General features: G+C 41.0%; 4 protein-coding genes across 7 annotated transcripts; 2 read left to right on the top strand and 2 right to left on the bottom strand.

Annotated features, from left to right (window-relative positions):
• The first annotated feature begins 9,181 nt into the window (after window positions 1-9,181).
• Window positions 9,182-17,825, top strand: SCRG1 (stimulator of chondrogenesis 1). The gene is made up of 3 exons (XM_052682343.1): window positions 9,182-9,531; window positions 13,596-13,845; window positions 15,515-17,825. The coding sequence occupies exons 2-3, from the start codon at window positions 13,610-13,612 to the stop codon at window positions 15,567-15,569; spliced, it is 291 nt and encodes a 96-aa protein (XP_052538303.1). The 5' UTR covers window positions 9,182-9,531; window positions 13,596-13,609; the 3' UTR covers window positions 15,570-17,825.
• Window positions 17,826-18,396: 571 nt separating this feature from the next.
• SAP30 (Sin3A associated protein 30) lies at window positions 18,397-24,528 on the bottom strand. Its single transcript, XM_052682339.1, has 4 exons — window positions 23,973-24,528; window positions 23,100-23,222; window positions 20,749-20,847; window positions 18,397-18,727 (listed from the first exon to the last, which is right to left on the bottom strand). Exons 1-4 carry the CDS (start codon window positions 24,267-24,269, stop codon window positions 18,605-18,607), a joined length of 642 nt encoding a protein of 213 aa, XP_052538299.1. The 5' UTR covers window positions 24,270-24,528; the 3' UTR covers window positions 18,397-18,604.
• A 10,865-nt stretch (window positions 24,529-35,393) lies between these two features.
• HMGB2 (high mobility group box 2) lies at window positions 35,394-37,518 on the top strand. Of its 2 annotated transcripts, none has more exons than XM_052682340.1 (5): window positions 35,394-35,537; window positions 35,887-36,056; window positions 36,154-36,299; window positions 36,383-36,557; window positions 36,984-37,518. In XM_052682340.1, the coding sequence occupies exons 2-5, from the start codon at window positions 35,907-35,909 to the stop codon at window positions 37,134-37,136; spliced, it is 624 nt and encodes a 207-aa protein (XP_052538300.1). In that variant the 5' UTR covers window positions 35,394-35,537; window positions 35,887-35,906; the 3' UTR covers window positions 37,137-37,518. The 2 variants fall into 2 exon arrangements, with proteins under 2 accessions (XP_052538300.1, XP_052538302.1); XM_052682342.1 differs by having other exon boundaries at window positions 35,431-35,453.
• A 5,265-nt stretch (window positions 37,519-42,783) lies between these two features.
• On the bottom strand, window positions 42,784-111,282 carry GALNT7 (polypeptide N-acetylgalactosaminyltransferase 7). 3 transcript variants are annotated; one of them, XM_052682316.1, is made up of 12 exons: window positions 111,110-111,282; window positions 82,563-83,020; window positions 65,961-66,127; window positions 59,910-60,040; window positions 59,662-59,741; window positions 57,706-57,888; window positions 55,433-55,550; window positions 53,315-53,437; window positions 51,393-51,611; window positions 49,137-49,235; window positions 47,767-47,895; window positions 42,784-45,202 (listed from the first exon to the last, which is right to left on the bottom strand). In XM_052682316.1, exons 1-12 carry the CDS (start codon window positions 111,227-111,229, stop codon window positions 45,065-45,067), a joined length of 1,965 nt encoding a protein of 654 aa, XP_052538276.1. In that variant the 5' UTR covers window positions 111,230-111,282; the 3' UTR covers window positions 42,784-45,064. The 3 variants fall into 3 exon arrangements, with proteins under 3 accessions (XP_052538276.1, XP_052538277.1, XP_052538278.1); XM_052682317.1 differs by lacking the exon at window positions 57,706-57,888 and adding an exon at window positions 57,360-57,542 and having other exon boundaries at window positions 111,110-111,281; XM_052682318.1 differs by lacking the exons at window positions 57,706-57,888; window positions 111,110-111,282 and adding exons at window positions 57,360-57,542; window positions 83,224-83,280.
• Window positions 111,283-121,896: the final 10,614 nt, after the last annotated feature.

The raw sequence follows: 121,896 nt of genomic DNA on the forward strand, positions 1-121,896 counted from the left end.
AGTCATCGAGAGTGACCAAGGGACTCACTTTACTGGTGCAACGATACAGCACTGGGCAGAAGAAAATAACATCGAATGGTGATTCCACCTGCTGTATAATCCAACGGGGGCAGGCCTCATTGAACGTTATAACGGTATTCTTAAGGCTGCCCTGAAGACAGACTCCCAGTCCCTGCAGGGATGGACAAAAAGACTGTATGAAACCCTGCGGGACCTGAATGAAAGACTTTGAGATGGCTGACCCAGTGCCCTGAGAATGTTGCAGACGACATGGGCCACTCCGCTTAGGATCCAAATTACAGGCACTGATCATCAGGTAAGACCCCAGATTGAACGAAAATAATATTCTGCTCCCTGCCCCTGAGAATTTAGATCTGGGTACCCATAAAATAAAATGGCTCTGGAAGTTGCAGGTAGGACCCAAGTGGTGTGGCCTACCTTGGGGGAGATTGTTGGAGGTCGGAGGCTCAGTAGTCCCTCCAGTAATAGGTACATGGCCTACTAATATTGTGGTCAACACTCCAATCTTTATTGCTAAAGGGACCCCCATCATGTCCCTGTGGCAGATCAGGACACCTCCTTTGGTGCTTGATATCATTATGCAGCTGCAGACATCTGGCCAGAAGGTGTGGTACAGGCAGCCAGGACGTGCCCCAGTGTTGGCCCAGGATAGAAATACGGCCTGTATCTTGCCCTGGAGATCAGACCTTCCTCTCCAGGTACCTCTGAAACATCTGTATTACTCCCCTGTGAGCCTTCAGGATCACTGGAAGGAACAAAATGCCATCAAGCATTCCAGTGTTGCTGTCAGATCGCCTGTAACACCCGCTGATGGTCTGCATGGGACTGATGGAACATAGAACGGACCTGCACCTCATGATCTCATGCCTCCACTCACATCATCGAGCACTGGCTTATCGAAGAATATGGACATTCACTGATCATCACTTGTCCTGAATTGTACCAACACGCGTCGCGATGAAAATTGTATAAGCATTGTGATATAGCGGACCTCTGTATTAGGGAAAGCTTACCCTTTAGTTAACCTGATCATTGGTTCACGCCATGAAGGGGTGGAGTGTATGGGAACTGCTGAATCACGGCCTGAACCTCTGATTGATCACCTGAGGTGAGCCATGAGTCAGCCAGAGGAGCACAGGTGAAAGCAATTCATCTGTGCTGCTGGAAGGGGAGGAGCCTGGTTCTACCCCTCTTAGACCTATTTAAGAGCTGGCTACCAGTGGGGAAGGGTTTCTTCTGGAGGTAGCCTCTGCTGGTGTTTTGTGAGTGAGCCCAGGATAGGGGTAAGCCTTCTATTTATCCTCTTTTTATCATCATAGTCTGCTTTGTCAAACTCTCTTGTTTATTTCATAATTATAATTATGTTATATCATTATATTATTATAATCTTAATATTCATTGATTATACAAAGAGGATGATCACTTCCCTGCTCCTCCACAGGCTGCCAGCTTTTCCAGGATAGTTTTGTGGGAGACTGTCAAAGGCATTGCTGAAATCTAGATAGACTACATTAACAGCCTTTCAGGTCTTGCTAACAAAATCAAAGGTCTGTGCAAAGATTATAAAGCAATAATTCAGTTCTTGTTATTCTGAGCATGAAGTTTTTTCCTTCAGTTAAAGCAGGGACAGCCTGGGAAGCAGTGTTGACTATTCTTTGAACAAATTTCTCTGTCGTTCCATCAGTGAGTCAGTAAGATTACAAAAGAATAAAGTGTGGGGCTATACATATGTGTATCTGTACACATTATGTATTTTGTAAAAGATACTGTGCAAATCTTGGAAATTAGAGATACACTACCAGATGTGACCTATTCAATTTAAATGCAAAGGTAAAAGCTCTGGAAACTGTTTACAGCTTGGGTATCCAATCTTTTTGGCTGGCCTGGGCTGCATCTAGTGAATAGAAATTGTCTTAGGCCATATAGATGTTAGTTGCTCCAAAAGTAATGCCTCCTATTTATTTCCATTGAAACAACAACCTATACAAAGAGCACAATAACACTATTTGATAAAGCTACTTCACAACTACAAAACACTATTTTTCAACATAGTCACCACCGTTACCTGTGCATTTCCACCAGCAATGAACAAGAGCCCACATACTATGCTCAACAACCTACACCAGTGAAGTTGATTCACTGTCGAAACACCACCTACTGCCTCACTGTGCTCACATTCAGTTTCGCCTCTATAAGTACTCAGCAAATGTCAATGGGTGACATTTTACCTGCATGGATTGTAGTGACAAACCTTTGCTTCATATGTACTCCCATGTCAGATGCCTTTTTGTCAGACTGCCTCTCTGCTGCCAATTGTCACAAGGCAATGAAATGTAGCAGAATATTGGTGAGAATGTTAAATCTCTACTGCCATACCAATATCCCCCTCTGACAGCTTGGGGGCAACATAATAAAACAGGAGGCATTACTTCCAGAGCAGCCTCACAAAATATACAATGTCATTAACATATAAGTAATAAAACACATTAGATATTTTTCTTAAAACGTTTAAAAAAAAGGAGAGGAACAAAAACATAAAACTCATGGGATATTCGGCCTTGTTTTTGCTAAACTAACACGCAAGTCTGGGTTGATGGCTGTAATTCTTAGTGACGTCTCATGGTGTTCATCGGAGATTTCTGATGAAATTTTACTCTTCCTGTACTTCATCCTTGAAAATAATTGTTCAAAAATTGTTCAAAACTGCACGAAAGTGATGACAAAAAAGTGTGATCGTGAAGGGAAGGATATTTTTCTCTGCTAAGACAGGGATTTTGAAAGTCCAGTTAAAAGACACAAAGTTTTGAGTGAAACATCTGATTGCAACTCTATACATACATATACTTTTAGATATATAAATCAGAAAATTTATAGGTCATGTATTTATATTGACTGAAAATACTCTCACAAATATGCATTGATTTTTACTGACAGTTTGGCTGTTGCTGAGGGGTGGGCACATGCCTGGGGCCACTCCACAGCTGCTTCTGTTACACTGGCACTGCCAGCCTTGCTGGGCTGCATGTGGGGCATGGGTTGAACATGCCTGGTTTACAGCAATGGTAATAAACATGCAGCAGTGCAGCTGTAAGCTAAGTATCCTTGAAGGAGTTGTTGAAACACTTCCTCACAGAAAACAAAAGCACAAATATACTCTTTATTGACATGAAGGCCACCAAAAGACATCACTATATAACTTATTTTTTCAGTTTCACCGAGGTCTATGAGTACTGAGAAAATGAAATTAGCATCAGAAAATTACCTCCTGCCATCATGGTGACCTGGGGGAATAATATGAAATCCTAAATCGTTTATCCTAGCACAAGAATATTCATTGTCTCTGTTTAGCTCCTATTCGGCAATAAAATTGATTTGTTGGATTTATATTTCCACAAATATCATATCTTTGTGGATTTTTCTGGGTTATGACAATAGCAAACTGCAACAGTAATTAGCAGTTTTTTGTAGTTAAAGCTGATTAAAAATGTATGTCGCAGATAAGACAATATGATTTGTATCTGGTGAGCCATAGTCCAATATCCTTCAAAAATAAAAGGTTTCAACTGCAATTCATAGTTCTGCTACTCAAAAGTCTAGGGAGCAGTCTTTCTAAATGTCATTTACATGACTGCAGCCTGCAGCTTGTACACATGAGACACTCGTGATTTGACTTACATAGAATTCAGAACTCCAAATAATTTTAATAAAATTCCTCTTTATTTCTGATTGCAGAGGAACACACACAGTACTTTCCCTATGTTCTCCACCATACCTAACAGCAGCAAAGCACACTGACTTCACATCACATTCCCAAAGTGAGAATGTGAAGATGTTCCTGTCTCCACCTACTAGAACTGTGTCTGACCTTAGAGACAATGACTTTTCTTCGACAGATATTTCTCGGAGAGGTCTTGTAATTTTTTTTTCTTTCTTTTTTTTTCAGTAGTACTCAATATACAAACAAAAAGAAACATGTTACAGAATGACTGGGACCAGACAGCATGGTCTCTAGAGTTCTAGCAGAAGTCAAACAAGCATGACACTGTAAATATGAAGTCAGATATGTAGGATGCTACATAAACAGAAGTTATGTGAACACAACAGGAGATGAGGGTGGCAAAAAATACAACAAATTGTGTGAAGGGGCTCCCAGGGTACTATGAGAATTTGAGGCCAAAGTACCTGACCTAAAAACTCAGCAAATCTGTTGCACAGGATGGCATTTAGCTGGATTTTTGATTTCTCCAAAGATAAAGATTCCACAGACTTGACTTGCCTCACAGGGAAGCTCCTTCAGATGTTGAAATGGAATTTTCTGGTTTCCATCTGGTGCTCATTGCCTCTTGTGCCATCACAGGGCACCACTGAGAAGAACATCGTGACATGTTCTTTACCAGCCCTGTCCCCAGGTGTTCAAATACACTGACAAGCCAAGCGCTCAGTTACAGCATCTTCTCCAGGTCAAATGGCCCAAGCTCCCCCCACCCTCCCTGTGCTACAAGTGGACAAATAGACCCCACAGTTAAAGCAGTCACAAATCAGTGAGGTGGTCAAAGACTTGAAAAGTAAGGAAGGCATTTGTTATGCTGTCAGCAGTGATGATTAAGGGAAACTACACTAGATCTTACAAGTAACTTTTTGTGTGTTATTGTTCTCATTGCATTCTTTCTTCTTTAACTGCAGTTAAAACTAATAAGGGTGATGGAGGCAATGGTATCCCTCCCTGTTTTTTATCAGACTCCTGACTCTAGCCAACTCCAGCAGCTGCAGAATGCTCCATACCCTCAAGGCTTCTATAAGTATCAACAAGTAATTCCTAGCAAAGCAGTTATACATATATCACTATAAAACATTTTGAATCAATGAAGAATTTTGGCCACAATAACCCCATGCAGCATATAGGCTTGGGGATGAGTGGTTGGATGACTGTGAAGAGGAAAAGGACCTGGGGGTGTTGGTCGATGCTCAGCTGAACATGAGCTGACAGTGTGCACAGATGGCCAAGAGGGCCAATGGCATCCTGGCCTGCATTAGAAATAGTGTGGCCAGCAGGAGCAGGGGAGGTGATCATCTCCATGTACTCAGCATTGGTGAGGCTGCACCTTGAGTACTGTGTTCAATTTCGGGCCTCTCACTACAAGAAAGACAGTAGTTTCCCAGTTTACAGCCATTCTTTTCAAGACATGCTCAGATTCATTTGCCTCTCTGAAACACTGGGCTGTATTACACATGCACATCCATTACTAACTTGGTAGGCCTGTCTGGAATTGACAGTTCATAGCATCAGCAGGTTCTCTTTATAGAGCATCCTCTCTGCATTACTAGAAAAGCAGCAGCCTGAGTGTGCCAACAGAACTTATTTGAGGAACCACACTAAAAGATTGCTTTGATAAGCTCAATGATATGCCTTGTAATTTAAGCAAGCATGGTTTGCAGACTACAGAAGTTGAAAAACAAACAAAACAAAAGCAATAAAAGGAAGTCAGAAATTACTGAGAGAGGAAACAGACATGCTCTGGGACTTCACAGAGAACAGCCACTGGAAATAAAGCAGCACCTCACAATAGCGGCAAGGAGACAGAAGAAAAATTGCATTAACAGCTACTGAACTTGATTTCTTCAAACAGGCAATGAACTCTTGTCTGGAAAATTCAAATGAACTTCCCAGGTTACTGCAGATACAAGGTACAACGCATATTACCAGATGCAGGAACTGCAAATGCAACAGTATAACATGTAACAACACAAATATATCCTAAACATAATAATCAGGGGAACAATGGAAACAGTGTTAAAGTTACACAAAGTAAAAATAATGTGTTTTCAATGTGTTTGATTTACATTATAGACATCAAGCCATGGAAAAGAGTACATGAAGGCTATGATGCAAGCTACAGTATTTGTGGTACACACGTATTTGCAAAATGAGTATGTAAGGATTTTATGGCTGCTTAAAAGCCATAATACTGAAAACCAACCATAAAGCATCCTACAAACCACAATCCTGTAACAAATAATGACAGCAATTAATGTCTTAGTTGCACTGGCACGGTCATTGCTACCAATATCAAGTCTCCGAAGGTCTTTATGCATACCTACAATACCTACATTCCTCTAGAGTCATCAGCTATAAATTTTAGATTGCATCAGCCACCAAAATCAGGTTCTAGGGTTCATTATAGATCTCATATAAACTGGATGCACTAATGAGCTGCCTGGCATCTTTTAAGAAGATTTAATGTGAGAGGAGAAAATGCTAGTATTTTGCACTGTCAGACTGCAAAAAGCTGCATGTTGATATTGAGAATACAGTAAAATGCAAATCGATTTGTGCTTACAGAAAAAAGTTAAACTTGCATGGCCTGCATTAAAAATGTGAAGTATATGCAGAATGCTGAGTTCTTAAAAAAGCAAAGATTATTTTCCCAAGGGCATGTTACACAAATTCAGTGTAGAGTAACATTATATACCAGAGACTGCCACTCATTTGCAGCTGAATGTCAATTCTGCCTTTTTGTTCTTCCTTCTCACTCTACCAGGGGACGCTGTCCTCCTCTCCTATGGACCATTGCTTCTACCACTTCTCTGTCCCCTCCAAACAGCTGTACTTCGTATCTTACCGTATCTCTTCAGACAAGAACAGGGATCAGCAGGCAAACAAATAAAAGGTCTCTAGATACGAGTTTAATGGGATTCATAATGATCCTCTCCATCCCGTGTAGACACAGATCAAGGAAGATGGGAAAGCAAGCTCACCCTAAAGTTCTCTTGCAGCTACCAGGTGCCATCACGGGGAATAAAAAAACTCAGCAATTTTCAACACTTCTCTGCCATTGTTGGCATCCCATCAGCAGCGTGAGCAAGGCAACTCAGAAATGAGACAAAAAAAGACAGGAGGAATTAAAGTTGGCAAATCTCACCACACTACCAAAGGGACACCAGGGCCAGAAACAGAATCATAGAATCATTAAGGTTGGAAAAGACTTCCAGGATCAACCAGTACAACTGTGTACCTACAACCAAAATTTCCCATTAAACCATGCACGTTAGCACCACATCTAAGCTTTTCTTGTATACCTCCAGGGACGAGTGACCCAATCAGCTCTGTGAGCAGCTCGTTTCAGTGCCACTCTTTCTATAAGTTTTTCCTAATATCCAACTTTAATCTCTCCTGGTGCAACTTGAAGCCATTCCCTTCACTAGTCCTATTGCTAGTTACCTGAGAGAAGAAGCCGACCTCCACCTCAACACAACCTCCTTTCAGGGAGTTGTAGAGAGTGATAAGATCAGCCCTGAGCCTCCTCCAGACCAAACAGTCCCAGTTCCTGCTCTCCATAAGACTTGTGCTTCAACCCCTCAGCAGTTTCACTGCCCTTCCCTGGGCACACTGCAGGGTCTCAATGTCTTTCTTGTAGTGAGGGATCCATAACACTGCACTTGAGCACTTAAGCTGTGGCCTCATCAGAGCTGAGTATAGAGGGATGATCACCTCCTTGCTCCTGCTGTTACAAGCCAGGATGCCATTGGCCTTCCTGGACACTTGGGCACGCTGCTGGCTCATTTTTGGCTGAGTATCAATCAAAACATCTAGGCCCTTTTCCTCTGCACAATCTTCTAGTTACTCTGCCTCTAGGGTTGCCTGGGGCTGCTGTGGCTAAAGTGCAGGACCCAGCACTTGGTCTTGTTGAATTTAACAGTCAACTAAGCTAACTTGACAGTCCTACAGGAAATGAGATAGATTTAGTATAGAAACATAGTTGGGGCAACAAATTAATGAAAAAATGAGAAAGAAGTTAGACCTGCAAGCACTGCTTTGCACTTTGCTCTCTTCAAGGCCACCAGCATCAGAGGCTGCCCCATCCTTCAATGCATTTTCCTATAAGCTACCTATCTCAATTTTCACACCTCAGATAGCTGTTCCTACATCAGCCAACGTAGCCTTTGGTTGCATCTTACCCCCTAGATTCCTTAAAACATTTACTTCCCACTTCTATACTACGAGGGAGCTTCTATACTACGAAGCACTACAAGGGAGAAAATTTCCTCCTGTCCCTGAATGTTCGCAATGACTGGAGACATCAAACATAGACCTATAGAGCAGGGGCAGGGAGGAGCACCAATGCACCATCAAAACAGTATTTTTGTTAGAACAGTCTCTTCTCAAAGCACAACAGAATGCTTTCAGAAGAATGATCTCCCCACTCACTCCATTTTATGGACAAAGTGACCCATCCTCAGAGTGCTTGTCTGCTGTTCAAGCAGGTCCTTCCCAGCAACTGAGACACAATGACTTCACAGAGGCATCAGAATAATCTCATTTAGAGCACAAACAGCAAGAGCTAGGATCCACACTGGAATTACTGTAGAAAAACAGTGCAAGGCATCTATCTCATCATGCTGAAAAGGGAAAGGCACCCTGCAGAGGTACAAGCACACATCCTGCTCCCTTCTTATGCTCCTGCCAGAGGAGACATTCAGGTGTAGGAGCTACAAGCATCACAGCATCAAGACATTAAACTGTAAACTGGAGCAGCTGAGCAGAGGTACCTATTCGCACTAGTAACAAACTTCTGCATGGGAAGCTGCCCAACAAGATATAGAACTACAAGTCCTTACAAAGACATGGGAGAACCAAAATGATGCACTAGATACTAGAAAATGTAAAAAACTACAGATCAAAATCTAAGGTAGAACTGTACTTCCCTATCCACATGAGGAAATAGAGACAGGATGACCAGAACAAAAGAGGGACCCAAACTGCAAGATACATGTAAGGACACTGACCAAGTCCCAGAGTTCAGCCCAGAGATTGTTTTCTTATTAATACTTCAGATCTATTCAAGGACCTCAATTTGTGTGTTTTTATCACACACATTGTATCGGATTACTTGAATAGTTACATTAGTCTAATATAATTTCCTCTGAAATACTGTTCAGTGTAACCCTTTACCTCTTGATTAAACATTGGCCAGTGATGAACTCAATGCACGGTGTCATATTGTAGGTCATACAAGAATCTGGCTAAAATAATTACAATTCTCCATTCTTTCAGTCTGAAAAAACAGAATTTCAAAGGCAAGGATTACACAAGCCTGCTGGCTGGCTGCATGCCCTGCTCAGCACAGCCCCGCTCGGGTGGCACAGCAGGGCACGTATTCCACAGGGCACTTCCTCCATTCATTCTGAGTGTTGTGGTTTGCTCACTTGAGGAGACACCTTGCCATCAGGTCCTGGATGGATGAAATGCTTCCTGCTGGAAGGGATGCACCCTCTATTCTTTCCCTCATCAAGGTTGGCAGTGTCTGAAAGAGGCAGTTCTTGAAGCCCATCCTCTGCCCCTCTCTGGAGCAGGGAGCGTGTCACTCACAGACAGAAGCCAGGCCGGACAAAAGGCTGTTTGTCCAGCACCTCTGTCAGCCCTCCCTCTGCTCATCCCCTCCAGCTCTAGCTCTGTGTACATCTGAAAAGATACTGCTAAGAAAGTGAAAAGAAGAGAAGCAGAAGAAAAAGGTACGTCTAGTTCCTGAAATTATCCCTGCTCACATGTTCTTCTGCTGCTAGTTAAAGACTGCAGAATTAGAAATTATGTGGGAACATACAGAAGATGATTTGGGGAGATCAGATACACTGTAGGCAAAATATGTTAATTGAGACAAATGTGTGGGTATAATCCAGCTAAAGATCCTTCTTTCCTATCTTGCTCTTCTTCATGTTAGATATTAACATCCAAATGTTAGATAGGCTGAATGTTAGATATTAACATCCAAAGCCATTAAACGTGCTATGTTGCTTTCCTGTACTTAGTATTATTGCAAAGTTGGTAAATGCAGAGAGAGGTGCACTCACAACAAATTGCTGACTTTAAGAGAACTAAATAGATTTTAATGAGAACTCAATTTCTGGAAAGAATCATGGTATTGATGGGAATTATAAAGCAGCAATTCACCGAATTCATCCTCAGTGGAATAGCTGCAGTCCTCACAATGTACCAACTGTTCAAGCAAAACAGATTTGAGTACTTTTTTATGGAAGAAAGTTCCTCATAATAATATCAGTTATGCAGTTCTTTTGTAATGATTTCTTAGGAATGTACTAATAAGCCTTCCTATAATGCACTAACACTGAAATATTCTATGTTAGATTCTGTTTTTTTCAGGTTGAAGCCAGGAATCACAGGTGTTTCTGAAAGATAACCTGACAAATAAAAGATGATTAAAGGGCATTTAATTGCAAGTGGGTGCTTTTAGCTCTTGAACTCCACACACAAAGAGAGTGTGATGTATACATATAATACATATAGAAAATAACATTTGCTTCATTTTTTAAGGCACAGTCAGCCAGCTTGCTAACCCAGCACATCACTGAACTGACTGGTAAAGATCATACACCACATCAGTATCAGATAAGCATACTGCTGATTTTTAGGATTAGGCAACTGGAGATGCACAGAAAAACATAACAACTCTGAAAAGTACAGTTAAGAGACAAAACTTGTAAACATGCATCTTTTCCTAATCCTGTAGGATCTCCTAGATACATTATGACACATATTTTTGAGCAATTCCTCAGTTTTCCCTGTTTCTGTCTCCTACTGCTCACACCAGAATTCCCAGCAGTAATACAGGAACTTCAAAGAGCATCACTATCTTCATGAAATATTATCCTTTAATTCACAGATCGGGATGCTGAAACGTGGTTGGTTTTTTTGTTTATTTGGTCTTTCTCTAACTATGAGATGGTGCCAAATTGCTTGTCAGAACAATTCAGATGTTCTCTGCTGAATGAGCAGGGATAACAGTAATTCCTGAATCACAGCACATATGCTCCAATGAAACTAATTTTGCACCATGCAAAACTCTAAGTCTTCCAAAGCATTTGTTTGTCCAGCTGAACTTCTTCCCTGAACTTTACTTACATTGTACCAAAGTAACCAGGGAGTTAACTCCTTAAATTGGATTTCTGCAACTGCCAGGAGCTCATTTTAAATATTTGTACATGGCTTAACTCCTCTGTTAGAACTGGAAGTGATATGGTCTTGATAGAGCAATCTGGTCATGCTTAGCATGGCTGGCACTGCTGCTTTTTCAAAGGCTTTACATAAATCTAACACCATTTGCTGGCAATGATTCTTTGCGTCACTTTGGAGATCGGATTTGTTCAATTTCCCTGATTTGTTTTACCAGAGAAGACTGTTTCCATGCTAAGCAAAGGTAGATAAGATCTCTGACACACATTTTGATGTAAATATGCACTTTCTAGCTCTGCTGTTTTCCTAAGCAATCAAGTGATATTCCATCATTGCCTTTGGAAGAATTCCCAGCAGTTTGTCAGGAAACAGAAGATTCTGCATCTGAAAGGTCTGCCAGGTTTATCACCACTGACCCTGTGCAGGGAACTGCTGAAACACCTGAGCAATCTTTCCCTGCAAATAGGCACCATCCTTTTACAGCAAATGACCAATCTTTTGAAGAAAGGTCTCCTAACTGAAAGTTTCCTTTCAGTTACTAACCACAAAGAAACAGGAAGTATTCAGGAAAAAAAAAAAAAAAAAAAAAAAACAAACAACAATGATTTTAATAAAGTACTGTTCTGAAAAGCAGCAGTACTGATTAGGCAAGATGCATAACCAGCCTGTGAGCAAAGCTGACTATCCACAGCATGCTGGCACATGACTTTGCTAATACCACTTTTGGCAGCCATCCATATCGATTCTCAATGATGCTCTATAGCAACACCTTCCTGTACTCCAAAGTGAACACTGAGTTATCCTCAGCTGTAGATCACGATTCTTGAATCCAGCAATTTGACAGCCTGCAGAAAATCTGTCAGTTTTTGGGACAGAATGTGTTCCTATTAATTTAGAGCAGATCGGCAGCTGGCAACAGATTGAAATGAGAATTCCAACTAAACTCCATTTAGGGAAAACTCATTCAAATTAAGTACAAAAAACGTGCACAAGATATTACAAATGCCTTGTTCTCAGGGGAGCAACTCACAGAATAATCCAACCACAGAAAACAAAGACAAAAACCTCATCTGTTTCCTAAATTTCATGGAACGCTTCTTCCATTAAATACTTACATAACGAAGTTCAATTATTTGAACAGAAAAATGTTAAACTGTATTCCTCTACGCTGATGTTTACCGAGGTACAGCACAAACTTCTTTGAGCATTACAAACCTCTGAGCAGAACCCTTGTAACTGCAGTATTTCTACTACAAAACAAAGTTATTAGTATAACAATGCAGATTCTTTACTTGAAACATCAGACAAAGTTTGAACAATTTTTACTTTATTTGAGAAGTGGTTTTGAGGCCTAAAACTAATAAAGACAGAGAGTTATTCAATACTGCACTCTAAGGCAATTTAAAAATAGATCCCCAAGGCTCCATTACCAGTATTTTATAGGAGTCTACTACTCAGAAGTTCATGTACAAGTTCACAGAAACCAGAAGGAACTGTTCAATTAATTTTGTTCCTACGATGGAAGTTTGAAAATACACAAGAGTTTATTATCATTGTAATCATATTCCTTAACCTATTAGCCGATTTTTAACACTTTGTTGGGTCAGTGATGTTAAAAATTTGCACAAAATCTTATGGAAAATATAATTGAAGAGCATCAGTGTAGCATTTGATCCCCAACATGAACTCAAATTGCCAGACTTCTTAAGTTGTCTGCCATTCATTATCTGAAGAAACAGAATATCAGCAAGATAGCTATGGTAGTTAAGAACCTACATAGGAAAAAAATACTGTAAGTACAGTAAATGTATACGTTTAATAGGTTTTTTTTTGTTTGTTTTTCAAGAGCGACTCAAGTGTTCCACAAAATAATACAAGCACAACTCAATTATCTGAGTGACCTCTATGCCTGTCATGCCCTATTTTTTTCTTATCTAGATAAAAGCTATGGCACTTGAACTTGGCATTTGTTATGGTCTTTGCTCAGAGGGTGTTTTATTGCTAATTATGTCCAGGTTAGTTTAGAATACCCTATCCTGTGCCCACATGTAACAGCCTAGAAGTCTGCAGTGGCAGCATAAAGGGATCAACTATGTGCCAACTGAATGAAAGACAACAAAACCTTTCTAGATGTTACCACAGTTAGAACTAGGAATGCTCATATTTTTTTTTACGGGGAAACATACAACTAGTGTTAAATTAGTGACTCATTTCAACATTCTCAACCAGCCAAAATCACCTGGAAAACAATGAGACTCACTGCCTTGGTAGCCAGCAGTGTGTTCACTCACATCGCTGAGAGCACACGGCCAACTCAGAGCAATTTTCTCAAGGTGAGAGGGCAAGTAATAACAAAATTGTCAGCAACAGAAGCTCAGTTCCCAGCGATAGGATTCCTGTGGTTGTACAGAAAGTAATGAATATCAATTCCACGGCAATCTTATTTACCTCCTAGGAGAAAACACCCTCCAACGCAGACACTCAAAGCTTCCATAAGTTCACAGGAAAGACAGAAAAATATAAGATAGAAAGCAGACTGGGGAAAGAGATCCAGCCAACAGCTGTATCCATGTCACGTATCTCATTTCTATTTAACACCGTTGCACAGGAAACTTTCAAAAAATGAAGATGCTCTCAGTTCTGCTTCTGCTGAGTGCCCTCCTGGGTGCCCACACAGTGCCCCCCCGGCGGCCCAAATGCTACAAGAGGGTCCTGCATGACCACAGCTGTCACAGCATTCCCGAAGGCATGGTGAGCCTCCGGCAAGTTGATGACAACCTGCAGGATCACTTTTGGGAAGGAGAAGGCTGCGAGACCATCTGTTACTGCAACTTCAAGGAACTGCTCTGCTGTCCAAAGTAAGATTCATAGAATGGCCTGGGTTGAAAAGGCCCTCAAAGGTCATCTAGTTTCAACTTCCTTGCTGTGTGCAGGATTGCCAACCCCAGACCAGGCTGCCCAGAGCCACATCCAGCCTGGCCTTGAATACCTCCAGGGATGGGGCATCCACAACCTCCTTGGGCAACCTGTTCCAGTACATCACCACTCTCTAGTGAAAAACTTCCTCCTAATATGTAACCTAAACTTCCCGTCTCAGTTTAAAACTATTCCCCCTTGTTCGACCAAAGATTACTCTGACTGCATAGAAACTGCAAGGGTTCTGTACAGCCACTTGTATTTCTACTATTTCTCAGTTTCCACTGCTGGAATAGGGTACCATTTTAGGGAAGTGTATCTCTTCGGGTAGCTTGAAAATGTATCAAGACGTATCCGATTACCTGACACACTGACAGTTTTCAACGTTTGTTTTTCAGAGCCTCACCGGGGACATGCTCAGCACACTTTGCAAACCTGCACATCCCAACACAGGGGAATTTGGCATTTAAATTATCCAACTTCTAACTTTTTTTGCCAGTAACTTTGATCTAAGTTCAGTCTGAGAACTACAGATCCTTAGTTGCAGCACTTTGCAATGAAAATGTTTTCAGGACCATCAACAAAGCCATTTGATATCTGTTACACAACAGAGGGCTACGATGCTACTCTAAGGCATGTGCAGATGTGTCAACCCAATAAACGATTCTTTAAAGACAGCTGCTTAGAGCAGTAAAGCAAATGCAGGGAGAACAGGTCCACGAATGCCTGCAAGGGAGAAAAAGATTTAGTTGATTTCTCCTGCTGGCTGACAAGAGCAGGACAGCAAAATTCTCATGAAATGTGGGGTATTCGCTGTTTTACACAAAGAATGTGCAGCTTTCCCCAGGAAATTTAGATAAAACATCAACTTGACAACTTACTAATAGTTTAGGGACATTATAACGTGATAGCTTTACATAGACAAGCAGAAATGACTTTCATACAAGCTCCTCTTGTCCAACATTGTCAAGTCCCCTAAAATCCAAAAGGCAAATTGCAGCATTCTTGTACAGGAATGAATTTGAGCCAAGTGGCAGTGACTCCTAAAAATAGGAACTTCACATTCAAACAGAGAGCAGGGTGTAAGTAATTGTTTCACCACATACCGTGCCCTCACAGTGAAAACACTTCAGGTTTTCAGCTTTAACCACAGAGCTTTGAACAGCTCCAGAAAGCCTCTTACTTGGATATAAATACATAGGGAGGTCTTTCTTCACCCACCTTGATATAAAGAATATCTACTCCGTAGGTCTGCCCGTAGAACTAACTGTGCTAAATAGTATGCGTACACACACCAGAATTATTATTTTTTTTTAATAATATCAAATATTTGATAAGCTTTACCCTCCCAAAGCTACAACACCATGCTAGAACTCTGGCACACTGCTCAGTCAATGAAAATTTTGCTGATGTTTCTGAAACAGGCGAGCAGAGGAAAAATATACAGTGCTCTCATACAGACCTGCAGCTGCATTTGCATTGCTGGAAGGGCATCCCATAAACACAGCGATCACACACACATCCTAGCAAAACCTGGAGAAAAAAAACAGCCCTGGAAATGCATAACATGTTAAAGCTCTCATAATTATTTAAGTATCTAATATGTTTCAGGGAGATTTTCTTTGGATCGAAGATATCTTTTGTGATTCCCTGTAACAGCGAGTGATCAACACAGCCTGTCACTGAGGACAACGGGCATCATTCCACAATCACAAAATACGCTTTCAAGAGAAAAAACAAAGCCAGCAACAGCCAAAACAAAAGAAATTTCCTCTCTAAGCACACTGTAGAAACTATCTTCCTGCTGGAAAAAAAAAACTTCCTCTCTATGCTTTGTGAAATATGTAAAAATTTCTCCTTCTGGATATGGTAGCTGCCTTAATTAGCTCCATATGGATGTGAAAGACTGTACCTGCTCAAATTGTCCCTGCATTTATCTCCTAGCAAAAAATATATAAACATATGCGTGCGAGTGTATCCTTTTAATAACTGCAACATTCTCAACTAATTTTCAAAAAGAAACATCAAGGTTAAGCCTTCATGTGGCTAAGAGTGACTCTTGCTGGAATCCACTGCAGCAGTGCAGCTTCCTATTGCTTTATTGTTAGCACTGCTTTAAGGCAATGCTAGTCAGTATCTGGCACTTCTGCACACTCTCACTTCTATTTGGGTGCCTGCAAAAAACAGAAACCATTAATTTGCATTACCCATATTTGAAAATTCCACTGGAAAAAAAAGAGTCAAAATTCATATTAATAGTACTAAGGTAGGTGTAAGTGATAATTATGTCTAACTCGTTAACTGCATCTGAAGTCTTGAAGTGTTAAAGATTGAGCTTTCAAAACACTAATAACAGCAGTGATAGAACATATATATGTATATTCAGAAAGACTTAGAAGGAGAATGGGACAGTAACATGGAACATGTAGTACAAATGTAACTGTCTTGCCCCTTGAACTAGTGCTCTGCTCACCTAGGGACATAGTTACTGGGAGCAGTGGGGATGGGTTGATGGTTGGACTAGGCAATCTTAGAGGTCTTTTCCAACCTTGACTCTGTGATAATAACCTTACAACACCACACTGTGGAAACTGCTACCATCAGCACACCAAAGTTATTTCACATATGAACATGAAATAGCACAAAGACTGTTTCACTTCATCTGTTAGTAAATAATGCTTAGATATGTGCAGTGGTAGGTTAATTATACATAACCAATAGTAAGAGTTTCAAGTAAATCTGCATTTACTATTTTTGCCAAGTAATTTTTAGACTATTGAAACAAAAGTTTGTACCATCATGCTTTTAAAGCCTGGTTCATATAATTACTCCTGAGTCATTTGGGCTTCTAATAAAATAATCAATGAAGGACAATAGAAGGTGGAGAATCTGGCAATTCACTGTCAAAATTACCAAATTCAGTGTTCTACTAAGAAAACATACAGTATCCACTTTAAGGGGGACTGCAAAGTCCTCCATAAGCTTCTAGTAGCAGTGAGGACATGTAGTTTCTGTGGGTTGTGCCATCTACTTTCCTTGCCAATCAGGTAGTGTATATCTGCCATTCACAGCTTTCCAGCGCAACAGCTACAAAAATAAGGCAGATGCAGAGGTGGGTAGTAAAGTCAGTAGATGATTTTCAGTTACTTCCCTTTTACCATTATTGATGTGGAAAAATACATAATCTGATGAAAAAAAAAGTTTTGCCACTTCCTACATGCAGCAGCATAGGGCCACAGACCTACTTCCAATATAAGCTCGTTCTTGGTTTCTCTCCTCACTCTCCTCCCCTCCAGAAAAAACTTCTACAGCCCCTGCCAAATCTATGCAGGAACATCCATCCCTGTTCGCCATCCTATGAGAAAGAAAAAGCCTTTATCCTTCAGATGTTCAATTCAGCACTGGGTTCCCCGGCTGCCTCTCCAACTAATGCTGTGTAGATAACAAATGTAACTCGTGCAAAGGATACTTCATAAACAACTTTACAGCCACTGCCATGAAATGAGTACCGAAACATCTTCCCAAAGAATTACCAGCTTTACCCTGCACCAGCCTGGTATCACCAACCAGCTTCAAGTTTGGCCAACAGTGCAAAACCCTAGCGTGGAAAGATATATGACACTGTAAGTTAAAGAAATTAGGGTACTTATAGCTCCTGAGAAGGAAGCCAGTTTGAGTTTTGGGTTCATTATCATTCAGTTTTAAGCAATGGAGTGCCACAAGTCAAAGAGCAAAATGGAGTATCTTGGTCGCAGTGATGTCTTTCAAAAAAAAAATCACAAGGCTAACACTAGCAGATTAGAGCACAGAAATACCACTTTCTCATTTTTCAGCACATTTGAAAAAGAGCTTTTGAAAACCTGCTAAGGTCAGAAGCTGCAATGAATGCTAACTGAATAAACTAAAGCTGTGTCTTCCTCTTCTTTAAGCTTTTTCTCCTGCCTTTTCTTCAGCCAATGCACACAGCTTAAAGCAAAAGGAAATCATGTTTCAAGATCACGTTTCATGTACCACATGTTTAGATTAACACAAAGCTAACAGTGAAAATACAAGAAATCATACATAACACTGTCTTTAACATCACAGACTTTACTAAGATACCAAATTAAAATAATATTTTGCTCGTCTTACTTTTAGTGTGTTGTTTTTAAACAGGTCTGAGTTAATGCACGCAGTGAACAAGAAATAGCATGCCTAATAGAAAATACCAAATCAGTCATTTCTGCCCAGCTAATAACTGCAACTGTCAATTAAAGCCTTTAACCTCACGAAAAAGAGCCCACTGCAAAATCTACCACAATTCAGGGATTTTTGCTTGTTCTGTTTTTTTTCTTTTCTTTTCAAGACAGCACTGCATTGCGAGAGCTTGAAGTACATTCATAAATGTATCCTTGGTACACTTTAATTGAAGAATATTTTTATACCATTACATAGGTAGTCAAAGCTTAACTACTAAGCACAAGTAACACGCTGAATAAGTTAGACACACCCACTTGAGCAACAGTATCAGTATTATTTATTTAAAATAGTTTGTGAGGAAATTTGTTTCATAAGAGATGGTTCTCAAATCATCAAGGTTATGAAAAAATAAAACAGAGAAACTCTCTGGGGACAAAAAGTTACAAAGAAAGCTTTTGCATATCAACAAAAACCCTCAGTCTTTTGATTTGTGGCCTGAGTCTCAGTCCCAGTCTTCCCTGCCTAATGAACACTGCTATCCATCTTTAGGTCTGGTTTGTTCTTGTCATTCTTGACCGAGTAGATGAAATACGCTAAGGTGTCCTTTTCATTCACTGGAATTGTCCTAAAATGGCAGCCAATTATCTACAAAGGAAGAACGCAAGGAAATTAAACACTTTATATGCAGAAACTTTATATAACTACATTAAAAGCTTGATCAAGCAACTTAGGATAAAGGAAACCCTGCCTCCCTTTGAAAATCTTCAGTATCATACATAAAGTATGAAAGGAACTGCTATCATTGAGTAATCTGAAACAAATACAGCACAATTTCTCAAGTAAAATGCCCAGAAAATTATCAGAAAAGAAAAGATTTCTCCCAACAAGCATGAGTATCTTTACATCTGTGCAGTCACTCCTTGAACACAGAGCATATAACATCTGCAGACTATCACGAACCTATGGCACACAAATGAGCTACTGCTCATTACTCAGGCTGAAGGAGGTCTGTATCAAGTTGTGTACAAAAAAAAGGAAGACCCAAATATGAGAATTTAAGACAGAGCATGAAGATTTAGCTCTTTGAAACAGGGGTGTCAATGACAAAAATTCACAATGCTGTACATGCTAATTATGTCAACTTCTACAGTCACTAAAGCTGAAGCTCGAAGTTTTTGTCCCTTCAGCACAAAGGACTGTCAGTTTTATAAGGAAATACTCAGATGGACTGACTGCCCCAGTCTGTTTTCCAGCTTTTTGCAGAATACTTTTTTTGGACTAAAATTAGCAAGAGGAAGTGAGAAATTGATCTACCATTGATCTACCACAAGGCACAAGCATAAAATACTTAATATAATTAGCAAGTTAGAAAGCTTTTCAAAACATACCCTGGGAAAAAAAAAAAAAGAAAACTAAACAGAAACAGTTTGACAGAGCCCTTTAAATTGGACTTATAAGTAAAGGCTAGCAGAAAATCCCTTGTACATTCAGACAAGTAACAAGAAATCATATGCACTGTAAATGACAGTAAATTCTGCAGCTACGGCTCACATGGACCTTTAGGTCAATCAAACAAAGCATGTGACAGAAGCTTTGCCTGTTCACACGGAGCAGCACATGAAACATAAGTTACTGGAAGCATCTCATGAGATGTACCTAAAGCAGACCCTTAGAAATGCCAGTTCTACAGAACAAAAGTTTTTGCGCTTTTTCAAATCAGTTCTGCTAATTCAAGAACTGGATGCATCCGTGCATCAACTCTCACATTAAAAAAGAAGAATTATTGAAAATACTTAACTGTAGAGGCAGCAGCATTGTATTTCTTCTACAGCTTAGCCCTGGAGAGCTCTCACACATTTAATAACCTTGGCATTAATCTGCGCTAATTAGTAGAGAGATCAACAAAATGTCTGCACTGAAGTACAACTGAGCATTACAGCACAACAATGAAAAGGTGGCAGCTATCCCTCCCTGCTGAAATGATCACCAGTGCTGTCGCATATTTGTGCCCTTGCAGTGCAAAAGAAGCACTTTCAAATTGCACTCCCATACAGAAGAAATGCATACATCTGCACTCAAATATAGCTTAAGTGCTTTTAGAAGTATTGATAATAAAAAAAGAATTTCATGAACTTCTATTTTGTGATAATAGATGCGCAGTTTTTAAACGAGATTAATGATCAATAGAAAACTTTTTCAGGTTTCTGCACTTTCTATGTATGAACAGATGCCTATATCAATCGTTTTTTTTTAAAGCCAAGCATGATCTTACTTACTAGAACTTCACTGCTACCTCTCAATTTCTAGTTATCATCAGTAGGATACTTAAGCTGAAGGTGTGGCTGATGCACAGGTAAGAAATCCATGGTTCTATGACATCCAAAATGCACAGGTCACCTCACTGTTCAGCTCACTGTTTTCAAGGAGCACACACACACTTCTGAAAGTTAAGAGTCCCTTCTCTGCAAAGGGCTCTTACTTCTGCTTTACTTGGCTCAGGAGATGTGGCAGTGAAGGAAGCTAGATAAGCAGCTCCTTTTTGCTCTCTTAAAACCCAGATTATATATGCGCTTCATGCAATGATCAAATTGTACAGCAAAAAAGCCAACACAACGCATGCCACGGTGAATTGCATTTTCTATTATGGAATAAACACTCATACGTACTTCAACAAGCTGTGCTTTGTTAAGTCCCGGTCTGGTCTGTAGCTTGAAGTGTCTTTTGTACCTTCGAAGTGTGTTCACTTGTAACTGATATAAATCAACCTAAAAGAAAAGGAGGAAAGGGAAAGAAAAGCAACCTGATGTAATTGATAAGGTTTCCCTCATCATCTTGGAAACTTGCACATACACAGCCATACTGTCAGCTCAGTAGAGCTCATTTTGACAGAAAAAGTACCACTTCACACCTTCTAGGAGAAAGAAAAATCATTCCATTTCAGCTTCAGAGCAGTTTAACGTTACTGAGTATGGTTCTTTCTCCTGTTAGCAGCAGACAATATTTAGAACTTACAGTACTATAATCTTTTCTGTTTTTTTTTCTTTTATTGTTGCCATTTGTTCTCCATTTTGAGCGTGATGACACAAAGCACAGGAACAAATCTCATAACATCTATGAAGATTCTGATTCAAAAAGAGGTCTCTGCATTTCATTTTCAGCCATGAAGTTTTTCACGAGTTACATGTAAGATATAGCAGCATAGCTGCACCATGAGACAGCATGCATTACAACCAAGAAAAAGTCTAGCATGTGAAGGTTTTTGGCTTGAAGTGCGAGGAAAAAAGAAAGCCAGTCTGGTCTCCAAGAATCTCTCTGCTACAATAAGCACAACCGAGGAGTTACGTACACAGGCACAGTTGCCCAAAACTATTTTTCAGTGTGAGCTGACAGTTCACAGCATTGCACAAGCTCCTCACAGGGATATAAATACACGGTCTCAACCCAGTACTCGCTCAGTTTTTAATCCCATGAACTCAGATCAACAGCCACTTCTCCCAGCAACAGCTTACCCTCCCAACTCCTTGACAGTATAAAAGTTTAATCAGAAGACTGAGGAAGAAAGGAAGCTAAGAAAGCAGGTTGAACAAGAACTTCTGTTAGGTCAGTTGCAATTACAGCAGTGTTCTCCAAACTTCCTGCATTAAAGACTGGTTAAGGCATTAACTCCTATTTTAAAGTCATCTAGCAGCCTCAACTATTCAATATTTAAGGCAACAACAGTGCCAGTGCACTCTTCGTGACCTGACCAGACTTGATACAATCCTGCCTTATATGTTAAGGGATGGGCATGCCCTAATACTCAAGATAGCAGCACTGTGGAAATAAGTGTCTCTTAGTATGAATCACGAAACAGCTTCTCCTGGAAACTAGAAGGCCCTACTGGTGGTCAGCAGTAAACTGGACAGCAATTCAAAATCAAGGTGGTCAGGGGCTGGTGGGCATCTAAGGCACAGAGCACCACATGGAAAGTACATGCTGCTGTTGCCCCAAAACTCTCCACAAATACCTACTTTCCTGTTCTACTACCACTGAAAATACACTTATTTTCTCCTGTACTAAGGATATCCATCAGTTGTGTCATACTTTATTGTTGTCTGTGCAAATAAAGAGGCAAAAGCTGCAGTTACAACTCTGCCAGAGAGCTACCTTAAGCCACGCAGAGAACTTTCAGAGATGCCATCCAATGTTTTTAGCTGACAAAAACCACAGCCCAGCATCAAACTACTTCCAATCTCCTAAAATCCTCTTAGTCAGAGCCTTTAGGCTTGAGCCTTGTGCCTCCAGGCAGAGATTCCTCCATGAAGTTTCATCACCTACACTATTGATGCTGACCATAAAGATAAGTTAACATTTCTCAAACAGTTCTGATGAACCCTGGAAAAATCTCTTGGTTGAGGCCAGGTAGGCTCTGCTCACAACACACAGACCATAGCAGAAATAATCCAGCACACGTGTGGGAAGAAGAAAGCTTTAAGTACATTCACATTATATCATTAAAAAAGTTTGAAAGTAGTTCACTTCCAAAATGGGTGGTGTTTCACTGGCCTGCAGCAGAGAAGGCAAGTAGAAATGCCTTCTTAGCTCCTTTTCAGCAAAACTGCCTGAGCACCTCTGCCCCAACCAGGACTGAAACCAAAGAGCTCTCTCACTGAGAAACTTCCAGCTACACTAAGTGGTAACTACAGGTACTATCTGCAACACATTTCAAATGGAAAGAAAGGATTGGAGGGTTGTGGCAGAGAAGCATTTATAACCCAAGTCTTGCGTGTCCTGTCAACCCTTACAAAGACTGATTTTGTTAATATGTAGCAAAACAACTTCCAGCAGGATCCTGGAGCCAAAAACCATAAGGAAAGTTCGGTACTGCAGTTGTCTGAGATTCTGCAAATGCAGCAGATACACTGTAAAGTTCAGCTTGCTTCTGCCATATCAAAAGCTGAGCGAATCAGGAGCCACCCCCAACAGCAGGCACAGCAGTACAGATTTAACATAACTATTAGAAAAAACCGTTGGCTACCTCGGGAGTGTCGATGTCTTGCACTGGTGAGTCACCATCGTCATCACTGCCTTTTCTCTTCCTTCTATTTCTCACACTCTGAATTAAGTTTTTGTGGAAGTCACAGATATAAAGGTGTCTCGCCTACAAGAGTAAGACCGCATCTTTCAATCAAACCCATGCAAGCTCCTCCCAGTCTTGCGGTATAGAGGCATCTACGGAGACATTCTTTCGGCAGCCTCGCTCACGCGGAGCGATGTGGAGAAGCTCTCCTGCCGGATTCCGCTGCACGGAGGCATTGTTATGCCGCGCGTTACCTCCAGCAACTCGGCCGGAGGACGGGGAAGCGCAGCGGCTCCGGGCTGACCCGGAGGGAACCGCGCGCAGCGGGGACACGCGCGCACACAGCCCTCCCTCCAACCGCCCGCCGCAACTCGGGGATCGGCAAACAAACACGCACAAAAATCCGAAAGCCCACGGGAGGCAGGCGTCCTGCGGGAGGCAAAACGCCACCTCCTCCCGCTCCGCACGGCTTTACCTCCACAAGGTCAAGCAACACGCGGGCCGCTCCCCCCGCGTCCCGGCTCCCCTGCGCAGGGCCGCACCGTACAGGGGCACTGAGCCCTCCGCGCCCGGGGCCCCGCGCCCACGGCCGCCGGGTGGGGCAGCGACGGCCCGGGGCTCCTGGCGGGACGGGGCGGCGGCAGCGCTGCGGGCAGGGCTAACCGCGGCGCGCTCCGGGAAAGGAGGGACAGGGAAACGGCGCTTCCCCGCCGCCAGCAACAACGAAAAAAAAAAAAAAAAAAAAAAAAGAAAAACGCAAACAAAAGAAAACACGCCAAAAAAGAACTTTAAAAGCCGCCCCCGAGCCGAGCCCGCTGCCGCAAGACTTACGCTCTTGTCCAGCTCGATCTTCACCTTCTTCTGCGAGATGCTCTTCTGGATCCTCTTGCTAAAGCTGGCGTTGCCGGCGGCGCGGCCGCACCGCTCGCCCTCCTCCCGCAGGCAGCACAGCTGCCCGGCCCCGGGGCCGCCCGCCCCGGCCGCGCCCGCCGAGCCCGCGGCTCCCGCAGTCAGCCCCGGGGGCGCCAGCCCCGCCGGCACCTCCGCCACGGAGCCCGCGCCGCTCGCCGCGGCGGCTGCGGGGTCGGCCCCGCGCTGGGGCAGCTCCTCGGGAGCGAAGCCGTTCATGCCCCGCGGCGGGCCGGCGGGAAGCCCCGCAAGCGCCGCCACCGCTTCCTCCCGGCGGGGGCACTTGGGCCCGGAGAGCTCTCCGGCCGCGCTCAGCCCAGACCGCGAGACTCGCCCGCCGCGGGGGGACGCGCAGCGCGACGGGTACCCGAGCTCCGCGACTACCGGCGCGCTGGCGGCACCCTACGGGCCGCCCCACTTCCTCCTTCCCCCTCTGTCATGTGGAGACTCTTCAGCTGTTTCCTATGCAACAACAGCAACCTGCCCGCCGCCCCGCCCCGTCGCACCGCGCGTGCTCGCAGCCGCGCCGCGGTGCGCGCCGGGAAATGCAGTTCCGCCCGCCGCTCTCCGCTGCGAGCGGCGACGCGGGGAAACTACGGCTCCCGAGGTGCGCGGATGGGGAGGCACTCCGCTCGGCCCCGGCCGCGCTGGAGGGGCGCGGGGCGCAGCTCTGTGCCGCGGCTCTGCCCACCCCCCGCCGCCGGGGGGCCGGACCGCGCTGGGGTGGCGGCGGCTCGGGCTGGCTGGTAAGGGGCCGCCCTCGCTCCTCCCCGGCGGCGAGGCCGTTGGGATTTGAAATGCGGGCGTTCGGCGGGGCCGTACCGCCAAAACGCTGGCGATATCGAGAAGAGCGAGCGTTTCAGCTCTCGGAAAGATACACGAGAGCGGCGTTAACGCAAAGCCTTTAATAGCTCAGCCGCTGTGGTGACGGAGGGGCCGGCTCTGACCTATTTTCGCCCGAGTGCGTTTGGAGCGCGAAAAGGAGGCTTTGCGTTCCTTTTGAACCCTTAAATTCGCGAACAGGCATCTGGGCTGCCTGCGCCCCGAGCGCCGTGAGGTAACCGCGGAAATATGCGGCCGTATCCATTACCGTGCGCTTGTGGAATCAGAAGAGTAACCGGGAGGTCAGCGAGCGATTTGAGGAGACGCAGATCCCGTGTAAGCCGAAGACCTGCCTGAGCCAGGGAACGCGATTATGCCGCAGTTTGGGTTTGTGCTGCAGATGGCTTTTTAATCTGATTGCATAACCTGGCATTAGAGAACAAGGGTAGGTCCCGCTTATGCTCCCAGTTGTGACTGAAGGATTCAGCAAGCGGAGTTAGGCTGAGCATACAGTAACAGACAGCGGTTACGCATGAGGGCACGTTTCGTGATTAAAGGGAGGAACTGGATAAGAGCTGGAAAAAATAGCAAACCCTCCTTTGTTATCGGCCCAGCTGAAGACTGAGCGAAGCATCTGGGTTCAATTCCACGCCCTGCCACTGTGTAATCTCAGAAAACAGACGTTTAACTCACTGCTAAAGCTTCTTGTTATTCGACCCTTTCAAAAACGATAATGATGTTAATGATGAAAAACAAACGAAAACACACAATAGGAGGCCTTACCTAAAGAAGATATAGGAAGCATATGCTTGAAACGCTGAGAGAAGTGTGAGTTCCAGGAAGTTTCCAGTGGAAATCAAGGTCATTAGTAGCAATTTCTAACACCTCACACTATGCCTTTTGAGATCCATTTCATTTCTTCAGGTGGTTTTGACCTTACAGTGAGCATAAAATACAAATCTCTGTTATGTTTGCTTGTGATCTGTTAAAAGCGTAGAGACTGCTTATACGTCTCGGATGCATTCCCGATCCTCTTTGTACAGTTTGTGGGCAGCTGAAAGCCTGATTTCAGTTGTGCTCGCCAGTATGTTAATTCCTAAGCTGAATTTCAATAGAGCAGTATCATAGTTTCACGATTAGATCACGATAAGGCTGCAGCAGGGTTGAGAAACACAGCTCTGCTTCTGCTGTAAGCTGCTCACTTTCACACCTGTGCTCTGTCTTTCTTTGCGCCTGTAAAAGCATTTATAATGCTGTATGGCAAACTGGGTTGGGTTACAGCTAGACTAGGGAAAAGAAAATCAGTTAAGTTAAACTCCCATCTGCTTTACTGATCAGTTACATGATCGTGTCCTGGCAGAAAGGAAGGTCTGATGGAGGGCAGGAGTGCGTGAATGATTCAAGAACAGGGAAGGAACATCTCCTTTGGTAGGAATGCCTAAAAGCTACTTTGTCTTGAAAAAAGGACCCAGATTCACAAATAGGCCCTGAACTTCCTGGTACCAGGGAAAGCCAGGCACAAGTGGAAGCTGAGCAGTTTATGCACTTTGAGATGCCGTATGTCCCAGCTCGTGTTAGCTTTTGACTGATGTTGTTTGTAATTTGAGAGGGAAGAATGATAACTGGACACATCACCTTGAATATATTGCAAGCACACTGTAAATGTGTCTTGGAAAGGAAATGTAGTTCATGACTGCATATAGAACTTCACATAATAAGGTTCAGTTGGGGCTGGCTACTCCCTTCCCCATCAGGTACCATTCATCTGAAGTCTGAGAGTATTTCAGTGCACTTATGTTCAGCACCTCAAATTGTCCTGTTAGCAAATACAGCATTAAGGAAAATAATTGGTGCAAGTTTTAACAGTAAATGTACATTTTATTTGTTTCAGACTGTAACTGTTTCAATTAAAAACAGATTTCCTTAATTTGCTACAGATATTCTACAACATTCCCTGATGTTTTTGATGAAAGAGCAACCAAATCAACAGGAAGTCACTGGCCGTGTGTCAGAAATCATGGAAACAGTTGATATGGTGTATTTTAAGTACTTTAGATGCTGAGATCTATTTCTCACTGTAAACGTGATAAAGAACAGTGAACAAATCTCTTCTTCCTTAGCAGAAACAAAGTTCTATCCTTTTATCATGCTCTTCTTTCTCAAATGTTTGATCCTCTCCCACTCCAGCACCCATTAACTGCAGCTGCCTCCCATTTATTGTCCAACTGTTGAAGCATAAAGCTGAAAACACTAGAATGTTAAGATTTACCTACAAACCACTTTTTTTTTTTTTTTTCTTCACTGGAATAGCTAAAATGCAACTTTGTAACAAAATCTCTATTAGCACACATAGAGTTTACTGTAGGAGAACTAAGATGATAAGAGAGAAAATCCTACCTTTAACCAAAAGAATTAAATTGGTGTAAAACTGGTGTTTTTCGGGCTTTGAGTCATCCCGTTGAAGCCAATGTTCCTTTTGTTTTCTTTTTAAAGCATTCCAGCTTGCAAAATGAAAATTACGAGTGTATAAGAGTTTATGTAACAGGTGCTTTTATTAGATTTAAAGCAGTAAATAGGGTCCAAAAATAAACACTGTATTTTAAGAATAATCTAGGTGTTACAGGATTAAAACTGATAAGCCCGTGTACTGTAAAAGCTTTGAAGGTCTGTAATGCATGCCCCTTCACAGTTTGTACCAACTCACTTAGTGCAATAAGCAAAGGACCTTCTTTTAAAAGGCTTCATTTTCATGTGCAAAAAAATGCATAAACATTGGTACAGAAACATGAAGTGTTCTTTGCTGAATATATATGGCAGAAGTTATTTGTTGTGGGATTTAAACATTAAAATACACTTTACAAATGAAAAGTATGGGTCATATCCGAATGCATCTTAAGTGTGATGTTTAAAGTATAACTGTGTACGAGCACAGAGCCCACCTTTAGCTTTGTGTTGAGGTATGTATTAGGTTTCAATAATCTTTCTCCTCACAAGCCCCCATTCATGCAAGTTAGAAGAGCACATCCATCTGTTTGTTTCAGAGCCACTATTGCACTGATCATTTGTCCATCCAGGCTGCTTTGATTAACATTTCATTTCACATTCACGATTTCACAGATCACAGTCAGAAATAAACCCAGCAAGAACCAACAGTAGTGCTCTTGTGAAATGTAACGCAATAACCAGAGATCTATGGCAAAAACTATCACTCCCAGAGGTTTTGCTTAACAACATAATAAAAAATTAGCTATGAATAATAGGTCCAACACTTGTGTATGACTTAAGAGTTATTTGTTAATCCCTTGAGAAGAAATAAAGAGCTGGGCCGGCTCTTCATGTTGACAGCAAAAGAAACTCATTTTTTACAGTGAATTCTTGTGGTCTCTCTTGATACCAGGAAAGCAAAGCATATAGTTATTCTTACCATCTTACCTTCTGAGAAGCACAGTTTCCTAGTTACATAAACTTAGATTTGACATGGTCCTTAATCACTTTTTACTTTGAATAATGCATATCTTTGTAGCTTTGTCTTGGGTTCTAGAAACGACAATGCTTCTTTACACCATCATGATCTCTTCTGATTTGGATTCTTTTTATACAAAGGAAAACGGAAAACCTCAGCATCCCTCTATCCCATTGTAGTGTCCTCATCTTGGCAGCACAACTGTAAGCATCTTTAGGTCTGACTACACACTTCAAATCAGCAGCAGCTACAGAGTGCTTCTTGGGAACAGGGGAACACTTCCTCCACCTAAATCTACAGCACATAATTTAAAAATTCTTCAGAGGATGATTATCTGCACTCAGTCAGCAGAAACTAAGTAAATTCTGATACTAGTATGGATACTTTCATAAAAATAAAATGAATAAAATTATGTTTAAATGTTTTCCTGGCCTCTTGTACAGTTCACTCTGTTTAAAAGATGAAGGGTTATACTCCAACAAACTCAAGTATAATTATAGTTTTGAACTAAAATTTTGTGGTTTTTTTCTGATATTATCGAAAAGAAACCCTTAATAGAAAAATATGGGGAAAAGATCAGATAAAAACTTTTGCAAAATTTCTCACAAACAAAAGACCAATAGCAGAAGTTTTGTAGTTGCAAAGCACACAGGGCACTATGCTTCTCACATTTGTACAGTACTTACAGTCATCAGTCATTCAATACATAGCAGTTGATCAAAAACATTGCTTCTTTCTTAGAAATCATTAGATTGTGATTTTTCTGTGTCATCTTTCATGCTCTAATCCTTTACTTAGAAGATGAAGTTAGTCTCAGCTTTCATAGTCATAAAGCTTCCAGCCTTACAGTTGCAAAGATAAGTTTGAAATCAAATCAATATTTTCTAAAACAAAACAAACAAAAATACAACATAACCACAAAGAAAAGGTGACTCTCACCCTTTAGTTTCAACATTATGATGTTTAAACAGATACAAGGGGGTTTAAAGGCTTTTTATCTACGTGTTTGGTTTTTAATACTTATTGATAAGCACAGGTGAGACCTCATTCTGCTGTTACAACCATCCACAGGCACTAAAAAAGACCTTACCTCTCTCCACAAGTGACTGAGCAGATTTTTACATGATCTTGTAATTCATGTCAGAATTAGCAAAAGTAATACTGCAACTCTTTACCTCTTAAGCAGCTGTGGTTATCTACATTCATAGTGTATCATCAAAGTCTGTTCCAAAATGAATTGTATCTTTACATATTTTTCTTTTTAATGCTGGAAAAGTTGAAAGGTGGGTATTATGCTTTTAATATTTGTATACATTACGATAATTAAAACAGAAATGCTAATTATTAATATAAAATGTAAAAACTGCTCAGCAATCAAGCTAATGAACTGCAGCATGTTTGATCGAGTAGTAAAAAGTCTTGCATCAAAATGGATTCTCTCAAAGATTTATACCAGTGTTCAGTATTGGAAGGAAAGCATGGTAAATAAAATTCCATCAGGAGACTACCTTCAAAGGCACACTCTTGTCCTGAACTAATTAGTTATTTGATGTAGAAGGACTCACAGTGGTATTTCCTTGTCCAAAAATGATTTTCGTACCAGGATGTACTTCACATGACCATTTTAGTTAATTCCTATTTCTTTACTACTTGGACACAATGCCACTGAGCTTATGAGTATTACATTTCTTACCAGGAATCGGGCTGTTTGCAGCCACTTCTCTCTACTGGCTGCAGGAGACAGAAGAATGCAGATTCCTTCTTCCTCCCGTGGCCCGCAGTATACATCTCTGTCAGCTCCCTGTATTCTTTTCTTTCCTAAAAGATTTAAGAACAGCAATTAAGTAGAAAACAATTTTTGCTGTCAAGTTCAGTTTGCTTGCAAGTTTCTTGCGCTCAGAAGAATATAGTGTTTCTGAATGGAAAAGGTATAAACAAAACATTCTGTAGAAGTTTCAACATTTGTAAACCGTCATCAGTTGTCACGTGCTTCTTTTTGGCAGCATGAACATTAGTGGCTACTCTCACACAGGTGCTTTGACTCCTCAGGAGCAGGACTGGGATGAGAGCCTCTTCAAATCCCTTTCCTGCATATCACACCTCCAGGGCCAGACACAATCCATCCCTTTGTCTTCCTGTGCAGAGGTAAAAATATCCTGGAACTAATGGCCTCCAAATGATGCAACATTTGGTTGCAGTAATTACATAAAGAAGTCCATGTTTATGAAGATTTTGGGAAGTGGAGAGGTAGGGGCAGAAGGAACAAAATGTTTTTTTACCCATTTAAACCAATTTGGTGCTGACATTTATAACATCACAGTTTGAAGCCCCTTTATACTGCCTGTGAAAATAACGAATGAAGAAGGGAAAAGAAAGCTATTTTCTCATATTCTAAAAAGAGATGAACAACATAGAAAAACATAAGGAAGTATATTAAGATCCAAATGGGAAAAATATTACATGAGTTGAGTATTTCTTTGAGTGTAAATAGGTAAATGAAATTCAGATTAAGATTGAAAAAGTTCGCTAAAATATAACATTTACTGTGACCAGGAACAGCTGGTGTTCCTAATATTATCTGCATCAGTACCAAGAGAGATTTGTTGTGTTTATTTCCTATCATGTGACCATTTCAGTTTCACTCTGCTCTGCAGCTGTCCCTGGTAGTGTGTAATGCAGGCTGTCTTTGTTTTAAGTATTTGGTACACAGCACAAAGTCAAAACAAGTCACTGAACTTTCAGAGTAAAACAGCCTGGTGTACCAAGGCCACTGTTTGCCTACGAGCTGCTTAACTGGTTATGCAGGCTTTATAGTAGCACATGTAATAAAATGGTAATGTTTAGAGAGTAAATATGTTTCATTTTTATAAAATATATACCGTGTCCGTGCTGTACCCACTGCAAAAAAAAAAAAAAAAAAAAAAAAAGAAAAGTTCTAATATCTGATACTTTAAACATAATTCCCTATTGACAGACACAACAGCTTGGAGAACTTTAGATAAAAAACGTATATAACTGCAGTAGTCCAAAGTACAAAGAAAAGAACTGCTTATATTTCAAACACTAAAGCAAATGGAGTGCTGCTTTGAGTTTAGGTAAGCAACAGCTTAGGTTGTCGTACATTTTGCTTTTAATCCTACAGCTCCCACATCAAGCACAAGAGACACTCATGAAATAGGCCCAAAAACAGTTGTTGTCTGTAGGCCTTGTAACTCACAGTAGAAATGGACTCCTAAAGCAGTGACCTATTTAAATGCTTTTAATGTCTTGGATTTTAAACTTTCAGTTTCCTACAACAAAAAAATTCTGATAATTTAAAGCTAAATTTGCTTTGCCTTTCAACAGGTTGCATTGCTATTTGTGAAGTTAGTTAGGGGATATTAAAAGCATGAGTGGTTATAACTCACTCTCATTATTCATCCGGTAAACAGTGACTTCTCATGTCTGTAAGAGAAACCATTTCAGCTGCAGACTGCAATTAATCAAGAATGATTTCTTTCCACTTTCACTGCTATTAATGCTACGTTATGGTGCACTCCATACAGGAATTCAGGTAATAGCAGAGTCTCTGGGAAGAGTAGGCCCACTTCATACAGAGGAATGAATTTAAACTGACACTGCCATCGTATATACGCTTACACCACAATAAAAGCTTGGTCTGAGTTTTGGTCATGCAATTGGGTCTGCAGTTCCCTCACCTGAACCACATCTGTTCCAAGCAGAACAGATATGTTGATTGAAACATTAATTAAGATTCAAAGAAGAGGTTTTCATCACTTTATTCCCTAATAACAATATTAAAAAAGGCTGAAGGCAGTGGTCTCGGAAGCTAGGAGTATTACATTATACTCTTGACTATGAGACTCTCCTTGCTCATTTTGTTATCCACCATACACTTTCTTTAAACCAATTTCTCAGTTCTGTAACCAACTCTTGGCCCATTGTTCTTTTTTTCTCTTTCTACCCAATCTTTCTAAGCACTGCACTGCTTATCTTTCTGCAAACAGTTTACTGAAGATTAAGTGAAGTTAACAATAGCACTCAAAATTGCAATTGTGGAGCAGATTAGAAACACAAAATGGCTTGAAAACAGGGACCTATAAAACTTTACAGTCATTTCATGAGCTGAATTATTCAACTAAAAGTAAGCCTGAAGTTCTGGAGTTTGTGCTTCTTACCCACAACTGTCATCCATAAATTAACCACACGGACTGACCAAAGTCAATACTGCATAGATCACTGCTTTAGAAAAGTAGCAGCGACGGAATCTCTTGGGACAGAATTTGTGGTTTTGTCTGACAAGGAACAGTATGGTATAATGAAAAAAGAGTGACAGCTTATTGTGGAACTGAGCACACAGAGAAACGCTTTTCCAAGTATGATGGTTCTGTAGAAAGACAGTTTTGGAACTGACAACTTTTTGAAAAGCAGTATTCTTGTGTGGAGCTTTCAGCATCAGCACTGCTGCAGAAAGCTTCCAGTATCATATTCAAGCATGGAAAATTTTCAATACTGCCTTCCTTGTTGAAGGATGGACAGATGTTAAAGACTACAACTGTTTGGTTTGTCATGCTGCCCTGTGTTATATGACATAGCATGATGTAACCTTCCATGTTTATATTTAATTGCACAAAAGCTTTCTTTTTCAGAGAAGATAATCTAGGCAAAGGATGTTTTAAGAAGAATGCAGAGCAAAACTTGAAACAGCTTCTTTTATCTGTTTGATTAAATCATTTGAAAGACAGGCAGGTCTCATTTTTCCCATGCCAGTAATGGCACTTTCTCACCCTACCTGCTTTTCTACAACCATTTTCTTAAGAGTAGACAAGAAAAAACAATTCAATAGAAAAAATTTCACTGCAATCATATCTGATAATTTCCAGCGACTGTTCCAAAGTCTTGTTTTTACATGAACTTGTAATACTAATATTAAGAGAAAGAATTAAACATATCTTACATAGATATTTTGTTTTGTTTAAGAACTGCCAGAATATTTTATTTTTAAGGTAAGATTTGAAATATTCTTCTCCGCTTTCCACTGCTAGAAATTGTCTCTGATGTAACTGTCCTGGTTACTTTTCAGCAACACGCTCCCTGAGTTCATGATACAGTATGTTAGAAGCACCGGAATTTGGAGAACCGTTTCCCAAAAGTTGGTGTAGCAATTCATTGTCTTATTAATTGCATTTGTGAGGAATCAAAAGTAGAACTGATTTTGATGAAGTTAATCTTACATTTTCGTATAGCTGTAAAACATGCGGGAGGCAATATTACTTTGTTCTCATTTGAATGGCCTGATATGGAGAGTTCTGGGCATGTCTGGCAAATAACTTTTTTTTTTTCTTCATCAGACCTACTAATGGTTGTATGATGATTCATTCTGCATATATCAGTATTCTAGGATCTGCTACAAAATGTCTTCATTAACCAGAAAACACTCTGCAATAAACTGTCATATGCAGGTGGATCACCACAAAATAAATGAGTAACCATCTGGCAGCTTAATTCACTAAACAAAGTCACGCTTTCCAAGTAATACTTGAAGTAAAACCATTTGTAAAGGCCACACATAAAGAAATAAAGCACTCCTCACAAAGTGGCTCTAGGCCTTCACTGAGTTCACCGCTACAGAACTGACAGCATTATTTCACTACTGAGAGGTAATGGGTTGGTTTACAGCAATAAAATACTGGAACACAGGACATTCCCTGCATAAATGTTTATTTTAGAAGATAAGCGGAAGCTTTGTTTGTAGCTTACATGCTATTAAAAGGAATGGCCACAGAAGTTAGGTGCTATAAGAGCTCAGATAAGCAGCTTCTGACAGGCTTTGACATCTGCCAAGGGAACACACACCTCTGCACAGCTCTGCCAATTCGCCGCCCAACCACACTCCTTTAAAGAGGGTTCTGGGCAACTTCTTCCAGTTCACACTGCCTTTCAGGGCTTCATTTTGAGCAAACAAATAAAGATTAATACACAAGAGGGACAGAGGAGGCATTTGTTCCCATATTAGCAACATTCTGTGGAAATGTGTCTTTGTTAGAATGAAGAAAGATGAGCTTGAAGGACTGAGCCTGATAAATGCTGCTCATTCAATGCTTCTAATGCTGAGCAGATCTGGAAAAGAAAGGACTTCGGACATAGGGTCAGACACATCAATCTTATGCCCACAACTGGCCCGTGCACAGGATAGGTCAGAGTCTTTTCCTGTTCCAGTTTAAAAGCTGTTATTATTTTAGCTGTTAAAAGAGATCAGTGCACCCTTAGTAAGCACAAGTGGAGCACTGGAGCTACACTACAGGAGCACTGCAACTGCACTTGGAAGAAGCAGGAGCATTGGGAAGCGCTGTAATTTCAGGCACACTCATCTGGAGGGATGCTAACCGGGGAGCGAGAGATGGGCAGAAGGAAACCACTATCGACAGGACCTCAATGGCAGAGCAGTGGAGCGAACCGCAGCGGAACAGCCGCCCTCGCTCCAGAAGGGGAGGTTTCCCGGACACGAGGGGCCGCGTTCCCCCGGCGCTTCCCCTACGACCACTAGCGCTCAGTGGAGCCTCTCCAGCCCTCTACCTGCCGCCCTCCTCGCGGGGACGGAGGGAGCACACAGCGTTCCCCTTCACGGACCCCGCGCGAGCAGCAGGACCGAGCTTCACCACGCCGAGAGGAACAACGCGCCGCTCAGGCCTCAACTCCCCTCCTTTTGCGCTCTACCCGGCATTGTATATTTAAACCACGCTGCAGCATCCCGCTCCGCCCAATCACAGCGCGCGCGGATCCCGGCGGCGAATGGCAGCCGTCCCCGCGGTTTTTTAAACCGTCCCTCTCCACCAATCGCCGCCCGGCGCTCTTGGCCCCGCCCCCCCGCTCTCCTCACCCCAACCGGTTCCAGCGAGTATGAGAGCTAACGACTCCCCGCGCGCGACCTAACCGCGGAGCTGCTGCGGCCGTGACGTCACAGCGAGGCGAGCGAATCCGCGGCGGCCGGAGCCGGGCCGGGCGGGGCCGCAGGCAGTTTGAACCGGCGCGGCGACCAATGGGAGGCGGTGGGCGGGCTCCGAGGAGCGGCGGCTCAAGTTGCTGTGGCGGGTAGGGGCTGTGGAAAACAAGAGGCTGTAAGTGCGCCGCCGGCAAACCAGTCCGCAGGAGCCGCGCAGGGAGCAGGGCCCGCGTCGCCAACGCTAAACCCCCTCAGCCAGGCAAGGCCCCGCGGCCGCCGCCGGGTTCTTGAGGAGCGCGGCCGGGAGGGACCGAGGCGGGCGGAGGAGCGAGCTAGCGGGCGGCGCGCGGGGCGGGCGGCGCGGGGCCGGCGGCGGGGCCGGGCGGGAGGGGCCGGGCCGCGGGGAGGGCGGCGGGGCGGCACGGAGGGCAGGGAGCGGGCGGGAGCGCGGGGCTCGGCGGAGAGCGGGCGGGCGGCGGCGGGGCAGGGCAGGGCAGGGCCGGCCCCGGGCGGGGCGGGCGGAGCGGTGGGCGAGGGGCGGGAGCGCGGCGGGGCCCGCCCGGTAGTAGCGCCGCCCTCACCGCGCCGCTCCCGCCCTCCTGCGCAAGGACCCGCCGCCGAGCTCGCCATGGGCAAGGGCGACCCCAACAAGCCGCGGGGCAAGATGTCCTCGTACGCGTACTTCGTGCAGACGTGCCGCGAGGAGCACAAGAAGAAGCACCCGGACTCGTCAGTCAACTTCGCCGAGTTCTCGCGGAAGTGCTCGGAGCGGTGGAAGGTGAGCCCGGTGGAAGGGCGGCTGCCGAGCGGCCGAGGGGGCGGCGGGGCTCCGTCTGATCCCGCCCCCCACGCCTCTCCTTTGCGTGTGTCTGCAGACGATGTCCAGCAAGGAGAAAGGCAAGTTCGAGGAGATGGCCAAGGGAGACAAAGCTCGCTATGACAGGGAGATGAAGAATTACGTTCCTCCCAAAGGGGAGAAGAAGGGAAAGAAGAAGGACCCCAACGCTCCTAAAAGACCACCGTGAGTGTTTTTGGGATTAAAAAAACCCCACAGCATACATTCAGCTAGCCTCTTACTTGCTTAAACGCCATTTCTTGTTTCAGATCTGCTTTCTTCCTTTTCTGTTCTGAACACCGTCCAAAAATCAAAAACGACCATCCTGGCTTGTCTATCGGAGACACGGCAAAGAAGTTGGGTGAAATGTGGTCTGAACAGTCGGCCAAAGACAAGCAGCCCTATGAACAGAAGGCTGCAAAACTAAAGGAGAAGTATGAAAAGGTACCGTGAGAATAATGCAACAGTCATTAGCGTTGCAGAAGTCCTGGTAAATGTGACTTCTGTTTTGCCCCTAACCTGCTTATAGTTCACAATTCTAGGCTTCCACATGCGTGGAAAAGTATGGCAAGGAACCCTTGTAAGACTGAAGGTGGTTTTTTTATATATCTAAGGATTTTATAAGTGCTTTCCTTCCAGAAAAATGGGTCACCTACTTGGAAAAACATGCAATCATGTTCCAAGGCACTGTGTTTGTAAAATTCATAGAACTGTGTGGATTAATGTATGTTCTCTCACCAGAAGGTGAAAACTAAGTCCTAAGGTTGAAAACCCGCTCCTCCACATAGACTGCAGCATTAAATTATTGTGCTAGTACATGACTGTTGTCAGAGTTCCATCACCAGCAACTAAGCAGCATCTTTCTTGCAGGATATTGCAGCGTATCGTGCCAAGAGCAAGAGTGATGCAGGAAAAAAGGGCCCAGGTAGGCCTGCAGGATCAAAGAAGAAAGCAGAACCAGAAGAAGAGGAGGAGGAGGAGGAAGATGAGGAAGAGGAAGAAGAAGAAGAGGATGAGGAGTAAATGAATGCCCTGCTGTAAAGATTTATGCTCAAAATCCAATATTTTGCTAAGAATGTGAACTCAAGTGCAGCTCATTGTTAGCTTCAGTATAAAAATCTGTACAGATTGTGTATAGGTAATGTGGTTCTTTGTAGGGAGACCTCTATTTCTAAAGTAAGTAGTAGCTGAGTGCTGCTACAGTTCAGTTTTAAAAGAAAAAAGTTGTGGAATGTTTCTGCATATTTAATGGTTTTGTTGAAATTCAGTGAATGATAGCCAGGTGTTTGTTTTTTTTTTTAGCTAAGTAAAATAAAGGAGGTAGCTTAATAGCTGATCTTATATTTTGTAGTATATTCATTGTATTACTTTTTTAAACAATTTTGTAATAAAATGTTGTACATGATTATTGTTGTATTTGTTATGCCTGAGAGGGAGGGAGCCTTCTCCCAGTGATGTACTCTAAGCTTCTGGAATTTAGAGGATCTTTTTTCTTTACATCATGCTCTGTCATACACACTACCTTTAGTCACAGTTGATGTTTTCCCCCTATGCTGGTATTTGCCTGTATCACCTTCAGAGTTAAAAATCTTATAGTTTTAGTGCTGAAATTGGCTATACCTGGATTTCCATCCAACCCCCCCCTCAAAAAAAAACAAACAAAACCACCCTATTGAATCAGAGGTTTTGAAGGTTTGCCTTTTGTTAGCTGAGAAATAAGCGTTAGGAAATATCCTGCTGTCCATATCAGGAAGGCTGTTGGACAGACGTGCTCAGAGGCATGTCTGTCCTGATGTTCCCCACTTTCCTTCCCTCTCCCCTTGGCCCCAGTATAAGTGACTTGTTATAAAGGACAGAGCTCGTGAAACACCAAGAACAATTTTGGAATGATCTCACATACAGAGAGTTAAGATTCCTGCAAAAAGGAGGTGTTTTTAAAGAACACCTGCTCCTGATACTTTATTAGCTGTAGAGTTAACAGCACCAATTACACTGTTTCATGGTCTTCCCAGATTTTTACTCAAACTTGGCATGAATATATAATGAATAACATCTCTAGTTGTCTAACAGTATTTCCACATGGAAAACTGAAGGTTCCACAGCTAAACTAATATGCTCCATTTAATTTGTTGAGATAACGTTAAAAAAAATCCTTTTAGTACAACTTGAAAGCCCAGTGCTGACAGTTACTTCATGTCTAGAGAGTAGGTGCTATAAAGAGCATGGTTCAGATTTTTTTTTTACATCTACTGTCCAGCAAAAGTTCTGAAAAATGGGAAAAATAGTCACTTGTATAGATGTCAGATAAAAAATGGTTTCAGCCCATTACCATGGTACATGGCACGCTAAATATTCATGAAAGCATGGAAATAAGGTAGCTAAAGGTAACTCAAAATGTTTCATACTGAAGTAGGGTATTAAGGTCTAAAGGCTTCGAAAACCCAAAGCTGCGCTGTGTGCTCTTTAGTACAGCTTTTGCATTTCCAGAGAACCTTTGTCCTTATCTCCATATGCACTCTATAATACTCTTCCATATCCATACAATTCTCTTTGACAGGATGATGTAGCTGAGACTATGCTGGTATTATTCTTTGCATCTTCTGTTAGGTTTTCCTGTAGAAACTCCCCATTGCCTCCCTTGAATTCTCAGTGGGAATGATGCAGTGACCAAAGATAATCAGTAATTTTTTGAATAGTACATTGCCCTTCTGATAAGAAGGGTGCTGAATACAGATGAAAGGCATGGAAAAGAGCATATGGAATCACTACCTTTGATTGAAGCTTTAAAAAGTGTGGTATGTAAGATCAGGAGCTTCAGATAATGCCCATCTGTGGACACCAAAAGAAGCAGTGCTGGGAGGATCCAGCAAGTGATCAAAGAAAAAAAAAAATGTTCAGAAAAGGCCACAGTAGTTTGCATAGTTAAAAAAAGTGGAAGTTATTTCCAAACCTGTAAAACAGAAGAAACTCTCACTTTGACAACCAGATGCAGCAATATGCAGCAGGGAAAAATACGAGCAGGACACGTTGAAAAAATACATGGATTAATAACTTCCATAAACGTAAGAACTAGGAGGCCCTACCAAACAGTCCTTTGGGACGAAAGATGATTATGATAGAAAATCAGTGTTCAGAGCAGATTTCAGGAAAATAAAATCTTTTTTTTTAAAAAAAAAAACCTTGTAGAGGAGTTTCAGAAAGTTCTCATGACGAAATTTTTAATGGAGGAGGCATGGTGGAGCATCTGTCTCAAATCCAACTATAAAAGGTTTTGAAATGAAATGACAGGACAGATGGTATTCATTCCTGAGTTCTAAAGAAACTCAAGGATGAAATGGCTGAACCTTTAGCTGTACTTTATGTATGTTTTTTTCACTTAAAGCTGCCTTAGCACTGGAGGAATGGAAGGTCACAAATACGATGCTAACTTTTAGAAAGTATTCCTTGGAGATACAGGGCACTTCAGATCAGTATATCCATATGGCAAGCTATGAAGTTCTTATAGCACAGATGAGAATTTCTAGATCACACACTGAAAATGAAGCTAGGGAGATCAGGTATGTCCACTCCATCTGAATTTCTCAACAGACCCCTCATAAAAGAAAGGAAGCCGTCACTGAAGGTCTTAACAAGTGACTGGTCAATACACAGAGACACAAGAGGACCTAGTTGTCAGTTTTGCCAGTGGGGGAAAAATCAGCTGTGAAAACCCATAGGCTATTTTTGGAGGTTGGGCAAAGGGCTAGTGAAGACTTTAATATACATACGTGAATGATTGCAGAAAAGTGGTGAACAGTGCTGCAACAGAGATGAGAGTTAACTGTGAAGAACAGCAAAGGCAGTGTGAAGAACTGCAAAGGCAGCAGGATTTAAACAGAAGGCAAAATATGCTGTTAATACAAAATATATTACAAGTTAATACGTGCTCCCCAAACACATGCAAAGGGGAAAATGGTCTAATGTTTATATCACTGGTAATGAGGATGGAAAATAAGCTACATCATACTAGTCTAGATAGAGGAGATGCTGGACTTATAATAATTCTGTGAAGACTAATGGATGAAACAGCACATCAGGCATTAATAGTTAAAAGAATTTGGAAGAAAAAAAAAAAGAACTGTTTATGAACACATTATCTTCTTCCTGAAGAAATGTAAGGTTTCATTTTCCTTAGACCAACTTCTTGAACAAAACCTATTTAGAAAGTTGGTCTTACTTTTTCCAAGAGAATCCTGTGGTCTGAAGCACAGCAAATATTCTTTGTTTTGTTTTCAAAAGGAAGACCTTAATCAACACAGCTATGGACACAGGAACTAAATGCAGTACATACAGGCTTTAAAACTCAAATAGCAACAAAGAAATCAGCAATGGGCATGGAAAGAAAATCAGAAAAAAATGAAATAGGAGTTCTATCTTTGATCTGCTGATGTTCTGTCTATCTTTTTCATAATGGTGTATCAGAAGAACCTTGTATGTAATACCAGCATATTGTCTACTACTTATAGCTTAGTGACAGCTTATTTGCTGTGGTGGTGTCCGTCACAGAACGTGCTTCACTTGCCTTGCCATCCTTAACAAATATTTATCTTTGTTGTCTCATTTTGACTTGTATTTCTTTCTGCATCTTGAAAAATCTAAATTCTTTGCCTACTACCTCTGCATTTCTGGAATTGCTGCTCATATGAGTTGCTTCATAGCTCAGTCTGCTTCTCCACAACTCCTTCTGATTTCAGTGTCTCGAATCTCGAAACAGCACAGATTTAGAGCTTATTGCTACATTCTCCAACACACAGAGCCTTTGTGGGACTCACAGCTCTTCTAACTGTGGCATGTGCCTGAGACTGAAACCTAGCCAGTAAAAGAAAAAAAGTTGATATTTCTGTCTCCACAATTTTCTCTTAATCAGTGCAATCAAGAACTGCCACAGGCCAGCAATAAATGAGTGAACCTGTAAGCTGCTCCAGCCAGATAACTAACTTTGGCCTCATTACTGGAGAGGCTCTTGTTTCAGGACTGAATACTGTGCCTGCCATCAGAAAAATCTTTGGCCAGGAAATCTCATGCTTCATCCACAAGTTCTATGGCTATTCTCAAAGCCTCTTAATCCAAACATCTATTGCTGAAGTTGTACCCCTAAGTGGGCTCATCAGCAGGGTGAAGGAATGACATTTGAATGGACAAGCTGTAATTCTACGGTCAAGTAGCTTCCAATAGAAAAGACCACATCCTTCCAAGAGGTCTTTTGAAAAATGCGTGGTGATGACATTCTTGTCAGCGCTGCCATCTTGAAGCCAGCTGCTGGCTAGCTGAACCCAGCACTGACCGAGCATTAACTCCTCCTTTGGGAATCTAGACCATTAGCAAGACCATCACTCTTCCATATCTCACTGATTTCTCTCAGCAGGGGAAGAAACTGCAATGCCAATGTGTCTCTTTAGGAAACTGGGAATTTTTTGTGTAATCAGATGTAACGGATGACCAGTGTCTGCCTAGGTTCAAAATATGACCATACAGATTCTGGAATACTGCATAGAAAACACAGTTTCTAGCTCAAAGTCCTCAAACTGTAAATTGCCAGAAGGGGAGAAATATCCTTGTCGTCCTTTCACTTTGCCTTGTGCTGCTTGACCACACCAATCCTCATGAGGGAAACAAGGCTACTGTGCTACCTCGGCTTTCTGTCTGATCTTGTATGTACTTTTCTATTTCTTTTGATAAGTTCAGTTCCTATCCCAAATCAGAATACTCTTTGCTTTTGTGCAATAAAGGGTCCTGATTATTTCAGAAACAAGGACTCTAAACATCACATGACAGATAATGAGATACTGTAACAGGCAAAAGAAACCCCTCACTGAGGGCTGCTGTTGCCATTCCATGCATCTTGGGTGCTGACATTAGGGGTTCTTTAATGCAGGTAGTGCTCTACTGCTTCTCCCACCCTTCACTCCTTTCAGCCTTCTCCTCGTGAGACTGCTTGTGCAGCAGACATTATTATTATTATTATTGCACAAGAAAGAGCACAAATTGCCCACCTGGTCACTGGAGTTGGCACCCCACTGCAGGCAGTTCTGCCCTCACACTGAGCAATCTCATGCATGGGAACAGCGGTACCCACAGCCCTGCGTCCTGCTTTACCTGCCCTCCAGCTCACACACAGCACACTTCTCCCTCAAGCAACCACATTTCTTTTCGGCTAAATATATTCTTAACAAGAATTAGAAGGGATCTAGCACGCATGCATACCTTTTTGTCTTGGTGTTTAAATCATCTCTCAGTCTTTCTTCCAGCCCTTGATCCTCTCCTCGCAGTGCACCTGTTTGATGGAAGGAATTTGCATTTTTCATCAGTTAAGGTCCATAACTATGCCATTACCTTGCTGTAGAGTCTTCATCCACATGCCTGTTCAGAGCAATGCAACATTACAAAAACCTGACAGGTGGTACAGATTGCTTTTTTCCCCCCCTCTATTACCAGGACCTTTTGTTCTACTTTACAAATCATTCTCATGTTCATTTTTTCATGTCATCATATTAAATCTGCCTAATTAGATCAGTGCAGGTAGTACAGAAATCCAAGTGTGCCCACATGGCAACTCACGGTGAGAACTTCACTTCTGACTTCTCTGGACAAAAAAACTCATCCCCCACAGATATGACAGAAAGTACCTAGGTAAAAAGTAAAATAAAGCACTTTTAATATTTCTAAGTTTGCAACACAGAAGTTCTCAAGACTTAGAGATACGGGGTTCCTATATAGATAATAATCCATTTTTACTCTGTAAAAATATAGTAAACCCAAAAATTCAAATATTTTATTTACTTCACCTAAAAAACAAGCAACCCATAAGATATACATGTTTCCCAGATTTCTCCCTAATAAATTTCTGAAAGATTTATACAATTTCTACAGAAACATACAGTGTATCAAAATCTGCATAAATCAAATTTATAAAATATGTAGAAATGCATAGTGATATTATCATTGACTTACAAAGCAAGAATATGGGAATTATTATTTTTTTCCAAGCAAGCTATAGTATGAAAAAGTCATTACAGCAACAGCTTCTTATGATCTCATGTTTCCTTCTCACATACAGATGTGTATTTGCACACAGCATCAGCTTGTAATGAATTGCACAAAACACCCATTTAAAATGCACAATTTATGTGCCACACTCTTTCTCTTATGCATAGTAATATGATTAAATTAATCTACCCAGCACACAAAAATGGAGTCAGTTTTCATACACACAAGGAACAAGTACCGACACACACCCTTATTTTCCATTTTCCAGTTTCTCCCTCCTTTATTTTCTATTTTTCATACCTCTGAAAGGATAGATGAGAAGTTTAAAGAAACTAGGAAAGATCCCAAACTAATATATCAGTGCAGTCTGCCCTAGAAAGATCAAATTCTCACCATATATGATACACAACCCTTGTTAACACCAATGAAAGCTGCATGCAATGCTATTCTAGATTTCAGGGAATATTTCGTTGTACTTAATAATGTGACATGTTATAGGCATAACTCTAAAGTCAGTACACTGATGTCAACATTTAACAGTCACAAATCTCGAATAAGGGAGTGAGAACAAGTCATTTCTCCTCCACCTCTCTGTTCATTCCAAGTACTTACACTCCTGAGGGAGTTCTCATCAACTCCTATTCGGAACAATTTCAGAAACTTCTTCACACTCTGTTCTGTACACTATAGCACCAAGTGGTTATATTTTGTGTTTGTAATCCCTCAGGAAAAGTTTCCAATGGAAAAAAAAAAGGAAAAAAATTATAAGAATAAATGCATCAAGATTTCCACTTCTTTTTTCAAACCTAAGCCCAGACTCCAAAATAGCGGGCAGATGTCCTTTCAAACAAGTAAGCAGATGTGTTAATGAGTTGTATTCTTTTTCTAATTAAGTTTTAGTTTACCTCTATGTGATTTTCATTTAAAATAACAACATAAATTAAGCACTGGAATTTATTATTTTTTTTTTTAATCATTGTGCAGCTTCTTAAAAATCTATATTTTAGATTATTCTTATTTTTATTTAAGGTATGATTTAAACAAGCAAGTTAGAGCATATAGATTCTTGACTGGAATTGCAAGGGTGCTTCATTCAAACGCAACGTACCACATTGGTGCTAACCTTGCCACTGAGCTCCTCCTTGCTCCATACCAGGTGCCAAGCTGCTTCCCCACATGGATACCAGAGCAGAGGTGGGCCAATGGCCCCGACGTGAGGTTTTGGAGCATCTGCAGTGAAGGGGCCTGTCAGAGTGGGCCACTGACAAACAGCACAGCTACTGACAGCAGCTGTCTTCAGCTACACAGTAACTGGGGTGGGACACAGTAGTGGGGTGGGACAGCTGATCCCTGCCTGTAGTGACATCCGTTGTGTAATTTCCAGCAAATGCTTTTCTTGTGAAAGAGAGAAACGGAAGAGGCACTAAATATGTTGAAATTCACCTTCCAAAAAAGCAGCATGACTGTGAGAGAAGGCCACCCTGGCTAATAACCTGTGGCAGTGCTTAGTAAGATGTAAAATTAAATAAAAATTTACAACAGGTTGATAATCACCAAGTTCTGTGAAAATCTGGTTACTCCAACCTTTTCAAGTTTGTGTAAAAAAACTGCCTTCAGACCCCTGAGTGTAATCCCAAAGAAGACAACAACGCCTTTAACTATGTTCCTATGAAACACAGCTAACAGCGCATTAAGTTACCAACGTCTTAAAACAAAAAGATGTAAACATCTACAGAGTTTAAGGTAAAGCAGTTTTGTAAACATTAACTGCGGATGATCATGTTATTGTAATAATCACAGTTCATCTATGTCCTTCATCCAAGTCAGGAGGCTCGGAGCTGTACAGTTAATAATTGCAGCAGTTTTCAGGCTATTTTCAGTCCTGTACAAATGAACGTGGTAGTCAGTAGGTAGGTTCTGTTTATCTACACACTAAGAATGTTGTTCATTTCCCATTTCTGCGTTGCTTTATTGGAATCACACTCTGAAATGAAAACTTGGTGTAGGACTTCTGACCGATCCAAGCACTTCCCTGAAGGAATGTGTGTAAATCTATGCAGATTCTGGAAAAAAAAAAAGAAAACATAAAACAAAAAACACAGGGACGTTAAAACAAAACGAAACAAACAACCACCAATCAAAAAACAGACAAATTTTTCTTCACAACTGTAATGTAGCTATTTGCAGTTACAAAATCAGGATTCAGGATCCCTGAAAAAGATCAGTTTCCATACTTGTTCCATTTATTTGTTAAACTTAGATTTTTACATCCTTTCTATTATGAAATGTTTGATGCACGTAGGTCAACTTGAAACGCCTTGCATTTCTCATTGGAAACAAACTGCTAAGAAAATAAGCAAAACTGTGCCTAAAACGCTTCCAGCATTTTCATCTGTCCCATAACCCAAACAAAAGATTAACTCTCGAGGACAGCTTTACGAGAGCTGACCTTGCTGGGCAGATCCTCCTTTGGTTAGCCCTCACATATAGCAACATCAACTCCACTGGGGAAACAGCAATAACTTTGCTCCCTGTTTGACTGGTTGAAGGAAGAAAAGAGGAGATGAGGGCAAGGCTGGCCTCCAGAGCAACAGGAGACAGCTTCGGAGACTGCAGACCTATTGTGTTGAGTGCAGTCAGGCTGAGACTCACACGTTTGATTTCTTTTAGCCCTCTCACCATTTGCCAAGCAGCCTCTGGCTCCTGGCTGCCCCACTGCCCAGCTGTATGCATTGTGCCAAGCGAGGGAGTAGCAGCAAATCTGCTGCAGTGCGGCTGCACAGCCCTGCTTTATGCTCCCCCCAGCACACGAGGGAGTGCTGGATCTTTCTCCTGTTACCCCATCACTTGTACACATACGTGCACATCCACATGCTGGGGCAGCTTGATGTGCATGCCCATCATGGGGATGGACACTGCCTGGAAAGGTAAATGGAAGTCGGAGCAGAAGCCATGAGCTGACCTCTGCCAGCTGCATTCCAGGTCACCAAAAGCCCTGCTGCTAAATGCAGAAGCACAGATGTTATGCTCACCAAACTGGCACATGAACTAGCATTACAGAACCAATCGACTGGGCAGATAACTTCTCCTAGCAGGAGAACAGCAGGCCACAACATCCTTCAACAGTTCATAAGCATTTCATTCCTTATACCCTCATTAGGAGAAATGGTCATAGCCTTTGCGCTGCACAGGAGAGAGTGCCAAAGCCCTAAGATCTGCTTGGTTACACACCCTTGGTGGTCCTTTTGCTCTCATCTCCTTCCCGTATTTTTTTCTGGAAGCCAGTCAGTGTTTTGTTCTGCAGCCCAGACTGTGCCCACCAGGCTTCCTTATAACTTGTGGTAATAAGCAACCAATTACACAATTGGTACCACTGGGGAGGAAATGGATCATCTCGCATAAATGAAACGCTTAGAGGAGAGCCAAGCAACATGCTGGGATGCCCTAGAATGGCTGCAGAGGTAACAGTGTTATATATTATTCTGATACTAAAGCCAAGGCAGCAGGCACTGAAACACTCCTCATTGATTTTTACATTTCAGATTTTAAAAACTTTGCCCATCTAAATGGCACAAGACGTTAGAAACAGCATTATGTTGCTTGAGATTTCAAAGCTCTATGGAAATGACAGAAAGGTGGGGTGGCTTTGAGGCTAACAAAAATAATTCACTGCATTCAGTAGTGGCTTCCAGAAAGGCTCAGTACAGATAACCAGCTAATGAACTAATAAATAGGCAACATGCTAGGTAGAAAGAAGAAATAAAAACACAGAAGATAATCTCAGATACTGAACTAAGTTACAGAGCCACTGTCCATATCCAATGATAACATCACCCTTAGACAATTCAGTCTCGTTTTTCAACAGAATTGTAATCTTAGACTTTCAGAACTCAAATTAACAGAGGACTTACAGATGTGCTTACTAAATAGCCCTTAACAGCCCTTTCATGTGTATCAGCCAACATTCTGAGTCTTTATTAAAAATTCATAGATTTTGCAATAGTGTTATAATGGCACCACACCCGTAATTCACAACAGAGCATGTTTTTAGAGAATGGCTAAGGAGCAGGAGAATGAAAAACTGAAAAAGGCAAAGAGCACAGAAAGACAAAGAGTAATAAACACCACATTCACCTATTCTTATGTAGACTTCTTTCAACAGACATCCACAAATTAGATATATTGTCCCTAGCTGCTAAATGCACCTCAGCACTTAAGTCACCTTCTCACAGCACCCAATAAAGAAACTTCCTTGAAAGAAAGACACAGCAGAGAGGGTGGTGGCATGAAAAGCTTTTAGAAACAAGGTCACTTTGCTTTCTCTGAGAAGAGTGCTAACTCCTATGATACTTGTGGCAGCACATGTAGCACCAGGAGATCTGCTTTTAACATTTTTGCTTCAGAAGTCAGCAAATGGTAGAGCCTATAGAACACCTTCCCCTGCAGGAAGTTTTCCTAGCAAGCACGGATTTCTGGGAACGTGCAATTAACATTTCCTCTGCTTGTTTCAGTTAATCTTGTCACAGATGTCTGTCTTATGATACACGTAGAGTAACAATAGAAAAGGTGTTATAAAACAAGGTGCGAATGATGACAATTGCTTTTCCCCTATATGTCTGTTACATACCTTGAAGTATTGCCAGTCCTTGTATTCATTCAGATTACAATGTGTAATCATAATTTTGGATCCATCTGGTCCTTTAGTTAAGCACTGATCATACTGCATGAGCTGATTAGCTTCATTGATTCGGAAAAGCTACAGAAAAATAAGATGGCATCTTTTGAACAGCTGACTTAAAGTAATATTTTAGAAACAATGCAATACCAATAGAATTCCATCATGCTAAATATTCTCCACTGCTATTATAGCTATTTGAAAGAGAGCTCTTTATTCAACATGATGTCAGACAACTTTGCTTTAGGATTTAGAAGGTGAAAAACCTTACCTAGCAAGGCACAGATGATAACAACAAAGGGAAACCTACTTGGTAAACTTCTGGAAGTGTTCAGCAAGAAGCTTTTTAGTAATTTGATGGCTAAGAAACCCCCTATCTTTGTAAAGGCTTGGTTGCAAGTCCTTGGGCTTGGGAAGTAATTTCATGAGAAGACAGTAAAGCTTCAGCATTTTACACATGGAGGAAATCAAACTAATGCATACAAAACATATTCAAAAAAATTATCTTAGCTACTTCTTATGAAAGAATTACAATATGCTTTGGGAGCACTATCTACAGAAAAGGTATTTCAAGGAACTTTTAATATAAAAAAAAAAAAAGAGATGTTTCCAAGACCTACTAAAAATTAAGCAGAAGGATTTTTAAAGCGCTGTCTTGCATGTGATTTCAGACTGCAGTGAGAAAAACCACCTGGTTCAACTCCACAACAGCATAAACAAAGGCTGCAAGTGCTGCAGAGTTATCCAGCTGAAAAAGGAGATGCAAATACAGAACAGCATGCTTGCCTGGCAGTGTGCATAGGTTTGTGAAGATGCAGGTCAAACAAAATAGTAACATGGGTTGAAATCATCTATTAGTAAATACATTCTGTCAATTTGTAAACGAAGCAGAGAAATTTATATTGTTTGTCTCTTGTGGTGAAAGGTGAGTTGCTGCATAGAAATGTTTTACTTCCATTAAAGCAAAACAACTCTGTGAAACAAGTGAGCTGGCGTAAGGAGAGCTGTTTCCTGAAGGATTAATAATTAAGTGAGGGCAAATGATGAATCAGGAGTGATGCTAAGAGTTGCACTTTTTCTAACACAGTGATATGGTTGCTTTAAAGTATGCTTCTTGCTTACACATTTTGTACAGCATTTTGTTTGTAATGATATTTTCAGATTCCTGTACTTCAGCAATGCCAGCGTGCTTATGAGAAATCTTTAACTCCCGTTTTTGCAGGTGGCACGGAAGTGACCTTATGAACAGGCTTAAGAGAAACACGGCCTGTTATCCATTAGTGCAAGTATTTCTCTTTCATACTTGCCTCAGAGCCACTTACCTGGTTTCCTCCCATTCTGTGGCATGGTCCAAGTTCGACAAAGCCGCCGTTGGTGTGCCCCATGCTGTCGATGCAGTAAGCTGTTTCAAAGCCTCTGATCTGGAAAAAAACAGGTTGTGCACTTTCAGTTTGTCTCATGGGAAAACAAGTGTGAAGGAGTTCAAAAAATTCCCACTTCTCTTTCAAACCAGAAACAGCTCTCTGCCAGACAGATACAAGATAAACCTGCATATGACACGTAAATAATGATGATACGTGTTGGAGATGGAGCTACTACCTGCCCAGACTAATTTGTGGGCTCTTACATGAGTTAAATGACATCAATAAAACTAGAGCTGGGAAGCTCAGTTCCAAACTAATGGCACTGAAGTGCGTGACTTCTAAGTATTTTAATTCATTCAATCTCCTGTCAAATCATGTTCACTCTCTCAGATCTTCATAAATAAAGCAGCAGCATCTTGGTTAAACTACTCTCATCTTATGGAAGACACGAGGAGATAAACCTGATGCAGAGTAACAGTGGTTATTAACGCTGCAGCCAAGCACAGCCCCCTGACCCGGCTGTGCAGAAGTGTGTTCTACAACAGCAATTATGTGGGGGAAAGAAGAGTGAAAGGCGGGCAGAGGCAAAAGGATAAAGAGTAAATACCTATTGGAAAGCATGCCTCAGCTACTGATTATCCCATTCTACTTTCAAAAAGATCAAAAAATAGCTTTGTAAGGACACAAATAACATTCTTGCCAGATCTCTCTGCTTTGCAGGAACCTCTTTCTCCTTCGTGCCTGTAGAAGGAAGCTGGGAGGACAGAGCTCAAAGCACAGCCCTGACTTCCAGGCAGTGCTGGCAAAGATGAAACCCGCACTTCCTTTCCTGACAGTTTGGAAATGCAATTAGTGAGGTGTTACAAACATATGGGGAAAAAATCTCAGATATTGTAAGACAACTGGCAGCCGGTGAAGTGTTGAAGGAAATTTTGGAAGGGTCTCTGAACTTCACTCTTTCCTGTTCCTTCTTTACAGCCATTTACTTTTATCAACAGCAGCTTCCCACAAGGTGACCATTACTGTTTTATTCTCTTCGAAGTTTCACCTCAGTGAAGCAGTGTATAACAAGTGTTTCTAGCCTTTTGTGTGAATTTAAAAGTAGGTCTCAAGCTAATGTACTAACTTGATGCTTTGTGTTACCTTTCAGATATGCAATAAAGGTGACACTGTTGACTGGCTCTTCAGATACAAGACTATCCATACCCCTGCTCCATTATGCACACGCTCTGTATCACTAATTAATTCCTCAGAGAAGTCAGAGATGGCACACTGTTGGTCACATAAGCACGCATAGATCTCTATTTTCTAATGCTCATCTGAAGTTAGAAAAACAGGTCCATCTCATCTTTGTTGTTGAATTTGCTGGGACACAGGATTCCTCCCTTACTAGCAAGATGATTTTCTGGTTTTACCTCCACAACTTACAAAAATTAAATTGATAGAAGAGAAAGGGCAAGGCTGGAACCATCTGAAAAAAGCCAAAACATCATTTGAAAATAGGAAAGAGGTGTTGGCTTGAAGCCAGAAGGGGCAGAGCTCAGTGAGGTGGCCTGTATCCACCAGTAACATTCTGTCTCTCAGTTAAGTGACGCTATCACATTTGCTGAATTTTCTCTAAGAGAAATGCCAAAATTGTAACCACACCCTTAACTTAGCAATGCTGTGCTCATGTACATTAATGCTGGAAAAAACTGTTAAAGAATCATATCAAGTTATTACATGCAGAACAGGGATTTACCAAGGCTGTACTGGTATGAGTACATCCCAGGCTAGCAAACAGGCAAATGGGTGCAGAAGGTACTCTCTGCATTTCATGACCTATTCTGTAAGCCTTTAAAAAAGATTTTCACCTATTCATCTTTGCCAATACTCTGATACAAACTTTTTTTTTTTCTTTTCTTTTAGAAAGAACTGAAGAACTGAAGATTTTGGAGAAAAAATCTTTAGACATAACTGAAGAAAGGGACAGATATAAGAACAATCCATCAAGGAAACGTGCAGCTAATTAATACAATCTCACCTCTCAAAGTAGCATTTTTTTCCCCTTTGGTTATTTTATTTCCCTGCAGCTCTGTGGCCAGTACCATTTACATTACTGCAGCAGGAACCAAAGAATCTCTTCTCAGATTGATGCCAAGGAACAACTGTTTTGAATTCCCAACTTTAAAAAGAATGCTCCTAAAATAAATACGTGTTATGTGCTGTACATACCTCTCCCCAGTCCACGTTTTTAGGTGGTAAGGGATAATACGATGTTATATCATACGCTATTTCTTCCATGAACCACTTAAAACTTTTGCAGTTGTGATCTTCACGGAACTTTTTCAGCTCAGATATATCTCCGTAGGGCAGTGCTTTTGTCTCTGGCCGGCTGGCGTAAAAATAATCTTTGTATTCGTCCCACCACACTTCCACAACTCTGACATAGTTCTGTGAAGAGGAATGACATTGCTGCTGCCTCAGTGCACGCACAACGGGTCAGACACAAACACATGTTAACTCCATGAATTTAATTTCATATTCTCGTGAATTTTAAGTGAGGAGGTTTATTGTTGCCTTGAGAAGGAGAGAAAAAGGATAGCTTGCCTGGTGAACAATTATCTCCCTCACATTTACTTATTAGGCTCTGATGGCTCTTAACTCTGAATTACCTATACACGGTCTAGCTGCACACCTTGTTTTGTTCTGATGTTCTAGCATTAATGACAGTGTTAAAACAGTCACAGCAAATCTGACTTCTAACACAAATTATTGTTTTTGTTTAAGCAAACACTAATTAAATAAATAAAGCTATATATAAAAGGGAGCTTTCTCCCACCTCAAGAGGGAGAAAGGTATTCCTTCATACTGCCCTTTATACATAGAAGCTCTTTACCATTTAAGAACCATCAGCAGTGTTTTGTTTTATCCAGACGAGCTGAATTGTGTAAGAAATTTAGGTACAGAATAAATGCTTTTCATTTTTCAGATTTTTCAGATCAATAGAATGGTTTTATAATTTCAGACAAGCTTACCCGCATTGAAAAATGGAGCTATCATTTACAATCTCTTCTCCCATTGCTCTTTTCTCTGTCACTACATCCAGCTATGCTTATTTCCAGCTACCTTCCACGGTACTGCTCCTGCTGTTAGTTTGGTCAAAATGTTAATCAAGTCTCCTTATTAATACAGGATATTTTTATTTCGTATGTGCTACGTTAGTTCTCTGAGGCTTTTCTGAGACATTCACTTTTGAATAGGAACAGCTGTTAGCTTGGCTCAAGCCAGTAAAAAACCTGTAAATCTGAAGTCATTGTCATCAGTAACTTTCAGGGACAATGGCTCTGGGACTGGAATTTATAAAGAATAGAGTCTATAATTTATAAATATACAAATGACAAAGCACTTCACAAGAGGAATCTTTAGCCAGGCAATAGGAAACCTTAACAGAAAGGTCCTTGCCCTTCTTTTGGTAGGTACAAAAGCATATCAAAGAGTTTTTCTTGATTCAAGTTCTCTGTTCAGATACAGACAGGTTGCTCACTCTTTCCTTGAGGTGTTGTCTACTTTTAATATCATGGCTTGAGCAACACTTTTGTACCTACAAGACGCCTGAGGAGTTATGGATTTTAATGTGCAAAGCATGAAATTTTCTCAGGCATTGTCCTCTGCTTCCTAGTTCAGAAATGCAGCTATAAAGGTATGAGAGATGCAGGATTATTGTGTTTGCTAACTCACAGGGAGCCTGGGCTTATGCCCTTCCAAGTCAGCGGAGGATTGCAAAGCCATGCTCATCACCCTCCAGGACTGTGCTGTATTCACCAGAGCAGAGGCAGGCACTTTCTGCTGTTTGCACTTCAATTGAGCACAGCTCAGCAAAGGCTTTGGGGGTGAGAGAGAAAGTGGTAGGAAATGTAATTTGTACCTCCATGCTGGGGAAGGGTGAAGAAAGAAGCTGGGTTCCAGGAGTGTCTGTTCTTACAGTGGGGTTGGTACAAAGACTCCCCCCCCACATGGATGACCATCTCAACTTCAGACAACGAACACCTTTGAATGAAGTGCTCTTTAAATTGCTACTGATAATTTACATAGACTTATTTGAATCTGTTGCTGTCCCACATCAGAAGACCTTCAGGGTTGCAGCAAACCAGTACCTTCAGTGTAGGAGAAGACCCAACGTACACGGGGGGTGGATTTCCTTGCCAGCCCTGGAGACGATAGATATGTCCAACACGAGAACAGGGGACAAACAGCAGTTTTCCTCCACACTGCCAGATCTACAAGGTCAAGAAAAGATGCAGATATTAATACATGTTTACAGGAATTTAAGACAGAAAAATACACAGCAAATTGTGGAAGAGATGCCAGCTATTTTTCTTACTATACCAACTGTGTGATAAACTTGACCTAAACATAGACATAATAAGTCTGAAATGAAAGGCTGTACTGAGTACATCTTCAACTTCACCATGAAATTGCTTGATTAAAGTAATTTTTCAAAAAGCTTTTAAAATAGTTTGCCTTCTCATTCCATTGCTGTTTTAAAACAATGGTAATGAATGAGAGAACAAAATCTGGCATGGAGTAATTTTTAAAATGACAGAACCAGTATTTTGATTTTATTGGAGTAACTCACGTGCCATCACTAAGCTGGATTTTGGTTAGATGCCCATCATATTTAAGTTTTTCTTAATAAAGAGTAGGAGGAGGTTAGGATAATTTGATTACAAATTACTTTGTTACAAATTGCTACAGATCTGTAACAAACATGTTTTTTTTTTTTCTGGCTGTAGTAGCTGAAAATAAAAATGGGGAACGTATGTTACCATTCTGAAATTTCCTCCCTCCCACACGTCCTGGGAGAATCCATCTATTTATGGAGAAAAGAGAATATACCTAAAAGATCTGAATTCATTTGCTCATAGCTTTGACAAGTTTAAAATGTAGCATCAAATCCAAATTCTAAATAAGTTCAGGGATGTTCCAAATTAAGATTGCATTCCAGATTACAAGTATGATTTAACATCACTACGAAAGATGGGCAGAAAAGTTTCTTTCCTTCACTGTGCGTGTTTGTCATCATGTTAATTTCTGAAGTTTGATTTAAAAACCATACAAAGAAACTCTGATATGCAAAGACATTTTATTTGCTATCTAGGAGTCCGTATGCAACAGTGATAAACGTTATTTAGTTCCAACTGGTTTTGATCTGTGGAAATCAATTTAAAGGTCTCTACATAATCAGCGACAGCTATCCACTTCAATTACGAAATTACTGTATGTAATTTCAATCATGATTTAAATCTAAGCAAGATGGGGAATTAAAAGAATAAAAACCCTGTATATGTAACATCCTTAATAACTGCCTTTTGCATATGGATTTACAGCTGAGCAAGTGCACTCAGAGCTTTCCTCGAAGTCATCATCAGCAGGAGTAGCTGGGGAAGCTCTGAATGTACTTCTACTGAAATTCAGCTACAGTGTCACAGATCACTGCTGAGGATATTAGATGTCTCCACTTTCGTTTGTTAATTGGGACAGATTCCTGCTGTCTGCCACTTGAGTCATTATGAATACTGAAGATACCAGAAGCTAATGATTATCATCTTACATTTCCTGCTAACTGAAGAGCATGCATTTGCCTAGGATTGAAAATAAAATCTGCAGCTATTATGAATTATGCAGTTAGTGCTTCAATTACGAAGACTTCCCTTGAAGAGAAGTTCTTTAAATTTTGAGAAGCATCTGAGACCATTTTTCGCTCACAAAAATGGTAGGGAGGGGGAAACCAGGGCAGTTTACGTCTTGTTGCATTGCTGTTTACTCTATATGCACCTGTGCTTTAATTGAATGGTGCTTGCTCTCTCATCACTTCCTTTAAATACAACTTTATTCTACAACCACACGCAGTGAGCAGCCAGGTCTTCCCCCTCCTGTCAGTCTGGTTTCAGGCTACTTATTTGGGCACGTGTGCAATCCCAAACCCTTAACAAAATCCAAGCTTAGGGACAGCTTCCCAACCTGACAACATCAGGTTGGATATTAGGAAAAATTTCTTCTCTACATGAGTGGTCAGGTGCTGGAATGGGCTGCACAGGGGTGGTGGAGTCACCATGCCTGGAGGCGAAATGTTTAGGTGTTGTATTAAGGGATATGGTTTAGTGAGGAAATGGTGGTGGTAGGTGGATGGTTGGACTAGATGATCTTGGAGGTCTTTTCCAACATTTCTATTATTCTAGGATTCTATGAAAGTTTTCACTATTTAATGTTACCTTGTAAGAAATTTCAAAATTTTCACCACCCCAGATCTGAAGGCCAGGATCATAGAGACCCAGTTCAAAAAAGAAATCACGTTCAATGGCAAACAATCCACCAGCCATGGCGGGGGACCTGGAAGAAGAATACAGTGTAACTCCTCCTGCCAAAACAATCAGAGAACATTCACAGAAAATAATAATTAAGGAAGCAATTCGCTGATAACATATAATAAAGATTAGATTGATGGCAATACACTGAAAGATCATAAAGCTCTGTCATAAGCATTCAGGGATTTCATGAAATGACATCGGTAGAATTTTCAGTGAACTTGTGATTTATTTTTGTATATTGTGATTTATTTTTGTATATATAGATTCTTAATTATAGAAAATTTTTGTCAGAATTTCCATTTCCAGCATTTTCCACCTGAGCATCAATAAATAAAAAAAATCCCTAAGGAATATACCTGCAGTCCCCACTAGGCTGGGGATTAAGAAAGTGGGATTCAGTCCGGGGGTAATTCTCACATTACTGAAAGTTGTTTCTGTGCTTTAAGTTGTTGAAGATCATTTTGTCAGTTTTGCTTTAGGTTTTTTTTTTAATAAAACAATCCTATCTGAGCAAAGCCATTACTTGGTCTTACATGCCTTAGTATTGCTGCAACAAAACACACACAGCCCGGGCATAACTGACTCGGAATTCTTTTTGTTAAAGGCATTGTGACTATCAAAGTATTATTAAAAATAAAATCATCTTTTAAACTATTCCGAGAACATGTGTTGTGTGTTTCTGGGAACAGTTTAAAGGATTTTAAGACCTGTTTGGATGGTAAACACAGAACACAACAGAGATGTTTGAAATAGTTTATCCCCCTCCGAGCAAATATTAAAGTTCCAATGTGGACAGCCTTGTCAGAAAACGGTATTATTTAGGTTGTACACAAAGCAGATCAAAGCTTCATAACTTCCTTGCATGTGTTGCCATTTTAGCAAAGAACAATCACGGGTGAGGAGAGGGAATTACCAACATAAGTTCTTACAGTACTTAAATCATACATACAAGCAATAGAAGACATTAGACTCTGAAGATGTGAAGATTGCTTTCAAATGTAGTAACACGATTAGTTGAGTGTGAAGGGGAAAGCAATAAAAAACAGCAGAACCACAGCCTTCCAGTCTTGAAAAGCAATCCAGAAACTCTAAGCTAGAGCTTCTAGCCAGTTTCTGTTTGCTGGGAAGAAAACATACCCCGCTCCAAAGCAGAAGAAGGTGGGATCTGTGTAAAAATTACTGAAAATTTCACAGAAAATAAGGATTTTTTTTCTCTTTTCCTTTCCATGTGATACACATTACAGTAAAATCCCCAAGCATATTGAGACCTTAGAAAACAACTAGCCAAGATTCTCAAATAGTATGCTTCTTTGTCAGATGTGATCTATTGTGAAGCAAGTGGGAGAAGCATGACAAAAGGGATTCTTTTGATATACGTACATAACCCACGAGCTGTATGCATGCACCAAGCCATGACAGCAACCTACAGATTTTACGCATTGCCAGCTGTTATGAATACTCACAGCATGCTCATTATTTCAAACAAAATGGTTAAATAAGCACTTTTGTTTCCAGCACTACTTTTTTAAAAATATCGAAGCTAAATAAAGTTTTCTCTGGAAACAAAGTCATACGATGCTTCATCTCCCCAGACAACCCCCCTCTTTCTAAGGTACGCCCTGTTAAGCACACAAGAGCAGGAACGGAGAGGCAGCAGAAGGCAGCAAAGCCATTTTAAGCAAGTAATCAGTTGCAGCGTACAGGCCTGATGAAACAAAGCAGCTGGCGTGGTCAGAGGTAGGAATATTTTCAGGCTTAAGTATGCATGCAAGATTTAGTGGATCAATATCTACTTAAGAAAAAAGAAATGGGTAAGTGATTTAGTGTTTACCGATACGGTTCGGTTTTTGTCTCTCTTTTTTCCTTCTCTCGCTTGGACAAGGGCACCCTCTTCCATAGCATACTCCAATCCCACGCTCCTCTAGCAAACCCATCTTCGTCACCACCCCCTTGCGGCACAATCTTAAAAGTGTTGCCATCTATGACATCTATAAGCGGCACAGTGCATGTGGTTCTGCGGGTGGCGGATGGTGGCGGGGAGGATGTGGTTATGCGCAGGGACCCACGGAGGATGCGTGCGCCAACCGTGATTCATGGGAGAAGAGGGAGGAGGGAAGAAGGAAAGGCTTTAGACACTCATTTGTTACAATTCACAGTATATAAACAGCTCTCTTTACCGATAAGGCTCAGTTTTATGTTTTCGTTTGGACTTTTCCTTGTGGCTTAATGGAATTCGTTTCCATAGCAAACTCCAGTCCCAGGCCCCTCTGGCAAAACCATCTTCATCCCCACCTTGCTGTGGCTCAATGGAATAATCGTTCCCATCTATGTAATCTATTAGAGGTACAGTACATGTAGTTCTGAAACGTTTATAGAAGGGAAAGAAAGAGCAAAATGCAATTTAAGAAGACTAATATGACTAATCTGAATTTTTCACCATTTATTATTAATCTCATAAAGCAGTTCATATGAAAAGTCACTTGCAAAATGATGCCTCGTTACAAAAAAGAGAGGCTTTTGTTTTTGATGTTTTAAGAGGTTCTGAAAGCAGGAGAGATGGGTATGAAATGCTAACATATCAATTCACTTACACTTTATGGGTACTTCTCACAAAGCATTGCTGGAGGCAACAGAAGAGCCTGCAGAGGGCTAGGGTTCTCACAGTATTATTATTTTTCTGTAACTTCTATTCACATCAAACCTTAGCTGCCAATAAGGTAATAATGCTTAGCTTTTACTAGCGCAAATATGGATGTTCACTGTTTGCTCCCATTCAACCATGTTGCAAATCCAGACTTTAAGGATAAAAAAGGTGTTATTGGTGCTCATTTAGCAACAGCCTCCAAAAGAAGGCTTTTCTTTTTTTTTTTTTAAATTTACAATGTGCTCCTCATAATTATCTCTCATATGCAACTTTCAACAATAAAAACACATCATCCTGTTATTCTCTCCAAATTTCCCAGATGGATTTCTTGGTGACCGAACTGCAATCCTAGTTTTTATTTTTTTTCCCAAGCACTTCCATCTTTATAAGTCAACTCTCATATGAGAAAGGAAAACAAGCAGGAGACAAGAAGTGACAATGATGTGCTCTTTCCTTCGGTGCAGAAGTACCAGTATTCTGTACCTAGAGAACAGTACTTGATGGGAGGCTGCAGAGCTCCCAGCACCTCCACATGCGTGCTGGATGACCCCCTACAGCTGCCTTTTCCTCCCATCTTTTTGTCAGGTGTAAGAGCAACGTGGCCTCAGTGGGAGCACATGGAGTTCTCACTCCTTCTATCTAATATTATGGCCTACATACAGTCTTGCAGCTAAGTTATGACCTTTAAAAAACACACAAAAAACCACTCTTCTAGAAACTTCTGCCAGTATGACAGATTAATAAATAGTTTTTTAGGCTTAAACCATTACTTCATAGGATTAAAGTGTTTAAACAAGCCTGTGGTTTTGTAAACCCATGTAGTCCAGACTACAAAACTGGGAGCACGGTAGTGCACGGGAACAGCAGCCAGACATGGAGGCCCTGGGATCCGTGCTCTTATCACTGCACACAGGTCCTTGCAGACACCTGGCCTTGCGGGACAGATGGGCTCAGTCCCAGGCCCTGCTTCCTTACAGGCAATTCTCCACAGTGCTTTACAGAAGTCATAATGGACCATATCGCAATCCTGCAGTTATAAAACTCTTGAGATGGCAGTAACTTCAAATCCTGTTAAATCAGAACTTTTGCCATTACTTTTCCTTCACCAAAAATAACAGTTATCTTCAGTTAAAATAAACACTTTGTTTAATCATCATCCTTTCTCAGCTAGAATAGAATGTTTTTGCAACTGTGATCACTGAGATTACTGCAAAAGAGAAGCTTTGCTTGATATTCAATCTATATTAAAATATTCAGTACACCTACTGAAATAGAAAACCTGGAGATTGTTTTGCCTGTTCTTCCTCCTCACATAGCTTTTGTGCTGAGAGACAACAAATATGTCATTCAAGAAATACTGACATGGTTTGATACAGATAGAAGTTGACACAGGTATACAACATATTGCTTTTAACTTTAAAAGTGAAGATTGTTGCTTTGACTTTTGCTTCTAAGAGGCCAGGCACTAGAAATCACAGGAAAGCATTACCTGTCCTTGGAGATAGGAGCTATAAGTGGCGCATACCAGTTAATTCCCACCTCACAATGGGCATCCAAATAAACCAAAACCTTCAAAAGAGAGAAACAGAGAAGCAAATGAACAATCATATCACAGAATTTGAATTAATATTATTTCACACTGAAGTACCTTAATATTAAAAACAAATAAAGAAAAAAATTAAAGGTGTAAAATTAAATATATATTTAATCAAGACTTGTGTGTGAGCTGGATCCTACCTGTCCAAGCTTAGCCTTCTGGGCTCCAATGCTTCTAGCCTGGATTAAACCTTCTCTCCTTTCATTTCGAAATACCTTTACAAGACCATTCCACTGCTTAATGTAGTCATCCAGTCTCTCCTTCAGGTGAGCTATCAAATAACAGGAAAAATTTATTTAGGTGAAGCTTAGTAATAGTCGTGTTTGTATTCTTAATACAACCCAACTCCAACTTTACTTAAAAATATCTACAGACATACAGGACTTAGGGAATCTTGAAATCAAGCAGCAGCTTGTACAACTGTGCACTAAACACTAAACCTGTAGGGATTCAGCCCTGGAGCTCTCTGACTTCATGGCACAAGTTCGCTTCTCTCAAGAAAAGTCAGGTCAAGTTGCTGGCCACACTGCAGCAGAGCCAGATGAAAAACTCCCAGTCACTTCAACGTATCATGAAGTGGCTTCAAGGTCTTCAAATGTGTTTTGACCACACAGAACAACATAGTTTCCACACTTCAGCATATGGTCTTTCCTCATCAGATAATGTCACACATATACAGGAGGAGACACTGCTTTTCTGTTTATCATCTCCGTTTGCCACGTTTGGACTTAAAAAATATTATGCTAGCCTTTTAAATCTGGAAATCTGAGACAAAAGCCCACTATATTCAAATTATTCCCCTCTCTCATCTAGACCTGTCCCACCTTGGGGTAGCAGTGGTGTTGGATTAATCTTTTAATTAAATTCATAAAAACAATACTTGGAAGAGCCAGAATTGCAGTGGATGAGCTGTGGTTCATTGTACTGATGATCATGCTACCAACGCCACAGAACACAAAAAGGACAAGAAAATTTAAGCCAATTTTGGCTTAAATAAAGGGATGAGTTATCCAGAAGAACGAAGATGGGCTACACTGAAATGCTTACAGATTTGTATTTGCTCTTGGGCTTTGCCAGACTACTCTGGAAAACACATTTCTACCACACAATTTGAAAAAAGGATGCAAGTGTTGCATAATATTTTCGCACAGTTGATTCTGTTGAGAAAATTCAAAAAGGCAGAAGGGCTGGCAGTCAGGCACTCACAGTTTGAGGCTACGCTAATTCAACTACCACTGTCCATTTGAAATCTATTCCTGTACTAAAAGGCTTGAACAAATCACGTCCAGCTTCTGTTTCTCCATCAGCGCCCAAAATAAGCCACCTAAGCTGAGGCAGGGACACCCACAGTGTGGTCTGCAGCAGCCTGAAGGGGCAGACAAATATGTATTAGTGCTGAGCCAAGAGAATGCTGCCGGGAAGGACAGAGCATCCTTCTCCTCTGCTGCTCCTGGCTCCTCCACAAGCCTGTCCAACACCTAGCACTCATACTGGTCTTCTGCCTACTGTGGTTCCACATAAGCTGTTAATCAGGCTTGAGGAGTAGCTTTTGAATTGGCTGAGGTTGGCCTGTCTCCTCGTTGGTGAAACCACAGAGGTGGGCCAGGAGGGACAAGATGAGGTGGAAGGACAGGGACATCCCTTGCAGTAGCAATCAGACATCAAGGTGCTTCAGCTATGCTGTTTTCTGCACTCTGACTTAAAAGGATTGAAGCCCGGAGTTTGCTGCTCCTTACATTTAATAAGTTTTATATTCTTGCCAAAAATATTTTAAAAATGTTTATTTTAAACAAAAGCTACATATAAATTACTCAGATAAAAATGTTTATTTCTTATAAGTGAAGTTTCCAAACTCGAAAATTCAGCAGTTCTGCCAAAGACCAGAAAATCTTCAAAATCAGTATTCTTTCCATAGTAATATTATCCCTCCTCTTCAACTTCATAAAATAAAGTTTTCTCAAGCAACAGTTTTAAGTATCCTCTTTTCCCACACACATTTACAGTTTCTTTTGTAAAGCCTTGTGAACTAGAAAAATGTCAAGGATCTATAAAAATCAAACAAGGGAAAGAACAATTTTATCACTTATGCTATATAGAGTAACGTGCCATGCGTTATATAGAGAATATGCAATATGACAGTTGTATAAAAAATGTTATAGGATAAATTTCAGTGAGTTATGAGGTCACACTGAAATAGCACTATGAGAACCTCTGTACCACACCGTTATATACTCTGCACATTCCAAATACATGCAACAGTCGGGAAGGTTTTAGAGTTTGTAAAGTTATTTCCAGCTCTCTTGCCCGTGAAGCCAAATGTTTTACTTATCAAAAGTTCAAGTATGTACGGTTCACGGGAGCTGTAAAAACCTGTAACACTGATTGACCAAAGCTCTTCCACAGCACAAGTCCCAGGGCTTTGCAGTCCATTATCCCAGTCTTTGCCAGGGCTAGCAGCAAGTGCTCTTTCCCACAGGAAAACTGAATTTTCCCCTTTTCCCATTTTATAGAGACTTGGCATTGCTAGGCTGCGTGACAGTACTGTATAAAACCCTGATCCTTTTGCAGTTAGAAATATTGTTTGGCCAACATTAAATGCCGTTCCCCTAAAATGAATATTTATTACATCTGTCAACAGATATTTTATTTTCTGTTCTAAAATGTCCATTTTACCCCCCAAAGTACTATAACCACCAATCTGGTCTTCCCTTGTTTGGGTGGTTCTCTCAGGTCTCACTGCATGATTACAGCATGAATCAGTGTTTTTAAAAAGCACAACCTTTCTCCAAAAGGCATTAGGCATTGCAGATTGCAGCTGGGGGTGGGGAGGAGGAGAGCTCTGTTTTTCTTCCTCTACTCATGGATGTCATTTCTTAAGAACAAGAGGAATGGCATCACAAGCCCTCCCTAAAGCTGCTGCCTTCCTGGTCCCCACAGTCTAACACTGCTAGTATAGGGCTCTCAGTTCAGACAGGGGTACCCATTCACATTTCAGATCCCACCTGTGAGCACTATTAAACTGAAAGTACTGTTACCTATCAGTGCCCATTGCTTCCCATTTTTATTATCATAAAGGATGCTACACCAGATAACCTTAAAGAAAACATAAGTAAATGGATTCTAGGATGCATTAGTACAGAGTTTTCCACTGCAAACATCAGAACTAGTGCAATTGAATTAGCTTGGCATCATCTTCTTGTTACTGTTCTGTCTGCATGTTGGCAAAGAAAGACATGCTGGAGCTGAATTCAGCACATCTCCCTGAGCAGCCCTCCACAGCCAAGACTTGCTGTTTGCAGAGGAGATGAAGGCAGGCAGGCAGCATCATTCTGCAAAGAGGCTGCTCCCAGCTGACTTTCCACAAAGTACTAAATGAAAAATAGCATTTTCAAAGCGCCGCAACTGTTTCTGCCTGTAAGGTATGTAAGGAAAAACAGACAAAGCAAGCAGTCTGAAAGCAGGCAGGGAGGAGAAAGTCATGAAGCCTGCCTGTTTGATCAGCACCACTTCTGTTTTGGCTGCAGAAGCAAAAAGCCACTAGCAGCTCTACTATGGCAAAGACTGTTTCTGATGTGCAGCTCTCCTAACTACTGTGGATCACTTCAGGCAGCTTGGTGTGTCACCCCAGCTATGCTAGATCATGCTTTTCTCCAGGGAGAAAGAAGTGGAGCTAGATTCTCCTCCTTCAACCATTTTTAAATCTGGAATGCAATTTGAATGATTGAAATTAAGTTAATTATGTTTACCAAGTAATAGCCTAAAGCATTTTAATGAATTATTACAGGGAAATAATGCAGTTGCAGCAAGGTGTACAGAATCATTCCAGTCCCTGCTTGTTTTCCAGTTGCTCACGCATGAGAACACTTCATCCCATGCTTACTTTACTCCATTTTCTGACCTATGTTATTTGGGAAAATGAAGTCTAGGAAAAATAAAGACAAGGGTCTGCTGGAAGTTAGTTCTAGGCTAGTTGTATCTATCAGCTAACCATACATATGTGTGTAAAAAGCATAGATTCTGCATTCCAAAACAAGTTTCTGGAAAAATATTACCTGTATTTAACATTAGTCATATACTGGAAAAGTGTTGCGCCAGTTATGCCAAACTCAACCCATAAATGACATGTGTAGTAGAGAATCAGCTATGACTCATGTGCAACACAAATATTGAGACTGATCACTAGTAAAAACTTGGTGATGTTTCTAGAGACCATCAGCATTGCAGTTATTTCATGCTGCTCACTCAGGCAGTCCTTGAACAGCTCAGAAGGAAAGCTGTGATCCCAGCTGCAAAGGAAAAACACAGTACATGTCTGCTGACTGAATTATTAAGATTACATCCCTTAGGAGAGAAGATATTTCTGCTTTATAATGTGTGTGTATATCTAAGCCAAATTCTCAGGGGCTGTAAAAAATATAGGAGACTATTATGTACCATTCAGTATCTTTATTAGACTGAGCCAGATGTAGACAAGTTTACAATACAGGTAACTTTTCATCTCCTGTAAAAATAAACAGAAAATGATACCTGTCTACCTATGGGTATGATGTAAAAATTAGCAAACCTTAACTATCTTTAACAGCAGTTTATACTCAATCCTGACTATGTGATCGGTTCAGACATACCAGGCAGATATGCAGACATACCAGCAGAACACAATAACTGCTGCTAGACTGAATGGGAAGAAGTGCAGTTTGCCTGATGAAAGGGACAGGGTGTCAGCACAGAGCCATCTGCTGTCAGTGCCCAATGCAGCTATTACACAGAGAGGAGACCAAGAAGTGTGTACTCTACGCTCCTGACCAGTTCTGACTTGCCTGTGCTCCTAAAAGCCTACCCTAGCTCCTCACTGTCATCGTAAAAGAAACTGCCATATGATATATGATATAACCATATCATATATGCTTACAGTTCTGTCAAAATAACGGATTAGTTCTGCCCTACAAAATCAGAGCTATACAGCATCAAATGACACACACGGAGCAAAGGCTTGAAACCATGATTTTTGCATGGGCAGAACTACTGAAGACTTTCCCTCTTTGTCACAGATTTGTATTTTCTACAAATATATTCTACCAAAACCTAAGAGTGTGAGTACCTTTTTGGCTCACTGTAACCTTAATGCCTGAAAGTTTCTCAGGTATAATGGATTTATTCCCATAAAAATTGGGGTGAGGCAGATGTACTGCTATACAAGACAAGCAACAAAGAAATCAAGTAATTTGTTTGAAAGGAGAAAGTCAGAGGCAGTAATTGATGTCTAAGCACTGTCTCACTAACAAGAATACGCTTCTTGTGTGTATAAAATATTCTTAGTTAGGCAACTACTCTGTCAACTTCCATCAGAAAGCTAGGCAGCAATAAAATCTTGCAAAAAAACCTGCATTTTTAAAAATAAATTTCAAAGTAGAGCACTGAGTTGAAAAAAGGTGATTTCCTCTATACCAATCACCTTATAGTCATATTTCAACTCTCTGCATTTGGTCTCAATTTAAATTAGCCCTTAAGACACCACCATAAGAGGAAAGAGTCAGTGTATGTTCATATTTCTAAGAATCACACAAAAATACATACATTATCAGTATAAACTAAGGCTGTATATTACAAAGGAAGAGGAAAATCTTTGGATTGCTGAATTAATATGCAAGTCTCGAAGAAAGGCAGAATTCAACATGTGCTTAAATTCTTAGCTCCCTCACTGCCCTGAGAAACAACCATTTCAACACAGTGCTAAAGGATGTCAAAAATGAAAAAGACAGTGAAAAAGAATTGCCTTAGATAAATTTTTATTTTAGTTAAAAAGAAAAAAAAGAAGAAACAATTTGGATTCCTCTACAGAATAAGGGAATGAATTATTCCTAACAGGTTAAACACAAACTCCTTCAATATTCTCAAAACTGTTTGTTTTCACAAGAGCTGTTCTCCCAGCAGACTCCTACATATTCCTCCATGGCGCAGGAGAGAAGTAACACAAGCCCTGTCTTTCAAGCAACTGACTGCATAGAAAGGATTGTCATCTTCATGAAAGCAGCTCACTGGAAAAGAGCCTTCCCTTGCTGAAAAGACTGAAGAATCAGCTTGCTTTCCTTGCAGTCAACTCAGTCCACAGCAGGTAATAAATCAAAAGAAAACTAATTTTAAAACAATGCATTTGCCTTTTCTGCAAGCAGTGTATTAATACTCCAACATACCTTTGTTGCTGAAGTCATCAATCAGCACAATTTCTGCCAAGTATTTCCTAGGTGTTCTCTTAATGACGCTGTGAACCGTCCTCATCAGCGTGGACCACCCTTCATTATGGAAGACAATGACGACGCTGGAGGTGAGCAGGTTTTCATCATAATGCCAGTGTTTGCATCTGTGAAAAGATTTCATTGCATTGGTTTTGACACAGTGATGTACAACACCTTTCCACATGTGCATCTTTGCTGAGAGCTGTCTTTCAGACAGAAGAGAACGAGGACGTAAATCGTACTACAGTTCAAGCAGTGGCATGAGGCCTGAGCAGCAGCCCGCTTCAGAAAGCAAGGCCTTTTCCCTCCCACAAGAGAGTGGAATGGAGCTGCTGCCTCCATGACCATGTGCGATGGTGTGAGGCTCTGCACATCCCTGCTGCCAGCACCATGCTGCAAAAGAAGGCTGCAAGGCTGCACCAAGCTGTGGCTGCCGGAATGCCCTTAAGATACCATGATTTAGAATGGGCTAAGCATTTGGCTCACTTACTATAAAATACTTGCTTTTTTCCTGCTTTGTTTTTGCCTTTAAAGCACTTCCACTGGCTTTGTGCAGACAAGAAGGGATCTTCATTATTTATATTTAAACTTTCAGGCATAACAAACGTAGCCAAAAGAAAGGTCACATTTAGCTCTCCCTTCCTCTGCTCAAAATGCATTCACGAGTTTCACCTGACACACAAAAGCAACAACCTTGGCCAAATCTGTGCAATTGTCCATAGTGTAAGAACACATAGCACAATCACGTGGAAAACTCAAAGAAATAAAGAGAGAAACCAAGCCCTGAAGGGCCACATCACTTTAGAAGTTATGGCTAGTTTGAAAATGTAATGCCTATTTAAGTTTTGCTAATAAATGCTATCACATTAATAACTTGCACATTTTGATTGAAACAGTTTATATCCCTACAAATGCATTGGATGGACATTCAAGTAACAGGTTCAGTCAGGCCTATATCTGGCTGTAATATCTTTCTTACTTACTCTCATCTTTCTTATGCCTCAGAGAATGACATTGGAAATGTGACTATTTCCTATGCCAGATCCTACTATGTCCTTCAGCAGAGCTCTGCACCACTAAATTCCAGCTCAGTGTGCCATGAAAAGCCTTTCTGCATCCACTTTAAACATTCAACATTTCAATTTCACTATGCTCTCAGAAAAAAATCATACATCCCCTTGTCCTTTCCTGTGATTTGTGCCAAACTTTGTGCCTGCGCATTCCCTAAATAACATCACTGTCTTTGAATCCTGTTTCTGCTGCTGAAGTTATAAGGGCAACAGCCCGTAATACAAGAACTGAAGATCAAGAAAAAGGACAAGCAAGTAAATGAACATAATGGCACTAACACCTTTTTTTTGGCCATTTGCATTTTTGTCCACCACAAAGTGGTGACACAGAGCATCTGGAAGGTCTGCTTTTTTTCTTCCCCTGAAGGATTACAGATGATTTAGAAGCAAGCAATGCAAGTAATTCAGCCACACTTCTCAACGTTCATTAAATCATAGTCATCAACGATATTTCTGTTTTGCAACTGTTCCCTTCCTCAGCTACATCCCTAAATGAGAGTATTCACTCTCCCTAACAACAACCTGCCCAGAAATTCCTATAGCTTGAAGTTTTCCTACTTGATAATCAGCCCCCTTTTCCAAATCATAGAATCATGGAATCATTGGGGCTGGAAAGACCACTAAGATCCTCTAGTCCAACCATCAGACATGCCTCTGACCACTCCAGACCATGTCTCTCAGTGCCACATCTACCCTCTTCTTGAAGACCTGCAGGGACAGTGATTCCATCACCTCCCTAGGCAGCCTGCTCCAAGACCTCACCACTTTCTGAGAAGAAATTTATTCATTTGTTCTATTTATTACAGAGACGTAGTGCTTTAGATTTCAATAAGCAAAAGATGAAGGATCTTATTCTTTTTTTCATCTTTTAGCAGGAAAAATTTCTACTAGAGACAATCTGACTTTTCAAATATATCCATCATATATTAAACAATTATTCTTGATGAATGGAAACACTGAAACTTCCACAGTTATATTTCTCTATATACTTAAAAAGGTCAATGTGTACTCCTCATGCACCAGAAAGAAAACTAAAATTGGTCAAAACAGGCTATTCATTTTGCTCCCTGGGAGACGAAAATTACCGAATGAAATCCCTCTATAACTAAGAGCTATCTGATTAGGCACTTTCTTTCTCAGTCAGGCTAGATGCAACCCCTTAAACAACACAATCTCCAGAAGTGCACCTAAATTTCTAAAAGCCTCCCCCTCAATTGCTGTTATGCCTGAAGTAACTGCAGCTAATCACATTCAGCTACCAACACACAGGTGCTAGATGGTCTTTTTTTTTAAAATGGATCAGGTGACTCATGTATTCCTTCCACAGATTCCTCGCAAAGATTTCAGTTGATTACAAGTTGCAGCACTTCAATCTGCACAGCAGCACTTAGGCTGCCAGCGCCCTGTGTAGCTATTTGCAGAGATAAAAGGGCTATATGCTGCCCAGGGGAGTGAAGTCAGCTGGTTTGGGGGAGATTTTCCATTGTGTATTGAATAGCAGATTAATAACAGAGTCATATTCTGTTTTATGAATACATATTCACCTGGATTAATTTTAGTGGCACAGGTACATTAGAATGCAGGAAAACAGTGGTATATATTCAAAATCAGAGTGCCAGCTCAGCCCTGTTCAAGAACTACGTAGAAAGAAGAACATTTTGCCTCCACTGCTGCTGACCTGCATCTTCAAACATTATGATAGAAAACCTTTTTTTTTTTTCTTTTCATCCAGCTAAAGACAGTTGTGATATTTCAGACTACCTTCAAACAAAATGAACACTTCTACAAACCAGAATTTTCCATGAGCTTTTTTCCTCTCATAATAAGAGGCAGTAAGTAACTTACCATATTTAAAAAAAACTCAAACCTATTATCATAGAATCACAGAATGGCCTGGGTTGAAAAGGACCTCAAAGATTATCTAGTTTCAACCCCCTGCCATGGGTCAGGTTGCCACCACAAGACCAGGCTGCCCAGAGCCACATCCAGCCTGTCCTTGAATGCCTCCAGGGATGGGGCAACCACAACATCCTTGGGCAACCTGTTCCAGTGCGTCACCACCCTCTGAGTGAAAAACTTCCTTCTAATATCTAAACTAAACCTCCCCTGCATCAGTTTAAAACAATTCCCCCTTGTCCTGTCACTATCCACCCTTGTAAACAGCTGTTTCCCCTCCTGTTTATATACTCCTTTTTAAGTACTGGAAGGCCACAGTGAGGTCTCCCCAGAGCCTTCTGTTCTCCAAGCTAAACAAGCCCAGTTCCCTCAACCTTTCTTCAGGAGAGGTGCTCCAGCCCTCTGATCATATTAGTGGCCCTTTTACAAAAAGTGGAATTCAGAACCATATCTGTGAGAAATTTGTAAGCATTTTTTTTAATCTGTATTTAATATATATTCAAAACATAAAGCCAGAGTTCTAGATAAGTTTGTTGTTTTTTTTTTTTTTTGCTACATATCCAACTTAATCTCCTCGAATCTGTCAGCACATTTCACTTTTTAAATTTGAAAAATCATGTGTTGCAAAACGTGCCATTTGTAAGTCGTAAAAATGTTACATTTATACCTCTAAATCACGCTTTTTTTCCAGAGACTTCATTTCACTTACTGGACAGTCAGCACACAGACTCATCAAGCACGCAAGCTTCTGCAGGGTGCAGTAGTTTACAGCACAATCTTGCCTCTCACCTTGCACTGGGAATTAGAGGTTTGCTTTAGATATTAGCAATTAATGTATTTTACAATCGATGTGGCATTTCTTCCAAGAAATGTGAGTGGGCAATTATTTGAGTGACAACCAGAGAGCCTCCACTCCACTCTTGTTTGTCCAAACCCACCGAAAAGGAGCTGGGAGAACCTTCTGTGAGGCAGCAGTGACATCCAGTGGTTGGCAAACCAAACACCAAGAAACCACACATGTTCCATGCATCTCAGGCTGAATTTTACAGTATTAGTCTACCTATGAATTTTAAACATCAGAAAGGGAAGTAAAAATGCTTACATTTCCAAGCTCATGCTTCGGTTTTTAAAGACAGGTCAAGTAGGCATGGGCATCCAGACAAAAGCTGCTACTGAAATCAGGCACAGAGAAGGTTCAAAGCACAGAAAGCTCTGTGACAAAGAGGATTTAAATGCGCTTCAGCCTCCAGTTTCATCCCTAGTGCTCTGTCCTGCCCATACACTGCAGGGGGCAGCGTTTGCCCTGCACGGTGCCCGTTCAGCTGCAGCCCACAGGTCAGCTGGGATAAGCTGGGAATCAAGACAGCTCACCTAGAACAAATAGTTGAAATTCTCACTGGTGGAGCTGAGGGGAGAGATCATTGCAGCTCTCTGCATCACTTTTCCTGACCTCCCCATAAAGAGTTCTTGTACGAGGCAAGCACAAGCAGAAGCGAACACATCTGTGAGGGACTGCACACAGCTTTCCTCAGCAATGTCACAGGGAGGAGCAGGTTTTTTTACTTTCTTTCTAGAGGGAACCCATAGGTGAATGGAATCAACACCTTCAGACCAGTCCACAAGTGAAAACTTCCTGCTCTCAAACAAGCAGTGTATTACCAAATGAAAGCATGGGTGGACTGGTGACTGGAACAAGAAGTAACCTTTCAAAAGATACAGCAGTGATCTAATGGAAACAGAGTGAGAAATGCTTCCTCTGACCATTAGCCAATATACTAACTATGTGAATTACTTCCGCTCTCCTTCCACCCCTGCTGCAAGGAAGCAGCACCACCCACTATCCCTTTGCCTCCTCCATCCCAGGAGTGATGACATGCCAGCCACAGCAGAAGACATCTTCTCTAGGGAATGCCTCTGTTCAAGAACCTACAGAGCTGGGCTGGAACACTCCTTAGCTTGAGGAAATTCCTGATCTCACAGCTTAGTGCCCTACTTACTAACTTGCCCTTGATGATGTCCTGCAGAAGTGGTTGTTTGCCTGGTCCAAGGCCTGAATAATCCCTTAGCTTCCCCTGATAGCAACCACCAGACTTGCAGACTTGTAGGCTGTTCACTGCTCCTCCTGAAAGAACAGTCCAGCTGTGAAATAAAAAATATAAAAAACAAATGATGACAACACTGTGACAGTGACTTAAGAGTGAGCCCCAGTCAGACAGATAGAGGACAATTTGAGATCTTGAGCTAACTGAAATGCTTCTCATGTTGTCCTGAATTCCTCCATTCCCTAGCATGCAAGCATCTCAACTCCAGAAAAAAGTAAGAGACTGTGTGGCTACAACCAGTTTTCAATACTATTGTCTTCAGGTCAACTATCTAACTAGCACCTGTGTTTTGCAAAGGCACACCAGGTCCCTGATTTCAGAGAACTGTGCTTGTGTACTTAGACCAGCAGGCAGCTGTTGCTGTCTTCTGTGAGTGCCCCCAGAAAACTCCTGAGACCCTCAAGTTAGTCCTCCTTCAAGCTGAGCTGTAAATCAGTGAAATGCTGAGGGTCTCAATTTGTGTTAGTAGCATTTGTATTAACAAATAATCCTAAATTGTAATTGACAATAACGCTCTAAACTCCATTTTGCAGGAATATAAAGCTGTCCAAAATTTAAAATTGTATTTTAAGTTATATTTCATGTTGAAAAGTGTATGAAATTCATAGTAATATCAATTATTACCTACTGTTAATTGTTTGATAGCATATGCATTTTTCTCTCTGAGTGGCTTTAATGCTAGCAGAACCTAACAAGAAGTAAGGAGCTCTGTTTCCATTTGCAGCTTCCATTTCTCATAACATCAGCTCTTATCTTATAAGGACACAGAGGTTCAGCAGGCAGCACGCTGTTTACATATCTTCATTCTGAATTCAGGACTGCTTGCTGTTTTAAGATTTATTATGACTACTGCAGTAAACTGCACTCCCCCCTTCCCCCGAAAATGGATGAGAGCTTCTTTCACGAGGCACCTTGCAACAGCTCACTCATCCAAACGGCTGCCAGTACCACAGTGTTAGCTGAGGCTCCTGCTTAAGTGTCTGCAGGTCAGAGGCAGCACTGCTCCAGAAGACAGAAGTGAACTACACACAACCGTGCACTTCTTTGTAAGATAACTAAGTAAATCTATTGTTCATATTGTATTTGTTACTTATTAATCATTACAGGGTATTTTTATGCATCATCACATCAATACAAAACTGTATTAGTTAACTTAAAAAACAGGAGTTACAGAGAAGTAAACAGATGGACCAAAAAGGACTGTTTGACCAGTTGAGGAGGGCTAGGTGATGTTTTTTTTTTGCCTTCAGCATGCAATAGCACAACCACTCTTACACACTTTTTAATAGCTTAGACTAACGCCAAAACAGTATTTCCTATTTTGATAACAGCTACAGGCTCTGTATGATTCCATTCTGGAAGCAATCTGCAAAGCTATGTGACTGAGTTTCAATACTGGTGCCCCTGGAAGCACAAGCTGTACTTGCTACCATGCCTCTTAAAACCTCACAACTCTAATTCATGACCAGGTTTGTACAGAGTGCCAACATTGGTGCTAACGGCAAAGTGAAAAGAATAAATCTTGCTGCCTTTTTAATCACAACAATCTTGCCCATAGTATCACTTCCACAATACTGAAAAAGGATAAGCAGTAAATACATCAGGGCAGGACAGTGAACCCAGAAATAAATTCCCTTCCTTAGGGGAAGCTGCCTTACAGAGACAGGGAGCCAAACCCCCCTTCCTCCCTGAAGATTCCTGTTTCATGTTGTGCCAATAGCTGTCCTCAGCTTGTTTCTTCTATGACATTCGACAGATCATTTTCACTTTCCAAATTAGAGCTGTACTGTTTTATGACACTGCAGATCTGCAGCATCTCCTCAGCTCAACACAGCATTTTCCAGTGTTTCTCAAGTCCCCCTGCAGAACAGTGGCACGCAGAGCACTACCGCAGTGAGGAGACAGGCAGCAAGAGCCAACCACCAGGCAGGAGGAGGCATTTCTGCAGGTTGATTACACAAAAGCTGTTTGTTGCCCTCTACCCTCCTCTCCCCTCTGCAGCAGCCAGCACTGATTTGTCAGAAAATGCTGCTAAGAAGCTAATGCATTACGGCAATTCCCATCATTTTTCTGCTTGGGTATGCGCTGCTTTAGGAAGTGGCAGCTAGACATATTTGTCTATGTAAAGCTCAAAAGAATTCAGACTATGCATAATTTTGGACTTATCAAGCACTGACAGGTGTTACCTAATACAATAAGCAAAAGGCTATGAAAAGCTTGGGGCTCAATCCCAAGAAAATACTTCATTTCTACCACACCAGATGTCAAATCTCAAAGTTCCTGTCCAGGCTCAGATGGGCTGAATTACAATTTATTTTACATCAGTTAATTTAAAAGCTCTTAGTAGAACGTTTCTAATTAGCTGGAACAAGATAGAGCATAAGAAGTTCAATTATCTTTTAGCTTTGCATTCAGATTACCACTCCTTTGACAGAATGCTTCCTCCATTTGTCTCAACTATTCTTCAGTTGAAACTTAGAATTTGAAATGCTGGGTGCCGACATTAAAGAAAGACAGGATCCATTTTCACTCTAGTTTTCACTTTTAGGACCTGAACCATTTAAATAAAAATAAGGATCTTCTGAAAGTATAGAGCCTGAAATTCAAACCTTTCCTGACCACAAGGAGATGCTGACAGTACACTCCCCATTACCCTTCAAATACTTTTTCTTTCAGGAGGCTTGTGAGGAGTGAGGCAGCTGGTGGCCCACCGGGCACAAGCTGGTCCTCTCCACTTTGTTTGACCACTGTGATGCACTTGCCTCAGCCCCAGCACTCAGTAAAGCACATAAAGGTTGTTGGGCATGCTGTTAAAGTGGTCTTCTTGGTTACAAACAAGTACAGTGTACCACCGATTGTTGTGAAGGCACTGTGTGAAATGGAAACAAGTCCCTAATGCTCCATTTCCAATGACGCTGATACCAACAGTAATTACTGAAAGCTTATTTCATATAATAGTATCAAGTACGTAATTTGCACAGTGCTATAATGAAGCTACTAATCAAATTCATGAAGAAAGCAGGCTTCACTGTAGAGCTTTTCTATTCCATCTCCTTAGCTATGAAGATTCACTGACAGCTAACCATTGTAAAAGGAAATAGTAAGCTTCCATTTTCACACAGAATAAAAAGATCACCTAATTCTGATGAGCAGAAGGATTCATCTACCTCATCTCATGTCTTCAGTGTTGTTCAAACTGAAGACTTTGATATTTTTTAAACTCAAGTCAGCACTAAGAATTTGCTGTAGCACTTGGTATTTTCAATAGCACTTGGCCCAGCTAAAGCATCCAAGATACCGCCATCAAACTATGGTAAGAAAAACACTCAGTTTCGCTAAAACATAGCTCAGTATATGCCTATATCCTTAAGTAAGCTCAGAAGTCTTTATTTTTGGCAAGAATTTCCTCCTCCACGTGTACTAATAATAAAAATATAGAATGAACATCTTTCAAAACTTCATTTATAATTTTATAAACAAGCCAATCCTTGTTCACCTCTGAACAAAAAACTGCATTACAGAATGCTGGGAGATGCAGAAACAGCTGTTGAAAAATGCATTTCTGCACAAAAGCAGCACTGTACTCACACAAGGAAGAGTTACTTTTTCAGGTTTTTCTACAAAAGCTTATCAGCAATTGTGCTTGAAGTAAAATGGCGATCCAAAACAACAGATTCAATTATTCAAGTATGAGTTTTAATGGCCCAGGAGGCATGTCCTGTATGTCATTAAAAAGGAAAATTTAAAAAGAAAAACCAACCAGATAATGCAGGAAAGGAAAAAACACTTAAAAATATTTATTTTGTCACATTACTCCTGGTAATACACTTGAGATTCTGGCTTATGCTGGTGAACAGACAGCAGTTATCTACTGTAATACTGAAATCAAAAATCAGGAAGAGATTAATTTGTCTCATGTCATAAACGCTCACAAAGAGTCATAATACTCATAATTCCTGCATAATACATCATTTCTGCAGTCAAACTACTCAAGGTACAATTCCTACTATGCCTGTTAACAGGGGCTGTCAAAAACAGCCAAGCACAAATGGAGTCCTAAGACTAAAACCCTCTGGGTCAGTAAGAATGATTTGCAAGCAAGTCTTCTATGGGTGGGATAACAACAGCATATCAAACCTGAGCAAAGAATGTTGAGCATTCACCTTTACTTACAGACAACACAGTTAATTACCCAGCAGAAATCTGACCAGCATTGTGAATATCCCTGGCTTTACGGCTCCACAGTAACCACAGTCAGTTAACAGGAGAAATAGCGAGTTTCTAACAGCTCCACTTACAGTGGACTTAATGAGTGCTTCTCCACCTAAATTTCAATCCAAAGCACGAGTGTGACTTCAGCCTCCCAAAATGCACCAGTATGGATGATGATTTTCCATTATGAAAACAGACTTGATAAAGAAAACCCTGCATTGCTTCTTAGTGCTTTTGAGAGAAAATAAATTGCCAAGAAACACTACTGCAATTCATGCATTGTCGATATGTATTTTTTGCAGCAGTACGAAATGCAGGTTCTTTGGAACAACTAGCATTGTTTTGGTCTTGCATAACCAGATGCAGCTTGCAGATGCAGATGTGCCATACAGACTCTTCTCAGAGCTCCACATCCATACTCATCAACACTTTTGTCCACAGTATAGATTTCTCAGCTTTTTTGATTCTCTTTCACAAGGAAGTCACTACTGAAATGTTCCCTAACATCTGCCAAGAAAAGCTCATGATTTCAGGTGTTACAATTTGGCCAAATGGCCATTCCCAAATACACGAGGAAGAAAGTGTCTGAGAACGGCTGGGGTGGTTTAACCAATGGTGCATCATTATGCCTGACTGTAAAAAGCTCCCAGCTTCAATTAAATGCTTTCTCCCTCAGCAAACTAGCTACTAAGGACAGCCACTGAGAATTAAAAGCATAAGGTAAAAATTCACTTAATGACAAAAAAGCAAAATGCAGTTTGGCTCTTCCTAGTTCGGGTGGTTGGACTAGACGATCTTGCAGGTCGTTTCCAAGCTTGTGATTCTGTGATTCTAAGTCAGGAGCTGGCCAATGCATGGTGACAATACAAACACTTTTTTTCTTTTTTTTAAACATACTGGGAATATTATTCTGCTTACATAGCCATAGAACTACTGTTTTCCATAAGAAGTTAAGAAAGATCATTTTCATTGATTTAACAATTAACCACAGAATTCATGTAAGCAAACAGAAAATGGATTTCTAAGAGGGATAATCAACTCACTTAGATCTCTATTTTAAACCTATTGAATTGAAAAACCAATTTTGTGACCAGAGGTCTCTTCAGTTAGGCTTTTGTGCACAGCTCCAAATGTCACAGTCCCTTTGGCCAGCACTGTATCTGCTTTGTCCTTCCTATCTTTAATTATATCAAAGAACAAAATAAAAGAGTTGAAGGAAAATAGGAGAAGCTTGTCCTGAGGACTCATTCAGTATCCCACACTCTGAGACATGAGGCTGAGAAGGCACAGACATTTCATTTATTTACTGCTTCCAGATGGAAAGAGGGAGAGGAGGGCTGGATTTACCAAACTGCTAGGCAGTGGCAAATAAAGAAACAGAGACTCAGTGCTTGGATGAGAAAATTGAATAGTAGCCTGTTTTAAATAGATTAGTGATACTTTTGGCACCATTTAATTTTATCCAGGGAGGATTGCCTTAATTAAATAAACCAGGTATAAAAATTACTAGAGTTTAGATTTGACACACATGTAGACAAGGGAAGCCATCAGTACTACTACAGGGAAGAACAGGCCACCTATGCTGGACTCTGCCATCCATCACAATGCACCAGGAAGAACTGGAGCACATGGAGGCACAGAAGCCACAGGCAGGAAACTTCCACTGCCTCAAGTGAGTTGGTAAATCCAAACTCAAAACCTACACTGAGCACAACACTGAGCTCTGCTAAAGAGCCTGTTTGGGAGCCACACTCTAGTGGTAGCCACAATGAGTGAAAGTTCAATGTCAGGATGTGTCACAGCAACACTTTCTCTTAGAAAGGGAACTATAAAGAACCGAGTAGGCTTGTTAAAATGCTTTCAGGTAGCATTTCAGAATTTTCTTCAAGACAACATATTAGAAGCTGAGAGTGTTGTTTACCACTACTTGTAAATAAATAAATAAATAAAAAGCCTAAAAGGAATGAGGAAAGGCAGCATGATTAAAAGTCAGGTGCTGTTAGCAGTGAGAAGGAGATGGTTTTTAAATAAACTGGGTGGTGTCCAAAAAAAGAAAACAGAAATGAATGCTAATTCAGGCAAACTGAACGTAAACAGTAAGATGGGGGGGGAAGTTTGAGAAAACGATACTAAAGCATGAAAGCCACTATTGAAATATTTTTTTCCAAGCAGTACAAGTAGGATAGGCTGTCTGCCAGAAAGCCTGCTGGGCTGATAGATGATCAAAATAGAGAGAGATCACTTCAGAAGTGGGAAAGGTAACTTAAGCATTCACACTAAACTCTCAACAGAGATGGACACCAGATAACCAAGGAAAAATACAAAAACAGAGCAAGCACATAGCGATATTCACAATAGCTTTTAGCTTTTACATTGTTTGTGCTTTATACAGTGTAACTGCTTTTGAAATTTTTTTTTTTTTTTAATTTTTTTTTTTTTTTTTGAGAACCCCAGTATTTCCCAAAGAATGCAACACAAATTGACAAAACACTGTGGTGTGTAACTACTGCTGACCAGCCTTGATATCAAACAAACAGATGAAGGAAAGTCTGACACTGATTTTTACAAAAGGGCTCTGGGGTTTCAAAGAACAGCAGACTACTGAGTCCTACTCCAGTGCTGTGAATAGAAGCAAATAATCAAGAACAAAACTAGTAAAATGTAAACACAGTATTTGTTGAAGTAATCATGCTGCAGAAACATATTATTAATCTTTTAAAGGAATCAGAAAGTACGTGGATGTGGGTGAGTCTGTTGGTAGATTAACAGAATTTCCAAAGCCTCTGATAAAGACTCTTCAGTTTCTTCAGAAGCAAAGACCTACAGCAAAGTACAGAAGGATAAGATGGAAGGTTTTGTAGATCAGTAACTGCTTAAGGAACAGGAATGAATGAATATTGCTCACGCTGAAGGGAATTTGTGACTGTAACAGCCTATTAAAACCTAGGCTGTCTCTACTGAAATGTAAGAAGCTGCAGAACAATTCAAGGAACTACTCAGGCAACAAGACATAAGGAGAGCCCACTGCAAGCACAAGTGAGTGTACATGAAGCGTAAGAGCACAGCACTCAAAGACAGCCTCTGAACTTGCCATTCATTGTCACTCAAAAAGTCTTGGAGTTGAACACAAGCAGCTCTGGGAGTATTTTAGCTCGAGAGTAATGAAAGGGCAAACAGTGGTAGGAATAAGGAAGAAATACAGATCAATGATGTAGCAGCTCGATGTAGTTACAGCTGATATTTCTGTATCACAGGGTGGCAGAATAACAGGGGTACATGACAATTTCCAGGGGGAAAGGTTAAGCACACACTGTGGTCTTCAGCCTGGAAAGGGACTCTGACTCACAACGTAATGAATTTCAAGAGTACAAATGCTTTTAAAAGACAATTACATGCACAGAAAAGGTCCATGAAGCATGATGGTCCTGTTGCAATTTCTGGTTCACAAAACCCTGACCTGCTGGTTGCCAGGAACTAAAGTTAGACCACTCCTGCATGATTTCTCCCAAGCACAAGTTATTCCACAGAGAAAAAAAATTGAGAAAGCAGATCTCTGGTCAGACCCAGCACATTTATATTTATTTATCTATTTTTTAAATTCTGCACAAGTGCTCTGCATGCTGGAAACAAAAACCCTGCTGTTGCTCTGCCTACCAGTAATTCTCTTCAGTGAAGATTTTTTTTTCAGAGGATGTACCTCATACCTGACAGCATTCATCTCTTGCCCAGGTCCATTTTCTATTTCCCTAGCAAAGTCTGTTTATCTTGAATCCAAAATCATCCAGATTATTTATTGCTCTGTTTTTATTCAGCTTTATCTCTGTGTAGACTCCCAATCACAAAAATACCCAGGGAACAAATAAATTAACGACCTTATTCCCTAAAGCTAAGGTTTTATCAGAGTTCTGCTTAGATTCAGAGCAACATGTAAAATTGAATACAAATGCTCTTAAAAGGCAGAACTTGTCAGAATTAAAATAAAATAAAATAAAATCCATGGATGGTAAAAATCACCAAGTTTTAAGGAAAGGTTTGGGATGCCATTCAGAGGGACCTTGACAGGCTGGAAAGGTGGGCCCGGGTGAACCTGATGAGGTTCAACATGACAAAGTGCAAAGTTTTGCACTTGGGCAGGAAGAATCCCAAGCATCCATACAGACTGGAAGGAGCGGTCCTTGAGAGCAGCCCTGCAGAGAAGGACCAAGTGGTCTTCATGGATAAAAAACTTAACATGAGCCAACAGTGTGCCCCTGTGGCTTGTAAGGCAAATGGTATCCTGGGCTCCATCAAAGGAGGGGTGGCCAGCAGGGACAGGGAGGTGATTGTCCCCCTCTACTCCACCTAGAGTACTGTGTCCAGCTCTGGAGCCCCCAGCACAAGAAGGACAGGGAGCTGTTGGAGAGAGCCAGAGGAGGCCCATGAAGATGATCAGGGGACTGGAACACCTCCCCTATGAAGACAGGTTGAGGGAGCTGGGCTTGTTCAGCCTGGAGAAAAGAAGGCTATGGGGTGACCTCATTGCAGCCTTTCAGTATCTAGAAGGAGCCTACAAACAGGAGGAGGATCAACTCTTTGAAAGGGTAGATAACTGCAGGACAAGGGGAAATGGTTTTAAGCCGAGGAAGGGAAGACTTAGGTTGGATGTCAGGGGGAAGTTCTTTGCAGAGTGGTAAAGTGCTGGAACAGGCTGCTCAGAGAGGTTATGGATGCTCCATCCATGAAGGTGTTCAAGGCCAGATTGGATGGGACCCTGGGCAGCCTGGTCTGGCATTAAACAGGGAGGTTGGTAGCCCTACATGTGGCAGGGGGGTTGGAGATTCATGATCCTTGAGGTCCCTTCCAACCATGGCCATTCTATGATTCTGTTTTCTTCAGCAACCATTCAGAGGTTTTGGACAGGGCCTGCTAAAGCTGTTTCTACCTCTTTGCAACTAGAAGTAAGGGGGAAAACAAGTCCTGCTCCACCTAAACCCATCATAGTTCCTCATGCCAACAGAAGTGATTGGCTTCAACCTCAAAACAGACTGGTTAAGTACCTCAAAGTAGGAGTTCACATTGCTAACCTAAGGAATAGGACAATATTACTTGACAACCTGCTTCAGCGCACCAGCTAACATTATCCCTCCCTACAGGAGGCAGCAAAACTTAAGCTTTTTTTTATGGAACTGAGACTGTCTACAATCAGCAGCAAAGTTTGTGCTGATTCAGTAATGGCAGTTGGCAAATCACCTTGGCCATGGGTCTGATGGAAAAGACAAATCTAACCACAGCAGGATGGACACCCCTTCATGGGGCTATGTGTCTTTTAAGCTGAGAGAAATAGTTCTTACAGTGCTGTTTTACTCCTGCCAATGCAGTGTGGGGAAGCACTTAACACCTTTCCCTGAACAAAACTCATTGCTTAGGGTGATGCTGAAGAACTTCTATGCCCCAAGGAGAAGGCTGACAAGAGGTCTACCTGGATTTGAGTGTGTCTGAGTGGAAAAACCCAGCCTTTGACTAAAATATCTTACTGACTTAAGATACTGGTAGTCAAACAAGGATGACTATATTGTTCTTTGGTAGAATTGAAGTGAATGCTGCCCAGTCTTACAACCAAAATGGCTTCAGGACTTACTGAATGGATCAGTAGGGTGAAAAGGGGGAGAAAAATAAATGGTGCATCCATGAGGAAACCTGCTGTTTTATAGGGGGAAAAGCAGGAAAGTGAATACACTGATACGTGAAAGCATATAGTAATACCAACCAATCCTGCATTGCTTTCCTTCTCTTCTGCCTTTCCTGTGAGACGCATGGGGATTGCAATAAACCTTTAACAGATTTAAGATAACTGCAAGCTTCTCAAGTATTCAGTATATGAAATATTCAACATAAATTTGCCTGAAAGATGTATTTTGCTCATTTTTTTCATGCTGTTTTGTTTGCTTTCTTAGGATATTAAACAATAAAGCCTGACTTTGATTTGAGCTGCTGGCTCTGACCACCATGGAAGACTTATCTGTAAATGTGCTTGGAGGAAACTGTAAAATTCAACATTCCTGTTCCGCTATCAGTTGACAAACTTGTTTCTCTTCTTTGACTCCAAGCAGGTGGAAACCTTCAGTAAGTCACCCCAGGAATGGTGCATGAAAGAAGTCCCGCACTCTGTGCACTTCATTCATTTTAGCAAGCACACAATGAGTAGTAAATCCAAGCAGTAGAGCATGCAGAAGCATGAGTAAGACTAACGGCTCACCAGGTTTCTCCCACCTCTTGACATGGAAAAACACCCTTTATGAAGGGCCACAGCAAAGTCTTGGTAAGCAATCAACAGCCAGCCAAATAGATAGCTGCCTCAGTTGGAAGCATCCAGATGTTGGCACCAAACCTTGGTATAGAAATAACTCCACTGCTGGGGAGAATAGGAACCTATTTTATATTTAAATTCATATAATTTCCTATCCAACGCAAAAAAAAAAGGCTTAAAAAACCACTAATCAATCAGATTGCTCAGGGACCTTTCCTTGATATTCAGCAAGGAAAATAATATCAAATGCAGATTAGCCTGAAAGCAAATTTGGCTTAAGCATTTAACAAAGAACAGAAGAGACTGTAGAAACCTATTGGTAATTATACGCAGAGTAAATATTAATATCTTCCCAGAATTCCCCTCACAGTGAAGTAGACACACCCCAAGGCAAGTAAAAACTTTCTTCTTTCCCCCTTTACTTCTTTGTGATAAATGCAGTGAGAGGTGCAAGTAGAAGACTACTCTGGTGTTAGCTCCAAAACCCAAACTCCATCTATAGCGGATCTACATACTCCTGTTAATGCAAGTAACTATGTAAAAATGTTTACAGTAAACAATATTTTCTGTCTTTTTTTTAAAGCATTGTAATGAAACTATAATTAAATAAACAATACCATAGGAACTTCTGCATGAAATAATAATAATAAAAAAAAAGCATTCTTACTTAAAAACTAATCTTAAGAATTTCTGGATTAAAAAGAGATGATACAACAAGGAAGATTGCTGGGAACTGAACATCCAAAATAATGCAATTAAACAGTAAAATGGATGATTTCTGAAACAAGTCAATATAGATTAAGCAGTTATGAAAGGAATAATTGGAACAGCATTAGCATAATATATGCAGAAATATTTGGTACAGTACAGCACTCTTGCCTGTCAGAACAAGAAGTCTTAAGTATATTACTTTAAGCATTGATTATGATCTATGGAAAGAAAATAATTAAGCCTTATAAAAACAGAACTAAAAGAAAACAAAAAGTTTGCTTACTCTTCTTGACGCAAGTCATTAACACTCCGATCTAGTGAGATCATATCACTTGCCACCATATTAAACCCAAACTCTTTTATGCTGGCTTGAACGGATTCTTTGTAATCTGGTCCTAAAACATATGGCTTCGCTTCCTCTCCAGGGCCACCAACAACTCCATGAGGCTCGGGCTCTTTGGGTTCAAAATTACCGAGGACTCCAGGTCGTAAAACAGGATCTCGATATACAAATGTCTGAGGTTTAAATGTGAGATACTGCCTCTGGATGACGTTTTGCTGATTGTTATCACCACCACCATGCTGATTTAACTCATTTTTGGCCTTATTTTTCCTTCGAATGGATTCCAAGTCCACTTCCACACCTTCAACATGAGGCCAAGGTACCACAGGTTTGAACTTCTCATTTCCTAGTCCATGCTCTCCTTTGTTTGGTAAGGGTCTGTTGGCTTCTTTGTCATCCTATATATACACACAGAGAAACAGCAGGAGATCATATAAATGTATTACTTACTCTTTTTTCCCCCAAATCTTGTACCTTGGACACTGAAAGTTGACACTAAACATATGTTAAGCAAGAATAAAGAAATGCCTGTTAAGGGGCTGAATGAACACTTAAACTTAGCAGTTGCTGGAGAGCTTCTCTGGACCATGCCCACACTTACCTGAGCGAGTGGGTCCTGGCAAAGGCTTAATGTCCTGCTCATCCCAAAAATTGTTCCCACAAGCATTATTCTCTCTGCTGAAACAGCAGTGCTGTTTTAGAGCTGTGAGGTAAGTTGAAGGCAGAAATAAGCCATAGTCCTGCTCTGACCTGCTGTGCAGCCATGGAAGCCATGCTTGGGGCTGAAGTCAGCAGCCATAAGCACTGATGCTGAGTGCACTCATGTTTAAGTGACTTTACAACTTTATGGTACCCTCCCAAAGAAATATCAAATTTGCACTGCCAAGAAAGGCTGGGATTTTGGAAACTCCTTGGCAGTGTCAGTGATCAACAAGATCCATGGGGCTAGAACAAGGGAGATATTGAAAGAAATTTGGCAGAAAGGCCCTGACTAGCTGAGCGTGAAGTAGCTGGATTACAACAGCCCCACCCATGAACACGCACCAAAAAAATACAGTCACTGCTTCTCCCAGTACTTCTGACTAAAAGAATAATGGAAATTCATTGCTGAAAATTCACATTTTCTGGGAAAATTATCTACTTGTAAGTAATATGGATGTCCTCTATGGATTTTTAGCGTATGGATTTCAGTAACATCTCACTTCTTAGTAGCAAATACTGGATTAAAAAAAAAAAAAAGAGATTAGAAGGATGTCCTCTACTGACAGAATGACACAGAATCAGTATGGTACATTATCAGGAAAGAATTTTTGCTTGATGGCTAAGATAATATTAGTCTGCCATTACTGCAGCAACAGTACATTGTTACTACATCACACTATTTACCTCATACACCATTCTTCACCACCTTCAGAAAATAACAAAAATCTACAATAAAATATGCCTAGACTAACACAATAACAATGGGAGTTGGAGAGGCTTGAATTCAAAATAACATCCTTTATTCAAGAAGTATTGTACCTCTCTGCTTTCTCTAGATTAAACAGGAAAGATGTACAAAATGCAGAAGGGTTACATTATTCTGCTCTTCCGCCATTTTCAAGGAACTCTCAAAAGGCAACAAGAGAAAGAGAAGGATAAGAGAGCACATGAAAAAGCATGTTTTGCAAGGAAGCAAAATGTCTCAAGAGGACTCTTCAAAACACATCATCTCACACTTGCTTTACAAATCAGCATGAAAACTCCACCACTTAACTGTCAGAACACTGTTGAAAACTCAGTCCTTACAAACTTGTACCTAATTTCTGCTCCAAGCGCAGAGGCAGCTAAAAAGCCAACAAAATAACGAGTATAATCAGAAAGGACGCTTAAAGAAGAGTGCTTTTGACAGCATATAATTTTCATGCGTTCACATCTTTGGTAGTATTTAGTCTTCCACATCTCAAAACGACATGCTGCAGTTAGGGATGGAAGAGAACAGAGAAATCAGAAAGAAGCGGAAGGCTTGTGGGGCTTCATGGCACGTGGCCAGAAAGGCTGAGACTCTGCAGTTTTTGGAGATGTGAAGGCTGAGGAGCATAGCTCTGGAGCTTAGAAAATCATGAGGATGATGGATAAACTGAACACAAAAGCACCACTGACCCTAAATACACAAACTAGAGGCACTAGGCAAAATTCATAGGTTTTTTGTAAAACAATAACAACAACAAATGATCAAAAAAGTTCTCTGCACAGGCAGTGATCTCCTGGAATATGCCATGTGGAAAGCTGTGGACACAGATGGTACAGCAGTTCTATGGGGGACAAGGCCAAGTAATGGGTGATTCATCCACAAATGGACAGCAAAAGGATTAGGCAGGGAGGTATCTCTTAAAAAGTCTAATTCAACCCTTATGGATGATGGAAGAGTCCAAAAGGAAGGGAGCACAGAGAGCAGCCAGACCTATTCGCTTGTCCTTCCGGGCAGGATGGATCACTAGTCTCAATAAGACAGGGATTTCTTATGCCCTTGGTCTGTACAATATTAAATACCCTTTCACTCCACTTCCATTACCTATAAACAGCTACAAGCTTCCACTTTGTTTGCTCTCTGACTGATACATGACACTTCTCAAAGTCATTTGTTTACTTTGCTGTAATCGGAACCACAACTTTCTCAATATTACATTATAACCATTCCACACAATTTGCATTATAGTGCTTTTATCTACTGTTCCCTAAACCTATTTCATTTTTCTAGGAATGAAAAATATTGCAGAAAGTTACACATGCAGACACTCACCTCTTCTTTCGATTTCTAGGCACCTGTGACAAACCTGAGGGAGGCACTGGCTGTGGGCCTAAGCAATGTCACCTGCCCACACCTAGGGCATGGAGGGGAGGAGAAAAGAATAGAAGGGAGAAATCTCACATGTGAGATAAAACAGTTTAAAACAGAAGGAGAAGTGAAAGAAAAAATCAAAACAAGTAATGCAAAGGCAAACACTCACAACCTCCCATGAGTAGACTGATGCCCAGCCAGTTCCCAAGCAAAAGATGGCTAATCTCTCTAACCCCTCCTTCTGTTCTGTTGCTAAGCACATTACACGGTATAGAATGTCTCCTCCATCAATTTGGGTCACCTAGTTGGCAGCATCTCTTCCCACCCTCTAGCTTACACCCAGCCAGATCTCTGGTGGGCAGAGAGAGAAGTAGAAAAGGCCTTTAGGCTCTGCAAGCACTGCTCAGCTGCTGCTAAAATACCAGCTGTGCTGATAACAAACCCAAAACTTACCACAATTTGGGCTGCTGTGAAGAAAATTGACGCTGCCCCAGCCAGACCCAACACAGCATTTTAGGAGCATTTTTCAAAGAAAGGAACTAATAGCATTTAAATGTGTGGTGCAGCCTAAGGTCCTGGAGGTTACTCATCTGTCCATAGATAACTGAGACAAAAAATTTCTAAATACAGTCTGGAAGAAAATACAAAGTCAATCTACAATCAAAGAATGACTCTGGCCACTATATAAACTACAGTGCCTTAGGTGGGAACTTCCAGAACCTCTCTTTTACGAACGATGATTTCCTCTCTAATTTTTTAACGATTTAATAATATATATATAAAAAAAAATTGCAATTGTTTTTAAAACAGTGTGCCTGGCTGATTAAAAGTTCAGCTTTAAAAAGACTCATACCACAGTGACAGCCAGATCAGAAGTCACAGTTAGGAAAAAAATATCCTAACCTTTCAAAAAGCAGAAAAACAAGAGAATCTTAACATTATTTGAAAAAACTTTGGAAACGACCAGACAATGACAGTGAGGTACAGGGAGGTCTCAGAACTGAGCACAGTACACACCTGCGTTCCTGGCTTTTCTCAAACTAAGGGAAGAGAAGCAAAAATCTGAGAATACTCTCACATCTGAAGTCCACCAAAGAACAACAACAGAAGTCTCATTACATCTTTACCAAGGACATGCAGTTAGCTGCTTATAAGCAGTAATGTAGAAATGGTTGGCTTTTGTTTGTTTGCTTTTTTCCCCACAGAAGAGTTTTCTTCCAAGTGCTAAATTTCAGATTTTCTGCAAGTTTTTCGAGAACCAGCTGGGTTCAACCTCCTCTGTATTTTAGATGTTGTTTTCACCCCTTAAAAGGATTATGTATGAGTCACTGCAATGGGTGTTTTGGAAATACTGAGATGGTATAAACACAGTCAGTCCCTGACTTGGGTAAAAAGGAAATATCTGGTGTGATTTTTTGCAAATGAGGTTCCTCCTTTTTGCAAAAGAGAGGGATGAAATTGAAGTTATGAGAAAAGTAACAGCATTCTCTCAGAGACATATTTCTAAACTACACAAAATAAAAGAAAAAAATGGGAGAGGCCTCCACGAGGCTGTAGGATTGGTCAGCTGACAGGAGGGCTGGGATGCTGGCTGGCAATAAAATGGAAAATGTCAAAGTTGCATAATCTGCTTTTCTTCAGTAAATCAGTTCGAGACTGGCAACTCCCTAATGTCCTATGAAATAATGTCTGAACTACAAATTGATGGTTAAAAAAAAACGAAGTGGATTTTTTAATTTATAGAATGGAAGATTATCATGCTGAAAAAAGGTTCACTAATTCAAAAGCATGTCTTTAAAAGCAGCTTGTTCATCTACACAAAAATCAGCAATGTCTGAAAAATGAAGAGAGGTATAATGAAGTAGAATTCTGTAGTATACTCATTACCTAAGGATAAAGAAGAAAATTAAAAACTTTTGTCTGTGGCTGCATTTACACCACTGGCATGAAAGGCAAGTAACATGTTTTCCTACCATAAGGAAAGAGTTCAAAGTCTTAACTGAGGATAAATTAAGAGCTCTCAGAAGTGCCCTGATGCAGGTTCTTATTCTATGCAAGTGACAAGATTTTAAAGAAAACAAAGGAGAAAAAATGAAGTATTTTGAAAAGAAGCTGTGACAGGACCTAAGAGAGAGACCACACAGATCTCAGCTTAAGTTTGGTACTTCAGCAAAGATTTCAACATATTTAAAATATTTTTCTTTGTTTGCTTCATCTTAATGCAGCCATATTCCTAGTTTACTGGGGAAATAAGACCGCTAGAGAAAAGTTGTGACACAATATATTAGAGCTATGCGTTTCCAATTATTTGAGTAAACGAGAGGGAGTTGTTTTGATTTGTTCAATTACGAAAAGAAGATGAAAGGAGAGAAAAGAACCACAGGCTGGATCCACAAAGATTTCCTTATTGATTAGGCTCGTGCTGAGAAGATACAGAAATAACATTGTTCTCAGGCATGTTTCTAGCATGACTCTGCTCTACCTGCTGCTAACAAGGAGGAGGAAAAATCCACACATCTCAGTAGCTCCCACACTAACTCTTAAAACTCATGTAACCTTAGAACAGAATGCTTATGGGAATGGAAGAAACAGAAAAAAAATATGATTTCATACAAAATTATAGAAAAATTCTTATGCTTAAAAACACACGCCTGTAAAAATAGCAGATACATTACCCACTGTAATTGGGTACGTGGTGCAACTCAAATGAAAAAGCACACTGTTAAAAGTATTCATCACCAACATGTCCAGGAAAACATTAAGTCTGTAATTATGTTCTTATGTCAGTTTTGACAGATACACTGACAAGACCAAAGTCCATTAAACAACCAATGCCACTTATCCAGAGTAGATTTTTGCTCTGTTAAAAATTCTAAATAGAAAAAAAAAAAAAAGCACTTAATAAGACCTAAATCAAACCTATTAGTTTGATTAGCTGCATTATACCAACCTGCAATAAGCTTTGGCAGGCAGGACAAACTTATCACAACACCACTAACACGTTACCATGATGGCATCTCCAAGGAGCAAGTAAATCTATCAGAATGTGACCACATCAGTCTACTATTTGGAGCATTTCACATAAGACCTGGAAGCCACAAAAAAACTTCCAAAAATATTAACAAGAACTTTAAAGAAAGCATTAAATTACGTACATTTCATAGATCTACACTCACATACATTTATTCTATTCATTCAAAACATTATACAACTTAAAAGTGTAACTGAGATGCAAGGGCCAGAAGCAGCTTTGGAGAAATGTGTGCTCAGCAAGTCTTATACTGCTCTGTACTGCACTTCACCTGAAGGATGTAATGTAAATTATTATTATTATTTGATAAGGAGGACAACTGCCCTCTTCACATGCTTAAATTTTACAGCAACTGCCAAGCTGATTGCTGCCTGGTGCATTACTCACTACCCAGCAGTGTCTTAGGTTTAGCTTGCCTTTCCATGCTCCCTTTCTCTGTTCCTAAGGATTTCTTCAGAAGGGAACTGTTTTTGCCAGATCCAGATACCTGTAACAACACTGCTAGTTAGCAACACTGAGGAAAATTTTTCCCACTCTCTTCTTATGTTCTATTTTGATTAGGTAATACAGGAGAATCACACTTCTACTTGGTATTCAGACAAAAGTAACTAATAGCTTTCACTAAATACTAGTGGATCAAGGTCCACTGGGGAAAATAATAGTAATAATAATAATAAAAATCAGCAGTATCTTCATGTCCCAAAATTACCAGAATTAGTTGAGGCAGAACAACTTAGGGGAGTAAGATGGATGATTTTCTTCTATACTAATGTGACATTCGTGATTTGGAGAGCATTGCTTATAAAAAGGCAAAAGACTTCCCAGCCTCCCTCCAAATAAATAAATAAGTAAATACATACATAATAAAGGACAGGAACTGTTTGTCAGAATGTGAATTTGGCAAAAGTTTGATGCTGTACTACTACAAATTAGTTTGAATGAATTTCCTATTCAAGTTTTGAGTGACCCACGTTAATTTACATGGGCCTCCATCACCGATCCCAAGGAAACTGCAAGAACAATTTAATGTTGCATAGTAACCAGTCTAAAATCTAACAACATTCACTAATGTCCAAGGTTGTCCCTGCTGTTGTTTGAACCTGTGAGTGGTAGAAGGCCACTAAGGCTCAGTTTCTCAATAATTAATTTTTTTTTTAATGGTTACACAGTTACTCTAATTGCTCCCAGAGCAAAAATATTATCTAACTTTTCCTGTCTTCCTGGATTTTTGTAAAGATATCATCTACTTTGTCACAGCAGAAGCACTCCTCTAGGACAGTGACTACAGGCTGCTGCCTGCATACTGCCTTGGTTTGTGGCCAACATTTCAAGAGGTCATTGCATTCAAAATTTTAATAAGCTGCGTAAGCCCTCGGATATCAAATAAAATGGAGATTGCCTCTTGCCCTTCCGTTTTTTTTTTTTTTTTTTTTGTGGCATATCAGCAAATACAGTTGCTGATATTAACTTCTAACAATGTATTAACATTTATTTTCAGTTGATATAACTTCATTGCTCAAGTATTACTGAGGGTAACAGCCTAAATCCCAAGTTTTGCCCATTTATCTGTGGAGTACTTTGTTTAGGGATACACATCTACATTAAGACGGATCTGTAAGATAGCCATGTAAGCATCCCATTTAAAATAAATGGTTGTCCAGCAATATTATCCCTCACTTGTAAGGAGAACTCCTCTGAGATAACAACGTTGCTGTCATCCTCTTCGGCAGTGCTATGCACTTGTCACTTCAGCTCCAGAAGAACAGCAGCATCCTGACACAAGTGCTGAGCCCTGTTTGGACACCCACGGCTCTTCCCATGCCCTTGCTCCTGTGCTCTCACTTCCAATTACCTCCTTCCCTCTCATCTTTGGTGGGTTTTAAGAGCAGAAAGGATAGCGAATAAAACCACAGCCCTTGCCTATCTCACGTGGTCAATTTGGGAGCATTTCAATATTTCTTGAACTCCTGTGTTACAGGTAGTTTCACAATGAGCCTCCTCTGCCTGAACAAAGGTCACTGAGTGTTTCAGAACAAATAACAATCATTGTATTCAGAAAAATAACAATCATTTACTGTCTTCATTTTTACTGCTGCCTACTGTCTGGAGGTACTGAGCCAGTTTCCCCAACCTGCCTTCCTTTTTAGCTTAAGGTTCAACTCTTACTGGGCTTTTACAAGTCTCATCTTTCTGTTTCTTGTGATGTCACAGTTTATAAATAAATAATCACACTGCATAAAGGAAGCCTTGTCAAGAATTCACATCACCCAATGCTTAAGAGATCTTGGAGATCAGTACACACAGTGTCTCCAAAAACCAACACAATCTTAAATAGTGATTAAAAGGAAAATAGAAAATAAATAGAAAAATACAAAAACACAAATAAATGTATGAATAAGCAGATTGTGGCAATCTTTGCATAATTTCGTTGTCTCTCATCATTAATAATACAATCATTCAAGTAGCACAGATATTCTTAAACTGACCTATTAACAAGACTGCTTTATTACCTAAGGTCACGTTATATTTTAGTCCCTCCTGCATTCTAGAAATAGAAAGGTATTGGCACTAGCAGCTTGTGCAGTAAAAAAAGAAAAAATACCAACCAAACCATTTGTAGCTGCTTGCTATAGAATAAAAGTTATCAGAGGACACTGGGTAAGGCAGAAGTATGAGCTAAATATTCTCCTTACAGAGCAAAGATGTCACCAAAGATGGCAAAAAGGCTTTTAAACTTAGAAAAAAATGAGAATTTATTAGAAGTTTATTGCAACTAGAATAATTAAATTTTTCAGTAAAGGAAAGGCAAAGTGATCAACAAAGTGGTACAGAAAATAGCACAAAAGCAAGCATATCCCAATCCATTGCATCTCTTCACGCGTGTTTCACTTCTAGACTATTTTAACTGTCTTTTCTCTGTTGCAGTACAGCGTGTTCTCTTTGGTTCCTGGGTCGTCTGTTCCCATCAGCCATAAAACTGCTTCTTGCTCTTTTCAGCTCTCCTCTCTGTGCTGTGAGGCTAACTGCACTCTTTCCTTGCCTGTCCTACCCTGCAGCCTAAAACAGTCTCCTCTCCAAGATGGCTCAAAGAGGCGAATGCCTCATTCTTCCTAATGGAGCATGACACAAATCATGAAGAGCAAGTACTGGACATCACACAAAGTAGGTTATTCTAGGTTAAGCACTTAATGAGAGTCTAATGAAGAAAGAGCTGAACCAGAGACTGTGCTCCACCACTGCATCTGCCATCAACTGTTTTCTGTAAATGCCTACAACCTTTTTTCCTTCCTCTGCACAGAGACATTGCTACATACTGCTTGTTATCAGGATGGTATTTCAACTGCAAACTTTTGCAGAGCATCGCCCCCAGTCCTCAATCCATTTTCAAGCAGAGATGGCAATGACTCAGTACTGTATGTTTATCCTTGGAAGTACCATACAGACTGCTATACCGGAGACTACATACAGATGAAAACTAAAATTTGTATACAAGTTGACTCATTTGCTAAATTCAGCTATTTTAAATACTTCATTGTGATTTAGTTGTTCAGAAACCCAAATCCCATGAAGAAGCCAAAAAAGCAAAGAGAGCACCAAGCCCTGTGGCACAGCTATTACTCTGTTGTGGCAGCAGGGAAAAAAACTGTCCAAGGTAAGCACAGCCCACCAGATACTGAGCCCTATCTTTGGAAGGCAAAGTCTAGTTTCTTGTCTTAACTTTGTGAGTGGCTCTGCTAAGCACCCAATTGCTCTCAATTTTCCTTCTTTGCCTATAATAGCTCACTACTTGAGAGACGACAAGCTACATCTATTCATAGGAAGGACATCACACGCTTATTAAAACTAAACCTTGTTTTCTTTGAAGAAGCTTCATGAAAATATTTTTTCTTTAACTTCCCAACTCGGAGGCAGCACACTGGGCACCTTGCTGTGTGGGATGTTCAGCAAGGTGACTTTCTTCTTAAACAAATGCTTCAGAAAACACTGGAAAATAAGTGCAGCAGGTATTGGAGAAAGAACAAAGCAGTGGATAAGAGGATGCATTTTTAAACAACAAAAAAATGCAACAAGTAACTTCTAAGGCCACAGCCAACTCCAAAAAATTGTTTAAGCAGATGAAAACTGTGGAAAATTTCCAAATGCTCACCATTCTGTCTGATTCTAATCAATAGTATCATCACTCATCTATGTAAACATTTGTTTTATGTATTTTGTTCCAATGCAGCCTTCCGTTCTCCTTTTAATCCCTCTCGAAGCATAGGTAGCATTCCAGTTCTGTTTACAATTTTTTTGATTAAGGTGGTGCCACTGATTACTCTATTTTAGAGGGGCAAAAAGCTGGAGGTAAAAGCTTTTTCCACCTCTTTCATCTAGAAAAGCTGAGTACCCTATTGAAAAATCAGAAATTCCCTTTGGAAGAACGTACTGTATTTATTGCAGAAGGTGCAAAACTGCCTCCCCATTTCCCTGCTCCAAGAGATTAGGAGTATTGCCATCTGCACATCACTATGGGGTTTGGAGCAATCCTACATATTTGACCAGGCTTTGAAAACAGTGCTGAATGATTCACATAACATCTGGAAACAGTGAAATCTTACAAAAAAAAAAAAAAAAAAAGAACAACATCAACTCCTTCAACTTGCATACAAGATCTTCAGATTCATGCACTGCTTTTTCATCTTTCAGTAGCCTTTTTCTAGAAGACATGGCTTTGGACCATATAATACAGAAAATCTCACAAGCAAAATGTTTTACAATGCAGCCTGATAAACTAAAATCCTTTTTTTTTTTTTTTCTTTTTTTTTTTTTTTTTTTTTAAACAGGAAACTAGATATTTAAGTTGAGACCAGGAAAATAGAGCAAAGCTAAAGGCATTTATTCATTTTATTCTAAGTGTGGAATAATCAGAAATATTCTTGGGACACAATAAATTCCTTCATAATAATTCAAATAACCAACGCTTTGCTGGCCTATAAATCATTTCCCCCAGGATCTAAGATAGAAAGGGACATATTTGATAGAGAAGCAAGGGACTCAATCAAGCTGAAACATCAGCACTGTTGCAAGCTAGCCACTATTCTGAAACAGCCATTATCCTCAAACCACAATTAGACAAGTGTCCACAATCTTCCTTTCTGGAAGGATCAGGTGAATGCTTGACCAGAAAAATTACCACTACAAAGAACAAAGTGGACAATTGCTTAATACACCATCTAAATCAGCGTGGGTTATAAAACTCAAAAGGGCCTCCAGATACCAGGTCTTCATCTATGACCTTTGGCCCATAGCTCCATAAAACTCCACAAACTCACAAAACAACACTGATCTTCATCTGAGCTTTGCCATCTCTATCCACACTGCCAGTCAGAGGCTAGTAGAATGCATGTCCCATTTCCTAGCTAAAACAAGCTCCATCTCTTGCAGATCTCTTGGACTATTCATCTTTAACAATTAACAAAAATTAAGAACACAAGATCCGGAATACCTAAAAATAAAAACAATGATGTTATATTAATATCTTGTGAATTTATTATAAGCTGATCGAGGTAGTTTTGCTAATTCTATAGCAGTATTCCACTCCAGCCACATATGCACATATTTTAAACTGCACGCAAGCAACTTCAGTAGTTTTTGCCATCAAATGGATGACAAATAGAGAAGGCACCCATAAGAATGACTGAGTAAAGAAACACGGCGGCTGTTTCTTCTAGACTTGAACAATTAACATTTAAATTATGAAATTTAAGAGGCCAAGCAGTTAGAATTTATAACCCAAAGCTTTGCTATTAAAAATAACCAACTTTATTATTTCTCAATCCATAGGGAAGAAGTCTGAGAAATAAACAAAAGTTCCCATAAATCCTAATGTTTTAAGTAATGTCATGTTTTCCAGCCCCCCAGGCATCAGCTATGAGCACTGCACTAGTTAAACCCAGTAGAGAAGGATTGCAGGACTTTATCCTTATGCCTCAATCTTTTGAGACAGACAGATATTTAGAATCATGGAATCATAGAATCACCAAGGTTGGAAAAGACCTAAAAGATCACCCAGTCCAACTGTTCACCTATTCCCAATAGCTCCTACTAAACCATGTCCCTCAACACAACATCCAGTCTTTCCTTGAACACCCCCAGGGTCGGTGACTCCACCACCTCCCTGGGCAGTCCGTTCCAAAAAACCATGCATCTGTTTTATATACCTCAGTGAGCAAATTACATTCACAATACAATAAATCCACTGCTGATGGACGTGCTTGACCAAGGGATGCAGGCTTCTGTGCTATATCTTGTATGCCTCAATTTTTCAGTCATCTGTCAATTTCATTTCATATTTCTTACTATTAAGAAACAAACCGCATGATTAGATTTTCATTTATCTTGAAATACCATTACCATTCTCGAGCTTTACAACAGCCTATTTCTGTCTTTTATTTTAAATTGCATTTCACAATTTGATCAACCCTACCATTTTAAAAGCTTTCTCAGAGAAACAGCCAGCCAAGGCAAAAGCTGCACTGTATGAAAATTACGCATAGTCTAAAATGCATTTCTGAAAATTGCATCTGAACTCCCAATAGATTCGGGAGACTCGGTATTTACATGATTACCTTGCAGACTGCTTGACAAGCAAGAGGAAAGCACTTTTTATGATCAACTGTGTTTTGTTCACTTTTTCCTGACTCTTCTTTCCTGCATCTTTTCTGCGCAGGATACTGAAGAGAATCTGTGTGGTACTTGCCAATAAATTACAGTTATATCCTACTGAATTGTTGAGGTAAAGTACGCTCTTATCTGTTTTTAACTACATTAAAAATATTATCAACATCATACATATCATGGAAGCACAAAGCAAAAAAAAAAAAAAAAAAAAAAAAAAAAGAATACCAAAGTAGCAAGAGCCAATTTACTGAACAGAGAAACCAACCCTCATAAACTGACTTCTCTTTCTGTGACACATACAGTTGATGACATTTCTTGTTTTGCTGTAAAGTGGACACGAGGAAGCGCAGAGTCTTACATCTGGTGAGGAATAACCACATCCGTACAGCTTAGGAGATGACCTGCTGTTGAGGGGCTCTGTGGAAAAGGACCTCGGGATCCTTGTGGGCAAAAGGTTCACCATCAGCCAGCAGTGTGTCCACGTGGCCACAAAAGTCAATGGTACCCTGGGGTACACTAAAAAGAGCATGGCCAGAAGGTTGAGAGAGGTGATCCTCTTCTCCTGTGCCTGGTGAGGCCACACTTAGAATACTGTGTCTAGTTCTGGACTCCTCAGTTCAAAAAAAGACAGGAATCTCCTAGAAGTCCGGGAGGGCCACAGAGATGATAAAGGGCCTGGAGCATCTCCCGTACGAGGAAAGGCTGAATGACTTGGGTCTGTTCAGCCTTGGGAAAAGAAAACTGAGGGCAATATGATTAATGTTTATAAATATGTAAAGTGAGGTAGGATGCAAATGGATAGGGCCAGACTCTTCTCGGTGGTGTGCAGCAATAGGACAAGGAACAATGGCCTATAACTTGAACATACAAAATTCCACACAAACAAGCAGAGAACTTCTTTATGGTAAGAGTGACAGAGCACTGGAACAGGTTGCATAGAAAGGTTGTGGAGTCTCCTGCTATGAAGACCCATTTGGATGCCTACCTGTGTGACCTATTGCAAGAGAACCTTCTTTAGCATGCGAGTTGGACTCGATCGATGATCTCTTGAGGTACATCCCAACCTCTGCAATTCTGTAATTCTGTAAGGAATGTCAAAACCTTTTTCATAGCTTTGCTTTAAGAACCATATAGTGTGTGAACACAGTCTTATTCTTTGCATCTTTTAGATAGTCAGCAAGAATACTAGAACCTAATCCACAAACTTCTTTGAACAGATCTCTGGTCTGTTGTACCCTATTCTTCACCACCCTTCCAGACTAGCACTTAGCTCATGCTTTCCATGCAGCATCTTTTCTTTTGAGGAGGAAAGTCACCATGCTCTTAGTGAGACCATGAGTTCTAATAGGCAGGCATGCTGCCACTGGAGCTCAAAAAGCAGACTGCCTTGACTTTTACTTGATTAGTGCTGGTGATCTGCAGTGGTACAAACAATCTCAGAATGAAGCTGTCCAAGACTGGTATTCAAATCTTGGGATCTGACATCCTACGTGCTTACATTTATTGGGGCAACAAGGTTCAGCCCTTAACCCTGAACACCCTCCAAGGCTTCTGCCTACATCTGAGGAACCATTCTGAGGAAAATTTTCACATGACTCAGCTCAGGTACAATCAGGCTGGCATTTCTGACCACAGGACTGGAGAAAATTTGAATAAACATCATCTACGTGTGCACACCAATCCCTCGGTCAAGAAGCAACTATGAGAAATAAGTATCAAACTCCAGCAGCTGCTCTCTTTTCCTCTCCGTCCACACCAGGAAACACTGTTAGAAATCATAGGGAGCACTGGACTTACAGGGTACACACTGTCATTTTCAACTCCTCAGAGACACTGGTATAAAGCACCAGACATCAGACATACTGTAGTTCACAAACATTCTACCTTTTAAGTGACAAGAATTTCAATCAAAGTTAAGAGTCTTTTTTCCTTTTTTAACATGGGCTTTAATACAAAAGTGCCTCTTACTGCCTGCTGCAATTTCTTGCATTCAAATCAGCAGTAGATGACTGTAGCAATCTACTGTTTCTACATGCAGCAGACAAAAAGACACACATGGACCCTCCCTGCTTGCAACAAATAGAAGTCAGTCTTCACAGCACTGAAATAGAATATCAAGAAATATTTGAAATTTGAAGAACTGCAATCTTTTTTAACCGATGCTGATTTACTCTAAAGATTTTTTCTTATGAACTCAGAAGTCTTGGCAAATCAAACTCTCTATATAAATAACTAGAATGGAATTTTAGTTAAAAATTGATCCAAGAATGACTGCAAGCATTTTTTCAGGTTCTATTTGCCTCCATAAAGCTGCTGGCAGCTGTAGCGATTTCCATAAACACTAAGCATACATGAAAGCATGTAGGCATCAACTGTAGGCGCTAACGACTGCAGTTAGGAAAACTATGGCCTTTACTTGCTACTTCTAACATTTTTCAATGTTAGAATGATATTAGTGAGATGTAATTATGATTAAATCCCTATTCCACTCAACAGTCCTAGCAAACTAAAAATAAATAAAAACCCCAAGCCAACACACACACAAAAAAGTAATTAAAAAGAAAGTATAACTAAAGTATTTTAAAGTTCTAAGACTTGGGCAAACTAAAAACACCAGGAAGTGATGAAGAGGTCAGCTGATACTTTATAGAAATTGTTGGAACGACCCAACTGGATACAAAAAAAATTCTCACCATGACCACAGCCTAGCACTGCAACAAAGTAGACTGAAAGGTCATGAAGTTTCCTTCCTTGGAGGCTTTTAAGACCCGACCAGACAAAGCCCCGAGCAACCTGTCTGACCCCATGGCTGACCCTGATTTGAGCAAGAGGCTCGACCTCTTGAATTCCCTTCCAGCTCCAGCTATCCTATGGTCCTATAGAAAAAAAATGGCATTGTCTTCTTGACTTCATTAAAGCTAGGTATTTTTTTTCCACTTCGCATTTAATTCAGCTTAAAAATAAGCTTTTCATTTCTAACAATTTCAACAGAACATGAATAGCAGGAACTCTCATCCCTTTAGTAAGGAGCAGTTGAAAGCCCAAGCAATAGAAGTCACTTCAGACATAATATTTTACCTGGAGACAGCATGTTTTCCTTTGTTCAGTATGGCATTTCCAGTTATGTAATTCTAGGCAGTATGACACAGCTGCAGATTTGTAAAGGAACTCAGACTTGTATTAAATGTGGGAAAAAAAAAAAAAAAGAAAAAAGAAAAAGAAAAAAGAAAAAAGAAAATCACTCGCTTATTCTTCCTACTGAGTATAGGCATTCAGGTCTCACTTCCCTGCTTTATTTAAAAAAGAAAGTTTGGAATACTTCAGAATGTCAATACTGTGATGCATTACATTGACATTTATCTTCCTGAGATTGTAGATACGCTGATACAGTAAGACCTGAAGGTGATATTTTTTATCTCTGCTGCAAGATGAACAGTGGAACATCATGAAAATGAATTATAAGATAAACCTAGGACTTGCTGAACAAATAAATGAAAAATACTGATCTTAGCCGGTGTGGTGAAGCTGCCTTTGCATTTTTATTTTCTCTAATTTGTTGTGGATTTAAAACTCTGTCTGATAGATGCTGGATGTTTGGTAATTTTTCTAGCCACTGTTCGAGAGTAAGATGAATGCTTTACTTCTCACCTCTACACATTTTTATCCCCTCTGTGTGCCAACACAAGCACCTCTATGTCTGCACACAGAGCTGGATCAATGACTCCCCAAAACAAGCCATGCAGGCAAGCCAAAGGAACCTGGCATCCATAAGCAGGGTGAACACCAGTGCTGACAGTTCAAATGGGAACGTGAAAAAAACAGCCATGGAAGCTGAAAAATACAGACAAGTGTGTGCCCTAACACCAAAATGCACAAAAAACTGGAGTTCTAGCCATCCTCAAAGCCCTCCTCAGGATCTCAAGGGGCATCCAGGAGAAAAATTACCACCAATCTGGCATGAGAGCAGCTGCTTGGCTTAACAGGGGGGCTGACTGTTGCTATTTTTTTCTTTCAGGATTTGTTTTGTTTGTTTTAATTAAAAGGTACAAGACAGCCTCTCTCTTTCTAAGCCTTTCTGCTCCCTCAGAGGAGACCCCTGTGCTGCACTGAGGAACTGGACACACAAAAGCAGATGTGGTACAATAAGATCATTGGGAAAAAATGCAGGCTTGCCCAGCTGTGGGGTTTTCTGAATTGCTGCCACACCCAGGCCCTATCTCAGTCACAGAAACCAGAAATAACACAAGCATTCCTGCTCAAGGAAAGTCCTTAACAAGAAAACACTTTGCCTGAAGTGGGCTGAGCCACTCTTGCTGTTCACATTCCCTGATACCCAACAGTGTTCTTCCAGTGTTTTTGATGGTCAGTGGCAATGGTAATGCAGGAGGAACAGTTACACTTTAAACATGAATCTCTCTTTTGTCCTATTTCTTCTAAAGCAAAAACACACTTAAAGAAAGCAAACATTTTCATTTTATAGAACAAAAGAGAGTTGCATGTTCTTCAACCTGAGCAGAAGATGTGAATGTCCAGCAGCTGTCCCTGCACTGTGTGAGGTTACTTTTTGGGGAAAGCTCCCAAGCATCGGTAGGAGTTCTCATAAAAAAGAAGTTATTTTCACAGTATTATGAATTGAACGTGTTTTTCTAAAGTACCATGTTTTTCTTGAGAAATGCACCCAAGCATCAGGCAGAACTCCCTTCCACATAAGATAAAAAATTAAACAAAATTAGCAAGTGATTTCTGACTCTTACATCCGATCTTTTACACCTCTAGAGTTAGATAAGAAAGGGCATTAAATTAAGGAACCTACCAATCCAGGGCTGGCCACATCTCCTCAGACTACAGACAAAATAAATCTAAGTAACTGTGAAACCAACCAACCAAACAAACAAAAACCCTTCAAAAGCAAAATGTGTTACAGGAAAAAAACATCTCACCTCTCACTTAAACAAAAAGCTTCTGCCAATTTCATGTACATTTAAGTGTTAATGACATAAACAATACTTCAGAAGAACTAAGCCTTGTCCCACTGGCATGCAGTTTCCCATTCACAAATACCATCCACTAACATGGGGCTGCAGTTATTCTGTAAAATGCATGAAAGAAACAGATGCTGTGGAGCTTTTTCATTGAATCACAGAATCATAGAATGGCCTGGGTTGAAAAGGACCTCAAAGACTTTATTCTAAGTAAAACTGATCTTAAAAATAAAAGCACATAGGTCACTCCAAAAGCTATACCTCCTATTTATTTGCATGTAAACTACAGCTGCAAAGAGCACAATAAAACTAACTGATAGAGCACACTGTCAGTTACAAAACACTGTTTTTCAACATAGTCATCACAGTTAGCCAATTCACACAGCTGATTAAGATGCTCTTCATTTTGCAGTGTGACAGCTGTGCACGGTCATCTAGAATGTGGCTTTGATGTCACTATCACCAGTGCTGAAATGCAGCATCCTCTGCTTCACTGTGCTCACATCCACTGCTCGGTCTCCATAAATGTTCAGTGAGAGCCAATGAATAACAGTGGGTGCCATTTCTTCATTAAGGAAGAATTCAGTTCCACCCCTTTGCTTCATACACACCTCCATGTCAAATGCCATTCTGTCAGGCTGTCCCTCTTCCAGCATCTGTCACATAGCAACAACATGTCATGGAATACTGATGGGAAGGTTCAACCTCTACTACCGTACTACCAACAATGGCCTCTGACACTGTGGGTCAACATAATAAAATAGGAGGCATTGCTTTTGGAGTAGCCCTGATACATGCCTTTTAGTAAATGTACAGAAGAATTTCACTCCCCGCTTACCAAATCTCTGGTTTGGGAACGAAAAAAGGAAGACGATAAAATACAATTATTTCAGATAGTTGAAAGTATTCTCACTGATGAACATTTTAAGACGTCAGAGTCAAGACTATCTAGTTAAGCTACTAAATGTATCTTTAAAGCACCGACTTAAAAGTATAATAAGTTCTGTTTGGAACATTATGCCTTTGGTACTATTAAAAAATGAATTATGGTTGTTAGATAAACCACATTAATAGATAAGAGTTTTTTTTTTTTTTCTTAGAAATTAACAGCTGTGAGTCATTCCTCAAAATGAGGACTGTTGGGATTAAAATGCAAACTGTATTTTGACAAGTTTTTAGTAGACTAAATTCTAAAGTCTTGCAAATATCATGCAAGATGAAACCTGTTCAAAAACCTGTTCAAGCCATCTCTCCTTTGCAGTAATGCTAATGGGCCAAGTCTACCAGTGGGAACTTTAGTGCTTAGCATTTAAGGCTGTAAAGACTTCTGTAATCCTAGACTTGAGTTGCAGAGTTTATAAAGGAATAGGTTTTTTTTTCCACAAAAACATTAGCATTTTATATCCTGTGAAAAACCTGTTAGAAGATGGACTGTCCAGCTATTACTCACGCTAAAATCAAGAGAGGTATTCTAATCATTTGTATTTTTTCTTACCTTTCAGATATTCAGTGTAATGTCTTACACTGCAAACAAAGAAAACAATTAAGTTGCAGCACGGCTTATAAAGGACGTATATACATGCTCTGAAGAGCTGACTTCATGCTGAGGGTCATGAGAATAAGCCTAATTAAAATCCCTAAATCCCAATAAAGAATCAACTAGGAAAAATCTAGAAGGGGGAAAAAAAAAGCGTAATTGAAGTATTCATGTGAGGATGAGAGTGAATATGAAGGTGAACTTGCAAAAGCCAGTGCATGTCATTACAGTAACGCAGACTTGTGCTGGCTGCAGTCAGTCAGCAATCAATATCAAGCTTCTTAGTGCAGATCCCATCATACCTTAGTCACCCAATATGACCATCCAGAACTATTTTTAGAAAGTTAATTTTTGTGGCAAAAAAAAAAAAAAAAAGCTTTTCAATTTCTGTAAATATAAAATTACACAAAGATCCCATGCCTTAGTATTCCTCTGAGAAGTGAGAGGCTGCTTAGTTGACAGTAACTAAGTGCATCTGACTACATGTGCCCTGATGTGCATTTTGCTGCACACATACAGTTAAGCTAGCTTGGGTTTACACATACACAGTGTTGGAAAATATCCTCAAAATAACCATCTACCAAAGAGGCAGAAAGCACCTCTTGCAAGTCCCAACCACAATACACAAGCAGAGTGGAATCACAGAAAGACGACATAGGACAGAAAATGTGCTCAAGGACAGCACATTTCAAAGAATTCTCATTATTTTAAAGTAGGCCAACCCCTAGGACATATCCATTTCATCCAGAAAAATTAATCCAGTCTGCTCCCTGCCATCTTCCTTTTCCCAAGGCCCCTCAGGCATACACAAAGATTAAAGGCTACATGAACTATCCTGGCAGTCTGCTCCCTTTTATCAAAACAGCTTGACAGCTCCCCTGTCATCACAAGTCTTGGTAAAAGATAACAACAGGAGGAGAATCTGGCAGCCACCTGAGAAGCGACTGACTGACTGGCTACCCATGGAAAAGGCAAGTCTGCTCACTAAGATAATGATTCTGTATCTTGGCCCCTTTGTTTCTCCACACCAAATAATGGCTATGGCATCACCACTTTGGATTCTTTCTCAAGTGTCTCTTCATGCATTGCCAGGAAGAACTCACCACTGCGGTTAAATAGCTTCATGGCCTTGCTGTGCTTGTAGTCTTCCTTAGCGAAATCTCTCTTAAACTGTGTACATTGCTGAAAAATATGCAAGTCTTCAAGACGAACATTTTACATCAGAAAACAGAGAGAGAAAGAAGGTACAAGGAGGTTTCAGCTCTTGGACATCTTGGTCACTCAGTCTTACTTCAGAGGTTGAGGGAGAAATACCAGCTTTTGGAGCTGATGGCAGTAGGGGATTCTTCTGCCCCTTTAGTATGAGGTGAGGCACAGGAAACACACACAGTATTCTTTTGTTTTGAGAATTGCTGGCTAAACACTTTCCAATGAGAAGCAGGCAATTGCCTGCACATCCACAACTAGAATACACTTACAAACAACCACTAAAAGCCATTCTTCCATTAGAAGAAACAAGCCACAACCAAAATCAAAATCCCCACCACCAACTTCCTTTTCCACCTTGGCAGACCACTGACCTAAAGCTAAGCACTAGTGAATGTCTTGGTTCTGCCCTGGAAAAGGGTATTTCATAAAGGGGAAGAAAATAAAGGTGGAATACATGGAAGAGGTGAGAAAAAACAACAACATATTTCATAGCTGCTGGTCAAAGCATTTCAGAAGACTTTGGCACATTAGAATAACACTGGGGAGATAGATTACCAGATGCTTAGCAGGTGAAGCAATCTAAGATGCATGATAAATGCACATTGACACATGCATTGCTTATAAAGGACATATATATACAAGCCTTGAAGAACTGACTTCAAGGCCTCATTTAAGTGCATGCGTAGCAAACCACATTTCAAGACTAAAGCATGAAGAGAACAATTTGTTTTCTATGGAGAACATTTTATCTCAATATTGTCTTTTTTGTTATTCCTTCAGTGATAGGAAGAATAGAAAGTTCATGGCATTACCATTCAAGATACTTGTAACAGGCAGCTTGGTTTCTTTCTTGTTTTAATTTCAGATGTTATTAGATGATGCATTTTCTACAACAAATTAACACAATAAAACAATAAATACCTCCTTGATTGACACTGCTAGAATTCTTATTAACTAGTTCAAAATAAAGGCACTGTTTAAATATCTCAAATCCATAAAGACAGGAAATGAGCAATAAAATAGAATCCTGCTATGGTTCAACCCTATTGAAATGCTATTCATAGTTTTCTAGTCATCTTTCAAAGGGAAATCTTCTATGACAGGTTAAAAACAAAGCAATTTTTAATCCCGAAGTTCTGACAAAAATATTCAACTATGAAAAAAACTATTCAATTTTGTTCAAAATATTGCACTTCTTTTTCTAAAACATGCTAACATAATACTGTCTGCCTTATTCAAGTAATGAGCCTTAAGTCAGAATAGTTATTGCTAAGTCATTTTCACTGCCAAATTTTTTTTAAGACAACAAAACAAGTAAGAAATTTTGTGGGCAAAGCACCATCTGCTCATGCCTTAATTTTGCTAACACTTATATATTGAGACCTTCAGCTGTAAAGAAAGTTTTCCAAATGTAAACAGCATATAAAGTAGCATACTGGCTTTACCTTATACCTTTCTCCAACCCCCTCCTGCTGCTCGGAGGTATACCACGCACCAGTGCTGGCTGCTGCTCTTTGCAGCCTAGAATTCCATGAGGAAATCAGAAGAAAATGAGCTGCAGCTTAGAAAGCAAGAGCAATACTAAAAAATGTCACTGGAGTCAGTAATCAGAATGAAGGATTCAAGAAAAGGTAGTAAGAGAAAAATGAAATAAGCACAATATTATAATATGGAAAAAAACCTCATGTGCTTTGTGAGTTGCAAGAAAGCAAGAATGCTTACGTGTAAAGAAGAAAAAGCCTTCCAAGTGATATGCCTACTAGCCTGCAGCAATTCAGAAAATGAAAGAAATGAAAATGGTAGCTGAGTAGAGACTAATATTTTTCTGTCCTTAATAGTGGCAGTGAAAAGCCATAGCTTTCCCCTCCTCAGGTATGTCTGCTTGATACAATCCTTTCTAAAGTATCACCTCTTCATTACAGGAAGTAGCATCTACTTAGCCAGGTAAGGAAATATTGTTATGCCTGCAAGTGAATGAAATGGGTTTTCAGGAAATAGAAATTCTATGCTACGAAGTGCATGTATAGGAAAGCACCAACCCATTCCATCAATAGCTTGCAAAGAATTTGACTTTTCAAATTTCAGACTTACCAATTCTAATGAGGTATCAAATGATTAAAACAAACATATCAAAACCATTTAACCACAAATTGGAAGAACACAATAAAGATCATCACTTGAAGACTGACCAGAAACATCACTTTTCTCCTCTAGCTGGTTTGTAATTACAGCCCTTCAGAAAGGTGCATAACTCTTTCAAGGTGGATGCTACAATTTAACTAAAAAAATCCACTCCAGAAACTCACTATTGAGTCCAAGCTTAACACCTAGTTTAACTTTTCAGAAATCTACCCTGACTTTTATATTTTCTCCCTGAAAACCCGCATTGACTGAAAGACCAGCATGCCCCGACACCCAAGCCCGAATGGTATCACAGGCTGCCAAGACACACACGGCAGGCTGCGTACCGCTCCCATTTGTTGGGTGCACTGCGCTTTCTGAATGCACTTCCTTGGTTTTGCTATTAATCACAAGGGGAAAATACCTCACTCGCCAAAACAGCGCCTAAATCTAGAGCACTGCAGGGCGGAGGTGGGCTGTTAAAGGCAGATCCACGCAGGATAAATTCCCTTTAATTCAGAAAATGATTAAAGAAAGCTGATGGAGGAGGCGGCCTTTTAAGCAGCATGTTTCTATTTTTAAACTAATCGTTCGCAGCAGCCTTTTTTTCCACACTTACAGAGGAAATCCAGTAATTAAATGTAACTGCTACCAGACTCAGAATCCTTCTCTTAGTTTATTTGGCCTATTTTCTGTAAAAAGCATCCACCCCCCTCCAAGGTAGAAGTCAAACCTATTAACGTAACAGCTTATCCTGCCCTATTTCCACTTGGCAGTCTCCCGTAATGCTGATTTAATATCTGACAAAAATAGGACAAAGATACTGTCATTCTTCATTAGGGAATGCCAGCTCAGTACAAGCAATTTTAACTCTACAGAGCTTGGGAAGGTGCATGCTGCTTGGCCACGTGATGAAACACCCCCCCACACTTCTGCATGATGCTCCTCTCTGGGCTGCACACTAATGACCCACTGGGCCCTGTCTGATAGCTGAACTTAATAACAACAGAACTTCCACTGCTTCAGCTCGGCCACCATCTCCTAATTCAGTTCCTGTAGAATAAAGACAGAACTGCTACCTAGATTTTCACACCTTTTAAAGTAAGGACTTCATAGCATGCTATTTTTAATGCCCCACTGTGTGGCCACTAAGACACCACCAAAGGTTCCTGGACTAAGGACTCTTTTCCAGTAATGGGATTCTTAAAAAGCAAACACCAGCCTTAGCATCTGCCATTTTTCAGCTGTTATTTAATTTACATTAGTCACAAATGGTAATACTTGGGGCTAGAATAGGACAATAAGCATCTTGTCACATACATATTAAATGGTGCTAAACTGCTCCCTGCAGAAGAGTAGCTTTCTACATAATTAACAGACTTGAGATAATGAGTTATTTACTTAACTTATTAGTAGTGATTCCAATGACAAAAAAAAAAAAAAAAAAAAAAAAAAAAAAGTTCAAGAAAGTTTTAATACAGTCTGTCTACGTATACCCAAATTGTAGAAACTACGTAGGGCTTTCTTCATTTCTTCACATTATTCAAAAAACCACTTTGTGGTCATTTATTCTCTAACATAACTGGAAGCATTTGACAAAAGACTTCATTTTTAATAAGATAGAGATTGGGCTTTTTGCACTCTCCCAAGGGTGACAGACTTTTACAAGCTTTTTCAAAGCCAATTTAGATGAAAGCACGCATTAAAAAAAATTAACATTTAATATCTCAAAACATTTTGCCTATTACTGTCACTAGCAATACTAAAGACTGCTGTGATAAACGGGAAGGGAGGGAGTGAAGCTTACTTGCTAGAACAGCAGCGCTTAGGCTACAGCACACTCACTGCCCCCTGTGCAAAATTTCCATACCAAGATTGGCAAAAGCCAAACTGGTGCTCTCCGTCTCAGGTCTCACTCAACTACAGAAAGGCAAATCAGTAAATAAGACACTGGCTGAAGCACATCTAACCACAGCAAGCAATTGTGGGGAGACCATTTGCTTGCCATGGTGCATCATGGACTTACCATTTGGATTTCTAATCTCATGCTCAAATCCCATCACAATTGAATACAACTCCTCCTGTCGCATTAGATTTATTACCTGATTCCAAGCTCTGCTCCTGCATTCCCTCCAGTAATGTCATCAAATTTCCCAATTCTCAGTTTCTCTTCTAAGTGCATTTGCTGTTATCCCTTAAGGAAGAGCAACGAATTTCCACTGGGACTTCCACTGCAAAGAATCTAATTTAAACCACAATAACACTTCAAGTTTAGTCTGCAACTTGCCATTAAGTCCTCAGTGACAATCCAGCTAAGGCACACAAGATATTAGCGGCCTTTAAAGTGAGGGTAGAAGAGGTGTCATGAGAAAACACTGAAAAATTCCATTTGCTTTTCTTTTCTTATTTTCCTAACTCCTCCACATCATAAATCCTGCACTTTCAGGTGGCCACATGAGAACTGTAGCACATAGCCCTAGTGGCTGGTGACAGCCGCAGTCTCGCCTGCAGGCCCACCAGTGGCCTGGATGAGGCAGCTATGAGCTACCAGCCACTGGGGAACGCTGCAGGGTTCCAAACATGAAGTAGTCAGTTCCTGAATACCAGGCTATGCAGCACACGCTGAAGTTTCAGAAAGTTTTCCTCCCTGCACTTGAGAAGAGTTCAGAATACAGAATTTATTTCATGGTTTCTACTATCTCACCACTGCATTTCTGCAAAGCCAGCTGCATACTTACATCACATTTTGTATGAGCTTCCTGAGCTATGGATGATAAAACGTGCTGGACCACTTTCCTATTATTTCTTCTTCCTACGGAAAACAAACAGGGCAACTTCTACGACCTTCTTGCAGCAGTCCAGCGAAGATCAGAAGAAGCAGGAGATCACTAATTACACTGCTGCCACATAATCCAAGAGCACGCTAAGTTGTATTTCAAGCACTGCCTTGAGGAGGCTAAGCAAATCTTAAACAAATAAATAAAATCCTAATTAAATAATTAACTGAAAGCATCTCAATACTGATGTGGTCATTTCAACTCTGTAATTGGTCAGACGTAGAGAGTTCACGACACTAAATTTACACCAGGCTCCTCTCAAATATGCCACTTTCAACTTCTCAGCCTTGAATCTTTCTTTACCTTTCCAGCCCACTGGCTCTGCCTACTGCATTCCCGCTCCTATTCTCTCCTTGGCAATACCAGTTTGCAAGGCTGTACTTCCGAGGCTGATAATCAGCAACATATCTCACTCAAGACCAGTAAGCGCCATAGCTGGGCTCCCTGCAGCAATCTTCTTACAGTGAGTAGCCTCACTGGTCTCCTACTAGCTCCACAACTATCGTCCTTGATTCTGAAAAGCATAAACAGAAAACATCCCGGAGACTCCACAACAAATACGTGATTACCTAAGAAAGATTAAGTCTAATCTTTTCTTACAGCTACAAAGAAGATTGTGTGCACACCCAACTAATGCGTTGGTACCTTTGCGATCCTTGCTGTCAGAGAGCAGGTGTTCTTACTGCTACTAAAGCTGTTATTTACTCAGCCTACCCCTGAATCTCACATTTTGTCCCAGAATGACATTTTGCAGAAACAGATCTCTGCAAAAGTGTTGTTTCCTCAATTTCTGAACACACTCTCAATAGCACTGAATATATCCATCTGCAGTAATCTCCTATCAGAAAGGAAGGATAAAATTAACTATGTTTTCATTTCCCTCCTAAATAGCCACTTCTCCACTTTCACTTTTCCTTTGGAAGCTCTGTACCTCAAGTTATCTAGCTTCTCAGAAAGATCATTCAAATCTTTCAAGATCGGTAGGGAAAAAAAAAAAAAAAGCAATATTTGAAGAGGGAATGTACTTTTTTTATATAGAAAAAGATACATAGTTACAAACTGCTACAAAATCTTCAGTATTACAGTCTATCCCATCCCTGTTTGCTGCCGTAAGCAGGAAAAGATTCACGGCTATGAAGATAAAAAGAGCAAGGCAGCTCTTTGTTCATCTTTGTTTCTTTAATGCCTGGCTGTTATTAAAATTGTGCTCTCAGCCGTGCCTGGGCTCACAGCGCAGAGTGGGGACGGTGCTGCCCAAGGTCATCTGTGAGAAGCTGAATTACTGCTGGGCAGACTTTCACAAGCAAAGGAGGGTGATGTAAGGGAAGAAGAATTACTCTGTCACCTCCGGTTTAACAAACTTTCTGGCAGCTAACAGCAGAGCAAACACACACACTTGCAAGGCCCTACATCTCACAGAACCAGCCCTTAGTACACCCTTAGCAGCACAGGGCTGAAATTGTACCAAGACATGCAGTGTTTCCCAGGTGCAGCACAGCAGCCCCCATGCCAACACATACATGCACTGTGTTCCTGCCCAGCAGCCGTGGATCTATTGGCCTTGAGGCACGCCAGGCACTGAGGTTTCTCCAAGCTTGAGAGGCTGCTGAGGAAGAGTGCAGACCAAGACATGAGTGTACAAATAATGCTGCCATCTCCTTGAGAATAATGATAAAATGCGTTCCTCGCTTTTGAGTACATCACTATGAAAGTAAATATTTGGTCTTGCTAACGAACCGTGTATTCTGTTTAGATATTATCTTTGACAGTGTTTACTTGGGAAAATTGTATTTGTTCCCAGCAAAGACCAAATTACTTCCTGAGGTGGTTATCACAGATGCCTCCTCCTCCAGCAAGGAGGGAGGTGACCAGGACAGAGAGCTGCTTTCCGACTCTTTCACTGCCATGTGGACAAGCCAGAAACATTTCCCAGATTAGGCCCAGCTCATCAACAGACCTAAATGGGGGTTCAGCTCACCACTACCCGGTGATCACCCTGTGACAAGGGGCATGGGATTCTTACAGCACCTGCACGCATCAAGGCACCAATCCCAGCACAAGCACTGCTCTGCTTGGCAGTGCAACACCACTCATGTTCCCCCAGAGGATGCTCGCCAGCAGGTCTGCTCTTTCCTACGCAGGATGAGTAATTCAACTGGTTTGACGCGAAATGTTTATTTCTTGATGTTTTCTCAGGAGGTTTGCAAATAAAATTCCTGAAGAATTCTCCCTACCCAGAGAGGCCCATGTTGTGCCTGACAAGAACAGATTACAAGAACTTCACCACTTAATAAACTGTATATCTTAAGAAAAAAACCGTGATGGCCCATTATCTCGGCAGTAACTGCCACGATACAGCAAAATGTAACAGCTTCAGAAGACAGAGCATCTGCTGAAGTCCAAAATCATTTCCATTGTTCAACAGCAAAAATTATGTCAGCTTGCTGCCCTTTGACAATTACCCAGAGCAGCCCGCTACAGAGAATCAAGATCATTAGCCAACATATCATAAGGGATCGCTTTTAAAATAATCACTGTAGACTGTAACAACTTTTCCAGGACTGCAGTAATCTTGTCCAGTCTCCTCCAGGCTCATCTCCTCCAAGAGGCACCGGCCGTCCCACACCTGCTTTTCCCATAGGAGAACACATCACCTCCTGCCTCGACCCTGCTGTCAGGTGCCGCTGGCAGTCACTCGGTGAAGCTGGCACAGCCACAGCCCCGCAGATCTCCTCTCCTGACCCCCTGAAGCATCTCCGGAGTATACGTTCCCCTCCAGCCCCGCCGTGCCCGCATCTCGTCACCGCCGCCCATCCCATAGCTTCCCACGCCCTTTTCCTAGAGGCTCCGACCCGCTACCTCCCCTCACGCAATCCGGCTCACTCTCGGCAACTGTGGGGGCAGCGGCAGAAGGACTACGGGGGGGCATCCCTAGGGCACGCTCCAGCTCCTGGCGGGACGCACGGCGCATAGCGACTGTGCGAGCGATGAGCGCTCCCCAGCGACACCCGCCCGCTGCCCGACGCGCCGCCGAACCGGGCAGGGCCGCGGTCCCGGACGCTGCCCGCCCGCGGCCCCCACCCCAAAGCGGGGCCCAGCCGGATCGCGGGGACCCCGGCCCGACCTCAGGCACTCTCCCGGTGGTTCCGGGCGGAGGCCGACCCCACGTCTCGGCGTTCCCCTCTCGGGCCTGCAGGCCGCGGCCCGGGCGGCCGCCCACCGGCAGCCCCGCGCCCGCCGCGTCCCGCCCGCCGCCCCCTCCCGCCCGGCGCCGCTGCCGCGCACTCACCCGTCCCGGGGGAGCCGGCTCCTCGGCGCGGGGCGACAGCGACGACCAGAGAAGCAGCAGCCCCAAGAAGCTGCCCGCCAGCAGCACGGCGCGCAGCAGGAAGCCGAGCTTCAGCCGCATCCTCCCGTCCGCCCTCTGCCTCCCGCCGCCGCGGCTGCCGTGCACGCAGCGCCCGGCCCCGCGCACCGCCGGGCTTCCGCCCCCCGCCCCGCACGGCTCGGCGCCGCCGCCGCTCCCGCTCCTCGCCCGCTGCTCTGCGCCTCTCCTCCTGCCTGCGCGTACAAACTTTTTTTTTTTTCTTTTCTTTTTTTTTTTTTTTTCTCCTCCTTTCTCTTTTTCTCTTAAAACCTCCCCCCTTCCCCGCCTCCCTTTCCCTCCTCCCGTTAGCCGCCGCCGCCTCCCCGCCGGTCTCACGGCCGGGGCGAGGCGAGCAGGAAGTGGCGGCGGCGAGAACCGCGCTTCCACGTGGCCGCCCCGCACTGGGGAGGGGACACCGCGCTCCGGGGGCTGCTGGCCCCGCTCCCCGCGGTGCTCTCTGCGCACCTGCTGTAGCCCGGCGCCGCGCCGCACCGTGGGGGAGCGGTGGGAGGGAGGCCGGGGCTTCCTCTGTTTTTCTTTCTTTTCTCTTTATTTATCTGTTTTTCCTCCTCTTGTGTGCTACTCAGGTCACCGGGTGGGGAAAATTCGAGTGCGAGTGTATGGCTGCAGTGATTCCATGCGGCTAGGATAACGCCAGCCTGTTAATTATCAGACACAGCCAGGGCAGCGCCGCGCTGCTGTGTGCTCAGGCCAGCTTGTGTGTAAAGTCAACAGATTTTTCTTGAGGGCAGCAGATTAAGCAGGAGATTACAGAGATTTTATCAGCACTCAGCTTTGCATGTATTCTGTTAGTAATTTTCTGCGCTGAGAGTCACGCATCCTATTTCTTCCCCGAAGGGCTGTCACACACACCCACACCCACACCCAAACCTGATTATCTGAGTCTTGCACAAAGTGCCGTGAAACAAGGACAACACTTCCCATGTAAAACCTGTGTCCTTCTTGTGTAAAACTTTTGCCTTCCCTCTGTGCTCAGTACTCTCTGCGCACTCTGACATTTTTTCAGCACTGTGAGCTCCAACAATCCTGAACATTACTTTTCAGCAATAAGCACTGCAGGAATACAACAGGATCTTGCACTGTGAACAGGATCACATCAGAGGGAAACAGACCAAACCTGCTGACCTTTGTAGCTGACACACCTGAAGCAGGAGCCTTTGTTTACTGGTGCAGCCTGTACCAGCACTGTGGCACTGTGTGATCCTTCTCTGCTGTAGGACATGGGGCAAGGTACAGGAGTACAGCATTCACAGGGCAGGCAGCGGCTCCTGCCCTGTGATGCCCTCTGGTCTAAAAGGGTGGTCCTCAGAGTCTCTCCCCTGACCCCATGGGGTGCCCTTCCAGGTGTGAGGTGTTGCCTCTTGACTGACAAAGCCTGGCAGGGAGAGGCAGGCTGGGGCCGCACATGGTGAAGCTCCATAAGCAAGAGGACTGGAAGCATTCCCCCTGCTCTCACCACTTCCAGGAGACTTCACTGCAGCAAGAGGCTGTCACCTCCCTTGTTTTATTCTCTGGTTCTGGGATCTCTTTCTGTTTTCTGTGCTGATGCTCTAAGTGCATGCAAGAAGAAGGAGAACATAAATCCCTCCTGGTGCTGTGCAGAGCTGTGGCTGTGTGATATCACTCAGCTGCTCCTTGTCAAGCTGTGACCTGCGTGCCACTCCATAGACATGATTGCACATTTATAAGGCTGCCCACCAGAATTTTGTTGTTTTTTTCTTTTTCTAAGTGGAGGCTTCCATGCTGCTGAAACTCATGTATGAGCATCCATCACCATCACAGAGCTTCATACTTGAGAATGACCAAGAGTTTGGTTGTGGATTTGCCAGGATTCTACTGTACCCTATGTCCTCCTCATCAGCCACCTTTTTCATAGAATCACTACGATGATCATCTAGTCCAGCTGTCAGTCCATCCCCACCATGCCCCCTGAAGTGTGTCCCTAAGTACTACATCTATTGTTTCCTTAAACACTCACAGGGACAATGACTCCACCACTCCCTGTGTAGCCCATTCCAGCACCTCACCACTCTTTCTGAGAAGAAATTCTTCCTAATATCTGACCTTTTGACAAGGCTGTGGATCTGACTCTAGAGGCTTCAGGTTAATACTGACCTTGGCAGTAATGTTTTCCAGTTGATTGCTCTTCCAGCCCACTGCAAGTATTTATCTTCATCAGGGACTAGCTGAGGTTTCAAATGCTGAGCTCTTAGTTTCTCCTATGTAGGAAAGTGCCTAAAAATATCTGTAGAATATATTTTTGCTCTTGCTGAATTTATATGGCTAAGATAGAAAACCTAAATTAATGTTGTCCTCAAATTACCTCCAGTAACATTCAGAAACACTTCAAAAAGTCATTTATGACCTGGAGGGGTTGAGGGCTGAACACAAAACATTGTCTCTCACAGTTGTGAAAGACCGTACAGGCCCGAGCATCCAGCTAAAACTGAACATGAAATAATCCCATCTGTTATTAGGGAGTTAATCAACTTCTGTCAGACCAATACTCTGTCACTCAAATGTTTCTAGCAGGCTGGCAACTGTCATAATGTTTGTGCCTATATGTGGACTCGCCTGCTGCTTGTTGCATTGAAATAGTACACGAGTTTCTGCTTATGCCTCCAAATAACCACCCAGTGGTATCTGAGCCATGGAAAGCCCTCAGTGCTCCTGAAGCCAGGCTGCGGTGACCTGGGGTGAGGTATCCAATTACCAATCCCCCTAAGCCACTCAGTGGCCTCATTGCTGGGGATTTGGGGGATGATGTCTGCAGTGGGGTCACTGCCAAATGTCAAAACTGCACAGTTGCCAGCCCTGGGGAAGCTCAGTGTTGGATGTTGGCCTTCATTTTGGCCACGATGAAGCCTTCTGCACGTGCATTAATGCAGACTTTGACAGGAAATTCCTAAAAACCTTAATACCTACCACAGTGTAAATCATTTAGTGCAAAATTCCATAACACGACAAGCTGTTGCAAAGGCTTCACTGCACAGAACAACCCCTCCCTTTCCCCCCCCCCCAAATTCTGGTCATCTGCAGAAAGCTTTCCAACGGTTCTCCCTTGTCACGTCAGCAGCTCTGAGTCCAATTTCCTTCTGCTGAGCGCCATGAGCAGTCACAGTGTTTTCAGTGAGTCTGCAAGCAGGTTCTTTGAAACTAACAATGACTGTAGACTTTGAATATTCTCACTTCCCTTAGAAGTTTCTAGAATTAATTGCTGATGTTTCATTTAGTGTGATATCTCACTATAGGATATACTCCACAATAATAGAATGGCAAACTTGGGCATGCTTTGGCTAAGTAATGAAGTGTTGAAACAGATCAGCTGCCTGACAGGGGCTCACTTTCCTCAGCTGAATGCCCTGAACACAACAGGGCTAGTTTCATTTTAACATGGCTTTTAAATATCTATGTCTTGAATTGCATATTATAATACATTTGTCAGTATTATGATTAATACCTTCACGTGCATTTCATCACAGCATCCCAAACTTCTCTGCAATTCATTAATGAAAAAACGTGGAAGGGAGCTTTAGTAGCCTCACTGGAGGGGAAAGAGCAGATGGAAATGTGCTGGGGCTCAAAAAACCTAGTGCCCAGGAAGGGTCTGGGAAAACTTGGTGACAGGCCCTGCACCCTAGCCAGCTGTCTATTTCCATCTGCTACCATGTCCTGCTTTGGTAGAAGACAACGGCAACGATGAGCATTTTTATATGACTGCATGCACTGATAAACAAGGCCCTTGAACATGTTCCCTCTAACTCCTCCTACTGCTCTAGTGAAAACTTTTGACTTCATTCAGCCTCTTTTCCCAACCATTTCTTGCTTTATCATCAATGTTTTTAGGGTTATCTGCTTTTAAACGATCATCTCCAAAGAAAGATGAGAAAGTCTTACATACAGCTGTTTGGGGTCTTACACAAACTGGCCACTGGCACCTCTGGAAGAGTTGTGTAGGGCATTTGCAGAGGTCTGTCAGTGCCAAATCTACACTGACTTCTGTCACAGCTGGCTCATTCTGCTGATACTGCCTTCAGTGCAGGGACTTGGGATTAACGCAGTGTTCACCACCGGAGGTAATTCAGACAGACAGAGATTGACATACACTGCTGAGGAGATAAAGCTATACCCTAAATATTTACAGTGTACGGATATTTGAGTTGATAATAAGGAAGTGAATTGTAGGCTTTAAAATTGTTTAATTTCTTTGTTTTAAATGCACTTTAATCAAATAAGTGGCTCTCAGTAACAGTTAATACACGTTCTTGCAGATTAGACTGATTTGCTTCATCTTCGTTGTTGAGTGTTCATGACTACTAGTCCTTAATACAATTCTTCCTACAATTCCCTTTTATATATTTTTTTTATTTTCCTTAAGCCAGAGGTTTAGCAATGCATGTCTTACCAAAAATTATTCTTCAGTATCTTGTGATTTTAATGCTTGTGGCACAGCATTTGCCTCCTTTGCTTTTTCTGTCACTTTCATAAAGAACGCATTGTGAAGTTCCTGTCATTATATTTAGCCCCCATACTCCTGTCATACCTACTAAGTTTTCCTCCTGCAATATCACCTCTAGCTGATCCTATATGTTATTACACAACAACAGTAGGTGAGCTCATTATTTTGTATTGGTCTCTATTCCACCCATGTTCCATGGGCTGGATTGTAAAAGAAAAAAAATCCATGTGCTTTTTTCAGCTGCACTTTCTGGTATGGAGTACCAATCAATGTTTATGGCCAATGTTGTATGATTAATGTTGCTTTAGTCTACAGAAATTTAACCTCTCTTGGATTTGCAAGTCCTCAAAAAATCTACGCTGTAATGTGTGTTGACAATCCTGGACAGATTTGGATCTCATTAAAATAGGAGATGGAATGGTCTGGTATGTGGGTGTCTTATTTAAGCTGAAGGAGAACTGGAATGATTCTAAGCAAGGCTCAGCCATCTTAAGCAAAAAATATATTCTAAGTATCTTTATTGCAGGAACTCTCACCTGTATTTTGAGCCAGATGTGTCATTATTTCAGATCCAGAAAATACCCCTCGTCAAGCTGACATATTCCTGAGCACTTAGAACAGAAATTAACTTGCATCATTTCCTGAATCTAGGGCAAGGAAAAATGAGATATGTTGCTGCAGTTTCTGTTATGCTGAAACAGTGAATGGTGTAAACACACACATTTCAGATGCCAATTTACTTTTCCTAATTTTTTTTTTTTAAATATAGCAGATTAGCGAAGTTAATTCAATGAAATGGGCAGTTTTATCATGATCTAAAGTACATTCAAGGTACAAAGAAAATATTTTACAAGCAACTGCAAATGGAGTAGGCTTCCCTACTTCTCTGGACTATTTACTGATAAAGTTGTTAATCTAATATAAATTAACAGGCATTATTAATTCAGAATTATACATGCTGTGTTAGCTAAAGGTCTTCAATTAGCTTGATAACAGTATATATATAATACATTTATGTTCAAAGTTAATCTTACTTACTGAAGACCTGGGAAGTCAAACGTATCAGTTATGAAGATGAAGCTCTGGGAGCTCCCTGGACAGTCTAAGGGCCATGAAAGGCAGTTGTTGTTGCACGTTGATGTGCAACAGTTGCAAGTTGCCCAACATCTTTTGTTGATCCTTAGCCACAGACTGAAATAGTGGGAACACAGTAAGATCACTGAGAAGTCAGACTTATTTTCCATCTGGGTTCCTTGGATGCCTTGGGAATGGGGAAGGCATTTGGCATAATGCATAGTGCCTGCAGCTGACAACAAAAGTACAGCTATCACCACCCGTCATACCAAGTGTGCCTTACACAGCTTCCATCACAGATTTATTATTGGAAGTCTTGGTAGAAATTATGCTACCAAATTAAAGTGTTGCTAGGCAAATCCAAACTTCCTTAATTTCTTGCAGATTTCCCAACAGTGTGTCTAGTATTCCAAGTGGATTTGAATGAGCACAGAGATGCTAAGGAGCCCCTGTTCTCATTGACTTGCTATTCGGAGAGAAATTCTTAAACAAGAGATTATTTCTCTTACATATAGTCTGACACCAAGTGGTATTGATTAAGTAATTCAGTGAAATTATTCTGTTATAAAAGGCATGTTTTATGGTGAATGGCTTGTGAAATTGCAGGCAGTAGCTAGCATCTATTGGATCATGACACTGCACATATTCAAGACTTTTCACTAAATATAATCATAAAAACAGTAGGTTTCATCAGATTTTTAGTACAACATGCAGATGTATTGGGGTTTTTTTTGTTAGTTTTTTGAAGCTTCTCCCTTTACTCAGGTCCAAAGTAATTTAGTTATATACCTATCCTTACTTACTTAATATGAATTAAACTATTTCCAACTTGTACAGTTTTAGCTCAGGCATGAATATAGGTGCATATGCACACATATACTTCTTTGCTTATCTACTTATTTGTTTTTGAATGTCTTTCATCCTTTTCCCAAACTGAAGGGTAACCCCTCCATGTCTTACGAGGCAAAATTCCTAGACTTGTCTAAAAGAATTTGAAATAAAAGTGAAAAACTTTAATAAAGTCATCACCCCAGCAAGCTGATCTCCACTGTCTTTTAGTCACCTGTGACAAGTTACAGTGGCAGTGACAGGACTTCATCTATCTTCAGATACTGTGGGTTTCCAGCTCTGGCAATTCACTGCCATTCAACTCCCTTTTCTAATACATGATCACAGTCACTTAACAACTAATTGGCTGGGTAGGCTGATGAAGCCAAATATGTTCTGAAATTCCTAGGTGCATATGATGAGCTGGAAGCAGATCTCCAGCTTGAGCTTTTATTCTAACACTGCCTTAACTCAATCTTTGTTCTGAGTAGTTCGAACAACTCAGGAACATCCTTTAGGAAAAGGGGGTTTAGAGGCTAGTTGCAATTTACAGATTAAGTAGTGAAAGACTCATTCCAATTGACATCATTTCTAATTGAACTGAAGGGTCTGTGATTTGTTCCTATTCCCATCAATTGACCTTTTGAGTAAGGAAAGATGCTCCTGTAAGTCTTAGGTCAAAATGAAGCTGATTCCATTTCTTGCTTTCTATCAACAACTTTGACATGTAGGAAGATAATTAAAACTGAACATGGCAACGGTATAATTAATTGATTTTTTTTTTTCTTTCCCCCCCCACCCCCTTCTCCTGGAATGGTGCTCTGGGACAAAGCAGAAGCTATAAGAAACATGCGCAGCATGGTGATTCTCTACAGAGCTTCTGTAAATTCTTGGCTAATTGCTTGAAAAAAACTGGTTGTCTTCTTATTAACCTACAAGACAGGGGAAGATAAAACATATCTTCAATATATTTTAGATTTGAATGAGTAGAATTATAGAATGAATAAAAATTAATTTAACAATTTGCCTTTCTTCTATGCAAAATCTCTCTTCAAACTTGCCCTGCTAAGCCTTTGGTGTCAGAGTTGATTAACACAAAGCAGGAGACAGAGGCACTGTTCCTTGCAACATTTAGGTCAGAGCTGATTCTTTCCAGTATGTATCTAGGCCACGTCTAATTAATCTCAGAATACTCCATGGCTGCTGGATTACCTCTGCCAGCTTCACCCACAGAAACCTGGCAGCAAAGATTTTTACCTTAGGTGAGGAATTTCCCTTTTCTGAAGGCAAGTGGAAGGGTTTTTTTTTCTTTATTTATGTAATGTTTATGCAACAAATTATAGACCCCTTAGGATAGAGCCTAGATAGTACTTAGTAGGGGCAAACTCATTTAAAATTAGTGGAATATTGCCACTGACTTGAGTTGAGCCAAGACTTCACCCCAAGATTTCACCCCTAATTGTTTTTGGATAAAGTTTACTAACTGTGGCCTTCACGTCTCTAAATTAGATGCTGTTAGTCAAAAGAATTCCTTTTATCCTTTGTTTCTAAGCCAAATGTGTATATATATGGTGTTCAGTCAAATTAAGACTGGAAAATACAGATCAGTGCAGTAAGATTGTCACTGAAAAGCCTGTTGCAAATGAGGAAAGAGGGACAGAGTTGTGTTTCTGCACTTTAAACTCTACTCTGTGGTCATCTGTGGTCATTACTAGGATCACGAAATTTGAAAATGCACTCCCAGGTTTGTAGAAGTGCTTGAATCAAGATGAACTCCTCACATGAAACAGCGGTGCCAAGTACATAATTCAGCACACTTACCAAATGAAGGAAAAACTAGTGATACATAGAACCACAAATGCATCACAGCACTAAAAATAGAGCACTAATTAGCAATGCTAAATTGGTATGCAGGGTGCTGAGTGTCAGAAGCAGCACCAAGGCTGCAGCCCTAGGACAGGGTTACTTAGACTTCAAATCAGTGCAGCATAAATATGCATTCATTTCATACGCACAAAGCCAGATGATTTTTCACACCTGGTGATATAGTACTAAAAGACAGGACAAATTATTACTTGCAGAACAAGAAATACCTGTTATTGTGTGTCTATTATTATACTCTTAAAATACCGGACATGAAAAGCAGGCATTTTTGTAATGGACAACATATGCTTTTGGACCACAATTTTTCCAATTACTTCCTTACAATATGCTTTACTTAAATATAAAATAAATAAATAGCATGTGTTTAATACAGCAGTCTTATCAAAATCATCACTTAAATGCTTCTTCTGATACCTTCAGAGTTATGTAGTAATATACATGCAAATAAGATGCAGATTTTCACATCCTTGTTTTCCTCTCTAATGTGGGTTGATTCCTAAAACTGGAAATGCTATTCATAGGGATTCACAGATGATCAATATTGGCACATAAAAAATAAATCCATGTTGAAAAATACGCCTTTAAGGGAAAGGGCAAATATGCCCTTTAGGGAAAAAACAAAAGAACACTAAGAAGGAAGTAGTAAAATCAGCATCCATCAGAAGTTTTGCTTGCACTATGATCTGCTTGCCCTTCAAATGTGTGCTGGTGGGCCAACTGATTCCTGCATTAACATGCCTCACATCTACATACAGAATTTTGGAAGTCATCTCATGTCTTAGCTTGTATTAAACCCACGATGGCAGATTTTCTTACATGTAAGATGCACCTAGTTCAGCAAGGTGCACGTAGATGCATCAGATTCCACAGCAAAAACTGTGGAAGGGACAAATCCCACTGCCATGCATTTAATGCTTTAGGATGACCTCACAGACAGGTCATAAAATAGTGAAAACAGGTAAAAATGCACACAGGCTCGTAGGAACAATAATATTTTAAGTCTGTGTAACTGGTCACAATTCACAAAGCATTCTTTCACCAAAGTCCCCTACTGCAGTACTTAACAGTAGTATGGGAAGAAGGGCTCCTGTCTGCTTCTGGCTGTAACTCAGCCCTGCAGCTGCCATGTGCTGGGCTGCATGACATCCTATCAGCCTTATGGCCTGGGGTAGATGGGCACTGGAGAGAGGAGTTATCTGAGCAGATTATATGGACTCTAAACTCAGCTTTGTTACCCTCTACACTGCAGAACAGCATTACTTCATTATTCAAGGAGAATATTAATCAGAGGTAACTTAAAAATTTCCTACATCCATGAGTCTGTTAGGCAAAATTTTCAATGCAATATCTACAGCAGCTAATTAAACATGCAGTTGTTGTTTTGCAGCCCGGATAGAGATAAAACTGTTAGGCAGGAGCAATCAATAACTTGCACTCTCTGAAAGAGTAAGCACTTATAGCACATGCAAAGTGCAAGCAATTATCTTAAAAAGAACTTCTGTGCTGATATAAGTGGCTGCACAACTTGAATTGCTGTTGAAAAATTAAAATAGTTCACTGTAAGCCTCTGAGAAATTGCTGCAGCTGATAAGGAAGTCCTCTCTGATCATTCAGAGCTTCTACCAAAGCCTTCCTCTCCTGATACTGTTTTGTTAGCTTTCTTCTTTCTCCCTTCATAAAAAGCGATTGTTTTTTGTAATACAGTCTCTTCATCAGGCTCCTGGATTTTCAGTTCCCCACTCAGTGATCTGGGTACAGTTAAATGATTCACTACTTTCAACTACCCAAAACAATCTCCATTATGAGGACTAGTATTTTCCCATATAGCAATACATAAAGAGGAATAGCAATAGCATCAGTGTTCATGCTGACTGCGTAGACCAAGTCTTCAGAGAAAAATCCAGACTGCTCTGATGAGTTTTAATGCCAAGGTAGAAAGTATTATGTTTTTTTTTCCCAACAAAATAAAGTCCTGGTGTGCCTTGGTGGTTATTCTAGCTCTGCAGCACCATCCTACCTTAGTTTTTAAATAAAGTTCAATGCTCAGGAAGGACACTGTTTAAATAGATCTGTCCAGAAATGCTTAGCAGATGCATCTGGTTTCTTTCACTCTCATGCAATGTCAGGTTTCAAATTCAATACATGATTTTAATAATCCTGCTGACAGTGTTTATTTTTATGGCCATGAAGCTCTCAGTGCTTGTCTACTCAACCTCAACACTGACAGTGCTCTGAACATAGCACTGGCTCACTGAAGCAATGAAAATAAGAGTAATCTTAGAAGTCAGTCTGCTTAATGTTAGGACATCGATTTCTTGTCCCCCTTGTTTAGAAATTTTAGCATGTAAACTGCAATAGAAAAAAAAAAAAATAATCCTAGGGGCTTCGCAGCACATCCAGAGGGTACAAAGTTTGAATGCTGTCATGCTGACCCATTTCAGCT

Source organism: Tympanuchus pallidicinctus, unplaced genomic scaffold (assembly GCF_026119805.1).
Source record: "Tympanuchus pallidicinctus isolate F22 unplaced genomic scaffold, pur_lepc_1.0 scaffold2, whole genome shotgun sequence".
NCBI lineage: Eukaryota > Metazoa > Chordata > Aves > Galliformes > Phasianidae > Tympanuchus > Tympanuchus pallidicinctus.

Coding starts and splice junctions, on each gene's coding strand:
- SCRG1 (XM_052682343.1), top strand. CDS start 13,610: ATGAAGATGCTCTCAGTTCTGCTTCTGCTGAGTGCCCTCCTGGGTGCC. Junction 13,846..15,514: donor GAACTGCTCTGCTGTCCAAA/GTAAGATTCATA, acceptor AATATGTTTCAG/GGAGATTTTCTTTGGATCGA.
- SAP30 (XM_052682339.1), bottom strand. CDS start 24,269: ATGAACGGCTTCGCTCCCGAGGAGCTGCCCCAGCGCGGGGCCGACCCC. Junction 20,848..23,099: donor AAGACATCGACACTCCCGAG/GTAGCCAACGGT, acceptor CTTTTCTTTTAG/GTTGATTTATATCAGTTACA. Junction 18,728..20,748: donor ACAAAGCACAGCTTGTTGAA/GTACGTATGAGT, acceptor CTTCCTTTGTAG/ATAATTGGCTGCCATTTTAG.
- HMGB2 (XM_052682340.1), top strand. CDS start 35,907: ATGGGCAAGGGCGACCCCAACAAGCCGCGGGGCAAGATGTCCTCGTAC. Junction 36,300..36,382: donor AACGCTCCTAAAAGACCACC/GTGAGTGTTTTT, acceptor TTCTTGTTTCAG/ATCTGCTTTCTTCCTTTTCT. Junction 36,558..36,983: donor TAAAGGAGAAGTATGAAAAG/GTACCGTGAGAA, acceptor TCTTTCTTGCAG/GATATTGCAGCGTATCGTGC.
- GALNT7 (XM_052682316.1), bottom strand. CDS start 111,229: ATGCGGCTGAAGCTCGGCTTCCTGCTGCGCGCCGTGCTGCTGGCGGGC. Junction 55,551..57,705: donor CATAAAACTGAGCCTTATCG/GTAAAGAGAGCT, acceptor TTCTTCTTCCAG/GTCCCCCGCCATGGCTGGTG. Junction 51,612..53,314: donor GGTCTTCTCCTACACTGAAG/GTACTGGTTTGC, acceptor TCCTCTTCACAG/AACTATGTCAGAGTTGTGGA.